Source organism: Vulpes lagopus, chromosome 1 (genome assembly GCF_018345385.1).
Source record: "Vulpes lagopus strain Blue_001 chromosome 1, ASM1834538v1, whole genome shotgun sequence".
NCBI lineage: Eukaryota > Metazoa > Chordata > Mammalia > Carnivora > Canidae > Vulpes > Vulpes lagopus.
Window position 1 is genome coordinate 73191567 of NC_054824.1, and position 144179 is coordinate 73335745.

A 144179-nucleotide genomic window follows, 5' to 3' on the forward strand; every position below is an offset into this window, starting at 1 on the left:
GGGGGTCTCTCCCAAATATATTTAAAAAAAAACCCACTACATGTGGTGCTATATCTTTATTGAATTACGTGAAACTGTTGGGGTTTTTAAATTAAAAATGGTTGAGGGATGTCTGGGTGGCTTAGTGGTTTAGTGTCTGCCTTCAGCCCAGGGCATGATCCCGGAGTCCCGGGATTGAGTCCCACATCGGGCTCCCTGCGTGGAGCCTGCTTCTCCCTCTGCCTGTGTCTCTGCCTCTCTCTGTGTCTCTCATGAATAAATAAATCTAAAAAAAAAAAAAAAAAAAAGAATAATCTTTAACCAAGTTTGAAAAGGTCAAACCTTAAATTAAATAACAAGATACCGAAGATGGTTGTGTGTTTGCTGGGGAGTGAAGACAGTAAAATCCACACCATGTTTAGAAAGAGAAATGATGAGGCATGTGGGTGGCCCAGTGGCTTAAGTATCTGCCTTCAGCAAAGGTCACGATCTCAGGGTCCTGGGATTGAGCCCTACTTCAGGCTTCCTGCTCAGCGGGGAGTTTGCTTCTCCCTCTGCCCCTACCCCTTGTGCTAGCTCTCTTTCTCAGATAAATAAATAGAATCATTTTAGAAAGAAAGAAAGAAGAAGAAGAAAGAAAGAAAGAAAGAAAGAGAAAGAAGAAAGAAAGAAAGAAAGAAAGAAAGAAAGAAGAAAGAAAGAAAGAAAGAAAGAAAGAAAGAAAGAAAGAAAGAAAGAAAGAAGAAAGAAAAGACATATTGAATACTTTAAAATTTGTGGGGAAATTTTATAGTTAAGTATGCATTTTTTTAAAAAATCACTAAAAGAATAAAAGACAATGAACAAAAAACCATAGATATACATATGAAAGAAAGAGAGTAATATAAATTTATCAATCTGCCGGAGGGTGGTGTTAAGAGAGGGTGTCAATAAAGCAAGGACAGAAAATGGGAAATGGAAAATATAGAACGCTTAACCAACTGAGCCACCCAGGCACCTCAACAAGCTTTATTTAATGAATGTATAATAACCTGAATTCAGTTTATTTATTTTTTACATTATTTTTATACTCAACGTGGGGCTGCAACTCAGGACTCCAGGATCAAGAGTGGCATGCTCCACCGATTCAGCAGCCAGGCAACCCGTGAACCTGAGCTAAAAGAGAATTTTTTTTGTCAAGTACAGAGAAGCACTCACAAAAAAATTGCCTGTGTACTAGGCCATAAAACAAGGCTCAAAAATGTTCAAAGAATTGGGATCATGCAGGGGCAGCTCAGTCAGTAGAGTGTTTGACACTTGATCTCAGGTCATGAGTTTGAGCTCCACGTTGGGTGTAAAGATTAATTCAAACCCTTAAAACATGAAAACAAAAAATTGAGACAAAGTGTTGGGATCCTACAGAGCACAACTGAGTTAGAAGTTAATACAGGGGGAATCCCTGGGTGGCGCAGCGGTTTGGCGCCTGCCTTTGGCCCAGGGCACGATCCTGGAGATCCGGGATCGAATCCCACGTCAGGCTCCTGGTGCGTGGAGCTTGCTTCTGCCTATGTCTCTGCCTCTCTCTCTCTCTCTCTGTATGACTATCATAAATAAATAATTTAAAAAATTTTTTTAAAAATTTAAAAAATTTAAAAAAAAAGAAGTTAATACAGGAAAATTAAAAAAAAAAAACAGGAAAATTTCTTCAAAAGCACCCTTCAAAATAACTCCGTTCCAAGGAAAGCTCGAAATAAAAATGAGAGCCTGCAGGAGGAGCCGGTAAGAGATACCAGGCATTAACTGGAGCTGAAATCAGGAGCCTCCGGAAGAGCAATACCTGGGAAGACGGATACCCTGAAGAAGGGGGACGGTGGGGAATTAATGGGCTAAGACCCCGATCTACAAAGTCATGAGAAGAAACGACTACGTAGAGTCAAAGGAAACAGAAGAAGATAAAGGTGAAAGCTGCCAGGGAATGTGACAGAAAACAATTATACCAAGAGGGCTGTGGGGGAGCCCAGTTCGTTCTTACTAAAAGCTAATGAAAATGGAAAACGTATTGCAAATGGATCAAGAAAAAGGAAGATGGGTCTCAACAATAGTGGGGATGAAGAAAGCACAACTGCAGATGTAACCAAAAATTTAAAGCAAAAACAGAAATAAAAACGTGATGAAAAATGTTGGACCATAGAGAACATGAACAATGTCTGAAAAAATACGTGTCACAAAAGTGAGAAATAGAAGATTGAATAGCTCTCTACCCGCTGGAAGACATGAAATCAGTAGTTAAAAATGAGCTACACAAGTGTACACACGTTGCAGGAGCCGGACCCCCAAGTGGCCCCAGCAGTCCCCGACCCTGGAACCCCAGCTCCTGGGACCCGCGCCTCCTGCTCCGCCGGCCCAGCCGCGCACCCGGGAGGACGCTGTGCGGGAGGACGTGTGACTTCCCGGGCCCAACAATAAGGCCCTGGGACTTGTGCTCCCATCTCTCTCGAGGGACGAGGGCCGCCCCATCTCATGACCAGCTGCCGGGTCATGAGACACGCAGGGAGCCTGATACAGAGGCCCCTGTGCCAAGGGTCCCACCGTCCGTCCCCCAAGGACTGGCAACCAGGTGAGGAGCAGATCCTCCAGCCCCGACCAAGGTGGCCACAGTCCCCGCCAAGGCTCAGTGATGATCCACGAAACCCCCAAGCCACAGCCACCCAGTTAAGCTGTTCCCCATCTTCCGACCCTCAGAAACTGTGAGAAAATAAACTGTATCATCTTAGGCCTCTAGGATTTGGGGTCTTTTTAATGCAGAAATAGATAACTAGTACACACGAAATAAAACCAAGAGGGCTTTGGAAAGGAATTCTAGAACACATTCGAGGAAAATGTAATTATTCTTTACAGGCTATTCCCAGAGAGATTACCCCCACCCACCTTATTAAGCTGTATAGTTTGGACAATACTGTAAAAATCAAAGATATTATTATTTTTTAATTTACAAGGGAATCTCATTAATGAACAGATAATAAAAGTTCTAGATAAAACATTAACAAACTGAATCCACGTGTATTTTTTAAATGCATGATGAGTCTTGGGATTACTTTATAGAGTTGTGAGAATGAACTTATTTTTCAAAATCTATAAATTTAATTCACCACTTTATCACATAGGACAAAAACTGTAGAGCATATTAATAGATAAAAAAATAACATTCAACACCTACTCATGATTTTATAAATGACTTAGCTAGAGCTAGAAAGATCACGTTCATTAATGAAGCATTGGAGGCTTTCCATCTGCAATCAGGATGCTGTTAAGGATGCTCACCTCGACCATTGCTATTCAACATTGTATTGGAGGCTTTAGCCAATGCAGGGAAGATATAGTAAGATCAGTAATTATAAGGTGTAAGGGTTTAATAGGAAAAAGCAAGTTATTGGAATCATAGTCAGAAGATAATTACATAAAAATAAATCCCATTTCTACATCCTGGTAATAAACCATGAGAAAATGTAATTTTTAAAAAAGATAACATCTATAGTAACAGCCACAATTCAAAAAAGGGGGAGGAGAACTAGGAATAAACCTAAGAAAATCTGTGCAATATTTTTTTTAATATTCTATTTATTGGGCAGCCCGAGTGGTTCAGTGGTTTAGCGCCGCCTTCAGCCCAGGGCCTGATCCTGGGGTCCCAGGATCGAGTCCCACATCGGGCTCCCTACAGGGAGTCTGCTCCTCCCTCTGCCTGTGTATTTGCCTCTCTCTGTGTCTCTCATGCATAAATAAAATCTTAAAAATATATTATTTATTTATTTATTTGACGGAGGGGAGTAGGAGAGCACAGGCAGGGGAGCAGCAGGCAGAGGGAGAAGCAGACACACAGCCCCACTCCCCACTGGGCAGGGAGCCAGAAGTCGGGCTGGACCCCAGGACCCCGGGACCATGAGCTGAGCCAGGAGCCCCTGTGCAAGAATCTCATGCAAAAAATTCTGAAACCTCATTGAAAGATCATAAAAGAGCTAAATAAACAGAAAGGCAAACCACCTTTATAGACAATTGTGCTAGGTTTTGTAAAGGATGCAAACCCTCCCCCAGATTAGTTCACAAAATCACGCAGCTCCCACCGGCATTCCAGCAGGTTTCTCCGTGGGGCTTGCCCTGCTAACCCTAACATGTGCGTGGAGTTGCAAAGGGCCCAGAATGGATGAGGCTTTTTCTGAGGAAAAACAAAGGGTGGTGACCCCATACCAAGAATTACAAAAGCTACAGTAATGATGACCGTGAGTATAAGAAGAGACCAACAAGCCGGTGGTTTAAGCGACAGAAGCCAGAGGCCAACCTGTGCATGCAGGGAAATGTGACAAATGACAGAGGTAGCTTTGCAGACCAGTGCGGAAAGGTGGGTTAGGTGGCAAACAGTCTGCACGTTTGGGAAACATGCAGTTGGTTCCCTACGTCACACAGTATAAAAAATTCCACGTGGACTAAAGCCCTAAATGTGAAAAACAAAACTTTACAACTTTTAGAAGAAAATATAGAAGAGTTCTCTTGTGACTTGAGAGTAGCAGAATTTTTTTTCTGAAGATTTTATTTGAGAGCGAGTGAGCGCATGTGCAGGGTAGGGGCTGACAGGAGCACAGGGAGCGGGAGAGCGAACCTGAAGCAGACTGTGCGCTGAGCAGGAGGCCGACCCAGACCTGAGCCAAAATCCAGAGTGGACACTTAACAGACTGAGCCACCCAGGGGGCCCCAAAAACACTTAATCAAGTGTTTTTTTTTTAAGGAACCATAAAGTTATATTGCTAAATTTGACTAGATTAAAATTAAAGCTGCTATTCCACACAAGACAGCATAAATAAAGTGAAATAAGCCGCAAACTGAAAAAGGATAGTTCCAAAGTATACAATTTAGAGGACTGGTGCCCAGGATATTTAAGAATTCCTACAAATCAATTTTTTTAAAAAGAAAGGCAAAATGCTCCATTATAAATGGATCGATGTATATGCACAGATAACTTTCAGAAGAAATGAGTAATTATAAGTTTAAGCATTTTATTTATTTTTTTAAAAAGATTTTATTCATGGGATCCCTGGGTGGCGCAGCGGTTTGGCGCCTGCCTTTGGCCCGGGGCGCGATCCTGGAGACCCGGGATCGAATCCCACGTCGGGCTCCCGGTGCATGGAGCCTGCTTCTCCCTCTGCCTATGTCTCTGCTTCTCTCTCTCTCACTGTGTGCCTATCATAAATAAATAAAATTAAAAAAAAAAAAGATTTTATTCATTTATTCATGAGAAACACAGAGAGAGGCAGAGACACAGGCAGAGGGAGAAGCAGGCTCCCTGTGGGGAGCCCGATGTGGGACTCGATCCCAGGACCCCAGGATCACGACCTGAGCCGAAGGCAGATGCTCAACCGCTTGAGCCACCCAGGTGCCCCAAGTTTAAGCATTTTAAAAATAAGTCCAATAAACATACAAACATTTAAAAATAAGCTCAGCTTCCCTAGTTATCAGGGAAATACAAGACAAAACAATGAGATACCATTTCATACCTATCAGACCAAAATTCAAAATGATGATACTATCAAAGGATTGAAGAGGATATGGGGCAATGGGGAATAAAAAGAAAAAGACATAACGGAAATACACATCCATCAATGAGAGAACAGATAAGTTGTGGAAAATTCATCCAATCGAATATTGTGCAGCTATTAAAGTGAATGAACCAGAGCTGCAGGCTTGGACAGATGTCAATAATCCGGGGGCGCCGGGCTGGCTCTGTGCAAAGGGCACGCAGCTCTTTTTTTTTTTTTTTTTTTTTTAGATTTTATTTATTTATTCATGAGAGAGACAAAGAGAGAGGCAGAGACACAGGCAGAGGGAGAAGCAGGCTCCCTGCAGGGAGCCCGACATGGGACTCAATCCCAGGACCCCGGGGTCACACCCTGGGCCAAAGGCGGCACCAAGCTGCTGGGCCACCCGGCGGCCCGGGCACACAGCTCTTGATCTCAGGTGAGGAGTTTGAGTCCCATGTTGGGTAGAGATTAAGTAAATAAAGTAAAACAAAAACAAAAAACAAAACCCCATAGGCCTGGGGAAAGGCTTGACGAATGCTACGTGCAGAGTCACCCGTTCACAGAGAACATGAGAACCGGCCACTACGTGGCTCGTTCAAGGGCACGAAGGCACCACCACGCGCAGGCACTGGGACCCGCACCCACACAGGTGGCATTTTGTCCTATTTTGTGGGGCTAAGAAACAACACACCTGAAGCCCCACCCAGCGGCTTGCTATGGCACCGAGGTCCACACCGATCCCCGCGACGCCCCGCCATTGGCAGGCACGGCCCGGGCAGGGACATGTCCAGCTGGAGGGGACAGCACAGCGCAAGGCCTCGGAGCAGGGCTCGGGTGCGGGCTTGCTCGGCCCCTGCACAGAGAGCACCGCCCGGGGAGGGCCTGCAGCGGGCCGGGCGCAGGTGACCCCGGGACCCTGGGACCCCAGAGGGCCCCATGGGAACGACGCCGCCCGCCGGCCCGGGCGCCCGGCCACTGTTCTCTGCGAGGGAACAGCCTCCACGGCCAGTCGGGGCCGGAGCCGGCGTCCCCTGGGAGCCCGGGCGTCAGGCTGTAGGGAGGCCGCAGCTCGGAGTGGGCGCCCCGGAGGCAAGACCAGGTGGGCCATGGCGCGGAGCGAGCACACAGGGTGGGGGGTGCCCTGGGCCCGGCGGCTGAGAGGCGGCCCGCGACAGGCCACACTTGAGGCCACACCTGAGCCTGCCTTGGCGCTGCTGGGGCCTGGCCCCCAAGGGGCAGCTCCCACCCTGCCCCGGAGGTGTTCAGGGCTCCCCTGCCCCGGCTCTGGGCCGCCACCTGGCCACACAGGGCCACCACCGACCACAGGGCCACCTGGCCACACAGGGCCGCCACCGACGGGGAAGACAAGCTGACTTGGCATGATCTCCAGCCCGAGAAAGTCTGCTCTCACCGTCATGTGCGCAGAGCAAAAGGCCGCTCAGAGCTCTTGTGCAATCAGGGAGCAAATAATTGCTTTAGCTCCTTAATAATAAGAGCTGGCGTTTACTGAGCTTGACTGGGCGCAGGGCACGGGGTGAGTCAGCACACGATTTACTGCCCTTACTTCTCACAAAAACTCCCGAACGCAGATATTGTTTGTCCCTCTCCAGGGATAAGGACCCAAGGGTTAGAGACTGTAGGTGTGGCCCAGGCAGGAGGTGCAGCTGGGGGCGCTGGCAGAGCTGTGTGCGTGGGACGGGGACAAGGGGGGATGGGGATGTGGGGGGGGACGGGGGACACACCACCTCGCACAGGCTCCCAGTGGGGAGGCCGGAGGAGAACGTGATGCCGCTCGAGAACGTGATGCCGCCACAGCAAACTGGAAACCAAGCTTCTCGTCACATCCACGAGCACCTGTCGCAGGTCAGGGGCTCCATTAATGCTTTGACATGAGGTAGCACTTAGTTCCAGAAAATTAAAACCAACCCAGTGTCACGATGACACTCGTCACCTGCGGAGGAAGCAGGGAGAGACACGTAGATAGAGCTGCCAGTGGCAGGATCCAGGGCCTACCCCTATACCTGAGACCCACTGAGAGGCCCCCTCCTGCACCCCCTCCTCCCACCCCTTGGCTCAGGGCAGGAAGGCGCTGAGCTCCTGGTCCCGCCTGCAGAGAAGGTCTATCCCGGAAAGGGGCACTGAAGGCAGGAGCCACAGGCCAGAGGCTCGGGGTGAGAAAGGACAAGGGAGACCCGGGACAGTTCGGCTTTTCAACAGCAGAGAGAACAATCCATCCTGGGCCCAAGAAAAGCCCGCATCCCGGGGGTGGCCCGAGGTCATGTTACTCAGACTGTGCCTGGGACAGGCCCGGCCGGGGGCTGGTAGGCCGTCTGCACCCTTCCCGCTGGGAGGCAGGAGGCCCCTCCTGGGCACCGGGGGCACTAGGATGGGCCCAACCCTGGTGCCCCCGGGCACCGTGCGAGCAGCAGCCACAAAGCAGACTCGACTTAGAGGTGCTTGGAATCCCAAGGAGGGAGGGGGGAGAAGAGAGGAGGGAGGAGGAGAGAGGAGGGAGGGGGGAGGAGGAAAGAGGAGGGCGGGGGGAGGAGGAGAAAGGAGGAGGGAGGAGGAGAGAGGAGAGAGGAGGGACAAGGGAGGAGGGAGGAGGAGAGAGGAGGGAGGAGGTGGAGGGAGGAGGGAGGAGGAGAGAGGAGGGACAAGGGAGGAGGAAGGAGGAGAGAGGAGGGAGGAGGAGGGAGGAGGGAGGAGAGAGAAGGTGAGAGGAGGACGGATCTGGCCACGGTCTCATCAGCTGCCTGTTCCCGTGGACTCACAGGCCGCTCGCTGATTCACTCTCCCAGGAACTGGCCGAGCGTAACCACAGCGAACACGAGGGTCCCGGGAGATTGGTCTGGGGACCGAAAAGCAGAAAACAGAGACCTCAGAACGGGCTGTGGTCCTGGCGTCCGCCCCTGGCCACCGGCTGCGCATGGCCCAGGGCTCCGGTCTCTGGACGGTCCTGCACCGCTGCGGCCGCGGGGGGCGAGGGGGAGGGGAGGGGAAGGGGGACCTCGGGGAACGGAGTGGGGTCCGGGGGCCTCCCGCTGGCAGTGTTAGAGCTGCGCCCGCTCCAGGCCGCGGAGGGCGCACGGGCATGGGGCAGGGCCTGCCAGGGAACGCCACCGGCTGATGGAGAGCGCGGCGGACACCTGCACCTGCACCTGCACCCGCACCTGCACCCGCACCCGCACCCACACCCGCACCTGCACCTGCACCCGCACCCGCACCCGCACCGGAACCGGCACCCACACCTGCACCTGCATCTGTACCCACACCTGCACCTGCACCCATACCTGCACCCACACCCGCACCCGTACCTGCACCTGCACCGACACCCGCACCCACACCCGCACCCGTACCTGCACCCGCACCCGCACCCGCACCCATACCTGCACCTGCACCCGCACCCGCACCCACACCCGAACCTGCACCTGCACCCACACCCGCACCCGCGCCTGCAGCACCTGAGGGGCAGCAGCGGGCAGCGCGCAGCTGGGGTCGTGCAGCCACAGCTGCCGCGGGCCGGGCAGCCCCCACAAGCGCCCGAAGGTGATGCGGGGCGAGTGAGCCCAGTACGGGGGGCGACTCCACAGGTGCGGAGTGCAGGTGCGGCCCGAATGCGGAGACACGAGCTGCTCGCCGTGGAGTCCGAGCGCCCCCGAACGAGCCGTGCGGCCGCGGGGCAGGTGGGTCCCGAGGGCCCGGGGTGCGGCTCCACAGGTCGCCGGAGCGCAGGGAGGGGGCACTCCCGCAGGGTCGCGGTCCTGGAGTCCCTCGGCCCGCAGCGGCAGCCCCGGGTTCAGCGCCCGTCGGTGGACACCAGGCTGCGGTGCGGGAGGTGCGGGAGGTGCAGGAGGTGAGGGAGGTGGGGGCGGTGCAGGAGGTGTGGGAGGTGCAGGCGGTGCGGGCAGTGCGGGTGGTGTGGGCGGTGCGGGAGGTGGGGGCGGTGAGGGTGGTGCGGGCGGTGCGGGCGGTGCGGGAGGTGAGGGAGGTGCCAGTGATGTGGGTGGTGCGGGTGGTGCAGGATGTGCGGGAGGTGTGGGCGGTGCGGGCGGTGCGCGAGGTGCGGGAGGTGCCGGCGGTGCGGGAGGTGAGGGAGGTGCCGGTAGTGCCGGTGGTGCCGGTGGTGCGGGTGGTGCGGGCGGTGCGGGCGGTGCGGGAGGTGCGGCCCCGCGACGCCGCCCCGAGCCCCCCACGCGCCCCTGCAGGCCACAGCCGGCTCCGTCCCCGGAACCCCAGGGTGCCTCGCGGCCGCCTTCCCAGCTGCAGCCCCACGTGCTGAGACCCGGTGCTCCCGGGACAACGATCCGCCCCCACGGATCCCGGCCCTGGGTAAAGTCCTGCAGTTAAAGCGCCTCCAAGCCCGGGGCACGTGGGGGCTCAGCGGTGGAGCGTGTGTCCTGGGCCCAGGCCGTGACCCCGGGTCCTGGGATCGAGTCCCGCGTCGGGTCCCCGCGTGGAGCCTGCTGCTCCCTTGGCCTGGGTCCCTGCCTCTCTCTGTGTCTCTCAGGAATAGATAAACAAAATCTTTAAGAAAAATTTTTTCAAGCTATAGTTAAAAGCCGATACTTTAAAATCTTTACATAGAACTGGTGAGTCATTGTCACGTCGAAGCTCACAGACGCCGGAGCAGGGCCCACGGTGAAGCGTCCTGGTCCTCCTGCCCGCACGCACAGGGGACCGGGGGCCACAGGCCTGAGGGGCCCAGCGGTCTGCACAAACCAGGGCAACGACCACCCGGTTCCTGTCGCCCCAGTCCTCGAACAGTGGACAACTCTGGTCAGGCGCCCGGGAAACACGGGCCAAACCTACACTTCATGCCACTCAGTGTTCTCAGCGTTTTCTTTCTTCTTCCCTTTTTTTCTTGGGATCACTTATTTATTCATGAGAGACGCAGAGAGAGAGAGAGGCGGAGACCCAGGCAGAGGGAGAAGCAGGCTCCACGCAGGGAGTCCGACGCGGGACTCGATCCCGGGCCCCCGGGGTCACCCCGAGCCCAAGGCAGCCGCCCAACCCCGCCCAGGCCCCGGGCTCCCACAGCGCTTCTTTACGTGAATTCCCTCCATCCCTGTAAGAACACGGTTGTCCTCCTGGGCTGAGGGAGAGGACGCTGAGGCCCAGCGGAGGTAACACCACGGTCGCGGGGCTGCAAGGGGACAGGACCTCGAACTGTGCCGTAAATGAGCAGCTCCTGTTCCCAAGCCGCTTCACAAAAGACACCAAGTCGTGCACTGAAGCACACGTGGCCAGTACCCAGCAGTGCTGACCAGCCAGCGCAGTGTCCCTGAGCGACACTGCGCAAACCATCTCTTGGACCAGCCCCCGTGATTCTGCACGTGGACACTGACCGAGCCCGCCGCCCGCAGCAATTTCCTTCAAGTGTTCGGCCTTGCCCGGTGGCGCCGCGCCCTGAAACCGCTGATGGGCTCAGGGCCTGGCCGGTGACTCGGCGCTCTCCAAAGGAAGAGGGAAGCGTCCCTGCATCCCGAGGATAAAGACCCGGGGACGGTCAGGGAAGGCCCTTCCCAGGAGGCGAGCTGTGGCGCTAACTGAAGGGGCCGCACGGACTGAAACGCTGGCGTCAAGGCGGACGGGAAGGGGCAGGAGGGAGGTAAGTTTCTCCACAAAGCGGCACATTAGGACCCCGCGATGCCGGGGAGCTTGGGGACACTTGATCCCCGGCAGCCTCACCCCTTAGGTGGGTCACCCTTCCTCTGCCTTCCCCCCCACCGCCCCAATTCTCCGTGCCAGTTCTCCTCTCCCATTTTGAGGAGTAATACGACTAAAAACGTCCTTGAAGGGGGCCCACACGGTACTACAGGTTTGAAGGGCGTTCACGCATCCAACGTGGGGCCGTCCCGCTGCTTTCCACGGAGCTGTGCCAACAGCGATGCTGCCTAGAGGGCAGGCCGGTCCTCTGCCTCACAGCCCTGCCCGTCCTCGGAACGGATTTTTTGATTTTTACCATACACACGCAGCAAGTCTCAGTGTGGTTCTAATTTTTCATATCCCCCATTTAATGAACTTGAGCATCTTTTATATTTTTAATCCTCACTTGTGCTTCATCTCCTGAGAAATTTTGGGTTCTTTTGCTCATTTTTCTATATGTGAAGTGTGTATGTCTTTAAAAAAACTAAACTAGGCATCCTTTATATATTCTGGATACTAATCCTTAGTCAGTTATAGGTGCCAAATATCTTCAACTAGTTTGTGGTTTGCCTTTTCATCTTCATGATGCCTCTTGACAGACACAAGTCTTAATATAAGCAAAGTTATCTATCTTTTATGATTCATGTTTTTTGTATCAAAAGTCCTCCTCTCATCCCAAGTAAAAAAAATTCTCCTATAATGCCAGAGTTTAAGTTTTGTCCTTTGTTCTTAGGTCCTTAATCCATATAGAACTGATTTTTGTATATGATGTGAGTTGAGTCCAATTTTATTTTTTTCCATTAAGAAAACCAGCTGTCCTAGCCCCATTTATATATAATTAAATCCCCTTTTCCTTCAGAGCTTACTGTCAGCATAGTCATGAATCTGGGAGTCTGTTCCTGGGCTATTTGATAATCCCTCCACCAACACCAAACTGAAATAACTTTTTAATGTTTAAAGCCTGAAAATATCCAGCATTTTAAGAAATGTGAAGAAACATTCTCATACTACAATGATGGGAATATAAATTGGAGCAAACTTTTGGGGGACAAGTTTAGCAGTATCAACTAAATTAAAAATATACATACCCCTTGCCCAGCAGTTACACTGCTAAAAATACATTCTATATCTAGGCTCATTAAAATTTGTGCACAAGGGGCAGCCCGGGTGGCCCAGCGGTTTAGCGCCACCTTCAGCCCAGGGCCTGATCCTGGAAACCCAGGATCGATCCCACGCCGGGCTCCCTGCGTGGAGCCTGCTTCTCCCTCTGCCTGTGTCTCTGCCTCTCTCTGTGTCTCTCATGAATAAATAGAGTATTTTTTAAAAATTTGTGCACAAAATGGAGCACCCAAGAGTTCAGTCAGTAAAGCATGCAACTCTCGCTCTCAAGGTCAAGGGTTCAAGCCCCCATGTTGGGTGTGGAGCCTACTTAAAAACAATTGTGCACAAAAACACTACAGGGTTGTTTGTAGTAGAAAAAACAAAAACCCCTAAATGACCATCAATAGGAAGGTAGTGAAATTTCTAAAGTATGAAACATCCATGCAATGCAATGCCTTGTGGACTTCAGTGCCGACGTCTAAGATACACAGAATGATGTAAAACAAAGGCAACATAGCACACATATGTAATAGAATTCTTGTGTAGATCTTAAATCAGAAGAAGACTTTGTGTCAAATTCGGGTAAGCTGCTGTGGCCTATTTCCCAAGGAAGCGCTCTGATCAGAAGCACCTCCAAGTTTTATTCTTTGGAAAGAGAATATTCTGAATGCCAAGGATATGGAAGGTGCAGACAGTAGCACACTGTGGAGTCCATTCGCTGAAAACCTGGATGTTTAGGATTTTTTTATCCATTCATGAGAGACACAGAGGGAAAGAGAGAGAGACCCAGGCAGAAGGAGAGGCAGGCTCCCCGCGGGGAGCCCGATGCAGGGCTCTGCCCGGGACCACGACCCCAGCCACAGGGCCACCCAGATACTCCTGGATGAGGTGTTGAGAAGTATTTTGAACAATGAAGCTGATGGCTCCCGTGTTTTCACGTCCTTTGAATTTTGGATTCATGTTAACAGGTTAGAAATCTGCTCTGCTAAGAGGCAACTTCTGCCTCTTAAAAGTCACCCCAGCCTATAAGGTTTGGCCTTTCCAAAGCTTAGCTGTCTGCCTGGAGGAGACATGGTCTCCTCAGTGAGGGGAGACTCGGGGACCAGGGCACTGGAGGGATCTCTGTGCGCCTACGGAGCAGTCAAAACCCCAACTCTGAACAGCTGACGTTCTCCTCCAAACTCCTCCAACCTCATCCTTCCCTGCAATATACACTCAAAATACAGCACCTGACAGTGACAGCCAAGGAAGACGGGGGCTGTGGGGTCATGACCACAAACCACAGGGGCCGTAAGGAACCTGGGACTCTAACCTTCACACCACCCAGTCCATCGCACCACAGCAGTGCGGAGGCCACGGCAGAGGATGCCCACTCCTGTAGAACCCGGGATGCCCAGAAGCATCTCCCGCCCTAGTACAAGGCCAACACAAATCCTGCCTTCTCTGAGGTTTCTCGGACAATGCACAGTTCCACAGCTTCTCTCTCCTTGGGAACGCTCTTTTTGTAGCCACGGCTGCCACTTGACTTCAAACTTACACAATTTTACACGGCATTGACGTGGCTGGATCTTCCCAACTGTTAGTAGATTCTAAGCCTCTTGTCTCAACATTTCACGATTGCCCTCTGGCCTCCATACAAATAACGTTTGGTTCTACATCGTATCTGACTAACGTTTCCACTGGATGGTCACACACATGATGTGATATATATGTGCAAAACGGTATTTATCCCCTTCAAAAATTCTAAGTTAAACAAAGGAAATGGGAAAATAAGAAGTAGGAAAATAAATCCAGAGAGGGCAGTATTTGTATGGCTAAAAGGCAAACAAATGTATAAGGACACAGAAATAAAATGTTATTTCATTCATTTAAATTTTTATTTTGAATAGCTTCAATCCAAAAAAGATTATGAATTTACAATGCTAAATGTACAATTATGAATGTATGCCTTTTTGACATCAGGGTACCATTCTTGAGCAGCAATACAATTTAAAAAATATAAAGATGCAGTATCATTTCTGATATAAAGTTACTTAAAAAAATCCAAAGTCTTAGGGAATTCACAAATCATAACAGGAAGTAGCTATCTTATTAATTTAATGTGCACATAATTACCAAATTTAATTACATTAAAAATGTGTAAATGCCCACAGACTATACAAAAATTAACATCGCACATTTTGTCAAAAGTTCCCCATCACCTCCCACCATAAATATACAAAAACCTATTTTCGGATATGTCAAAATTGCATGCATGCGATTTAGAAGGTTTTCTAAAGCTTGGATTTTGCTCTTCTCTGGATATTATTATCTATAGCCATTTGGGGAACAAAATACATAAACACGGATATGTTATTTACCATGCCTCTGAAACTGTGCAGTATCTTCACAAACATGGGAGACAAAATAAATACAGTTAAGACCGCAACAGTTCTGTTTAAATGCAAGTGCAATTTGGAAAGCTCTCGAATGTAAGAATTATAAAACTAATATAAAAAGTATTTATTTTGTTGTTGGCTTAGCCACTTTTATTCAAGCATTATTTGCAGCATTGCTTTACAGCAGTTGGTGCTAGAAGATACAAAACATATAGTTACCACTATTTATATCTGAGGGAGAAAAAAAAAAAAACTTTAAACAACCCTGAGGGAGACACACATTAAAAATCTTGTTATTTATTTAAAAAGTTAAAAAGTTACATATCATTATTTAACAATTACTTTTCCGGACATTTCTGTCCTTTAAGTATGTGCATAAATAAAATTTAAATCGGCAATATTTATTAATCTTTAATACATCAAAATAAGATATGTACAGATTTTTAAATTTAGGTCTGTATACACTCAAATAATTTAATGTGAAGTTCAGAATCAAAATTACTATGTAACGGTGACCTACAGAGAGGGAACTCCTCCTATCTATGGCACTGAGTAGGACCCACACCTAGATTCACAGACATTCTTCAAATAATATTCTGGAAACCATCAACTGCAACTTGAACAACCCACCTTGTCTATGTTCAAATCTGATTCCTACAAATGCTCTTTCAGCTACCTCACTCCTTTGAAACCTCACTCCCTTGAAAATAATATGGACAAATGAGATATAAAACACTTATAAAATCTAAATGTTAAAAAAAGAGAAAGGTGTAAAAAGTACAGCTCTTTATGGTCATGCTCTTAAAGATGTTAAATACAATCCGGTAACTGGATTTCTAAGCTGCTATTTAGTCATTAATTATATGCTTCAGTATTTAAATCAAAGAATAAAACCTACAATTCTGGGAAATCACTTTAAGAATAACGCTTATACATACTGAAAATGTGGAAATCAGAAAATGATCAAGAGTAAGTAACTATAGAAAACAGTGCTAATTCACAGCTCAAGAGGTCTAAGATGCATAGCTTCACAAAATTGTTCATTCATGAACAACTGTTCTTATCTAATGTGTATTAATATCATATTATGCTTTCTGATGGAAAACTTCGATTAATATTTTTGTAAGAATCATCAGTGGCAATAGCAGTTAACAGTGATCCTGAGTGTAACTTACATTTTCCTATAGTTACCTAACATCATTCAGGTCTCTGCAGCATAAAAAATGAGAACCATGTGGTTCTAGAGCTCTGGCTAACATCTGATAAACTGGTAAGTATCTATCAGAAAAACAATGATCAGCTGGAAGTGGACAGCACAAGCCTGCTACCAGTTAGGGAAGAACACAGGATAATGTCACATAGTTTAGTTAGTTTAATGTCCGTTTTATAGCACAGCAATTTCTGTGTTTATCAGAACTGTGGGCTTTGCGAAACTGCTGGATCTTACCCAGAAAGGCATTAAAAAAAAAAAAGATTTATTTATTTATGAGAGAGAGAGAGAGAGAGAGAGAGAGAGGCAGAGGAGACTCAGGCAGAGGGAGAAGCAGGCTCCTCACAGGGAGCCCAATGCGGGACTCGATCCCGGATCCCAGGATCACGCCCCAAGCTGAAAAGATATGGAACATGTCACGAATTTGCGTGTCATCCTTGCACAGGGGCCATATGCTAATCTCCTCTGTATTGTTCCGATTTTGTGTATGTGCTGCAGAAGCGAGCACCAGAAAGGCATTTTTAAGGTTACTTTAATTTTGTTTCGAATTTAAAAATAACCAGAAAAAACAGAAAGGTGAAAAATACTTTTCACATTTCTTTTGGCCCAATTAATGTCTATTCTTTAACTTTATTTCATTTTTTCTTCCTCCCACAAATTTTTACATCCAAATTAATGCTCCTTGGTAAACATCCCGTCTTAAACAGGTAAGCTCTGACCTCTGGCGCCACCTAATGGCATAAAACAAGCTCAGCGAGTTCACACTGTTTTGAAGAAGCAGTCACTCAAAACCACTCATTTTTAAGCCTCATTATTCATAGGAGAGACATGTATCAACCCTTCAATATTTTAGTAGGTGAAAGTCTAACTCAAAAGACTAAAACAAAACAAAAAACAAAACCCAATTCACTATTATCCTATGTCTTTAAGTAATTAAAAAGATAGAAAATAAAAATATTTAAAATTATATAAAACCTGAGAGAAAAAAAAGAGATATCAGACAGACCTACATCTATTGCAAAACAACAACAACAAAAAACTTTCTTTCCCAGTGAAAATTGTCCTACAACATTTAAGTGAAGTAAATTATACTACTGACAGGAGACATACCACAAGATCTGTTTAATAGCTTTGAGGGACGTCTGAAGAAGGCAGTGAAGCACCTTGCTGATTAGAAAAATAAAACCCAGGCAGTTTGTACAGAAAATATAAAACCATAAATGGGAATTACCTGAGTTATTCTATAAGCAACACCATAAAACTAACTCCTAGGCTATCAAAGGGAACAGGTGTAGGTATATATGGAAGTCTTTGCAAGAAATTTTGGAACCAAATGAAAACAGGCTTTCTACCTATTTTCACTGGAGGGTAATTAACACCCATTTTATTGATCAATCGCAAATTTAGGGCTGGTATATAAACGAGGACTTTTTCTAATAAGCGAGTGAGGAAAATAATAAATTTAAACAGATAAACCAAGTCTCAGAAGCTAATGTCTAAAAGCCTATCAAATACCAACTTTCTTCTGTACCCTATATAAAGAGTATCACTGAGGTTAACAAAAAATTCTGGAAATATATGTATCATGTAGTTACTGAAAGAAGATATAGGACTTTACAGACTATTAATTTAACTGACAGGCCAATCTTATTGTTCTGTTCTGTTTATTTAAAAAAAAAAAAAAGGGCTCTAGTATCAGCTATTAGAAGGGACATAAATTGAAATGGTGCCATCCCGACACACAGGATCAGAATGTCCTAAAATTGCATTCTCCTGCTACTAGCATACCACCGAGAGTGATGCACTGCTATGTTATGGTGATGATTTGACATGATCCGTTCTCTTTAACTAAAGCTTTAGCTTCTGTTGTTGTCTGAGGTTTTGGTGGCCATTCTGGATCAACCAAGAGCTCCTGAGCCAGATACATATACTTTGCCTTTGGTACCTTCTTTCTACAGCCCAGAGCCCAGGACAAGCAGCATTTTCCCCACCGATCCACTGACTCCTAAGAAAATAAGGGAAAAAAAGAATATACGAGTAGATTAAGATCTGCTTGTTCTTAACAAGTTTTTAAAAGCAAAATACATCAACACAGGAAAATAAGAGAAATGACTTCTGAGTACAACAAATAAATGGAAAAAAATCCAAATGAAAGAAAATATTTTTAATATTTAATATGAAAACCCCCGTATTCTATCCCAGATTATACCATTGCTCCTAGCAATTCAGCCAGCTAGCTGCTAATTTTTGGAAGAAAGTAGTATACAAATATTATTATTATTACTATTCATGTCATCTTTCAAAAAATAAAGCACGATGAAAATACTGTTAGGTCAAAACTAGAACCTGGATCGTGTTTACTGTCAATCACTTCTTTTCACATGTTTTCATTACTATAAAAAAACAACTTTGTTTTATAATTATAGCTTCCCCCGGTGTTCCACTATTGGAAAGAAGTACATAGAAAAGTATAAATCAAGCACTATTTCTTAGTATTATTTCATTATAAAAAGCTCTGCTGGCATTGAAATTCTTCTGGATCAATCCAAATGTTTTTAATGAATGTGATCTTAGATAAACAATCTTTTAAGAACAAGAAAGCAGTCCCTAGTTATACAAAAATGTAGATTCAATATAGGTCCTCAGAATTTAATTGAAATTTGAGATAAAACTGAAATAAAATAAAACTAAAATGATTATACTGAGACGTAAGTTATAGTCAGTCACCTCTGCAGAACAGTCAACTTCTAATTACTCTGGCTGTCACTTCTTCAAACAAAATTTAAACCCCATGGTGTTTGTTGTCCCATCAACATGTACCTCAAGCTGCAACTAGGTTTAATCTCAATTGAAGTAATCTCACAAAATGAAATGTAACATAACTGAGGTAAGTAAAGCATTTTACTATTGATACCCAAAATGGTTTCATCATCAAAGAAGGCAAATTTGCAATTACATGTTTTGAAACGTGTGTTTCTAAATTGGCCAGCAGAGAACAGCAAAAATAATATAAAATTAAAAAAAAAAAATCTTTAAGACTTTCAAAGGTCTTCTAGTTTATTTTATCAACAAAACACAAAAAGATGCACTGGTACCAAGAATTCACAGGCAAAAACTGTGGTCACAAACAAGCTGTATGAGGACTGGTGGGGGGGAGGCTGGAGATCTTTATCTAGTAGCCTCTTTATTGTCATAACTAAAAAGAACTATCATCATCTTAAAAGAAGTCTACAAGAAAATACTTGGCATTAGGATTCAGAAGAGACTAGATAATAGGATTCTTCAGGTGATCCAAGTAACAAATACAGCTAACCCTTGAACAATATGGGTTTGAACTGTGCAAATCCAATTACGCAGATTTGTAAAATACAGTACGGTACTAAAAGCTTATTTTCTCTTCCTTATGATTTCTTTTAGTAACACTTTGCTCTAGCTTACTTTATTATAAGAATACAGTATATAATACATACGACATACAAAATATGTGTTAACTGACAGCTTATATGATCAGTAAGGCCAACTGTAGGCTATCAGTAGTTTTGTTTTGTTTTTAAAGATTTATTTACTGGAGAGAGAGGGAGGGAGGGAGGCAGAGAGCGCAAAAGAGCAAAGGAGCCCAACACAGGGCTTGATCTCACAACTCTGAGATCATGACCTGAGCTGAAATCAAGAGTCGGATGCTTAACCAACTGAGCCACCCAGGTGCTGCCCCAGTGGTTAAGTTTTTGAGGAGTCAAAATTTATACACTGATTTTGGGCTGCACGGGGCGAGGGGCAGTTAGCACCTCTCACACCTGTGCTGTTCAAAGGTCAACTGTAATTCCTTCCCACATTACACGTCGTGTAGGCACATACACAATACACCTTCGTATGTAACCTGAGACGAGACTCACTACTTGGGTCTATGTTTTCCCCAAGGTGCTTAAATTCTTCAGTGTAGTGAGAAAAAAGATCCCTGTTCCTAAATCAATCTGAAAGCTGTCACTTTTCATTTTACAGCCTGTAGCACTGTTAAAGGACCACAGGAAAAGGCAAATGGTGAATGCTGACTTTAAAAAAAGCGAAAACATACAGGTTTTGACCTGTCCAGATGAACTGGCTGGGTGGAAGGGCACGCAACAATGCACTGCAGGCTGAGTTAAGATAAGTCACAGCCCAGTGCCTTCAAATTTAAGACACACATACACCCGTAAGTCCAGTTTCCTACCTGTAGAAAGTGAGGCAAGCAATACATTGGAAACTAATTTCGTTGCAAACAGAATCACAATGAAATAGAAATCTTTTTACATTGAGATGCATGTTTTTTAAAAAAATCCTCACTTCCTTATCAAAAACAAGTAAAATTATTATAATTCTGAAAAAATAAAGTCACAAGAAAACTAGAGAATCTCCTTCTACTATGATTAGAAACATGCTGTTCCTGTACCTCACCTTCCCCAAATATCATACACAAAAAAATACACAATATAGGTTAGTTTAAAAATACAAACATACCACATACATCCTCAAATACAATCCAATTCACCGGTAGAGAAAAGAAAAGGTGCTACAGGCATGCTAGAGAAATGAACCAAGGGAGATATGATGATGGCAAGAAGAGGAGGGCAAAGAGGTGGGACACCACAGGGCTTAGAGTGAGCACACAGGTCTCCCCCAACATCCAAGCATAATCCCTGAAGCAGGAGAATACAGTAGTTATAGCAACGGGATCTTCTCCTTTGCTGCCGAAAGCAATGGTTAAATGACTGAGTGTGTCCCTCAAAGACAGGAAAGTGGCTACCACAGTCCAGAAGAGAGATCACAAAGAACTTTCAAAAAGATCTATAGCTAAAATTCTCCTGCTTCTTAGGCCATTCCAAGCTATTCACTCTAGAATCCCAATGCCAGACTACTTTTAGGAAATGCTTTCACGGGTAGCATGTAAAATATAAAGCCATGCTTGTGGGGGAAGCGCTGTAATGATACTGTGGTTCTCAAAATCGTCTTCTTCCATACCAATCCTGAATATAAAATAAAGATAATCAGAATTAACATTCCATCTAAATAAGTTCAAATAATCTTCTACGTGGCATGAAGATTACCACTAACATCTGCTTTTCCCCCCAAAAGGAAAACATAATCCAGCACAAATCCTCGGGCAGGATCAACCTACACAACGACATGATCCTAGGTCCACATCTACTACTAATTGGCCCTAGTTTACCACACACAGGATACACACAAATGCTTTTTAGTAACAGATTATGCAGCACAAATCTTCCTAAATAGGGGTAATGCTTTATAAAAAAAGAAACTCTTGAAATTGAGAAACCCTGGTTTCAACTCCCGATTTTGTTATTCATTGCATGCACAACCTTGGCAAGTCAGCCCAATGTTGCTTCTTTATGTACAAAGTGAAGTTAGGAATAAGACCTTAAGATGTGGGAGGATGCTGGAGGTGTAGAATGTCCCTTGTCGATAAACAGGTATTTTAGACAAAGTCGTCAGAGATTTTCAGATAAGGCTCCTGACTTCCCAATCCAACTGTCTAAGATGTGGGGCCTAGTCCAGGGCCTCTAGCTTTGAAATTTTCAACACAATTCCATGGCCCTTGGGTCTATATGGTAAAGAAGGAAAAAGTAAGAAATAGGTCTTCTCTTCCTCCCAGAATTAATACAGATGGTTGGGAGTTGCAGTCTGAAAAGACCTCATGGGATCCTTGGTAGAAAAGAGCACAGAGCAGTCAGAGGCGGAACGGAGAGTTTGTGGCAGAGAATCACGGTAGCCACAGAAGTCCTTAAGGGACTTCTCGCCTCTACTTTCTTTTTCACCTTCAATTTTGGCACTAGTGACATCTCGGACTAAAATTTGTGTGGAGCTTCTGGGTGGCCCAGTTGGTTAAGCATCCGACTCTTGATTTCAGCTCGGGTCATGATCTCAGTTGTCATGGAATCAAGTCCCATGTCAGGCTCTACACTGTAGAGCCTGCCTGGGATCCTCTCTCTCCTCTCTCTCCCCGCCCCACTCATGCACTCTCTCTCGCTTTCTCTCCAAAAAAATCAGTCTTTGTTGTGAGGGGTTTGTCCCGTGTACTACTGTAGGATGTTTACAGAGCAAAACCCCTGGCCTCTACCTACTGCACGCCAGGAGCAACCCCTCTCCTCTCCAAGTGTGACAACCAAGTAGGCCTCCAGACACCATCAAATGTCAGCGTAGGCAGGGGCAAAGAGAACTGTCTCTGACTGAGAACCACAGCCTTATGGATACGACTAGCTGACTAGTTCTTGAAGGGTCACAAATATGAACAGTGAAACCACATCACACACAGAAGTGTCAGAAGATGAAAGTGGGAAGCATTCTGTGCTAAAACCTTACAACAACTCTTTTCTAAAGCCAGTAACTTAAAAAATGCTTTCTCAATCATGACTACAGAAAATGAAGACTAAAATTCTCGTCTACTCTGGGATTCTCAGAACAAAGTGGCAAAACATACAGGGAATGCTGGAGCTGCCTATGCTAGACCACTCGCTACCTTCACTCTCTCCTGTGAGCACTTCTGAGGTAGGACTTCACATGAAAGACACAAACTCTTAAAAATAAGGAGGACAGATACTACCAAATTTCTAGAAAACAGATTTAGCAAATGATAGAATCTTCTCCCATTCAATTTTGGTTGAAAACTGAGGAGAAATTTCCAATTCAAATATTTTAAAGGAGGCTTACGATACCCACTTTTTGAATAAATAGGTATAAATAGGGCCTCCTCAGAACCTGCCATTTCCTGCTTAAAGAATTTTTTTTCTAAAGTAATCTCTAGGGGCAGTCCAGGTGGCTCAGCGGTTTAGCGCTGCCTTCAGCCCAGGGCCTGATCTCGGGGTCCTGGGATGAGTCCCACGTCGGGCTCCCTGCATGGAGCCTGGTGTGTCTGCCTGTGTCTCTGCCTCTCTCTCTCTCTCTCTCTCTGGGTGTCTCTCGTGAATAAATAAATAAAATCTTTAAAAAAAAAATCTCTACACCCAATGTTGGGCTCAAACCTCATAATCCCAAGGTAAGAGTCACAACACTACAGATTGAGCCAGTCAGGTGCCCTCGCATTTCCTGTTTAGATCAACAGTTAGAGAACTCTTTGGAGATGCTGGAAACTCAATGTAAATGTTTCCCATGGCCTGGGCCTTGCTGATACAAACATTTCATATGAGGACTGATGATATGAGCCAGAATATACCCTTTGAAATAACATAGTGAGGTAACCAAAAGGAAAAAAACTTGGACACAAAGGAGATTTAGCTAAAGGATGTGAGCCCCTGATATAGCTGTGGCCATATCACTACACCGCTTTGAGAAAAAGGAACTGAAGCTGAAGCGAGACTCATCCCATTACTACCAAATTCTCACTCTTCATCATAAAGCAGAAGACAAGGAAATGGCACTCCACGGGACCTCTTAGAAGGAAAGTAATCTGTGATACTACACTGGGCATCAAGCCCGTTGAAATACCAAAATAAAGCTCAGGAAGTTGGTACTTAAGTAAAAGAAGGCTAAAAATAAGTGAGTGGCCCAACTCAGAAATGCCAGGGAATCCTCTTGAACTCTGAAAGCTTTCCTTGTGCCTCAGAATGAGGGGAAGATTTAGAACTCACATGTGTAAAAGCACATCACCTCGCCAATGCATAAACGGCAATGGGTCAGATAAGGAGGTGGGGAGACACTGTACTGTCAAGTTCTTTATATCCAAATGGGCTGGATCAGAGCTAATTCAACGGTATCAGGTAAAAAAAAAAAAAGACTGACCTGATATGTTACCTTACATAGGGCATACATATGCTTCTACACATGTAACACAATATTAGTTTATACTATACGACTATGTTACGGTATCTAACCATACTTCAACATCCAAACACCAGGAAATAAAACATGGGTTTTATTCAACTATTTCTCTCCTCTTTTTCCCATGGAGCTTGTATGTCTTTCAAATCTCAGGCTTGCGAAGGGATCCAAAAAGTCAAAGTCCCACGCTGTGATTTATTTACAGATATGCATGGTCTCTGAAAATCTTTATGAAGAGAGACCTATGTTTGGAAAAGCCAAAAAGCCACCCAAATCAAGGTACAGTGATTGCTGACAAGAGATCAGAAATAATTCCTCAAAATTTTGGCCTCTGAATTTTGATTCATTTTGGCCTCTGAACAATTCCCATTTCATAACTATGTTTCCATGAATCTCATTTAGGTCTAATGGGACTCATGAAAACCGTAAACATATAAACCAGAGAGAAATGGGAAACCTCTCACTACTGAGAAGACCTTTACACACAGCGAAGATACGGATTGGAATGGAAAAGAGACTTATGAAATTTCGGAAGTCCTGAAAAACCTGTAACAAAGGTTTGCCAAGAATTTTCTAGGACTCCTTACAGGGAATGAAATGCCAGGCACAGGAGAAAAGGTTGAGGCAACACACAACAGAACACCACCCTACAGAAAGGCGGCAGAGCACACAACTAAAAGAGCCTAAATACACGTGAAGAATTGAGAGTAAGTGCTGATTTCCAACCTGTGGTGGCTGTGTGGTGGTGAAGCGATATTCTCCTTGTTTGTCTCGATTGAACACAACTTTCCAAAGGACCATGTCAAGGAAGAAGTTCTGAGAGATATTCCAGTGAGTTAAGAATTAAAAATGACTAAGTCATTCTTTATTAATGTGCACATTTTAAAATGCTCATACAAAGCTGCATCATTAGTGAAAAACATGACTTGGTTTTCATATAGACAATTTCAGTTAATATTGGAAAAGGATAAAGCATAACAAGAGAACATTTTTGGTTTTTTGGTTTTTTTTTTTAACAAGGCAACATAGGTAACAAATACCATAAAATTCCTGAAAAAATGGGACCTCTAAAATTTCCACAAAATGTGGCTTTTAATCGCATCTTTGGGTCTTTCCCATTTTATAATAATGCTTATAATGAGTTTTTTTTTAACAATGAATTATTTTCGTTCAATTAACATAATATTAAGTCTATGTCTATAGATGAGCTCATGAGCATCATCAAAGTCCAACACAAAAATTCTTTCAATACTAAACAAGAATAGAGATTATGAGCAGATTCCCTAAAAATTGTTTTTCTCTAGATTTTATTTTAAATAATATTTGTGTGAATAGATGAACTTATATTATAAAAAAGGGAAAGCTTTTAAAATATAATATCTTAGATGTGCTTTCTTGTGTCCATAAAACAGCACAAATACTTTCCACTGGACAACTTAAAAAAGCAGTAGCATAATAGCTACGCTGCCAATTATGGCCCAAATTTAAATACCAAGTCATCTTTTAGAAAGATAACAAATTAAGCATAATTTCCAAGTCGAGAACTATTATCACCGAAGTATACACATTTCCCCACAGATTACTTAATTTTAAATCAAAAGCCTGCCCTATGAAGAGAACCTTTCACTTAAAAATGACAACTGTATCTCCTTCTTCCATTTCATATATTGCTACTATAGAAGTGAATAATAGAAGTGAATATATATTCTATAATAGAATATATTATATTCTATAATATAATAGAATTATAATAGTGAATTATAATAGTGAATATAAAAGAAGTGAATTATAATATTTTAATAGAGAACAGATAAAATCTTATTAATAAGCATTACTTATTACTGGCTCCCTTTACAGAAGTCAACTTAAGGGCAATCCTAATAGGAGAATAACTATATAATATACAATCGATCACAGAGGACTTAAGACCTCCAGAGGAAACTCAAAAGTAAATACCAAGGAGGAGGTTCCAGTAATCAGTGCCAGTAAGTTCAGAGCAGTCATTATTTTATACTTTGAATAAACTGTTATTAAAATTTACTAGAGTTCATGTAGAAAGCCCCCTCCCTCCTTTTTCCCTTAAATGGGAGTTTTTACTGTATACCACAGGTCTCCAGTGGTACACCCCCATTCTGATTTCATGATCATGGGCCCACTAGTTGAGGGGTCGCATGAGCACTAATCTTCTCCCCTTCCCATAGATCACTAATGTTCACTATCTCTCTGCTTATTTCCTCCTATCTGTATGATTACAGCTACATCATATCCCATAATATGACAATTATCAGTTAACAGAAAAGGTCAGGAGAGAGAGCTAAATTAATTTAACTAAAATGAGACTGAAACTCTTTGTGGGCTTCCATAATGTTACCTGTCCTCTTCTCCCAGGACTATTAAATCACCAAGAATCCCAAAGCAGCAACGTAGCCATCTGATTATCTGAAGTGCTTACCTCCACCATGATAGATACAAGGGCATTGACAAGAACAATCATGAGCATAGTTATACGCCACTGATATGGTACACACACTATCTGTAAGACAAAATTTTTAAGTTAAAATTGTAGTATGCAGTTTATGTTACAGCATTATATCATGATTTCGAAATTTACTGAATTCCTATTACATACCAAGCACCTTCACATACATTATCTACTCAATCTTTAACAATGCCACAAAGTATATCCACTTTTCAGAGGATGAAACTCAAAAGTATAACTCAAGGTTAAAAGAATACAGTACAGTTAAAGTTGCTGAGCTTACAATCAAATCCTATTGATTCAAACTCAAAAGCCCATGCTTTCTACTAGTTAATGAATTTCTAACAAGTTCCTATTTTTAAAACAAAATCCTGTCTATAATGAGGCAGATACTGATCAAATAATGAAGTATCACTCAACACTCTATATACTGTCATAAAGACAAATTCATAAAAGTATACAAATTAACAAATACAGTCTAAGTTTTCACTTTAATGTCTGTGATTAATTTCTAAGGTCTAAGAAAATAAAAGGGAAAAAATCCTATTCATGCATTCACCTTTTAGTCAACACATATTTACTGAGTACCTAAAATACTGTGCTAGATGTGGAGGACTAATATGATCTTATGTTTTAGAAAAACACCTATGATCCCAGCAAGAAAGATTTTAAGGGTGGAGACTGCTATAGCAATCAAGATAAGAGATGATCGAAGTAGAAACCAGTGATGGGGCCACCAGATAATAGTTATATATTTGGTCTCTGACACAGAGCACTTAAAACTCTTTTAATTTCCTGAGTGATGGTGACGATAAGAGCGGCTTACTCAGAGGTCCTAAACACCCTGGAATTTCCTAGGGATCATGTCTTTTATTCTAAGGAGGCTACTCATGGTGGGCTCCTGGATAGCTCCAGGATGGGGGCTGGTTATCAGAAAGACTAAGCAATGATTAGAAGCTTGGCGCTTTCAGGCCCACTCCCCCATCCTCCACGGAAGGGAGAAAGGCTGGAGACTAAGTTAATAACTGACCATGACTAGATGAGGTAGCCTCCATTAAAAAAAAAAAAAAATCCCTAAACTTCAGGTTTAGAGAGCTTCTCGTTCAGGCAACACAGCCACGTTCTGGGAGGTTGATGCATCCCAACTCCACAAGGACAGAAAGTCTTATGCTCGAGACCTTTCCAGACCTTGGCCTATCTGCCTCCTCATCTGGCTGTTCATCTGTACCTTTATTATAAACCAATAAACATAGGTCTTAACCTCAGTTTTACAGCAAATTATTGAACCTGAGGAGGAGGTTCTGGGAACCCTGATTTATATGTAATCAATAAGAAGCACAGGGGATGACCTGGGACTTACAACTGTTATCTCAAGTTGGAGAGCACTCTTGTGGGACAGTCTTTAACCTGTAGGGTGTGTGCTGATTCCAGGCAGTTGGTATCAGAACTGAATCGTAAGATACCCAGTTGGAGGACTAGTTGGTTTGGGACACACAGTTGGTGTTACAAGTATTGTGAGTAGAGGAAACAATAGCTGCCTTTTAGGTGGCAAATGAGATGGAGTAAAGGTAAAATAGATTCAGAGTAAGAAAACAGAGAATCTAGCAACAGACTGGCTATGAAAAGACGACGACACATATACACACTTCTCACTCAGATAAGTACTAGTAACAAAAAAACAAAAGACAAAGCAGGGTCGAGGGAGAACATGATGGTAAGGTTAGTTGTCAAGATGATGAATGAGAGAACTGATCCGTGAGCTATGCATGTAATATTCAGTATGCCAGTGGATACTCAGTTCTGAAGCTCAGTTGTAAAAGCTGGGCCAACATAAAAGATATGACAGGAGAAGCCAGCACTACAGATGAGCTCCTCCAAATGTACAGAGTTAACACGGGAGAGAAGAATAGAAATGTGTGGAACACTAACATCTAAGGAACAGGAGGAGAGTCTGGAGATTAAAAACGATGAGTCATAGAGGATAAGAAAAAAAACAAAGGGAGCACAGCATCACAAAATTGTAGAGGGAGTCTCCAGAATGATCAATCACCTGGCTAACTTGTCAAATACTGCTGAGGAGTCAATTAAGGATGGGGAAAAACAAAAAACAAAAACTAAAAGGACAAGTCCACTGGACTTAAGAAGAAAGTTGTTAATGGCCTTGGCCAGGGCAACTTCAGTAGGTAGACGCCAGACTATCTGATGAGTGTGTGAGAGGGGACTCGAATTACGTTGCACTCTTTCAGGAAATAATTTGGCTGTGAAACAGAAGACCCATGTGGCAGGAGAGAAACATAAATGGGTTTTATTTTGTTTTCTTCTTTTGCTTAAAGTGCTTATCTAACTCCCTCATCAAAGCACATGGGGCAACAGACACACTCATACCCTGCTGGTTAAGACTATAAACTGTCAACCTCTTCAAAGTTCAGTAACACAACTGCTTGTACCTGGGATAAAACCCTGAGCACAGGAAAAGATGACAAACGACCTAATTATTTCCCAATGGAGATGGAGAAATGAATAAAAGTATACTCCCATAATCTATAATAGAATACTACACAGTAGTGAAAATGAAATACATTTATTGACATGGATGCATCTTAAAAATAATGCTAATGAGAAAAGGCAAGTCACAGAAAAATACAAATAGCGAGGTGCCACTGTCATACAATCAAAAGCAAGCAGAACTATCTCTATGGCTTCATACAATATTGGTTAAGTATATAATTAAAGCAAGACAATGAGGTAAAAAATTAGAAGAGTGGTTCCCTCAGGGTGTTTGGAGAAGGGTATGTGACAGTGCCTTACTGGTGTCATGTTACCTTTTTTAGGTTGGATGATAAACTCATGGATGTTATTTTATTACTATTGTGCTGCACAACTTATATACACGTGCATATTCTCTTATATAAAACAAGTATTTCATCATTCGTAATATTTTTAATGAAAATATGAACTCAGTGGCCAGAGAAGAAGGGGCAGTAGGTACAGACTATTCAAGTAAGTTGAGAAGGGACAGATCAAATAACAGGGTCAAAGCTTTTTTATTTTTTTTTATTTTTAAAGATCAAGGAACATTTTTTTTTTCCCAGACAGGGAAATAGAACCAGAGCAAAGACTGAAGAAAACAGGCAAGAAACATAAAATAACAGACTCAATAAAAGCTGCTGTTTCAATTATGTTCTTTATTCTTTTTAGGGTATTTTTGGGTTAATATAACTGCACCTTAGAAAATTCAGAAAGAAGAGATCCTGGGGGAAATGACCTTGACAGTTGAATCTTTGTCCCCAGTAATATGAGAGCAAGGGAAGGGAGAGATCGTTAAGCCCTAAGCAAACCTCCAAAAGTCCCATCTGGCTGTGTAAGAACCACATAATACTAACACGTCATTGTCTGTTCCTGTCTTACTACTGCTCTCCTAGATATTATCACCCTCAGACAACCAATAGTAATTGATGTGCTGAACCCTTACCTGAAGAACCTGGTCAATAGAGGCAACTGGATGCAACATGATGAGTAATATGAAAACATACAAAATAATCACAGACACAACAAAAAAATCTGAAAAAGAAAGTAAAACAATTAAATTAGAAGTTCCTTTAAATAAAAATGCATATATAATAACAACTGATATACTAGCAATCCTGTATTTGGTTTTGAATACATCTATTTAGGTTGGTGAAATATATAAAGTGTGTGTTTTGTTAGGGCCAAAGAATTTATTTATGTGATACAGACATAATCAGCATTTATAAAAATAAGAGACAGACTTTTATGAACACTTATTTCTAATTTCCCCAGACAGATAGCTACTTTATAAGATAATCAAGACCATATATAATTCAAAGACAGGAGACTAGCCTATGCAGAGCAAACTGAGATTATCATTCAAAACATGTATGGACTAATTACTGTTGACTATAAAAATACTGAATAACATTGTTACTCCCAGTATTAGGTATGTTATAATCCTAAATAGAGGCATTCTAATTTGCCTCTAAGTATATTTCTGTTAGGGGAATCCCACTTTCTCAATGACTTCCTCTGTGAAAATATTGCCACAGAAAACATTAGTTAAAACCCAGAAACTGAGTTGATTTACTATTTAAATGTGAACTATTCTGCTTGCTGCAGTAGCTAGAAATGGTAAATTCAATCCAGCAGTACTTCCCATTACTTTCCAACTCAAAACTCCCTGCTTATGGCCATTTGCTAACTGTGTATATGCATGCATACATTTGCACATAAACAAGCAGACTCTTATTTATATAAGGAGCCTTAAGGCTCAGAAATTTCCCCATTATATTGGTATTCTCCAACTCTTTTCCCTTTTTTCTTTGGCCTGGATATTTATTTACAAAATCTTTTCTGAGGTTATCTTGAAACTCAAATTTTATTAATACCATGTGGAACCAAAATTTTATCAGAAATCCTTCAGATTGGGTAAAGAAGTTAATATACTATTCTATGGACTGTAAATGAGGGATCTCATACTATTTTTAAATATAGGAGTCATTTATAAGTATAAACACTGTTAATATGTCAGTTTCAAAACCATAGGCCAATATCATTCGTTGCTCTGCAGAAATAACATATATAGTTATTGTTTATATATGTTAATATACATATTTATTGTTCTAACAACTTAGGCAGAAAGTTGTATTATTTAACATCCATGCCAAAGTAGGGGAACTTTTATTATGAGTCACTGACCGACAGGATGAAAAATCTGGGACACATGTTAGATTTAAAAAATTTTTCCCTAGATTTTTATTTTTAAAACACACTACTAAACTATAAACAGAAAACATTAACATTTTATTCAATAAATGTAGCAGCTAAGGCAACACATAAGTTATATAGTTATTCAAAGAGTTAATGTGGTCAGTTAAAAAAAAAAGCGTTTGGAAAGTGCTAGTTGTAAGTACAGAAACACACAAAAGACAAAATCAGAAAAAGAACAAGAAGAAATGGTCAGAATACAAATGCCAGAGAGACACAGAGACAGAGAAAGTGGTTTCAAAATAGTAATAGCCCATATTGAATGTTTTCCAAATTTTACTGCATTTTTACAGCTATACACAAAAGAGATTTATCATCTAGTTCCTGACATGTTGCCAGAAAACAATTTTTTACTCAGGCTCATAAACTTCTTACATCCACCTCAACAGCGTTTCTCAAATTTTCCTCTTTCTCCTAAGGCCACTCCCTTTGATCACACGTCTAAAAACCTGCCACGATATCCATGTGAAGCAGAAAATAAGTATTTAAACCTTTCCTTTCTTTAGCCAGGGTAAAGAAAGAGGCGCTATTAGAAGGAATCTGACAGGGACGCGCATCGGCGGCCAATGTAAATAGCCACCAAAATGAAAAGATAAACAGAGAAACCAAGAATGGGAAAACCAGGTATTCATTTTTGAGAGCTACGGAGTTTCTAGCTGACTGTGCTCTCTGCTCCTCGACTCTCCTGGCATCGCTACTGAAGTACAAGTAATGCTCTTCACCAGAAGACTGAGCGATCAAAACTAATTCTGTGTTGGTGGTGACTGGAGATAAGGGGAGAACGTTCCTTAAGGTAAACATTTAGATTCCACCACAAAGCTGTGTGAACATGAACACATCCCTAGGAGCTGAGGTATTTCAACTAATAAGATGAGGATATGATGAGGAAAGAGTAGACTTAGGCCTTCAAATGCAAAGCATTTGTAAATTCAAGTTATTATGAACGATGTCTCAGCTTATGGCGTCACAGATTTGTTCATCAAAACCAGTTGGTTTTGATGGCATATGGCATCAAAATCAGGCATCATAAAGGAGTTCCTTACGTTCCCCTTAGTATGTAACTCAGAAATAAAGCCTTACATAGAATAAATAAACCTACAATACTCGTTCATGACTCTGATATATACTTCTCTTGTTCCTTCCTCAAAAATATGAACTGGGGTCTTCTGACTTATAACCACAAATTTCAAGTCTTTTTATTCCTAACCCTACTTCCTTATTATTCAGTTTATCTTTGAAAGGCCACCTTATCCTGCAGAGCCTCTAGGTATCTGCTCCAATCAATTCAGGCCTGGCAGAGGAACAAGAAAAAATATAGACCCAGAAGAGGAGAAATACTGGCAGTCCAGCAGTGAGGTCTTCGCAGACCGGACTTGGATGTCACAAGCAGGAAGTTATAGGACTCAAGTAAGACGCTGTAGCAAAAAAGAAAGCCAAATCCAAGAGATCACATCTAGTTAAACAAGACTCTAAGAATTAAGCCTGTATCATCATGGCCCACAGTCAAAGGAGAAAAATATAACTGGGCTAATAAGCTGAAGCTAAAAATGGGTCATTGCAGACTGCAATTCAGTTTGATTCAGAATCCAAGAGTACAAAAGAGTACAAAAACACTCTGACGAGAATGCCTAACATGCCTAAGATTGAGATTAATTTTTTAAAACAATAATCTCAAAATAGGTTTAATATGTTTCACTATTAAGACACAGAGAATAGCACCAGCAAATCCTAGCAAAGAAAGAAGAGCTAATGTCAGCTCTAGTAAAGCCTCACTCATTCCCAGCTCTACTTATACCTTATGCTGTATTATTTCTTTATACTGTTAGACTATTCCTATCACTGCTTCCCCCCCACTTCTTTATGCATCAGTAATGGAAAGATTAAGGAACTCTAATGACAGACAAGATGTGAAAATCAGCAAAATACGTGTATGCTGTCTTTAGTGTTCCTATTTTACTTTTTCAGGAGGCATATTTTAAGACAGCATGCACTTCTGTTTATCCACCAGACATGCACAAGCTGCTTATATTAAGGACAAAGGTTTTTGTGGGTATATTTTTGCTAAAACATAATTTTTAATACACATCTTAAAAAAAATAGTCCAATGATCAACAACTGAGTTTATTATTTATTCAAGTCAATTTGAATTTACATGCAAATACAAAATATCTTAATACAAAATTAAACGGTAATACAAAGCTTTTAAATTTCTTGAAATTTTCCAATACAAAAGATGCATTTAAAAAATTGGCAATTAATAATCTCTCTTTTTCATTGGAGTGGCATGGATAGATAGGGTTGATTTACTTAGATCTATAAAATTAACTTTCCTGACATGGCTGTCTTACTTACAGTCTGAACACCAGTTTTCTTATATAAAGAGAGCATTATTCTCTGACGAGATGTTTTAGCCCTTGGGCATGCTAAATATCCTTGAAATTTAAAAATATGGAACTAAAAATAAAACATGTATATCAACTTTAATTAAGTTCACCAACTAAAGCTAACTTTAGTTATGAAGTACTCAGAAGCTTTTGAACTTGTATGGAAGGCTTTTTGTTCCAAAGCATGCTTCCAATATGCTTTTCAGTAATACAGTTTCTACTTGTTAGATAATATCAGAGGTTTTTGTTGTTGTTTTTAATTTATTTATTTGGTCGAGGGAGGGGCAACAGGAGAGGGAGAGAGAACCCTGAGAAAAGCTTCACCTCACAGATGCGGGCCTCAATCCCATGACCCTGAGATCATGACCTGAGCTAAAACCAAGAGTCAGACACTCAACTGCAGCACCTAGACACCCCAATATCAGTTTTTGTAAAAGAAAAGCATAAAATCAGATTTCAACATTATTAATACTTGAACAGTCTTACCTGTCCAAAGTAGAAATAAAACTTGACCTACAAACCACATAGTGGACAATTACAAATTAAATATATGAGAAAATGCTCTGTAAACTCTCATGATAGAAATACCATGAGATTTTATCATATCAATATAGTAGTTGTTACTTACGTCTAGGTTATACCGAAATCTGTGACCTGAGTTTGCCAACCAGAACAGTGGCATTTCTTTCTACTATAGCAAAAGAATTACTGTTCATTCATTGATACTGCAAAAATCTAAAGTTCTTTATGACAAAAATTAAGTTATCCCATATATTAGTATATTCTCAACTTTTTGAAAATTGGCAATTTATAGTCATTGATTTTTTTCCCCATTACCCCTAATTTTGATCAATCAAAATGCTGTCTCCGATTGCTATAGTTAGATGAGTCAACACAGGCATAAGACTCCATTCTACTGGCCCTTTAAGCAGAGTGGATGCAAAGGTGACACAAATGAAGGATTCCAGGTGAATACTGTCTTGTAACAGGGTCAAAAATGACAAAAAGACAGCTGGCACTGCGCAGACCACCCAGAAGCAAAATACAATATCCACTGTTCCAAATGAAGAACCTCTGTTCCTGCTTCTAATTCTAACTCTGTCTGCAATGGGCTGTAAAAATAAAAGCTGGAGCCAGAAGCAATTGGATGTGAAAACCAGGAATGTTTAGGACTGGTGGCTTCAATTTTAAACTTTAGAGTGGCAGCTACCATGAGAACAAAACAAGACAGTAAACACCTAAATCACTAGGTTCGTTCTATTTGTGAAGACCTATTTCATTTTGAAAGAACAGTTTAACTCTACTCTTCCTACAACATTTTTAAAGAAACGAAGCAGGATAAAAATCACATATGCCAAACTTACAATTCTTGTAGCAAGGCTGCCTGAAGGGTTTTCCTTTTGAAAAGGCAATTGCCACTATGAGGTACTGAAAACTGGAGATAAAAAACACTGTGGTATTTTCATAATTTTGTATATTACGCGTATCAAGTTCAGTTTCATTGTACAAATGTGAAGAATTCCAATATAGGCTTCTCGTTGTATTACAAGCACTAGAACACAAAAATATTTTACATTACTAAATACCATTCTCATTTCCCAAAAGAAATCAATTTTCCAGGATGGCTGGGTGGCTCAGCAGTTGAGCGTCTCCCTTCAGCCCGGGGCGTGATCCTGCAGACCCGGGATCGAGTCCCACGTCGGGCTCCCTGAATGGAGCCTGCTTCTCCCTCTGCCTGTCTCTCTGGCTCTCTCTCTCTCTCTCTCTCTGTCTCTCATAAATAAATAAGTAAATTCTTTAAAAAAAATTCTTTTAACTGCTTTTGAATCACTCTCATAATAAACATAGAAATAAGGTTTTTTATAGGAAAAATTTCAATGATATCAAGATAAAAATATGTAGAACAGGCAACAGAGTTAAGGGTCTCTTAGTCACATCCCAGTCAGTTTAAAAAAAAAACTAGAAGAAACTTCATATTTAATAAGCTTCTCTCACTTTTTAAATTTGGAGATAAAAGTAAGTTAACCATACTGGAATCAAAAGAAAAAAAACAAAGAAACACAGTAATGGTTAACAGACCTTAGGTTTGACCTTATGTTCTACCACTTTTTAGCTTAACTGAGGAAATATTCTTTCATTTCTGAGCCCCCATTTCCTGATCTGTAAGGATGGATACCACCTGCGCCATCACAGGGTTTCTGTGAAGAATGGGGAAGAGGACTCCTGTAAATAAACGCCCAGCAAAGCACTTTAGCACTGAGATGGGCCCCAACCTCTTATGGCACGCTCTCAGCTCTGCTTCCAGGTGGGCAGGACTGTCCAACACACTTAACAACCAGCACTAAAACATTAATTATAAAAGCACAGGCAAGTACTAATAAAATGTTGATCTGCTACAAATGAATTCTGGAAAGCTTCCCCCGAACAATTCCATCTATTCCCTTGGGTGCTTAGTGTTTATACGTGCACACAGGCAAACAGTAATGTTAAATTTCTTAGTTTCCTACAACCTTTTTTTTTTAAGATTTATTTATTTGTCTATTTATTTATTTATTTATTTGAGAGAGAGAGAGAGAGAGAAGCAGAGACACAGGAGGAGGGAGAAGCAGGCTCCATGCAGGGAGCCCGACGTGGGACTCGATCCCGGGACTCCAGGATCACACCCTGGGCTGAAGGTGTTTTTTTGTGTGTGTTTTAATTAAGTAGACTCCACTCTCAATCATTTGTGACTGATAGAATACCCATAAATAAGAGAACCACTTAGTACTTTTTTACAAGTTTTTATAGGTCTTAAAATGTCTTTCCTAAATTTGGATAAAGTTAGAGGCACAAACATTGTGGGTTTAGAAGACTCTACTAATTTCAATCTTTTCATTTTACAGATAAGGAAAGTAAGGCTCAGTAGCTAATTAGGAAACTGATCCGATAGTCTCATCTTGGTAATAATTATGACGACCACCACGCCTGACCACATTTCTAGAAATTAAAGGAGTTACCATGTTGTAAAGTCAAATACAGGCCAAATAACTTAATTATATAATCAAGCAGCTTGGGAACATTTTGTTTTTAAAGATTTTATTTATTTATTCATAAGAGACACAGAGAGGCAGAGACACAGGTAGAGGGAGAAGCAGGCTCCCTGCAGGGAGCCCGATGCAGGACTCCAGGACCCCAGGACCCCGGGATCATGCCCTGAGCTGAAGGCAGACGTCAACCACCCAGCCACCCAGGTGTCCCTGCTGGGGAACTTTTAAATAATTTTAAAACTTTTTTTTTTAAAGATTATTTATTTATTTATTCATAGAGACACAGAGAGAGAATGAGAGGCAGAGACACAGGCAGAGGGAGAAGCAGGCTCCATGCAGAGAGCCTGACGTGGGACTTGATCCAGGGTCTCCAGGATCACGCCCTGAGCTGCAGACGGTGCTAAACCGCTGCACCACCGGGGCTGCCCTTAAAACTTATTTTTACACGCATATATGTTCCAACACATTTTGCACAAGATTTTTTAAATGGATTGACCAACTTACTCTGATTGTGGATGCCATACTTCATACCAAGGTTGCTGCTTGACCCAAAAAAATCCCAAAGATTGAAATCCAATGCAGATGATGATCTGAGACAAAACGGAGAAGAGAAGGGCCCCGGATATAAGACCTGAGGGTGGTCTTTGTGCCACAAGTTCCTTCCAGGCGGGATTTAAACTCACTATATTGAAGAGGAAAAAAAGGAGAGTTTTTTATCTAAACAGGTTGCTATAAAATACAAAATCAGATTCATTTAGGAACTTAGATTCGTTCCATCTAACAAATCTGTAATATGAAAAATGTCCCAAAGCCAATCCAGATGTCATACATATTTAAATCATCTGTAAAAATATACAATTTAGGCTTTTTCAAAAGTGCCTCACAAGTACTTTTCTATTAGCCTACTGAATTTCAGAGAAACGCTAGTACAAGAATACTAAACATAACATATAAATTATAATTTTAATCAACATCCTTCTATGTTTAAGAATTTATTTTTGCATCTTTAATTGCAAAGCTACAGTAATAATACATATTTCTTTCTCTTAAGACATAAACACATACCAAAAAAGGAGACATTAACGAAGGTTGAAAGCAGGGCGCCTGGTAGCTCAGTTCTGACAACCAAAAATACCTCCAGACATTGTCAGATGTTCTCTGGGGGGCAAAATCATGTTGGTTGAGAACCACTGGGTTAAACAATCTTTAGTGGATACTAAAACTAGTGAGTGAAAATTTAATGAGGAACAGGATTTTTCATTGTTTCAGTATTTTTCTACAGATTACATAATAAAATTATAAAGAGAAGAGCAGAAATTATAGTGGAGAAACTTGGTGGTTATCACCTTAATAAGCGTTCAAAGCCCTTTTTTAAGTTACTGTTACGCTTATATAGCTTTCAACCTTCGTTTTTGTTGGTTTTTTAAAGATTTTATTTATTTTGAAAGAGAGAGAGAGAGAGAGAGAGAGAGAGAGAGAGAGCGCACATGAGCAAGGGGGAGGGGCAGAAGGAGAGGGAGAATAACATGCTTCCTACTGAGCCGGGAGCCTGATGCAGGACTCGATCCCAGAACCCCAAGATCATGAAGTGAGACAAGATTTGCCAGGGTTACTGGCATCTAGCAGGTAGAGGCCAGAGAGGCTGGTTAGCACCCTCTAACGCACTGAAAAGAATTATCTGGCCTAAAAGGTCAGTCAGAGCAGGGTCTTTCCATGGTCGAAGTCCATTATTCCTTCTATAGTTATTAGTTTGCATTTTACTCTCAGGCAGAGCTTTCCCTTCTCTCCCTATTTATTTCCAATATGGACTTGTGAATTTTCATTTGACTAAGTGGGTTATATCCATTACATCATGATTTCTTTTGATATAATCACCAAGACCAAATAAACCAACATCTTGTGTCCCCTCATACGCTGTACGTAGGATACAGTATTGCAATCCTCCTGCCAAGAATTCACAGCCCAAGTCTAATGTATAATCGGACAAATCCATATAACTGGGTTTCTTCTTTCATAAATGTCAACATCAAGATGTCCCCCAAAACGGCTGATGTAATATTCTGGATTTAAAAAAAACACTACAGTGGGGTGCCTACCTTGGCTCAGGTCATGACCACAGGACCCTGGGATCAAGCCCCAGATCAGGCTCCCTGCTCAGTGGAGAGTCTGCTTCTCTCTCCCTCTGCCCCCCCACCTGTTCTCTCTTGCTCTCTCTCAAAAAAATTTTTAAATCTTTAAAAAAAAAAAAAAAAAAAAGAGTAAAGTGACATGATAATGAAATTTGTGAGCCTAGATTAGATTCTGGTCTAAAGAACAAGGGGAAAAAATAGGTAGAAAGGACATTATTGGGATATATGACAAAATCTGATTATGTGCTGTGGATTAGATATTATATCACTGTTAAACTTTCTCATCTTTATAACTATGTTTAATTACCTAAGAGAATGACTTTGGCGACAATATACAATAAAATATGTGGATGCAAAGGGGCATGATTACACAAACTTATTCTCAAATATTTTAGAAAAGATGAAGAACAATAAAATAATAAAACAACTAGGACAAATAAAAACAACTTATAGTAGTGCTCACTTTGGCAGCACATATACTAAAAACAACTCGTAGTAAATGAAGTATTTACAAGGAATCTAAAGAAGTATGCACTGTGTTATAATTGTTATAAATTTACCAAAGTTTAATGAGTTACATACATCAGAATTTCATATGCTTTTAAACCAATAACGAAGCAAAATACTCACTTGTAAATACCACTACCAAAATGATTGCCAGATCAATGAAGAGAAACTGGAAGTCTCCTAGGTTACTTAAGATCTACAGAAATAATTTTTAAAACATAATTAGTTTTCAGAAACTATTTTTACATCACTTTCCCCCAGCATTAGATTTTTCCTCCTTGGTTTTAGTATCTCCCTCCTCCCACCACCAATAAGGACAACTTTAAAGTGACACTTAGACCTGCTTAAAAATTAAAATACAATTACCTTTTATATTAGTGAAAAAAAAAAACACGTATTTGCAAAGATTCAATTTACTAATATAAACGGCAGCTACTAAACATTCATTCAGTAAAAATTTAAGTTTTTTGGCAAAAACAAAACAAAACAAAACCAGAAGCTTGTACTTACAATATTCAACACTCTTGAAAATTAGTATCTCAAAGCTTCCTAAGACTATCTAACACCATCCTCCCTGATCCTTTCTACAAATGGTAGAAAGGGATAGTTTCACAAAGACCCCCTGGGATGTCACATTTATTTTGAGAAAATTCTAAAGTGAGATCACTTCAATTATCAAATCTGATGGAGTATACCTATAGATGTCACTTGTTTACATTTTTTCTCCAAATACAGAAAGTCCTACAAACTACTGCTGAAACATCTTTCCTTATTCTGACCTTTTTCTGTAAATATATAGCAAAGTTAACTAAAATTCCGAAATATGTCATAGCTTGACATTTTGAAGAATTCCCAATCTGCACTAAAGTAAAAAAAAATTACAATCACCTTTTATTCATAGGGTCCTAACCACAGTCATCAACGTTAAAGAAAATGCTGTTCTAGACTAATGAGATTTTCAATCTGCTACTCGAAATATAATAAACTAAATGAAAATTTATAGGGGCTAGTTATTTAAGTTCCATACTTAGTGGATGCAAACATACTCAATTTTTTGGTTCAAATGCCTTAATAAAAGCACCATCTCTATAAGCAATGACGGTACTCACAGAATATAGCAGAGTAACACTGAAGTACTGTATAATGCTGTACAAAGCCATAAATTTAAACACGCAGAAAGAAGTCATTAAAGCAGCACGGCCTTCCCTGTGAAAACAAATGTTGGCATGTGAATAAAAGCATTTTGAACTCTTCCAAATCACAATTACATCTTAACAGATGAACATCAACGTTCAACAGCTACAACAAAGCACTTTTCTAACAAAAGAACTAAAGCCAAGCAGAACCGAAAGAGAAGTTGCAACCTATTGCTAGTGAACTTACAGATCGAATATACTAATAATACATCATTACAACAAACTCATATTAATTTCTATAATTTTTTCTATATTATTAGAGCAAGCCACAAAGATAATAGTGAAATTTTCAACTTGTGCTACCTGATAAGGTTTGGCACACAAGAAATACTAGGAGTTTTGGAGGTAAAGGGAGATGCCACTGAAGCCTCGAGCTCTGATAAAGAAATGCCTCCATGCGCCCTCTTCAAAGCCTAATGGTTGAAGAAGAAAAGTGGTTACGTTTTGTGACTATGACTTAGGCTAAAGAAAGAACTCTAAATCACAAAAACCATACTTACACCACAATCATTTGCACCATCACCGCACATCCCAACAAAGTAACTGAGAAACAAAAATTAGGTTAAGATTTTGATTACTTTTATAAAACAAACATTTAACTTAAGATTTCCCCAATATGTTATTTTATTATGAAGAGCTGACAGACCAAGACCTCCCCAATGGAACTAAAGAATCTATTTATCACAATGACCATAGGCATGTTGCTTTGCAAACATCACCAGCTTGCAAGCCAAATAACCTAAGTTACTGTCCCATTTCTGTCACAAGCTGGGCAAATCAGTTTCTTATTTGGCATCTCAGTTTCCTAATTTTAGAGCAAATTTTAGAGCAATTTTATGGGTCTGTACAGTCTTTAGTAACCTACTTTTAAGGCTATTGGTAAAGATTTCTCCCTTTAAAACTTAAACAAATAAATAAAATAAATAATAAAAATAAAAATAAATAAAAAATAAAACTTAAACGTAATTATCAATAGAAACTATGAAGCTACTTCTACAAGCTGAGTGAATGAAGCCTTTCTTACAGATACTACCTGGAAAAGGAATTATGGATATTATACTTTAGCTAAATAAATGAACATGAGTCTCTTTTAAAAAGGGACTTAGAGGGGATCCCTGGGTGGCGCAGCGGTTTGGCGCCTGCCTTTGGCCCAGGGCGCGATCCTGGAGACCCGGGATCGAATCCCACATCGGGCTCCCGGTGCATGGAGCCTGCTTCTCCCTCCGCCTGTGTCTCTGCCTCTCTCTCTCTCTCTCCCTGTGACTATCATAAATAAATAAAAATGAAAAAAAAAAAAATTTTAAAAAAGGGACTTAGAGTTATCACCTACTGACAGGTGACAACTCCATACACATGAAATATTAGTTACTTTTCTGGTTTTGAAAATGAAATTATAATCCATAAAAACAAAAAACCCCACCAATACTTACTCTACATTCTGCAATGCTTCTATTAGTTGTGTCTTCTGATCAGGTGCCATACGGGCAAACACAGTGCCATGCAACATCAACTGGGAAAAATACAAATTTCTTTAAAATATGGTTTGTAACGTCTTCATGTGAACACATACATATATAAACCTAAGTCACTAACCTTAGGAGCAAGGTCTTGAAAATGTTCCAATATCACTGAAAATGATTTTCCATTCATTGCAAAATGATAACGAGTCACCTGAAGATCCTCTAAGCTATCATGGACCAGTTTAATTGGAATAGCCTGTGCATGAGACATTTAAAACCGTATTTAGGCATCCAGACCAAGTAACAAAATCTTATTTTAAATATATTTGATCTAAAGCTAAAGTCTTTCATCTGATATTTTACATAAAACAATGAAAGTTTAACATTTGTTAAAAGTACAAGGAAAATTTTAAGGCAAGCTACCGTTAGTGGTTATTTAAAAAAAAAAAAAAAGGCTAAAATCAGCTTTGGTTTCAAATAATGCATGGACTAAATATTATGGACCACTGGCACCATTTATTATTACCTTTAAAATAGGATACGGGCGCCTGGACGGCTCAGTTAAGAACGGTTAACTGCTCTTGGTTTCAACCCAGGTTATGATCTCATGGGCTCCTCGCTAGGGAGGGAGTCTGCTTGAGGATTCTCTCCTGCTGCCCCTCCCCCAATTAGTGGACTCTCATTCTCTGAAATAAATAAATCTTAAAAAAAAAAAATTAAGGGATGCCTGGGTGGCTTAGCGGTTAAGTGCACCTGCCTTCAGCTCGGGGTATGATCAAGTCCCACATCAGGCTCCCTGCATAGAGCCTGCTTCTCCCTCTGCTTCTGCCTGTCTCTGCCTCTCTCTGTATGTCTCATGAATAAATAAATAAAATCTTAAAAAAAAATTAAAACGGGATAAATATCTGGGATTATCTTTTAAGATAATGAATCCTAATGAATCAATCTCTGAGGAGGTGGCCCAGGTGTCTGTTTTCATTTGTTTTTTGTTGTGTTCTGTTTTAATGCACCACCTTTATTTTTTCGGACTAAATTCAAACAAGCAAGCTACAGAAGGGAAAATTCTTCTTGACATTACCTCTGAGTCAATTGCTGATGAATTACTGCACTGTGTTAGAGTGTCTGCATAATGCCAATTTATTTTGGCGACTTTCCCATCCTTTGGAGGTAATGCTTCAGCAATAATAACTTTGTCCTGAGGTAGTATCATTCCACAGTCTCTAGCCACAGAAACAGCGGTCAACATGTTGTCACCTAATTTTCAAAATATTGAAAATACAAATAAAATAGGAAGATAAATGTATTCATAAATGTATTCAGCAATTAATACTTATCAAGAAGATCTATGATTGGGCTTGGCAAGAAGATAATATACAGTCTTACTCTTGGAGCTTAAAAATAATTAAAATTGAAACACTTTTCAAAGGAAGCCTCAAATAACGGAAGCACACATATGCTTAACAGTCAGACCATTCTCACCTACAATTTTTAAAGCCAGATATATTGTGAATCTTTTTCAGTCATGCACTAGTAGTAACCATCAACACCTGGCACAGTGCTATACACAGAGCAGGTGCTCAAAAAATATTTGTTGAAATAACTTAGGAGTGACTGATGGTCTGAACAAGAATACCTAATATCACAGGAAAAAAAAAAGAATGGATTACAGAAGTAAAATGATAAGGTAACAAGAATACAATCTTTACAAGATAGGAAGAGAAAACAGACATCCTCTCCATCATGAAAAGGAGAAAAGAAAGCCCTGAAAGAACAGGATCAAGAAAATATAAATGTATGTGAGAGGCAGGGAAAGGTCTGGGAAGCCCACTGCTGCCAGAACTGAAGGGTAATAGGCCTTCTGTCCCCCCAGTTCCCACATACTATTTCTGTGGGACACAAGGCCACAGTCTGTCATGGCAGGGAAAGAGGGGAAGAGACTGAGAGGGAAAGTGTTTTGAAGGAGGAATCATTAGAACCAAGGAATTGCTGGGATGCTATTAAATTTCTTTACTTGAGCTACATAGTGGTAAATAAGTATGCTATTACATCGATCTCAGAGTCTAAAACAAAAAATTGTCAATTGCCTTTTCCATACAGGTCTTAGTAAACACACAAGAGCCATAAAGTGATCATCTTAATTCTGATTATGTACTAAGAAAAAAATACTTAAGAGCTGCCACAATTTCACACAGCTAAGGAATGGGAATTATCTAATATCAACAATATAATAATTCCAGGAAAATCATTTGGATATAGTCATCAGAAATCAAAAACCAATCAAACAATGGCTATTTTCACTAGTATGAATTCAATCAATGATAATAAACATACTTTTATACATAAAAATATAATTCTAACAAATATTAATAATCATTTTCCATCCATCTGGCACAGTTCTAAAAATTACAGGAGACCTCCAAAATGAACAAAACATTCTCTTAACCCCCTAGAATCTTAGGCTCTAGTAGAGAAAACAAATCTACAAATAACTAACACAAGATACAATAACCGCTATAAAAAATATGAATCTAAATTTTTTTCAAAATGCCCTCCACCATTTTACTACTTCTAGAAACAGAATTTGCTAGCCCTCAAAAGAGTACTGCAAAGTTATCTTATACCTTTAAAAAACATTCTGAGCTACAATGGGACAAGGTAGGATGGAGCCACCATATACTTTCATAACTAACTGATCATTCCACAATATCCCATAACCTGAACTCTCAATTTTTCCTGTATCCTTCGATAATGTCTAACCTGTGACCATGACAGTGCGAATGTTGGCTTTATGCAAATCTTCAAGTACTGCAGGGGTTTCTTGCTTTAATTTGTTCTGCATTACAATTAATCCCATAAAATCCATGTTGTTTTCAATGACGTCTCTGCAGAAAAAGAAATTTTAACAGATAATGGCTTAGTCCACAGAACAGATCCTGTTCTCTTTATATAAATAAGGCAGGGCAGCCCGGGTGGCGCAGCGGTTTAGCGCCTGCCTTCAGCCCAGGGTCTGATCCTGGAGACCCGGGATCGAGTCCCACATCGGGCTCCCTGCATGGAGCCTGCTTCTCCCTCTGCCTGTATCTCTGCCCCTCTCTCTCTCTCTCTCTCTATCTCTCTCTCTCTCTCTCTCCCCCTCTCATGAATAAATAAATAAAATCTTTTCAAAATAAATAAATAAATAAATAAGGCAGTTTAAAATACCCGTAATTTACAAATTGAAACATTTTTTTTTTTTTTTAAATTTTTTTTTTTTTTTTAATTTTTATGATAGTCACAGAGAGAGAGAGAGAGAGAGAGGCAGAGACACAGGCAGAGGGAGAAGCAGGCTCCATGCACCGGGAGCCCGATGTGGGACTCGATCCCGGGTCTCCAGGATCGCGCCCTGGGCCAAAGGCAGGCGCCAAACCGCTGCGCCACCCAGGGATCCCCCAATTGAAACATTTTATATGTTGAATAACCATAAACCATAAATGTGTTTGCGTTCAGTATTCATAAATATTGCAACTGTAAAAATAATTCCCAAGAGTTATATTGTAAAATAAAATTTTACCCTTTGAAATGTGAGAAATAAGGATAATTTGGAAATGCCATCTTTGTAACACACTAAACATCTGTAGTACTAACAAATGTTCACCTGTATTCTACCCACAAAATGAGGAAGCATAAATAAGTCTATGCTTTACTGCCCCCCACAGTGTACCCTAACATAAATATTAGCAAGAAAAGGAAAACCTTGACCACAGCACATTCAATACAGTTACAGTGAATTCACTATCAAGCCTTTGATGAATTTTAAAGGACTCATAAAAAAAATATATAAAAAAAATATAAAAAAAAATAAAGGACTCATAATCAAATTCTCAATCTTGGAAGTATGATACAAAAACTATTTAGCAGTCTGACAATAAGATCTACAATGGGTCCCAGAGATGGGGCTCTTAAAATATTTATTAATATTCAATAGCTATTAAGAGGCTATTCCTTCAAAAGTTGAGTTATCTACTCTGCACAAGTAGTTCTACTAGTCATTGGGAAGTCAAAGATGAAAAGGTTCGATCTCTACTCATGGCGTTTTTGTGGGAAAACAAACGTGCCAGCAAAGAGATGCATGCAGAGGCTCAGAGGCTCAGCTGGTCGAGCATCCAACTCTTTAATTCGACTCAAGTCATGATCTCAGGGTTGTGAGATCGAACCCTGCACTTAGTGGAGATTCTGCTTGGGATTCTTTCCCTCTGTCCGTCCTCTCTCTCTCATTCAAATAAATAAATAGTCTTTTAAAAAGAGAGGTGCAAACAAAAATATCATGGAGATGACTGTATTCTTTTTCTAAAGTTTTTTTTAAAGATTTTATTTATTTATTCATGCGAGATATAGAGAGAAAGGCAGAGACACAGGCAGAGGGAGAAGCAGGCTCCATGCAGGAAGCCTGATGCGGGACTTGATCCCAGAACTCTGGGATCACACCCTGAGTCAAAGGCAGATGCTCAATCACTGAGCCACACTTAAGCGTCCCAACCAAGTGTTTTTTTTTTTTTTAATTTATTTATTTATTCATAGAGACACAGAGAGAGAATGAGAAGCAGAGACACAGGCAGAGGGAGAAGCAGGCTCCATGCAGGGAGCCCGATGTGGGACTCAATCCAGGGTCTCCAGGATCCCGCCTAGGGCTGCTGGCAGTGCTAAACCGCTGCACCGGGGCTGCCCCCAAGTGGCTGTTTGACGCAAAATTCAATAAAGGCACTTTAAATACACAGCTCTAAAAACAACCTTTGAAATATAATTTATAACTATGGACGGTAAAGGTATTAAAGAACAGTTGGGGGGGGGACTGCAGGCTCAGTTAGTTAAGCTGTCTGCCTTTGGCTCAGGTCATGATCTCAGGGTCCCTGAGATCGAGCCCCAAATCACATGAGGCTCCCTGCTCAGCGAGGAGTCTGCTTCTCCCTGTCCCTCTGCCCTTCCCCCGGCTTGTGCTTCTCCCTCTCTCTCTTTCTTACAAAACTAAATGAAATCTTTAAAAAAAAAAAAAAAACAGTTGTGCTCTTAAAAAACGTTTAGAAACAATACAAATGACACTACTGGTGGTTGATAGTAGAAATAAATCTTGAACTCTAAAAATGCATTTCAGGGAACAAAGCTGTACCAGTATGAAACTCTAGGGTCTAAGCAATGTAGCCATTTTCCCATGATCTGCTAGTTTTTTGGCTGCTACTGTTTTCCTAACTCTCCAATGAATGACACAGGTCATGGAAACTTTGTCCCCTAATGACTGAATAAAATAATATTCTACTGAAGATATAAAGGTTCAAGCTGTGAGAGAAATGCCAAAACTTGCCCCTGTAAGATAGAATGGAAAGACAGAGAAGGTCTTGGTTGAAAGATGTGGAAGAAGGGGAGTAGAGAAAGTTCTGTGCAGAGAAGGAATAGCCTACTCAAGGGCATGAAAGGAGATCTGAATAGGAGAAGCTCAAGAACTAAAGAAAATCAGTAGTTAGACTTTAAGGGGGAAAATGGCAAAAGGTAAAGCTGCAGAGAAAGAGCCTAATGTGCCCCTTCACAAGAATCAGAACAGAGTATTTTACATGTGTACCTCCCAAACAAGCATATCCATCAGATCATCTGGCTATTGCTTTTTTTTTCTTTAAATGTTCATGCTTAAACCACATCCCCCAAATATTGTGTTAATAGAATTCTGAACATAGTTTTTCCTTTTAGCTATTGGGCTATCCATTCCACTCCTTCAGTTCTCATTCAGAAAAACAAGACTGTACTCTGAACACTGCCCTAATTCTTTTCACTTAGTGTGCCTGAAAATACAGGTATCTATCTCCCACTTTCCAAAAGCTTCCATTAGGTCACTTTACTTTTATGAAAGACCTATATTAATACTTGTTTTCACTAACTGAAAGAAATTGAACAGGATTTTTTGCTTTCAAGAAAGAAAGGGCAAAAGGCAAACTTAGCATTTAGAATGTTTTGCAGTGGATCATTTCAGAAGCAATGCACTCCTGAGCAGTGAGAATGGCGCTCCCAGCTCCTTCCCTGGGAATTACAATCAGTATCTCAACATAGAGCCACCACACAGCTTTGAACAGTGTCTGTGAACATCTTGTTCTATCCTGACTTATTCTGTGCCTGCATCAGAAAGATGTGTCCTGATTTACCCCAAAGATACAGATGCAGTCAAATGCCAGGACACCTGCACTCCGATGTTTATAGCAGCAATGTCCACAATAGCCACACTGTGGAAGGAGCCTCGGTGTCCATCGAAAGAAAAATGGATAAAGAAGCTGTGGTCTATGTACACAATGGAATATTCCTCAGCCATTACAAATGACAAATACCCACCATTTGCTTCGATGTGGATGGAACTGGAGGGTATTATGCTGAGTGAAATAAGTCAATCAGAAAGGACAAACATTATATGGTCTCATTCATTTGGGGAATATAAAAATTAGTGAAAGGGAATAAAGGGAAAGGGAAAAGAGAGAAAATGAGTGAAAATAAATATCAGTGAGGAGGTGGCAAAACATGAGAGACACCTAACTCTGGGAAATGAACAAGGGGTAGTGGAAAGTGAGGTGGGGGGGTGGTGGCTGGGTAATGGGCACTGAGGGGGGCACAGCGGGATGAACACTGGGTGTTATGCTAAATGTTGGCAAATTGAACTCCAATTAAAAAAAAAGAGATATGGTAATCAAAAAGGAAGGAAGGAAGGAAGGAAGAAAGGAAGGAAGGAAGGAAGGAAGGAAGGATGGAAGGGAGGGAGGGAGGGAGGGAGGAAGGAAGGAAGGAAGGAAGGAAGGAAGGAAGGAAGGAAGGAAGGAAGATGTGTCCTAAGGTATCAGAAAAGCTTAAGAGAGGTTATTTTTGGAGTCCGGAAATACTCAAAATTTTGTCCACGTAAATTAATGGTAACTGTTTCTTCACTTTAAGGCATTTTGGCATAGGAACAGCTTCACAAGAACACTTCACTTTCACATAGCAAGTAAAACTGTAATTAATAGAAGTGTTAACAGTCCATAATTTAGCCACTGCCCTATTCGTTATGTTATTGACACTATTTCAACCTGAACCTTATACACTTGTAGAAATAGCTCTTTAAGCTGGATTCCCAGAATTGCACTTGCTGGGTCAAACTGTATAAGCAAATTTAAATTTTGATAGGTATTACACATGTTCATTATGAATCTACAATAGTGTAGTAGCTGTATGTCATTAAAATTTTCTCAAGCCTTCACTAACACTTGGTATTATCAATCTTTTCAACTTCACCAACCTCAGGAAAGAAGTGATATCTCACTGTGGTTTTATCTTGTAATTCTCCAAAGAACTAAATAAAGTATACTACCATTTTCATGTGTTCATTGGCCATTTGTATGTCTCTTTCTGATTATTTCTTCTAACACTTTCTCTTTCTTTTCAAATGAAGTGTTATGCATTTTGTTTTGTTTCTTTCCTGACGCATATCCCTGATGGTGAACCCTTCCACTACATGATGGGAAGCCATTTACGAGAATATTAGGTAGGACGTGGTATTATATCTGAATGGTTTTTTTTAAAAGATTTATTTATTTATTCATTCATTCATTCCTTTTCATCATTCATTCATTCATTCATGATAGACATAAAGAGAGAGAGAGAGGCAGAGACACAGGAGGGAGAAGCAGGCTCCATGCCGGGAGCCCGATGTGGGGCTCCATCCCAGGACTCCAGGATCGCACCCTGGGCCAAAGGCAGGCGCTAAACCGCTGAGCCACCCAGGGATCCCCAGATCTGAATGTTAAAAAGCTCTCTGGAGACACCGTGGAAGAGAAAGGGAAAAACTGGAAAAAAGGAAATGTGATGATGTGAAATGTCATTCGACCTTTGGGAGTTGTTCCAGAAAGGGGGGACTGGTACGGTTATTGTGACTCAATATATTCTGACCAAAATAGTACTTGGTTCCAACCTCTGGGCAAAACCAAGTAGATTATTTGGGAAAAACAAACTATAAGAGAATTATGTTTATATTTGAAAACATAGTTCTATTCCTAGAACATGCCTGACACATAGTAGGCACTAAATAAATATTTAACAAACAAACTGAGAAGAATTCTGAAGAGTTGTGCTTGTATCTCAAACACCTAAAACAAAACACCGCATTAGGTATAGTTGTATATATTTCATAAATATTTAACAAATACTTGCAACATACAGAAATTTCTATATGGAAAACATTACTGGAAAAACTGCAGAAAACCCATTCATCAACCTTACCTGCTAATATTCTGTACTTTATGCCATGTCAGTTTTGACTCTAATTTTCTGTGTGCAAGAGCAATCACACGGAAGCCCTGTTTAGTGTAATCTTCTAAAACTTTTTCAAAATCAACAGGAACTTTTAAAAAGGAAAAAGTAAATGTCATTGTTAAAATTGCAAATACAAGTACATACAAATGTAAGAATTTTACTCAAAGCCTAGTTGCTTCCTTACCTGTTTCAGGTTTACAAAGACTGGCAATGACCTCAGGTGCTCCTTTCATGTAGGCATCCATCTTCTTATCCCCTAGCACCCTTGCAACCACACTCATACGTTGCAAAGCAGAAGAAAATGGGAACTGGCGAACAATTCCTATCTCATAAATAGCCTATGTAATTTCAAAAGATGCACAAAGCATTTACTATTTTTTTTAGAATTAAAGCATGTATACTTAGGTAACAAGTTAACATTCTTTACTTACTGGAAGTTCAAACAGCTCCTAAAAATAAAACAAAGCAAAAAGAATAAAAAAATAGTATAGATTAGGTCTGTTAACATACTCGAGTTAAAAGAAAAACAAAACTTGATACATCCTCAAGACATTTTAAAAATAGCAAGGAGCTTCCATTATTTCAAAGTCAATTTCAACACTGCTTCTCTAACTTCCTAGCATTTAAAAAATATATATTCTTGAATATTTTCAAATATTTTCCTATCATTAACATATTAAGTACTAAAATAAACTAAGTAGGAACATAATTTGAAATTCACCTAAAAATAAAGCCTTTCAGGACACATGGGTGGCTCAGTCAGTTAAGCACCTGCCTTCAGCTGGTGTCATGATTCTGGGGTTCTGGGATGGAGCCCTGCATCAGGATCTCGGCAGGCAGCCTGCTTCCCCCTCTCACTCTCCCTGCTTGTGCTCTCTTGCTCTCTCTCTCAAATAAATAAATAAAATCTTTAACAAATAAAATAAAACCTTTCACATATTCTTTTTACTAAATCCTGAGAAAAAGATGCAATTTAAAAGGATTAATCACCATGTATTCACAAAGCACTAAGTTGCTCCATAAATGGAAGGAAAAGTAATGATAATGAGAATTAAATCCCAGGCGCCTAGGTGGCTCAAAGGTTGAGCGTCTGCCGTCTGTCTTGGCTCATGATCCTGGAGTCCCCAGAGTCCCAGATCAAGTCCAGCATCTGGTTCCTTGCAGGGGGTGGCGGGGTGGCCGGGGGACAACACGGGACAAGGGGCACAGGGATGGGGGATAGACAGACGGACATCGACTGCTTCTCCCTCTAACTATACCTCTGCCTCTCCCTGTGTGTGTCTCATGAATAAATAAATAAAAATCTAAAAAAAGATAATTGAATCTCAGTGTTTTACACAGAGTGTCTACAATACACAAGGTAGTTTGGGATAAATGCAGTTAAAATATTCGTATCTACATGAGTTAAAGAAAGGACATGTGATTTCATCTTCTAGCAACATTTCAAAAAGTGAGGACTAAACATGAGCATCAACAGTATTATCCAACTTAACATGATTTCGCACCATTTCTTGGTTTCCTGCAGGTGTGGATGCAGGAAGCAGCTGTTTTGCAGGACGAACCACAGTGGGCATAATTCGATTATGAAGTGCTGTTTCCTCTTCAGTTGCTTCTTCCAGAATCTGAAAGGAAAATATCCAGCATATTACTTCATAAAATTCAATTCACTGGTTCTACTTTTATATATATATATTATATATATATATATATATATATGGCTATCTTCAGTTAAAAAAAAAAAGGAAAAAAAGTCAGTACCCAAGGAATAAATGAGCACTACTAGATCATTAATATAAGTAGAGCAAAATATAAACAAAATTAAAGTGCGAGCAACCTATGAAAGATGGGAAGCAGAGGTTAGAAGTGGAATAAAGACAAAGCAAAGAGAAAAACTTCTTGTTTTGCTTCTACAACCTGTTTTAGAGACTATTTACACACGCGCGCACACACACACACAATACCACAGAAGATTCTTGCAGTAGCAAAAATACTTAGTCTATTATCCAAGGAATCTTGTCTCCTAACAAAAAAGAATTCAAAAGTATATGGAGCGCAAGGGAGTTAAGATGGCGGAGTAGAGGGAGCCTGAGCTTGCCTTTTCCCTGAACACGGCTAGATAACATCCAACTATCCTGAACAAGAAGGAATATGATCTAAGGATTAAGAAAATAATCTAAAAAATAAAAAATAAAAAATAAATTTAAAAAATTTAAAAAAAAAGAAAAAGAAAATAATCTGCACAGTAGGACAAAGCCTGGGACACAGGAGAATATTTGCTTTTCTGAGAGGCCTCCTGAGTAGGGATGGCCAGGAGTTCCCTTCCCCAGGAACAAGAGGGTGGGGTGACACCATATTGTTCTGCCTCCATCTACCCACCCCCCCACCAGCTTAGGCAGACTTCAGAGAGAAACCGCACCCCCCAGGAGGCTGGAGCCCTCAATACTAAATCCCATCCCCCTGCACTTGGCAGGGGAATTTTTAAAAAGGCAAGTCAGCTAGTGAGACAGCGCCAGCAGGCTCCCCTCAGAAGAGCAACACAACCCCCTACCCCCCGCCCCCGCCACCCTCATGGACCAAGTCTACTGATTAAAAAGTGCTCCCAAACATCAGCTTCTGGTGGAAATAAGATCAGGCTTGCTTCTTTTATTTCCCCTCTTAATTTTTAAAATTTTTTTATTTTTCTATTTCTTTTTTTTCTTTTTCTTTTCTCTCTCTCTCTTTTTTTTTGTTTTGCTATGAGGCTTGCTTACAATCTTTGTTCATTTGTTGGTTTGTTCATTTCCTTCCCTTATTTTTTCGGATCAGTCTTATTTTTTGTCTCTTTTCTTCTTTCCTTACTTTTTTCCCCTTCTTTCCTTCTTATTCTTTGGAAACAGGGTTATAGTTTTTGTTTCCATTTTTGTTCCTTTTCTAGTCTTGGATCAGGCTTTTTTTTTTTTTAATTTTCTTTTCAAATCAATAAACAGACCAAAGCACACCAAGTCAGAGATCCAAACACTCCCCACTATAAACAAGAATGAACTCCAAAGAGAACAGACTGATGGGAAAGGGCAGTGAAAACACAACAGCAGAGTACACACAGCATACACCAGAAACACTTTCTGAAGTTTTTGTTTGTCTTTTTTCTTTTTTTTCTTTTCTGGACAGATGATGACAAGACGGAGAAATTCACCCCAAAAGAAAGAATACGAAGTAGTAGTCACAGCCAGATATTTAATCAAAATGAAAATAACTAAGAGATCTGAACTAAAATCTAAAACAGGGCAGCCTGGGTGGCTCAGCAGTTTAGCACTGCCTTCAGCCCACGGCCTGATCCTGGAGTCCCGGGATCGAGTCCCACCTTGGGCTCCCTGCATGGAGCCTGCTTCTCCCTCTGCCTGTGTCTCTGCCTCTCTCTCTCTCAATCCATGTCTTTCATGAATAAATAAATAAAATCTTTAAAAAAAAAATCTAAAGCAACTATTACAAAGATACTAGCTGGACTTGAAAAAAGCATAGAAGACCCTAGAAAATCCCTTACTATACAGATAAAAGAAGTAAAATCTAGTCAGTCCAAAATTAAAAATGCTATAGCCAAGATGCAGTTCCAAGTGGAGGCCATAAAAATGAGGATGAACAAAGCCATGATACAGAAAATAAAATTATGGAACATAATGAAGCTGAAAAGAAGAGGGAAAGAAAACTATTAGATCACGAAGGCAGACGTAGGGAACTCAGCGATTCCAAAAAGCGAAATAATATCTGTATTTATAGGGGTCCTAAAGAATGGGAGAAGAGGGTAGAAAGTTTACTTGAGCAAATTACAGCTGAGAACATCCCTAATCTGAGTAAGGAAAGAGGCATTCAACTCAAGAGGCACAACGAATTCCCCTCAAAATCAACAAAAATAGGTCAACTACCTCCACATATTAGTGAAACTTGCAAATTACAAAGATATGAAGAGAAAATCCTGAAAGCAGTTCAGGACAAGAGGTCCTAAACCTAAAAGGGTAGAAACACAAGGCTGACAGCAGACCTATTCACAGAGACCTAGCAGACCAGACCATATACTGGCATGATATTCAACAAGCTGAATGGGAAAAATATGCAGCCAAGAATACTTTATCCAGCAAGTCTTCATTCAGAATAGAAGGAAAGATAAAGAGTTTCCAAGACAAACAAAAACTAAAGGAACTTGTCTACACTATACCAGCCCTGCAAGAAATATTAAAGACCCTTTGAGTGGAAAGAGAGGCCAAAAGTACAAAGACCAGAAAGGAACAGATACACTCTACAGAAATAGTGACATAACATTTAATACAATGGCACTAAATTCTTATCTTTCAATAATTACTTTGAATGTAAATGGACTAAATGCTCCAATCAAAAGATACAGGGTATCAAAATGGATTTAAAAAAAAAAAAAAAAAAACAAGACCCATCGATATGCTGCTTACGAGACCCATTTTAGACCCAAAGACAGCTCCAGATTGAAAGTGAGGGGATGGAGAACCATTTATCATTCTAATGAACATTAAAAGAAAGCTAAAGTAGCCACCCTTATATTAGATAAACTACATTTTAAAACAAAGACTGTAATAAGAGATGAAGGAGGAAACTAATGTCATAATAAAAGGTCTATCCAATTAGATCCAATAATTGCTGGGGATCCCTGAGTGGCTCAGCAGTTTAGCATCTGCCTTTGGTCCAGGGCGTAATCCTGTGGTCCCGGGATCGAGTCCCATATCGGGCTCCTTGCAGGGAGCCTGCTTCTCCCTCTGCCTGTGTCTCTGCCTCTCTCTTTCTCCTTCTGTGTCTCTTGTGAATGGATAAACAAAATCTTAAAAAAAAAAAAAATCCAATAATTGCAAATATGTACGCCCTAATTTAGAAGCAACCAAGTACATAAATCAATTAATAACAAAATTAGAGAAATTCATTGATAATAAAATAGTAGAGGACTTTAACCCTACTCACAGCAATGGACAAATCATCTAAGCAGCAGAACAAGGAAATAAGTGCTTTCCTTATTTGATTAAGGAAATTTCCTTATTTCCTTATTATGACACACTGGACCTGATGGACTTATTAGCAGGTATATTCAGAACATTTCATCCCAAAGCACCAGAATACATATTCTCCTCAAGTGCACATAGAACAGTCTCCAGAATAGACCACTTACTAGGTCACAAATCAGGACTCAACCAATACAAAAGACTGAGATCATACCACACATATTTTCAGACCACAATGTTATGAAACTTGAAGTCAATCACAAGAAAAAATTTGCAAGGACCACAAATATATGGAGGCTAAAGAACATCCTACTAAAGAAAGAATGGGTCAACCAAGAAATTAAAGAAGAATTTAAAAATATATGGGAGCAAATGAAACACAGCAGTTCAAAGCCTTTGGGAGGCAGCAAAGGCGTCCCTATGAGAGAAGGATATAGCAATACAAGCCTTTCTCAAAAAACAAGAAAAATCTCAAATACACAAACTAGCCTCACACCCAAGAAAAGCTGGAAAAAGAACAGCAAATAAAGCCTAAATCTAGCAGAAGAGAAATAATAAAGATTAGACCAGATGTCAATGATAAAAAACAACAACAAAAAACAGTAGAACAGATCAACAAAACTAGGAGCTGGTTTTTTAAAAGAGTTAACAAGACTGATAAATCCCTTGCCATATTTATAAAAAAGAAAAGAGAAAGGATCCAAATAAATAAAATCATGAATGAAAGAGGAGAGATCACAACCATCACCAAAGAAATACAAACTACCACAAGAGAATATTATGAGCAATTATGTCAACAAATTAGGCAATCTATAAGAAACAGACAAATTCCTAAAAACATATGAACTACCAAAACTGAAACAGGAAGAAATACGAAACCTGAACACACCCATAATCACAAAAAATTGAATCAGTAATCAAAAATCACCCAACAAACAAGAATCCGGGGCAGATGGCTTCCCAGGGGTAATTTACCCAACATTTAAAGAAGACTTAGGGATCCCTGGGTGGCGCAGCGGTTTGGCGCCTGCCTTTGGCCCAGGGCGCAATCCTGGAGTCCCGGGATCGAGTCCCACATCGGGCTCCCGGTGCATGGAGCCTGCTTCTCCCTCTGCCTGTGTCTCTGCCCTCTCTCTCTCTCTCTCTCTCTCTCTCTCTCTGGGACTATCATAAATTTAAAAAATTTAAAAAATAAAAAATAAAAATAAAGAAGACTTAATACCTATTCTTCTGAAACATTCCAAAAAATAGATCTGGAAAGGAAACTTCCAAACTCATTCTAGGAGGCCAGTTATTTCGTTGATCCCAAAACTAGACAAAGACCCCACTAAAAAAAGAATTACAGACCAATACCTCTCATGAACACAGATGCAGAACTTCTCACCAAGATACTAGCTAACAGGATCCAACAGTACATTAAAGGGATTATTCACCACAACCAACTGGGATTTATTCCTGGGTTGCAGGGATGGTTTAACATCTGCAAATCAACTAATGTGATACACCACATTAATAAAAGGACCATATGATCCTCTCAATAGATGCAGAGAAAGCATTCGATAAAGTACACCACCCTTTCTTGATTAAAAAAAAAACAAAAACAAAAAAACTCCACAACATAGGGATAGATGGAATATACTTCATCATAAAAGCCATACACAAAAGACCACCGCGAATATGCTCCTCAAGGGAAAAACCTGAGAGCTTTTTCCCCTAAGATCAGGAATATGACAGGGATGTCCACTCTCTCTGTTATTCAGCATAGTACTAGAAGTCCAAGCCTCAGCAGTCAGACAGCAAAAAGAAATAAAAGGCATTCAAATCGGCAAAGAAGTCAAATTCTCACTCTTCACAGATGACATGATACTCTGTGTGGAAAACCCAAAGGATTTCAGCAAAAAATTGCTAGAACTGATTCAGGAAAATTCAGCAAGGTGGCAGGATATCAAATCAATGCACAGAAGTCTGTTGCACTCTCACGGACTAACAATGAAGCAGCAGAAAGAGAGATCAAGGAATCAATCCTATTCTCAATTGTACCAAAAACTGTAACATACCCAGGAATAAACCTAACCAAAGAGTTTGTAAGAGATATGTACTCTGAAAACTACAGAACATTTATGAAAAAAATTGAGGAAGACACAATGAAATGAAAAAACATTCTATGCTTGTGGATTAGAAGAACAAATACCGTTAAAATGTCTATACTATCCAAAGCAATCTACACACTCAATGCAATCCCTATAAAAATACCACCAGCATTTTTCACAGAGCTGAAACAAACAATCCTACAATTTGTGTGGAACCAGAAAAGACCCCAAATAGCCAAAAGAATGTTGAAAAAGAAAACCAAAGCTGGAAGCATCACAATTCCGGACTTCAAGCTCTACTACAAAGCTGTAATCATCAAGCCTGTATAGCACTGGCACAAAAACCAGACACATAAATCAATGGAACAGAATGGAGTGCCCAGAAATGGACCCTCAACTCTATGGTCAACTAATCTTCAACAAAGCAGGAAAGAATATACAACGGAAAAAAGTCTCCTCAACAAATGATATTGGGAAAACTGGACAGCCACATGCAGAAGGAAACTGGACCACTCACGCCATACACAAAAATAAATTCAAAATGAATGAAAGACCTAAATATGAGACAGGAATTGATCAAAATCCCAGCCTTTTTGACCCCAGCTGCAGCAGTGTCTTGCTAGACACATCTTCAGAGGCAAGGGAAACAAAAGCAGAAATGAACTATCTTGGGACTTCATCAATATAAAAGACTTTGCAAGGCAAGGAAACAGTCAACAAAACTAAAAGGCAACTTACAGAATGGAAGAAGATAATCACCAATGACATTATCAGATAAAGGGCTAGTATTCAAAATCTGTAAAGAACTTATCAAACTCAACACCCAAAAAAGAAAAAATCCAGACATGAAATGGGCAGGAGACATGAACAGACACTTCTCTGAAGACATACAAAAGGCGCCTGGGTGGCTCAGTCCGTTAGCATCTGCCTTCAGCTCAGGTCACAATCCCAGGGTCCTGGGATCGAGCTGCGCATCCAGCTCCTAGCTCAGCAAGGAGTCTGCTTCTGCGTTTCTCCACTCTCCTCCCTGTTCACGCTCTCTCTCCCTCTCTCAAATACATAAAATCTTAAAAAAAAAAAAAAATGGCTAAGAGACACACGAACAAATGCTCAGTATCACTCGGCATCAGAGAAATACAAATCAAAACCACAATGATATCACCTCACACCAGTAAGAATGGTTAAAATTAACAACTCTGAAAACAACAGATGTTGGCGAAGGAGGATGAGTGGAAAGGGGAACCCTCTTACAACTGCTGGTGGGAATGCAAACTGGTGCAGCCGCTCCGGGAAACAGTATTAAGGTTCATAAAAAGGTGAAAATAGGGCAGCCGGGTGGCTCAGCGGTTTAGCGCCGCCTACAGCCCAGGGTGTGATCCTGGAGTCCCGGGATCGAGTCCCACGTCAGACTCCCTGCATGGAGCCTGCTTCTCCCTCTGCCTGTGTCTCTGCTTCTCTCTCTCTCTCTGTGTGTGTGTCTCTCATGAATAAATAAATACAATCTTAAAAAAAAAAGGTGAAAATAGAGCTACCCTACGACCTAGCAATTGCACTGATATTTATCCAAAGGATACAAAAACAGGGGCACATGCAACCCAGTATTTATAGCAGCAATTTCCCCAATAGCCAAAATATGGAAAGATCCCGGATGTCCATTGACAGATGAATGGATCAAGATATGGTTATATTTACAATGAAATGGTAGCCATCAAAAAGAATGAAATCTTGCCATTTGCAATGATGTGAATGAAACTAGAGGGTATTATGCTAAGTGAAATAAGTCAGTCAAAGAAAGATAAATACCATACGATTTCACTCCTATTTAAGAAACAGATGAACATGGGGGGAAGGGAAGGAAAAAATAAGATAAAAACGAGAGGGAGGGAAAGAGACTCCATTATAGGAAAAACTTGGGGTTATTGGAGGGGAGGTCGGTGAGGGGCATTAAGGAGGCACTTGATGTAATAAGCAGGGTTTTTGGTTTTTTAAAATTTAAATTCAATTTGCCAACATATACTACAACACCCAACACCCTGCTCACTGCCTGTTACCCAGTTACCCCATTCCCCCCACCCACCTTCCCTTCCTCAACCCTGTGTGTGTTTTCCAGAGTTAGGAGTCTCTCATGGTTTGTCTCCCTCTGTAATTTTCCCTACTCAGTTCCCTTCCTTTCCCTTATAATCCCTTTCACTATTTCTTATATTCCACCCATAAGTGAGACCATATGATGATTGTCCTTCTCCGATTGACTTATTTCACTCAGCATAATACCCTCCAAGTCCATCCATGTCAAAGCAAATGGTGGGTGTTCGTGTCTTCTGATGGCTGAGTGATATTCCATTGTGTATATAGACCACAGCTTCTTTATCCATTCATCTTTCGATGGACACTGAGGCTCCTTCCACAGTTTGGCTATTGTGGACACTGGTGCTGTGAACACTGGGGTGCAGGTGTCCCAGTGTTTCACTGCATCTGTATCTTTGGGGTAAATACCCAGCCCAGTAGTTCAACTGCTGGGTCATAGGGTAGCTCTAAGCACTGGGTGTTATGTGCAACTGATGAATCACTAAATTCTACCCCTGAAACTAATACTATATGTTAATTAAATTGAATTTAAATTAAAAAAGTAAAAAGTATATGGAGCTCAGATATGGTAACTAGAACCACTGGATCAAATACACACTGATGTATAAAGATTTGAGTTTAGTGTTTCAGACTGAACATTTACAGTTAAGATACTACTATCCTAACTGCTTGAAATTTCATTTAAAAATTTATTTCTGGTGAAATTAATTCCAACAAAAACTTGTATTAAATACACATATACCAAGAAACAATAAACTAATTTGACTTAAAAATGAAGCAAGCAACCAATGGGAAAATTAAGTGGAAGAGAACTGTGTCCAATTAGCCAACTGTATACAAAATAAGACATTTTAACATCTCTGAAATTGAGATGTATCTTATATGGTGTGGATCACATCACATAATAGTAGTGTTTGGTTATGTGGAAACATTCCACTGATATTTTGTGGTAAGATCAAGCATCAAGGCATCTCAGAGTCAACAAAACATGCTACCATACAAACTTAATTACAAAACCAGTGTTGTTGTTGTTGTTGTTGTTGTTGAAGACCCACAAACAGGACACTAAATCTATTGAAAATCTGTTCAGCTGGAGAGAAGTTTTAAATAACAAAGATGATCCATCCTATTTTGCTTTACTCTTATAAATTATTCTCTGTGGGCCTTTTGCAAATTAAATTTAACAAATATTTACTTTGGGCTATCAGAAGATGGCCAAACACTAACCTAGCCATTCATCTTCCTCCCTTTCAAAACATTAATACACACACACAAAAAAAAAAAAAAAAAGAAAGAAAGAAACCTACAGAAGCAAACAAAGTTAAAAAAGGAAAAGGATTTCAAATATAAAAGTAAAATGTAAAGTGAAACATGTTGATGGATACAGCAATGGAAGAAAAAGTACCCAGAATAAAAAGCAGACATTCAGGAGAGGTACATTTCTTAACAGCCAGAATAGTGGAACTAAGCACAAAAACAAAAAACAAAATCAAGGGTCACTGTCTAGAGAGAGAACTACCTACCTGAGAGGAGGAAGGGCTGCTAATTTAAGGGTCTGCACTCCAGAACGCAGCTCTGCCTGGGCAGGCACAGTAGGAGCAGGTGAGGAGAGGAACCTAAAAGGCTAACCCTGCAGCTCTGGACGAAGGCACACATGCTCAAGAGACCTCACCTTCAGCACACAGGGAGCTCCCCCTGGTCAGCCTTCCCTCTCCGGGGAGACACAACTCCGGAAAACAGACTAACTTGCTACCGGCAGGAGAAAAACCTGACTGCAGCTACCCAGAATTATCAAATCAAACCTTCAATCTTAAATACAGAAGTACCACAAAGATGTATAATGAAAACCAAAAAAAAAAAAAAAAAAAAAAAACTATCACCATGAAAAAAAAAAAAAAAAAGAAAACCCAAAGCATGAAGGAAAAAGACCAAGCGTAGGGAGGGAAAAAGAAAACTGGCCCAGAGAAAATAATTCAGAAGCCAGAAGGAACTTCAAAAACAAACTTATTATTGCTGTGAAATGGTAACCAGAAAACATAGCAAGCACTCAAATTAAAATGATCAACATCAAAACAAAAAGCTGTAAACAAATTTATGTGTTTGTATACGTGTGTGTGAGAACACAGAAGTAGAAAATGGAGACAAAAGTACACTGAACACACAGGGCTATATTTTTCACCCATGATCAACAAATTGTTGCTGCTAAAGATCATCTTACCAGGATTTGGGCTTACTGCCCCAAGTCAGGGATAGCTGGTTTCTGTTATAAACATAAAGCAGGTACCTGAGCAGATCATCCTCTTTTATAAAGGTGTTTGAGTTAATTTAACTAAAACAGACACTTTTTTACACAATTATAAATCTTTTTCCAATGACATATCTTTAGAAATTGCACAGTTCCTTTTATGGTATGAGATAAACCTGTTATTAAAACAGCTAGCAGAAAAAAAATCTCCTTCTGTAAGGTAATTTTTACGATTATTTTCCTTAAAGTTACATGTGCTTCAAAATATTGAACTTACCCATCCAATGGCTTCAAACATTTTCAGATCAAGTGGATCACCAGAAAGCACTCCTTCAATCTTTGTGAGTGAATGACAAGTAGCCATACAAGCAACAAACTGAGACTTTACCAGTACCTCATTGCAAACATTTTCTTCTGGCAAAAGAAAACTAAATAGAAAATGCACTGAATTAGATTCATAAATCCCAAGACAATAAATATTTCAACCACACACCAGTTTCATAAATATTAAGAAATAGAAATAAAATGTTATCATTTCTGCATATATTATTTTCACTATAGTTTTTAGCATTCAAAAATATTTCCCTCTATGTAAATTATACATAACTAAAATACTATATTATCTAAGATTGTGAATAAGTATGCCAGACAAACCAATATAGAAAATATTAGATACCAAATTAAAACTTCTGCCTGAAAAAAAAAGAAAAAAAAAAAACTTCTGCCTGAGGGCTTATGATAGATAAGAATACATAAAATCCCTTTTGTAAAAACACAAAATGAACGTGTAACATGTAATGTTTTAAATGTGAAACGGAGCTCATAAACAAGAAAAGTTTTCAAGTGCCAGAAATGAAAAGAGAAGAAAACCAGGAGCGTGAACCTGCATGATGCTGACTGCCGAAGGAAAAGGAAGAAGGGAAGGGAACCATCTCAGTACCCTAAGGCCCTAGGCTTTAATCCCCTCACAGGAACAGAACACAGAGATCTGGCCAGATACTAAGTAGGGAGTGAAAACTGAAAGGATCTCTTTCACCCAAGACAGACAGTGCTCTTAAAGAGCATCCTTGGAAAAGGAATATACTAAATAAAAGAATGGAGCATCTCAGAAAAAAAACATACTAAAAATAATTTACCTGCAGATCCAAAGGCAAACTACCTTTTCCCCCAAAGTTCTGAAAAAGTTAATATCTGTATCATATTTACAATGCACTAGGCACAGTTCTAGTAACTTTACACGTATGTGACTCATGTCCTCTTTACACCACAGAAGAGGTTTTATTATCCCCATTTTATAGATAAGGAAACGGAGACAGAGAGTGAAAAGTATGTTGCCACGGTTACACAGAGCATTAAGTGACAGAGCAAGGATTCAAACACAGGAGGTCTGGCTTTAGGGCCTGAACTCTGAACCACTATACCACTCAGGATAGGATCTGGGTTTGAATACGTGCTACTGCAAGTCCAGAAATCCTCAGGTTATGAAAGTAACATTGAAGCTCATGTGGCACCACTACCACCACTCTTGGCCAAGCACAAACTCTCCAGAGAGGAGTTCCCACAGCACAGCCACAAAGAAATCTTACAGAAAGATCCTGCTAAGCCTAAGTCCATAATTTAAACATGCACTGGAAAACATTCCCATGACTCAACAGACACAACAAGACAGAATTAGAATCCCATAAATTTGAGATAATAGAATGGCAATCTGGAAGAATGCAAAAAAAGGCACTTTTAAATTAAAGACTTAGACAAAGAACAAGACACCACGGGGGGAGAGGAGGAGATGTGACTTGGAAAGAACCAAAGGCAGTTTCTTGTCTAACCGATGGTCAGGATTCCCAGATGAAGAAAACAGAGTGTGGAAAAGATCATAACAGAGTAGGGAAAAAAGCTCCCATTTTTCCAGAATTTATGAAAAGCATGCATCTTTGGAATCAAGAAGCAAATGAGTCCTGCACAAGTAAAAAGAAACTGCAGAAATCAAGGATAAGGGAGTATTCTTAAAACAACAATAAGGAAAGGAGTCAGGAGAAATGAAATCACACCGTCAAAGCGCTGAGAACAGCTGACACCCTGGATAGATATGCAGCTACACCGTCCTTCAAAAGTGACAGCAAAATGGAAGAATCACTAACAAATGTAGCTGCAGAAGAGGGCAGTGCAGTCCAGGGGTGTGGGGCAGAAGCAGCAGTGGTTAGCAAAGATAGTCCTAAACCTAGGGAAATCTCAGCCTGCGGATGGTATAAAACCCAAGTCCTAATCCTAAAATATTGTGTAACAAATACATCTAAATAAGTGTGGGGAATAATCAAAAAAGTACTCTATAGTCCACGGGTTTCCTGGGGGTTTAGAAACCCAAAAAAAACACCCATGAACTTTAGACTCTAAATATGATCACTAATAATTTAAGGACAAGCAGTAAAAAATTAAAATGCATAAATTCTGAGAAAATGTGTGAAAATATGGAAGAGAAATTGAGAAAACGTGTGTCTGTACTGGAGTGAAGAATGGCAGAAATAATTTCCAATATAACTGAAATTACAAATGTGAGCACAACGGCACAGAAAGATTAAAAAGTAAAGCTATGGAAAAGACTACACACCTGGCAAACATTAGACCAAAGAAAGCTGCGACGTGTAACTATATAAGATGAAACGGAACTGAAGGCAGGATGCATTAGGAGGAAGACAGAAGATCACAATGTGACATTCTATTGGCTAAGATATAACAACTCTGAAATCACATGAACCACACAATATTCTCTCCAACTGTAAACCCTAAATCCCACAGACTTCTGAAAGGAAAAAAAAATGACACAAACACAACTACTAAGCCATTAAAAGACAACAAAAACATAAAGACGAGACACACCGTTGGAATATTTTTGCAATGCATAGTACTGAAAAAGATTACCACCTGAACAAAATAAAAACTACGAACACAACCAAAAATTGTGTCAATATATAAACTGACAATATACAGAAGAATGTTAAATAACAATCCTTCCTAAAATGTGAAAGTAAGAAGCAGCTTATCAAGTAACGAGGGAACTGCAAGAGCCACAATGAAAGACCGTTTTGAATCTATCCATGAGGCAAGAATGAGAAGTCTGACAATCACTTACAGGGCGGTATCACTTGGTAACTAGGCAGTCCCTACTAAACCTGTAGCCATGCAGGTGCTATATAACCCAGCACCGACATCTTTAAGAAGCTAGTTTACTGAAACTCAATCACATGCTCACAAGATGTGTATAACAATTGGAAGGGGACATGAAGAAAAAAATAAAACTGCTCCCTAAAATATATATTATGGTTTAATCCCATCATGGAATACTACACAATACTTAAGATTATGAAAGCAGCAAAAACACATGTACAATATATCAGTCACATATGTTTATTTACAGATAGGTCTTGTTTACAGACAGATGTAGAAAAAATATAAAAACATGCAAAGATAATAGAACACAACTTCAGAATGACGGTAGCAACAGATTAAGACTTTAGCACTATCTGCGATATTTAAATCTCTTAAACGAGACCTGAAACAATTATGGCAAAAGGTCAACTGCTTAATCTTGGTGTTGGGTACACAGCTGTCATATTACTTTCTATATGTTTTAATGTTTCATATATTAAGACATCTAAGAAGTAATAAATATCAAATCTAGCTAATATTTACCGTGTATTTTCCACTCGTTGAATCCCCCAAAGATCTAAACCATCTTCAGTAAGAGTTCCAGTCTTTAAAAAAAAAAAGCACACATGTACAAAGTATGAATAATGCCTCCAAAAAACAGAAATCACAAAAAGTTATGCTACATATACATAATAAAATAGGATACAGCTGTCAACAAAGGAAACTAGTAAGATCTCTGTATATTGATGAGGAATAACTTCCAGGAAATAATTAAAGTTAGGGAAAGGGTGCAAAACATTTCTTCCATTATGGTTCCTCTACGGGCAGGAGGAACAACTTATAGAACCATATGTTTATGTGTTTGTATTATGAAAAAAACAGTCGAGCAATACACCAATTAACCTATCAATCAATAAAGGCCTACCTAGGAAGGAGACAGCAGGACAGAAGGAGCCAAAAAGAGAAGAGGAAAAAGTTAAATGATATCAGGAGGAAGCAAATGGCTAAATCCAGGATGCAAATGACCTGGTTTCTTCAATAAGATGATTCGGGACAAAGGGCAAAAAAAGGAACTGCTATAGTCAATTTGTAACCAATGCAATCGTTATTTGGTTTCTGACAGAAAAAACAAATTGCAAAATTTGAGATACTTTTTGTGAAATACAGGGAAATCTGAATATGAACTGGGTATTAGATAATACTAAAGAATTGTTAATTTTGTTAAGTAGAGTAAGATAATGGTATTGCAGTAATCTTCTGGAGATAAAACAGGTACATGGAGTGAAAGCATGTCTGATGCTGCCACCTTCAAAACGAAGGAAGCAGTTAAAGTAAGACTGACAAAATGCCTACGTCTTAAAGCCGAGTGAGGACTTTTCATACTTGTATCTTTTCTCCACTTTTGTGACTGCTGAAAAGTTTTAATAGTATCTCCCCAAAAGGCATAAGTGAAATTTTCTAAACAGAGAAGTATGAAATGTAGTCATGGGATGTAATTATTCTTTTAAAGTAATCTGTACACCCAACATGGGGCTTGAACTCAAACCCCAAGATCAAGAGTCGCACACTCTACCAACTAAGCCAGTTACAGACCCCAGGACAGGACAAAAAAAAAAAAAAAAACAACTCACATTTTTTTCCCTCAATAATGAAAATGCAAAAAAATCACATATCTATCATATTGGTTACCAAGTAGAGCTTGATGGGAGGTTTTCTGGCCAATGTTTAATTCTCAAAATAAAACTTTTAAGAAAACTAATTCCAGGAGAAGGAAGGAAAACCCTTTGTTTAAGAAGCAAGGAACAGGGATCCCTGGGTGGCGCAGCGGTTTGGCGCCTGCCTTTGGCCCAGGGTGCGATCCTGGAGACCCGGGATCGAATCCCACATCAGGCTCCCGGTGCATGGAGCCTGCTTCTCCCTCCGCCTGTGTCTTTGCCTCTCTCTCTCTCTCTCTGTGACTATCATAAATAAATAAAAAATTTAAAAAAAAAAAAAAAAAGAAGCAAGGAACATTGCACACAGGTACATCATTTGTCATCAGTGACCTTCATAATTTTGAATCATATTCAATAAAATCATACGGCAAACTTTCAACTAAGCGGATATACCAATAAAATTCCAGTAAATACATCTGTATGGAGCTTACTCTGTTAAAAACATGAAAGATCAGATAAGTCTTTACTACTACTCTAAGGCATGATTCTGGATGTGAATGATTAGACAATTGCAGATTTCAGCAAATAAGCAATATCTAAGCATTAAAAATTGAAAAAGCAGTGAGAAGAAATATACAAAAATGATGCATGTGCCAAGAAAGTTGAAAAAAGGAGTATTAGAGGAACATTAAATAATGTGTGCAAATTGGTTGATAGAGAACACATTCAGAAAACCTCAATCTAAATATTTAAAAGCTACAGAAGTAACCTTTGAGAATGATTATGAAACTGAACCAACCTTGTCAAAGCAAACAAGATTCAGCTGTCCACAGATATTTATCCTTTGGGGACTAATACAGAAAATACCAATTTTTTTCAATCTTCTTTGGGCATACACAATACCAGCAGTCATCGCAGCAGGAAGTGCAGGTGGCACAGTAATGGTAATGATATCCAGAGACTCAATAATTATTACCCCAATTTCTACCTACAATTAACAGAAAAATAAATGTCAGATCCCTCCGCCTATCAAATATTTAATAATACAATGTGAGTATTTCTCCAGTGAAGAATCCATAAACTGTTTTCAATTTTATAAGTGTGTATATAGTTATATACATCAACCATTTATAATTCGTTTCCCTTCAGAAAACAGTAAGTTCAGTGAGTTGTCAATGGACTGTGGAATGAAAACTATTTTTAAAGGAAATTTTCGGGACACCTGAGTGGCTCAGCGGTTGAGCATTTGCCTTTGGCTCAGGGCCTGAGTCCAGATCGCGGGATCGAGTCCCACATCAGGCTCTTTGCATGGAGCCTGCTTCTCCCTCTGCCTGGGTCTCTGCCTCTCTTTCTGTGTCTCTCATGAATAAATAAATATTTAAAAATAAGTAAATAATAAAGGAAATTTTCTTTTGAAGAGCTCTACATGTGTCACAGGCTACACACTTCAAAGTTCAATAAACGTCTGCAGATACTCTTATTAGTACAAGCACCATATTATGCCCATCTCTAAAGGGGACAGAAAAGAAATCTGACAAGGTCTCTTAGAAGAATCTTCGAGTAAGTAATCACAAATAACTGTATATTCCAGAAGTTAAGAGAAAATAAAGTTTTCGGTGAGTGTGTAGTTGCCCCTCCCTTTTTCAGGTCACAAGAGAGCAAGAAAAAGACCACCTAGCCCAGAGCTGTCCCAAAGAACTTTCTGCTATGATGAAAATGTTCTATATTTGTACATTATAAGTCTCATATAGCTAATTTAAGTTAGATCAAAAGTTTAGCTCTTCATTCTCATTAGCCACATTTCAAATCCTCAGAAGCCACATGCCATCATTAAGACTCAACCCTTATTAAAAGTTCCATTTACATACCTTATTTAAAATGCTATTGATAATAGTGTAGATAAACCCAATGCCAGCCACTGCCACAAGACACAGTAGAAACAAGTAGGCATCTCTGTAGAGTTTAAAATCAGTTGGTTTGGGATATAGTATAGAGCGAACAAGCTGTCCTTTGGAAGTGCTAAATCCTTTTAAAAATTTAAAGAAGAAAATGACTGTATTTTTGTAAGAAAATGAGAATTATCCCAAAAACAGAATTGCTTTTCAAACGTTCAGTACACATCAAATATGCTAACCATGCAAGAAGACATGAAATGTTTTATACCTGTTCTAACTACTACAGCCTTGACAAGTTCTCCAGTGTAGAAACGAGTTTGAATTACAGTAGTCCCACAAAACAAAGTGTGTCGTTTATGTATTTCTGGACTATAGAATTCATCTCCCATTCCTTTTATGTCCACTGAAGGATTTGGCAAATTAGTCTTTGTCACTGGAACACTCTCACCTTTAAAATTAAAAAAATCATAAATTAAAGCACAGAAATCATTATCAAACACACAAATCTTGAATTGTTAAATAACCTAGATGTTATCATACTGTTTCAACAGTTCCTACGAGTTCTCATATGTGGATAACAAAGCTTATTCAATTAGCTTTCTTTCTACCAATTTCCTTGCCCAAACACATTGTCTTGTCTCCCACACTAATTCCTGGAAGTGAGCTGTGAGTTAAAATAATAATCTGGAAATCATTTTGTCCAGTTTCCGATAAAAATATCAAGTAGTTGCTACAGCCCCAACATCTGTTCACTTGTCCCCAAAAACTGAACTGAAAAGAAAAGCACTCCACAACCTCAAGCACACTAAGATGTGAGGACCTACTCCTAACCCCCACTATACATACATACACACACAGAAGACAAAAGCCATCTAGGAAAGAGAGTAAATACAGAATATGGTTGTTCTCTCAAACAACAACAAACTGCCAAATTCTTTTCAATATTAAGCATTCACATCTCTTGTTTCAAAGATAGCAAGTATGTGAGAATATTTGTGTGACTGTTTTAAGACAAAACTCCTGGCAGTTTGAAAACATATGGCAATCGCTTCCTTCCAGGTTAACTCTGACAAAAAATAAAGAAAATGTGATAAAAAAGATATCAAGTTCTACCTTCAGATTAGGAATTTCCAAAAGGAAGTCATCTCATAGTCTACTTCCCCCCAGTTTAAGCAAAATAAAAAATCTTTATTCCCACTTTTTACACATCAAATGGGGAAGTAAATATGCTGCCATCCTCTGTAGGCAAAGAATTTATTTCCTCTTCCCTGACTAAAATACTCCCTTCACAGCAAAAGTAGTATGCCAAAAGATACAGTGGACACCAGCATAATGATTTAGTATCACAACTGAGTATAATGAGAAACTTGGTCCCTTCAAAAAGAAAAAAAAAAAGGGGATCCCTGGGTGGCGCAGCGGCTTAGCGCCTGCCTTTGGCTCGGAGCGCGATCCTGGAGACCCGGGATCGAATCGCACATCGGGCTCCCGGTGCATGGAGCCTGCTTCTCCCTCTGCCTGTGTCTCTGCCTCTCTCTCTCTCTCTCTGTGACTATCATAAATAAATAAAAATTAAAAAAAAAAAAAAAAAAAAGGATCTTCGTTATCCATGACATTCTGAGAATACAAACAATACAGTTTTATAGTTATAGATACAAGACAGTTTTTAAAATTAATCAGTAACTACTTAATCCTAATATCATAAACAACTGATCTGATTGTTACTCATTTAGTTTACCTGTTAACATGCTTTCATTTACAATGCAAGTACCATTAATAAGAACCGCATCACAAGGCATGACTGTCCCGTTCAATGGAATGACCATAACATCTCCTGGCACAAGGTCTGTAGAAAAGATCTCTTCTATTTCTGGATTTAAAGAAAGAAAAAGAGAAGTCTGTATATCACTTAACTTGAAGTAAAAATACAGTAAATAAAAGATCTGCAGTAAATAAAAGGTCACCTCACCTCAATACTAAGTTAAATATATGATGTAGTTAAATAGGACAATCTCAATACATGAAAGTAAGACAAAAAAAGATTATCATGGCTTAGGCTAACAACGCATAGTGTTTAAGTATGTCAGGTAGTTTGTCTCCTGATAGGACGCCAGCTACACACACACACAAGATATGCCGAGTCCCCTCTGACCAAGCAGCCTCTTAGAAAATCAGACAGTGAGTCCACACAGGAGATTCCCTGCAACAGTTAAATAAGCTCAAATTTCTCTAACTCCTTGGAAACAGTAGAAAGCACTGGAAATTTTAGTGTACTTTCTTTTTTTTAAAATTTCATTTATTTATTTGAGATAGAGAGCATGTGGGCATGGGCAAGGAGGGGGCAGAGGGAGGAGAAGCAGGCTCCCCACTTAGCAGGGAGCCCCAAGCAGGGCTCGATCCCAGGACTCCAAGACCATGACCTGAGCTAGTCGCAAATGCTTAACCCACCAAGCCACCCAGGTGCCCCAGTGCACTTTTTTTTAACAGCAATTTTTTACACTATTCTTTTTCTCACTGCCACTATTTACGACTCCTAACATTTCAATGCCTTCAACATTCCTAAAATAGTCCTAATATTTTACATCTATTTTAAATAAATTTACAAAATAAATTAAACATTTATCTAGTTCATTATTTCCTTAGAAATTTGTACATTTAAAAACAGAAACTTGTGCATTACATTCAATTCAAAAAGATCTTTCCAAGTAAAAGGAGGTTTTTGTTAAGACTGCCTTACATTTAGACTCTGAATTCCTTCCCTCCCTGAGGTTTTAATACTATGCTCAGAAAAGACATCTGGGAAAAAAAAAAAAAGAGAGATCTGCTAGTTTGTAAACAAAGACAAGTAAAGAGAAAACTATTGTTTGTGATGTTAGTCTGTAAGACAAAACTCTTCCTTTCCTAAGCTATGAGGAAACAACTTCTAAAGAATTGTAGTGATATTAAGCACATAGTCGGCATAATAATTTTCATTTTTAAATAAACTCGACTCTTTCAAAGCTTTAATGCCACTTGAAAGTCTCCCCCTCTCAGGTATACCAGGAAACAAAATACCAATGACTTGGCAGCCAAAGGAGGTAAGGAAGACACACATTAGATGCAATGTCCTAGCATCCCCAGTGTCTTCCGCAGAGCAGAAAGAGGATGAGCACCAAAGGAGAAGATAGATACTCCCAACTAAAGCTGCAAGTGACCAGGAAGCACAAGGAAGGAATCACCTGCCAGGCCAAACAGTGTTTATGCTCCGATGTAGTGTACTGAGCCGAGGGACTGGAGGCTGATTTGGTATTCTCAATTAATCGAAATAGCTACTATAGCTACTACCTCCAAGGCCCATGCTGCTGTGCCGTCTCTTTATGTCCTTTACACTTCAACACTGCACCAGACGAACTAACATATCTAAAATGTTATCCTTTCCTACTGCTTGTCCTCCAGTGTTCCTAATTTAATTAAATGGCACCCATGTCCACCCTCGAGCCTGACACTGCTCTAACACCTCGCATCCGATGAATTGCTAAATCCTGTCCAATGGACACATTTAAGTATCTTTCAGCCCAATCCTGTTTCTCTCCATCTCCACAACCCTCATATCTTGATCCATTTCAGGTCTTCAACATTATTCTCCTCTAAACCCATCTAAAGGGACACCTGGGTGGCTCAGTGGTTGAGTGTCTGCCTTCAGCTCAGGGCATGATCCCAGGGTCCCAGGATCGAGTTCCACCCACATTGGGCTCCCTGCATGGAGCCTGCTTCTCCCTCTGCCTGTGTCTCTGTCTGTCTCTGTCTCTTTCTCTCTCTCTCTCTCTCTGTATGTGTCTCTCATGAATAAAATCTTTTTTTTTAAGTTGATTTAATTTAAAAAATTGATCTAAACACAAAGCCAGAATGATTTTTGCAAAAAGGCAAACATCAGATTACTAGCCTGCTTAAAAACCCTTCAATGGCTTTCCATTGCCTTTTGGAATGAGACCAAATTCCTTAATGTGCCTTAGATGGCCATCATCTAGTTGCTGCACCTGACACACTGAATTCCTTTCTCTTATTACAATGACTGAGCTACCTTTCATTTCCAGAAGACTGAGCACTTAGAACCCTCTCCTCTCCCTCTTTCACCCCTCCCCTTCACCTACCTCTTACCTAATTCAACCACTTAAAAATATTTTTCCCAATAGCCATCCCTGACACCTACAGTAAATGAGCTCTAATATCTAAATCTCCTGACCCCTCCCTAGATAGCATTTGTCACACTTTCTTGTTACTAGTTATCATCTGCCTTTCCAACTGGACTGAAGTTCAGTGATGACAAGCACTGTGTCCATATTGGTAACCACTGCATCTCCAGAGCCTACCACAGTACTTGTCACATAGTAGAATAAGAAAAATACAATTTTACAGGAATGAATCTGAAACAACGTCAGGAGTACAAATCCAAATACTTATTTTTATTTCTTTTTTTTTTTTTTTTAATTTTTTTTTTTTTTTTTTTTATGATAGTCACAGAGAGAGAGAGAGAGAGAGAGAGAGAGAGAGAGAGGCAGAGACACAGGCAGAGGGAGAAGCAGGCTCCATGCACCGGGAGCCCAATGTGGGATTCGATCCCGGGTCTCCAGGATCGCGCCCTGGGCCAAAGACAGGCGCCAAACCGCTGCGCCACCCAGGGATCCCCTTATTTTTATTTCTTAAAAAATGAATGTACAAGGTGGCACCTGGTTGGCTCAAGTCAGTCAAGCATCTGACTTCGACTCAGAGTCCTGGGACAGAGCCCGGGTGCAGCTGCCAGCTCAGTGAGTTCATTTCCCTTTCCCTCTGCCTGCCCTTCCCCCAACTTGTGAATGTGTGCAAGTAAATATATGAAATCTTTAAAAAAAAAAAAAAAAGAATGTATATGTATAATACATTGGTCTTGCTTTAGTTATTAGTGCTTAATGGGTATCTTACTTGGTTTATTTTTCCAAGAGTTACCTTAAGTACTTACCTTCATTCACTCTGCAAACTGAAACTCTCACAGTACTGTGAGCTGCAACCATGTCATGCAACATAATATATTGCTGAAATTTAAAAATATAAAAACTACTTAATATAAGCCTATTCTTCAAGATATTAAAAAGCAAATGTGATATAAAATAAGGGAAGTTAATATAGCAAATGCCTATTACTTTGCTGTTAAAAATGTCAAGACTAAAAGACTCAAAGATTATTCGAGGATTAGCACTTTAATGAAAGTCCTGAAAAGAGTGCAATAACTCTTCCAGTATTCCAGCTTGTGATAAGCATGTATAGATCCCTATGCCCTCTAACCAGTCCAGGGGTTGTCTAACTCTAAAAAGCACCTGCCTTCCCCATTCTCGAAAAAAGAGGGAAAGGAGTACATATTCATAGAACAAAAAAATAACTATATTAAGTATTACTTTGTACCAAATACTATCATACACACCTTACATAATACTACAAAATACACAACGTGAAAGCTATAATAAATTGGACTTACCTTTCTAATGGAATAGAGAGAGCTTACAATTGACACTATAGACATAATCACAATGGCTAGAGCATAATAATAGTATTCATCAGTGCTCCATAGTATAACACTGAAGAGCTGGAAAATGTAAAATGGGTTGAGAACCTAAAAAACAAGATTTTTAAGTCAAAATGAATGAGGTCTTTATAACTATACAGATGGTCCATCTTTTCATTTAAGAAATAATTAACAAGATATTTAGAGGATACCCTCTGTAATAACCTAGAGCAACACGTACTACCGAAAGAGTAGGGCAAGATATTAGCATAGAACTTTTTTATAATCAACCTACTATAATTTGGCTAAAGAAGCTTAATTTAAATTATTTGCATCCATTTAGATCCATACCAAATCCAAATAGAGATTCAGCTAGAAATAGCTAAAATATGTCTATTTAACTATTCTTCATTCTACTTCAGCAATAAAGTACGTTTACTTCCAATAATTACTGGGCTACTAAAGGATATAAAATCCTTAATTAAATGGAACAAATGTTTACTTATTATGAGCTCCAAATACCAATTTTCCTTTAAGTCAAAGGTTCACTGGAATCTACAGGGAAGACAAATATTAGATAATAAGTTACACTGTTTTGCATTCTTTAAGGAAATAATTAAGAATTAAAACCTAAAGGAGATAAGGGAATCCTGGCAATGGACTTTGTTTTCATAGTATTCTATTTCGTTAACAACTTCCCCCAAATGTCTTAAAGTGATGCTTGTATATTTTCAAAGCACTTTCTCATATATAGTCCCATTTTACTTCAAAATTAAATGAGATAATTTGAAAGGACTTACTCCAACTTATAAAAGAGCAGCGGAAAGGTTTTCTAATGATCAAAGCTAGTTACTGATGGAATTATATTATAAACAAGGCTTTCTAATTCCTAATCACAACACTTTGATACGTTCTCAAGCAACATTATATGGTTACTCTCAGGAACTGAGGGAAAACATTCTGTAGCACTACTGTAAGTATTCACTCAACTCCTGATCTTTAGCCAAAAACCAAAAGGAAGACCAGAGAGCCTAACTCTGCCAGGCAAAATCCTTACTTCGTTCCTTAATATGTTTAACTTTTATTCACATCTCCTCAATGGCACCTGTAACTGGGCAGTGACTACAATAATCATTGACCCATTTCCTTCCCAGGATAAAGTACAATTCCTCAATGTCAATCATCAGGTCATGTTTTGTATTCCAAACTTACGGTATAATGTCTAGTTCCCAAAAAATGCACCATAAAATACCACATGAAGAAGAAATATGATAAACTGTTTAAAAATCAAAGAAAAAAAACAGGTATATACATCTATAAAATAGGGCAAGATTTACATGTGCAACATACTGAGTTAAAAAAAAAAATGTACAGGGCAGCCCCGGTGGCTCAGCGGTTTAGCGCCGCCTGCAGCCCAGAGTGTGATCCTGGAGACCCTGGATCGAGTCCCACATCAGGCTCCCTGCATGGAGCCTGCTTCTCCCTCTGCCTGTGTCTCTGCCTCTCTCTCTCTCCTCTCTGTGTTTTCTCATGAATAAATAAATAAAATCTTTAAAAAAAATGTACAGATAAGAAAAGCAAAATAAGTAAGGTAATTAATTAAAATGGTAATTTATGTCCCCAAATTATTTCTCTACCAGAGTTACTACTTTTACCTTCCAGGGTTTTTTTTAAAGATTTTATTTATTTATTCATGAGAGACACACAGACAGAGAGAGAGGCAGAGACACAGGCAGAGGCTCCATGCGGGGAGCCCGACGTGGGGCTCAAACCCGAGACTCCAGGATCATACCCTGGGCTGAAGGCGGTGCTAAACTGCTGGGCCGCCCAGGGATCCCCTACCTTCCAGTTTAAAAAAAAAAAAAAAAGAAAGAAAGAAAAGAAAAAAGAGTGAGGGAGAAACTAAGAAACAGAAAACCAAAAATATCTTATTACTTAAATCATGGCTCTTTTTTCTTTTTTTTTTAAGATTTATTTATTTATTCATGAAAGACACACAGAGAGAGAGAGGCAGAGACACAGGCAGAGGGAGAAGCAGGCTCCATGCAGGGAGCCCGACATGGGACTCGATTCCAGGTCTCCAGGATCACGCCCTGGGCTGAAGATGGCACTAAACCGCTGAGCCACCCGCTAAACCGCTGAGCCACCTGGGCTGCCCCAATCGGGGCTCTTTTCAAATTGACAACTCTATTTATCACAAATGTTGTCTTACCTCCTTAATTAGAAGCTTACAAACAGAAGGCACTTTCACAGTAATTTCATTTACTCCATAAAGCAATTTTCTATAACAGGAAAACATAATAATAGTGTTACATTATATTATATTATAATAGCATAATATATGGATGGCATTTCATTAGATAAGGTTCAAACCACAGATTGCTCTTAAATCTGGAACTTAAACATTCATGTTTCTACATACTTGTCTTCTACAATTTAATTTTCCACCTACACTATTTAAATCAAAGTAGTCAATACTGGAAAACTACACTTGTTTCATTCTGCCTCCTATCTCCTTATGTGACAAGTTATCTTTCCCACTAATCTATAATAACCATGTCTGCAAACACTTTTTTTCATCCTTGAATATAGCAGACCTCAAAAATTTTGAATTGCAATTAATTTTTGCAAGAGACTAAATAAATGTATTTGAGGGGTCCTGTACTATTTTTCAAGTGAGAATACTGTATTGAGAAAGTTTTATTTCAGAAACAGTGTACATTTGACTTTCTAAAAAATGCTTTCAAAAAGTTGTTTAAATCCTTCCACTTAGACTCCTGGAAGTACTTTCTATACGACAGAGTAATGCGTAACTCTTGCCTTTTATGAAGTATAAGTCTGAATGAATTAATTTTTTATCTCCTAACCTGTTGAAAAAACATGCTATTAGAATAGAAGAAAACTGCTAAATTTAATTTGAGGCATTTATCCTCAAACTACGTAATACACTGATATATTTTTATGCCACAGCAAATAATAACATGATTAAAAAGAATATGCACTCCAACTAACAATTATTCATTATGGTAAATTTTAAGTTCATGCTTACAATTTCCAATACATTTCAGAAAATCTAAGATCCTATCAATTATAAGCCATATCCATTATTTTATGTGCCATCATTTAAAAATGCTCTCAAGCAAAGGATGACACACCACCCACTTTATGAAACATCTCCCCTTTAGAGATGTTAAAATGTGGAAAAATGTGCAACTTAGAATTGATGAAATATGGTATATTTTTAGGGACATCAACTTCAAAACTCCAGCGTCAACATTTCCATAATTCTTAAACTCAAAGCAGTCTTACCCAAATAAAATCAGTAAGTTGTCAACTACTATGTCTATAATATTTAAATACCTGTTAATATGTACAACTATATGGTAAAAGGGTGAACTATATATACTACTTTATTTAGAAATTTTGATAATAGATCTAACTTTAGTTGGATAAAAATTACCTGTAGGCATGCATCCCCTTTGTCAGTCCTGCACTATGCTTTTCATAAATTGACGTACAAGAAACACCTTCATCCAGTCCCCTAAATAAATCCAAAGTTTTTACTTTAAACAAAGTTTAAAATATCCAAATGTCTTAATGCCTCATTTTTCCATATCCTGATTTTAAAGTGTGACTTCCTCACAAACAGAAACCCTTAACAAAAACTGAGATAATGAATGAGAATTTTTAAATCTCAAACTCCTAAGATAAACAATAATGAAACTTGTAAGTCTCAAATGTGCCAAATTCTATATTATCCAATGTTATCTATCACATAAGATGGCTCTAAATGCTCAAGTTTATATAATATTATTATCCATTAAGGTTGTACCAAAACTGTAAGAGCTAATAAGTTAATAAAATTAAAGGTAAAGTATGACTAATATAGTTTTCCCCTTCTTCAATTTTTTAAACTTCATGTTAGAAATCCTATTCATTGATTTCTCTTTCTATAAAACCAACAATCCAAATCTGTTCCTGTTCTATTACAAACCTAGAAGTACAGAATTTATATGGATCACAGGTATTCTCTAAAATCTAACAATTCTGAGTTGGATTCAACCAACAGATATACCTCTCCCCCAAAATGTCTTAATTATGCTTATTTTAACTGAGATACTAGTCACAAAACTCTGAAGATCTTTCACATCATTTAACTCCAATCCTTTTCTACTTTTGTTCAGATAGAAAAACTAAGCTCCATAACTAACTGCCATCATTGGGATAAGTTTAAATTCTACAAGTTTCAATAGCTGGAAAATGCCACAAGGCAAATAAGGTTTGACATTTTTTTCCCACTGAAGTTGATGACTTCTCCAAAGGCAGCAGGATCAACTCCAAGTCTTTTTTTTAAAAAAACAAAATGGCAGCTCACTGGCCGTGTCCTACAAGGCAATAGTTCTTAACTAGGAATGGTCTTCAGAACTAGACATGTGGAAATGCCCAGGGCTATTCCAGAATATTCCAATTCTTTAGTGTCTGAGAAAAAAATCCAGGCATGAATATTTTAAATGTTCATACGGTGATTCTCTTTGTATTGCTAATATTAAGAATTCCTTCAGCACTCAAGTAATAATAATACATCATAAGTTTTTATAATAATCACTTTAACAATAGCAATAAAAATAGAATCCTAATTAATCTAGTAATTATATAACTTGAGGCTTTCATAAAAAATAAATTTTAAGGGATTTCTCCAATTTGTCCTACTCAAAGCTTAACACTTTTAACAACATCTGAATCTTTATCCACAAGTTAAATTTCTGTTTATCTGTTACTCCATCCCTCAAGAACAAATAGATGGAACTGTCATCAATTTGGGAAATCAGAATTCAGATATTCTGACAGCCTATAAAGTATACTCAAAATTCACCTTGAAATGAACCCACAAAAAGAACTCAGATTCAGTGGATGTGGAGAACCATACTGTTTCTAACATGAACTATTTTCAAACTTTTATGTAATTTTGCCAAGGTACAGGTTAAAAGTAGGATTTATCCTAAAATGGTTAATAAGTACCAGGGACTTAATAAGTGAATAAAAGTTATGTAATAAATACCGCTTCAATTTTATGTAACACTACAATGAATTCTTTATCTGGAACATTTTCAAGGTACTCATAATATAATCCAAACAAAAGAAAAATACTTACTTTAAAAAATCAAAATTGTGAAGGGTATCATTCCAGAAGTATTTTACACTGTGGTGGGTGAAATAACGGATCTGTGGGACACACACATAAATGTTACATCAAAAACCATCATCACCCCCACACAAAAAAAGAAAGAAAAAAAAAAGTATCATCACTTGTTAATGATCAAGTTTACTAACACAAATCTATTTACCCATTAAAGTTAAAGTGATCACATACAAATGCAGTCTTCTTCTTCTAATAATACCTAAACTGTGTTATTTATAGTAATAAGAATTTTATATGTATATGAATTTATCCCCAAACAAAAATAAAGTTTCTCTGACACTCAAATCACAATACCTGGTGTGGTTGAGTCTGTGAATATTTACTCATCTCATGCCTATTTTCTTCAGCTAAATTTTCAGTTAGATGAACAGTGTGGCCATTTGAAACTTTATTGGCCATAGATTTTGGACTCAAAAATGGGCGAGTTTCCAGAGACAGAAAGCGAATTTTTGCACAAAACCACATTCTGAATTCATCCTTATAAGAGAGAAAGGGATAAAAAATCAATTATGTATGTTACATTACTGCCTATATATATTTAATTCCCATTCTTTACATATTCTTGATTCCTAACTTCTTACTCACTAAATGTTAAACCACTTTTTTTTAAACCACTTCTTAAAGATGTATAAATTTGTTATAAACATGAATATCATGAAGAGCTTTCCATTGCTCCCCATTTTATGACATACTTCACTAATATCCCAAGAAAGATGAGTGTAATTTCTTAATTTACCCATCAATGTACTGAGACCAAAAATTAAAGCCTCTGATAAAATCCTTCCAATCAAGATTTAAAAAAAAAAAAAAAAAAAAAACCGGGGAAGCAGCAGCATCTCATAGTAGAGGGCAGCTGGTCCAGTGAGCTGCCTGATACACCCCTTAAACTGGCTGGTGACTTTGACAGACAAGCATTTAATCTCTGGGTACATCAAGAACTTTAAAAGGAAGAGGTTGATACAATCATCTTTAAGAATCCTTTATATTCAAAAAAAAAAAAAAAGAATCCTTTATATTCTAATCACTATGATAATATTCACTTAGAACACAAATGCTTTTAGGATTACTATTCCTAAATTATATCCTAGCAGTGCTGTTCTCCTCATATATTATTTTGAAACAAGTACACAAAAGCATTATTTTACTCCTCGAATAATCAACTTCCAATAAATACATAGACTTACAGTAGTCCTCAGCAGCACCACTTCACAGTCTCTAACTGCAGCTCTAATACAGGTCGCCTTCACCCGCCATTCGGGCATCCAGTAGAGGAGGAGGAGGAGAAAGCCACCAGTGCAAACCACTCCTAGAGAAACTACAGCAAGCTTCCAGCGACACAAATTATAGCCATAAATTTCCTGCATGGACATGGTGATCACAAAATTAAATATCAAATGATAGCAGTGCAAAATGCCAAAGTTTGTTGTTTTCCCAATGAGTATTAACTGTCTTGTCATATAAAAGGTGGTTGTGTTTTTTTTTTTTAATAAACTTAATTTTGGAATGATTTTAGATTTGCAGAAAAGTTACAAAAACATTAAGAGTTCCTGTATACCCCTCCTCTGGTTTTACCCTTGGTAAACTTAGTACACTTGTCAACATCAAGAGATGTACCAATGTCGATTACTATTAACTACACCTAGTTTTTATTAGAATTTCACTAGTTTATCCACTGTCTTATTTCTTTTTTTTAGAATTTTTTTTTAAAGATTTTATTTATTTATTCATGAGAGACACACACAGAGCGAGAGAGAGACAGAGGCAGAGACACAGGCAGAGGAAGAAGCAGGCTCCATGCAGGGAGCCCGACGTGGGACTCGATCCCAGGTCTCCAGGATCATGCCCTGGGCTGAAGGCGGTGCTAAACCACTGGGCCACCCCCAGGCTGCCCATCCACTGTCTTATTTCTGTGTCAGGACATAAACCATAATATCACACTGTATTTAGATGAAGTTTTAAATTTATTTTTCTCCCAAATGATTAACTAAATGTCTCAATACCACCCACCGTGACTGATCAAATTTGACGTCCCGAACCAAAATATTCCAGTTGTTTTTTAGCCCCTCCACTACCATAAACTAACAACGGTTGACAAATTTAGCAAGTGAAAATGCAGGGGGCCTAGTTAAATTTAAATTTCAATAAAAAATTTAGCAAAATATTCTTGTTTAGCCTAGCAACATATGAGACATGCTTATACAAAAAAATTTATTCCTTGGAGCACCTGGGTGGCTCAGTGGTTGAGTATCTGCCTTTGGCTCAGGGCATGATCCCAGAGTCCTGGAATCAAGTCCCACATCAGGCTCCCCGCATGGAGCCTGCTTCTCTCTCTGCCTGTGTCTCTGCCTCTCTCTGTGTGTTCCTCATGAATAAATAAATCGAATCTTTAAAAAAAATTTATTCCTTGATTATCTGAAATTCACATTTAATGGGGTGTCTTCCATTTTCCCTAACAACCTTATCTCCCCACTAGTACATAGAGCTTTAAAGTTGTTTTTTTATTAAGCTGATTTTTTAAAAGATTTTATTTATCTATTTGATAGAGAGCAAGCACACACAGGGGGAACAGCAGAGGGAGAAAGAGATGCAAGCACCCCTCTGAGCAGGGAGCCTGATGCAGGGCTTGATCCCGGGACCTTGGGATCATGACCTAAGCCAAAGGCAGATGCTTTATCGACTGTGTCACCCCAGCGCCCCTAAACTTATTTTAAACCTCTTTTATAAATCAAAATTACAAATCTTACATTTGCGATTATATTTAAAGCATTAGCTAACATAACTGCTTCAATTATCAAATAAAAAAGCATATACTCCTCTAAGTATTACAGTTCACAAGTCAAACAGGAATTATACTAAAACCAGCAAATAGAAACATTACATAATCCCCATTCAAAAAAACACAGGGCGAGGAAAGCACATTGATTTAGTGTTTTGTTGTTGTTTTATATAGTTTTCTAGTTTCTTGGAATAATATTATAGAAATAATAAATTCTTCATACTTGACAAATAAATTATAAAAACCAGTTACCATTTCATCTTCTTGGCCCTGGTTGATAGTCTTCCTTTCTTCTTTGTCCATACCTACAGTGGTTTGATAGTCTTGTGCTTCAAAACAGATGAAGATAACTGAGGGGAAGAATAACAGATATTAAGGAATTCTATTGTATCTCAAAAGACTATATAACTTTATAGTGTAAGACTATAATGTCGGCACTATACACGGCACGGCACTATAGTGTCGTGATACGTGTATCAAAGTTCAACTGATACGTAAGTACTCCCTAAACTGCTAGCTGGTTCTGATGACATTTTCAATAGTGTGCTAGTTCTTATGATACAATCTATCACAAAACCTGGCATATTTTATCAATTAACTTACACTAGCGATAGTCTTCGTATAAAACAATTTAAGTTCTGTGAGAAACTACTACAGAATCTTCCCTTTTCATTCCCCAGACTCAGAGATCAAATTAGTTTAACCATTTTGAGCTAAAAGTGCTTCACATAACTCAAATTTATTGCTTGCTTGAAGTACAGTGAAGGAGTACCAGCAGTGAAACCAAGCCCAAAACCTCTCCATGATTATTAAATTAATCATTAAACAAATATTTACTAAGAACCTTTTACATGAATGGTAATTCTTGGCCAACAGTCAATTCCTAAAGAGGGGGTACCCCTATTAGAGATCACTCCCCCATTCTGATTCTAAGTGCACTAAGCAATCTTCTAATTGTTTGACTACCCATGATGTCTAGGAGAAAACTGAGCTGACAAATTTCCTGTATTAAAAAAGGATACTGACTTGAAATATTAGACATTCAGCCACACATTAAAGGGATTTGCAAAATATAAAACAATGTCTTAGATATTTTTCAAAAGAATATCATTAATCTACAATAAGCTTATTACTGTTATCGTTTATTAACATTGAGTTAATATGCTTAAAGACATATCAGTTCTAATTAATATAGTATCAACAGATGTAACTCACATAAACAAAAGCTCTTTACAGTTCACAATAATTTTCAAGATTATAAAAATGTCTGAGATCAAACAGCCACTACTTTAGACTAGGATTATCTCCACAGAATACAGTGGGAAGATTACTTCTCTCATTCCAGATGCCATCATCCTACTCATCTATCCAGTGTGTAGCAAAGGTCTGACACAATAGACACTCAAAAAACATTTGTTGAATAAATGATGTAAGTAAGGAAGATTTTGTGCTAAGATAGCAATAGCTATTTAATGTTTACATGATATGAATTAATAATTAAGTAAAACCAACTGCAGAATTTTAAACAAATCTCATATATAAAAGTACTGAAATATCTTGATTTATGTCATCAACAAAATGACCAATAAAAAATACTGATGCTTCCTGCACCAGTACTGAAAGACTTTATACCTTCTGGTAAGCCCTATGGTTGGGGGTCATGGCTGAGTGGGATTTCTACAGAAATAAAACACAAAGCATTGATTACATATACATGTCATACATATTGTGTATAAACTGTTACATATTACCTATGTTAATAATGTTATATGTAACATACACAATAATATGACATGTATATGTGATACATATTTTACACAGACACACACACACACACAAGGAGTCAGTACCATCTTGAAAATGAAGTCGTAGAGATATCTGGTCCAACATCTCCAAAACACACATTATCATACCACCCTGTGAGCAATTTAACAAAAACTGCTTCTCACTCTACAGACACACACACACACACACACACACACACACACACACACACACACAAGGAGTCTACAGGTATGAAACATACTACCAGAGTCATTCTACCATGGTAAAACCAGTTCATCAAGTCAAAAGGATTGAGGTGGCAGTTATTCACAAGGGCCGTAACCTACTGCCATAAAATACTGGAAGAAGAGCAAGCCCAACCTCTTTCCCTGCAGAAAAGATCCGCTACTGCTAACTCAATGTGAAAGGCATAGCCCAATCCTGCAGGGAACCCAACAGTCACTCTCAATTGGGGAGATGAAGCTAGAAGTCTGGGGAGACATGGAAGTAGGCAAATTTGCAGGGCAGATTCTCACAGGGAAAGAACATGGAAAATATCCAAGATGGTCCCCTCAAGTCTTTAGCTGAGTACTGATCAGTGCACGTGTGTGAGGAAACTACTGAGGCCAGGGAAAGCACCATCCAAAAGGATTAAGAGGAAAAACTCATCGTGGCTCACACAGAGCTGAGAAGAGTACCTCTTCCTACCAACCATTAGTTACAAGGAATCAGGAAGAGCATTTAGATGGGTGTTGCTTCAGTAGCAGGATCAAATTAGTCCTAAACTAAAAGCTACTCCAGGGATGCCTGGGTGGCTCAGCGGTTGAGCATCTGCCTTCAGCTCAGGTCATGATCCTGGGGCCCTGGGACCGAGTCCCACATCGGGCTGCTTGCAGGGAGCCTGCTTTCCCTCTGCCTGTGTCTCTGCCTCTCTCTCTCATTTTCTCCCATGAACAAATAAAATGGATGATAGATAGATAGATAGATAGATAGATAGATAGATAGATAGAGGGCAGCCCAGGTGGCTCAGCGGTTTAGCGCCGCCTTCAGCCCAGGGCGTGGTCCTGGAGACCTGGGATCCCCAGGCTCCCTGCATGGAGCCTACCCTGCTTCTCCCTCTGCCTGTATCTCTGTCTCTGTCTCTCTCTCTCTTTCTCTCTCTCATGAATGAATGAATGAATGAATGAATGAATGAATGAATAAATAAATAAATAAATAAATAAAATCTTTAAAAACAGATAGATGGATAGATAGATAAAAAATGCAAGCTACTCTGGTCCTACCTAACACAACTTAAGATGTGAAATAAACTGTTCCCAAGTAACTTAAGAGCTTCACAAAATAAAGCTCAAGGCATTTACAGGAATACAAAATATCTAGTCCCAATTTAGTAACAATACCTGACATCCAATTAAAACTTAACAGGTATGCAAAGAAGAAAAGCCATATTTTTTTATAAATTTATTTTTTATTGGTGTTCAATTTTCCAACATATAGAATAACACCCAGTACTCATCCCATCAAGTGCCCACCTCAGTGCCCGTCACCCAGTCACCCCCACCCCCCGCCCACCTCCCCTTCCATCACCCCTAGTTCGTTTCCCAGAGTTAGGAGTCAAAGAAAAGCCATAATGAGGAGAAATCAGGAGAAAAAGACCAAGAATGACACAAATAATAGAACTGATAGACAAGGACATTAAAATAGCCGTTGTAACTGTAGTCCATATAATCAAAAACAAGAGGAAAGACTGAAGAGATTAAGTACAGACATGAAAGATATAAAAAAGATCCCACTTGACTATAACATAAATAGTATCTAAGGTGAAGAATTTACTAGATGGGATTAGCAGCAGATTAAATACTGCAGAAGAAAAATCAATGAATTTGAAAACAAAGTAACAGACATACCAAAATGAAAAATGAACAGAAAAAAAGACTAGAGGGAGAAAAAGCACATAACAACATCAGTAAGCTCTGAGACAACTGTAAACACCCTAATATATGTGTTAAGGTAGGAGGGACCAAAAATATGTGATGATATAATGGCCAAAATTTTTCCAAATTAGATGAAAAACTATAAGCCTACAGATCCAAAAAGTCCAACTAATACTAAGCAAATAAACACTGAAAAATTACACCAAGGCATGTCATTATCAAACTGCTCAAACTGAAAAGAATCTTAAAAGGAGCCAGAGGAAAAAGGTGTGTTACATACAAATGAAAACAGATAAGAAGGACATCAGATTTCTTGCTAAAAATAATGCTGGTAAGAAAAGCTGAGCAACATCAAAAGTATCTTCCAAAATCAAAGGTGAAATACAAACTTTTCTAGACATGAAACCTGGAAAAAAAAATCATAATGAGCAAACCTACACCACTATCCAAAAAAAGAAAGTTAAAGAAAGTCCTCAAGTAGAAAAATGGAAATGGAAATATGGATCTCCATGAAGGAGTGAAAAGCATCAAACATGGTATGTATATGGGTAAATATATATAACAATAGCACAAACGGGAAGAAATGGAAGTATAATCTTATAAGGTTCTTAATAGTATTATTTGCAGGTAAACTATAATAAGTTAGAGATGGACACTATAAACTCTCAAGTAACCATTCAACTAACAGACTCACAACTAAAAAAAAAATGGTGATTAAACATAACCATAAAAAATACTAAACTAAAAAAATTTTTAAAAAATAAAATAAAAAATACTGATATAGCAGGCAAAAAAGAAGAAAAAAGGAGGAAAATGGAAACTAGAGATGAGACAATTAGAAAATAAATAGCAAGATGGCTGACTTAAACCCAACAATATCAATGATCACATTAAATATAAATGGCCTAAACAGTAATTAAAAGGCTGAGATCGTGCTTTTATTTTTAAAAAGCAAGGCTAGGGCAGCCTGGGTAGCTCAGCGGTTTAGCGCCACCGGTGGCCCAGGGCCTGATCCTGGAGACCTGGAGTCAAGTCCCACGTCGGGCTCCCTGCATGGAGCCTGCTTCTCCCTCTGCCTGTGTCTCTGCCTCTCTCCCTCTCTGTGTCTCTCATGAATAAAAAAATAAAATCTTTAAAAAATAAGTAACTAAATAAAAAGCAAGGCTATCGAGACACCTACATGGCTCAGTTGGTTAAGTGTCTGACTCTTGATTTCAGCTGAGGTCCTAAGATCCAGCCCTGCTTTGGACTCCACGCTCAGTAGAGTCTGCTTTGGATTCTCTTTCTTCCTTCCCTTTCCCCCTTTTCCTGCTCTTTCTAAAATAATAAAATCTTAAAAAAAAAAAAAAAAAAAAAAGGAAGGCTACAGACAACTATATGTTGCCTATAAGAAATGTAACTTAAAATAAAGACTCAGTAGACTAAAGGTTAAAATGTATCATGCAGGGATGCCTGGGCCACTCTGCCTTTGGCTCAGGTCGTGATCCTGGGGTCCTGGGATCAAGTCCTGCCTCAGGCTCCCCACAGGGAGCCTGCTTCTCCCTCTGCCTGTGTCTCTCCCTCTCTGTGTCTCTCATGAATAAATAAAATCTTAAAAAAAATAAAAAATTTAAAAAGCATAAAATATATCGTGCAAGCACTATTCAAATTAAAGCTGGAATAACTGTATTAATATCAGACACAGATTTCAAAGCAAAGATTAGGGACACCTGGGTGGCTCAGCGGTTGAGCGTCTGCCTTCTGCTCATGCATCCAGGATCAAGTCCCTGATTGGGCTCCCTGCGGGGAAGCCTGCTTCTCCCTCTACCTGTGTCTCTGCCTCTCCCTGTGCATCTCTCATGCATAAACAAATAAATCATTTAAAAGAGCAAAGATTATTAGTAGGGATTTTAAAAAATAATATTACCAGGGATAAGGTCATTTTACAACAACAAACGGGTCAACTGATGAACATAAAACAATAATCCGGGATCCCTGGGTGGCGCAGCGGTTTGGCGCCTGCCTTTGGCCCAGGGCCCGATCCTGGAGACCCGGGATCGAATCCCACATCAGGCTCCTGGTGCATGTAGCCTGCTTCTCCCTCTGCCTGTGTCTCTGCCTCTCTCTCTCTCTCTCTTTCTCTCTCTGACTATCATAAAAAATAAATAATAATAATAATCCTAAACATGTATACATTTAACATACTTCAAAATACACAAAGGACAAAAATCTAAACAACACTATCAATCAAACCGGTCCCACCTGATATTTACAGAACATTGAACTGCAACAAAAATACACATTCTTTTAACATGTGCACAGAACATTTACCAAGAAAGACCACATTCCAAAAAGTAAAAGATTCAAGTCATAGAAAGTAAGTTCTAAAAACAATGGAACTGAAACAGAAACCAATGACAAAAAGATTTTAAAAAATCCATGAGTCTGAAATCAATAGGGGAAGTACAAAGTACTCTGAACTGAATAAAAATGAAGATATATCAAAATTTGTGGGATGCAGCTAAAACAGTATTTAGAAATTATTTATAGCACTAAATTTCCAAGAAATGCCTAAAATCATGACCTCAGCATACACCTTAAGGAAGCAGAAAAAGAGGGACACCTGGCTGGTTCAGCGGTTGAGGGTCTGCCTGCCTTTGGCTCAGGGCATGATCCTGGGGTCCTGGGATCAAGCCCTATTGGGCTTCCTGCAGGGAGCCTGCTTCTCCCTCTGCCTAGGTCTGTCTCTGCCTCTCTCATGAATAAATAAAATCTTTAAAAAAAAAAAGAAAGAAAGAAAGAAAGAAAGTAGAAAAAAGAATAGCAAATTACATCCACTGTAAGCACCAAGGGGAAATTAATAAAATTCACAGTAGAAATCAATGAAATAATAAACAGTAAAAGGAGTAAAACTCAGTAAAACCAAAGGCTAGTTTTGGGGGTTTTTTTTGTTGTTATTGTTTTTTTTGAGATCAACAAAACTAATACTCATTGCTAGTCAGTCTCAAAGAAAGGTGGGGGAGGCACAAATTACCAATATCAGGAATAAGAGAGGAGACATCACCAGATTCTGCAGACCTCAGAAATATAATCAAGGAACTTAAAAAATAAAATAATCAAGGAACTTAATGAACGCTAAAGCAATACATCAACTTTTTGCACTTTTGTACTTACTTCCAAATAAAAATATTTTTAATTACAAAACCTCAATCTTTATCATAGGTCAGGGGATGGCCACAAGTTAGTAACTGCTACAGCTGAGTTAAAAGCTGAGTGTCATAGGTACATGAGTTCATTATACTAATCTTCCTATTGTTTTTTAGCATGTAGAAATTGTAATAGAAAGTGGTTTTAAATAAATAAAAGGCATACATCTGAAACTTTTAGATAGAAAAACATTTTCAGAAGATATTCACTCATTCCTGGCACCAAAGGCCATAAATCTTGAGAACTCTGCCTCTGTAAATCCCAAATCCACTGACCCAACTGATCATGTACCATGCATTACCCATAGTCTCTTACTGAGTTTTGACTCTCACTCTTCTTCACTTTTGTCTTTTACCCAGGGTCTGATCCCAGGTCCAGGGATCGAGTCCCGCATCAAGCTCCCTGCATGGAGCCTGCTTCTCCTTCTATGTCTCTGCCTGCCTCTCTCTCGTGAATAAATAAGTAAAATCTTTTAAAAAAATAATAAAAAATAAAAATCATCAGTTATGATTCTCTTTAAGCATCCTATATCACATAGGAAATTACAAAGACTATCACATAAACTTTAACATTTAATTTAAATGTATATTTAAATTTTAAAAACCTGTACATAACAGAAAGCCTCTAATTTTCTATGAATCCATAAAGATGAAAATCCATAAATATATTTTAAATTATATTGCCTGCCAAGATGAAAATACATATTAAACTATATCTAATTAGAACATTTGAAGTATTAATACCAAACTTCCAAAATCCGTTTAATTTTCAGAATATAACTATGGTAGCTTGCAGGAGTGCATGTTTTTTAATCAAGTCAATTTCTAGATTATAGAAAACAAATTAAAGAAATTTTTCTTACCAAAAGCACTATGTCATCATTCTTCCCAATTGCTGTATCAGCAGCACTTTCAAAAGCTGGCTATTAATACTAAAAACAAAACTAGGCAAAAAAATCCATTCAGATGAGAATTTTCTGCCAAATATTGTTTTGACTCTTTTTGAACTGCTTTCAAAATGATTAAGATACTAAAATTTAGGATTTTTAAATTCACTGACTTTAAATGGGTTTTCAGAAGACATACATAACCCTGGGGCACTGGTAAAGCTACTACTGAATAAATCACATCTAGTTCCAATTATACAGCCCATGCCTCAGCCTTGATGTTATCTAAATAGCAAGAAGCTCATAGGCTATTGTGCTTAACCAAACCCTTCCTTGCATTTACAATGAACTTCATTTTTTGTGTGAGTAAAAACAACAGCACAGGACAAAGTGAAGCTATCAGGAATAAATCCCACTAAGTCAGATGCAAATTCTTGAAAGCTTACTTATTTTTTTCCACACTATGAAGTACAGTGTTCTAGGGTAAGAGTTGTACCTCATTTTCTAAAACAAGAGGAGCTGACTTCAACAGGCATAGAGATCCCCAAACCTCTAAGTCATTTTTCTTCAAACCTGAATTTCTTATTAGTTGGAACAATAGTTTTATAGTAAGTAGTATGTGTGAAGAGGGTTTTCTTTAAGGAGATTCCATGTACCTACCCAGAATTACAAATCAGGTAATTTTACAAGATGCTTTAGAGAGTGATCTAGAACTTGAGTGAAACTTCAAGTGAAGCAATTTTGAATAACACATTTTTAGTTTTTTACTTCAGTATTTGCCAAGTTCAGAGATTTGGAAGTAAAAAATTAAAATTAAAACTCTTTTGGGATGCCTGGGTGGCTCAGCAGCTGAGCATCTGCCTTCAGCTCAGGGTGTGATCTCGGGATCTGGGATCGAATCCTACATCGGGCTCCTAATGGGGAGCCTGCTTCTCCCTCTGCCTTTATCTCTGCCTCTCTGTGTATCTCTCATGAATAAATAAATAAAACCTATTAAAAATTAAACCAAATTAAAAATCTGTTGGCTCAAAATTCACAAAACGAAGTTATTCCAAAAGAAATTCTTAAATAGCATTTTTTATAAGTTTGTAACATATACTCTGCCGTTTTAAAAATTAAAATTGCATTAAGACTTTTGGGTCACTTTGCAGTGCTCGGACGGCACAGTTGGTTAAATGTCGACTCTTGGTTTCACTTCAAGTCCGGATCTCACGATCCTGGGATCAAGCCCGAGTCCAGCTCCATGCTCAGTCTAGTGTACTTAAGACTCTCACACTCCCTCCCTCTCTCTCTCTCTGCCCCACCCCCCTGCTCGCTCAGGTGTGCGCCCACTCTCGCTTTCTCTGAAATATATAAGTAAATCTTTAAAAAAGAAAAAGACTTTTGGGCCACCTTGCATTGTTGAAAGACAGAATGAATCATCTACTTGTCTCTGTAGTTCTAGATTTCTTTTTCTGAGACTTACACATGCCTATCCATGTTAAATAAAAATTTGGCAAACCCATCTTTAAGGATCACTCACCAAAAGGTTTTTTAAAGATCCTAAAGTATAAACAGGTCAGCCAGCACTCTGAATATTCTTTCATTGTCAAATCTGTAGCATCCACTGTAACTAAGATACCCTTCAGCAATTCAAAAGCAGTTCTCCCTTTGAAATAAAAAGTACTCTAATACATATAAAATCCTTACTCATTGAACAGCCTCAATTCTTATAGCTATATAAATATTTGTGTAAAACAATCTTTTTAAAAACTCAATCTCCTAACTATAGAAACCAAATTGTCACAACTCTTTATGAGGGCAAAACTTAACACTTCAAGTCAGCTTCTAACAATAAGAATGACATAATATAATTTAATGAATACGTGGAAATTTTACAAGGATACCAGCTAAATTTTAACAAAGCTCTAGTGAATACCCATTTTATCACTTCCCATCTTGAACTTTCTCTTATAATACATGCTTTTGTTTCTGTGTTTAGGCTTAAGGAACACCATTGTATCCAATATACACCAAACCAAGACCTATTTACATTTGTAAAGTACAGTCTTTGTATAATTATGTTTTTTTATAGGTTACAAAACAATGTGATATCTAAAACAAAAAAAGTTAAAATTAGGAAAAGTAATATAATTATGTCTTAGGATCAATATTAGGAACATCAAGAGTTACAACTTAGCCCACACTATAGCATATTTACATACGTTTTTATCACTTTTATTACATACACTATTTAACAAATCACTCCTTTTATTCAGAGAAAACTCCCTGTGATGAGAATGTCATCATCAGGCAAAATGTAACTTGGAGTATTAATCAACTATAAAGTATTTAATTAGTAAAAATGGGAGTGTTAAAAAAAATGGGAAAAGTAGTTTTGGACTGACAACTGATATCTCTGTCTTAACTTTTGCTTTGTAAAAATGGAAATGTGTAAAAATTCTTTTTTTTTTTTTTTAAGATTTTATTTGTTCATGAAAGACACAGAGAAAGAGGCAGACACAGGCAGAGTAAGAATCAGGCTTCTTGTGGGGCGCCCAATACAGGACTTGATCCCAGACTCTGGGATCATGCCCTGAGCCAAAAGGGCATGTTCACATTAAAGTTCTTTTATGGATAACATAATAGTTTGTATTTTTAAAATGTCTACTCACATGAATGAGAGATTTCCATTTATTCAAGCTACTTTGTTCTTAAAACTTTTAAACTTCCCCTTAAATCTTTCTCACGTATGTAACTTTTCAAAACTCCATATTCAAGGACTGAGAGTTATAAAAATATTATAATTACTAAACTGATTTTAAATTCTTACCATCAATTATGAAAAATGCTGCAGCAAGCAATAGGAAATAGTAGATAGGATGGCTGTAATAAGACAAGTCCTACAGCCTGAATAACCAAAACAGGCAGAATCAAAAAGGCCTAGAAAGAAAACTGGCTTCTACCCCTAAGATAATAAAAAACTTTTAAAAAATGGAGACAGTGGCTACTAGTGGTGACAGGGTGCTGCAGAGTGAGAGTAAGGAAGAGATTTTAGTGCTTTTTGAATAGTTGTACCGTCTACATGTAATAGTATTTTTAAATAGTTAATGAAAGAAGGAAGGCTAAGTGTATGTATAAGCTTCTAATTCTACAATGCATGGACAATCTTGGGTGGGAAACTTGTAGGAACCTGAAAAGCACTTCATGGCGATCTATCAAGCCATTCTCCAGATTCTCTGGATCTCTCTTAATTAGGTTAAGATAACGTAGTCATAAAAAAAAAAAAAAAAAAAAAAAGATAACGTAGTCATTTTGGCAAGATACAGTAGTCATTTTGAAAGCCCTCTTAACAAGTACACTTCCAGTAAGCAACAGTTGATTATATTTATTTTTACATCCCCTTCACAGTTTGGCTCCACTGAAGTAAAGCAGTAGCCAGTGACACAGCATAAAATAGCAGCAAATACGAAGATATTTAATCAGATTAATCCATCTAAAAAAATTAATCCATCTGCAAGCATTAAGTAAGCATATATGCCATGTTCATTACTATATTAAGGAACTGTAGGAGATAAACAACTTTACCCTAAAATACAAAAAAAAAAAAAAAGGAAAGAAAAAGATCACAGAACTCAAGAAAAAGCTTTAACTTGTTCTTACAGGACAATTAAGTCAACATGAACTATTTTGCAAGTTCCTTCACCTGTTGGCTTCAATTGGTTTCAATTTCTTCTCCCCTGAAACCCGGCAATTGTAATAGTCCGCAGGATTCACTCCGACCATAAAAGTTTTTACCCTCATCAGTATTGCCTCTATATCCATCTTGCTGTTGCACTTTTTCACCACTAGGTGATGTTCCAACATTGGTAAGGAAAAGGCTAACAGTTTTCAGGAACCCTAATAGAAAAGCGGCTGATCAAAAGAGATGATAAGTTCGAAGATTTTTTTTTCCAGTATGACTGGAGATACTAATCTGGGAAAGCAGGAGCTGGCTGTATAATACAGCCTATGTTTCATGTGTCTCAATAGAAAAATAAGACACAATAAACACAAATGATAAATGGGGGTGGAGGGGAGAGAATATTATTATTCTTTATTATATATTATTATTATTGCCTTTACAAAGGTATATTATTATTGCCTTTACAAAGATTACTCCCAAATTCACAATTGTCTGAAACTAGAATTTAGGGATCTTATATGTTGTGAAGCAAGGAAGGGGAAACGTAACAAAGTGCCCATGAACCTATTAGAGAACAAGATGAGGTAAAGTATAAAATTATGTGGTAAAACACTACTTGCCCATTAAACTGGGGGGAAAAAAAGGTTACACTGCTGTTAAGAGTGAATCTTGTGACACCTGGGTGACTCAGTTGGTTAAGCATCTGACTCTGGTTTAGGGTCAGTTTATGATCTCAGAGTCATGAGAATGAACCCCGCATCAAGGCTCTGTGCTGGGCTTGGAGCTTCCTTAAGATTCCATACTCTCACTCTCTCTCTCCCTCTCTCGCTCTCTCCCTCTTGCGCCCCCCCACCACCAAAGGAGGAGGAAAAAGAAAAGAGTGAATCTGTACTACTTTTGGAAAACCGATAGTGTATTAGAATTTAATACTCCCACACTTTGATCAAGTGGATCAAGTGGATTTCAAATCTCAATTAGAAATCCATGTCACGGGCAGCCCCGGTGGCGCAGCGGTTTAGCGCCGCCCGCAGCCCAGGGTGTGATCCTGGAGACCCTGGATCGAGTCCCCCGTCAGGCTCTCTGCATGGAGCCTGCTTCTCCCTCTGCCTGTGTCTCTGCCTCTCTCTCTGTCTCTATGAGTAAATAAATAAAATCTTTAAAAAAAAAAAAAAAAGAAGAAATCCATGTCACATGTACATATAAATACAGGTTACCTACCATTAACTGTTTTCTTCAAATTCATGAAAGAGTGTATGAGTTTTGTGCTTTCGGGTAAGAGGGGTATATATAAGCAGAAAAGCCTAACTGAAACAAGTTTTTAAAAGCAAGCACTAAAGAAAATGTTTGGCATTTAATACAGTTCTCTTTTTAGAGAACTCTAGACAGAGTCCCCAATATGGGACTCGATCCCAGGACCCTGAGATCACACCTTGAGCCAAAGGCAGACATTCAACCGCTGAGCCACCTAAGCGTCCCAACAAATCTAGAGTTCTAACAACAGCTTGTATAAAATACCAAATCGGCAAGTGGGTATAACTGCCCAAACTAAAATATACACTTTTAAATTTATTTTTTTTAAGATTTTATTTATTTATTCATGAAGACACAGAGAGATACAGAGACACAGGCAAAGGGAGAAACAGGCTCCCTGCGGGGAACCCGATGCGGGACTCGATCCCAGGACCCTGGTATCACGCCCTGAGCCAAAGGCAGACACTCCACCACTGAACCACCCAGGTGCCCCTACACTTTTAAATTTAGAAGATAAGGATTTTTGTTAAGTAATATATGACAGTGTAAATTGGTGATTTCTTCTAAAATGTAATGCTGTTAAATCCAGATCTCTAACAGCTTGACATTTCAATCAGCAATTTAAAATAAAATTTAAACATTCAGAGGCACCTGGCTGGCTCAGTTGGTAGAGCATGCCTAGAGCAAGTGGCTTTTAATCTTGGAGTTGTAAATTCAAGCCCCACACTGGGTGTGAGCTTACTTTTAAAAATAATAATAATAGGGCAGCCGGATGGCTCAGCGGTTTAGCACCACCATCAGCCCAGGGCTGATCCTGGAGACCAGGGATGGAGTCCCACGTCGGGCTCCCTGCATGGACCCTGCTTCTCCCTCTGCCTGTGTCTCTGCCTCTCTCTGTGTCTCTCATTAATAAATATTTTAAAAATAATAATAAAATTTAAATATTCATCAATTCTAAGACTCCTATTATCTATTTTTTATAGAAACCAGGTTACAGCTTAGATAAAACCTTATTCTTGCTACTAGCTCGTGACCGTCATTATGCAGTTGTTGCATGTACTGCTTGAAGTTGGTCTCAACTATGGTATTACGGTACTATGTCATTTCAACTGAGCAAAGTACATTGTTGTAGTACAGTGCTGAGTTTAAATTGATTAAACATTCAAAAAGATTACACTGTAGCTGCATTCTGAAACAAAAAGTAATAGTGTACAAAGATAGGTACCCAAACAAAGCATCAGAGCAGAGGAAGGGCTTGGAGAAGAGGTGGGAATGGGTAGAGAATAGTTAAGAACGGGAAATAAGGAAGGAAGAAAACATTACAGAAAATTATATTCTAAGTTGTACGTCAAGAAGTTACACATAGAACCCAGAGATATTCATTTTTCTGATTAACAGCCAAACTAGGGACGCCTGAGTGGCTCAGAGGTTGAGCGCCTGCCTTTGGCTTGGGTCGTGATCCCGGGGTCCCAGGATTGAGTCCCACGTCGGGCTCCCTGCATGGAGCCTGCTTCTCCCTCTGCCTGGGTCTCTGCCTCTCTCTGTGTCTCTCATGAATAAACAAAATCTTTTAAAAAAAAATTGCTGTTGAATGGCCTTACTCATAGTACAATCATCATAAAAGTCTGAACTTTCTCATTTCCTATGGTCATTCTGCAATCCACTATTCAGGATTTTAAAAAGAAAAAAAAAATGCATTTGGGGACTATGCCAAACATAACAAAAGTAAATGACACATGTACAGGGATTCTTAGTTTACAAAACACTTTTACTGGCCTTATTTACTTTACTTAGCAGTTTTTTTAAAAATTTATTTATTTATTTATTCATGAAAGACAGAGGCAGAGGCAGAGACACAGGCAGAGGGAGAAGCAGGCTTCCCTCAGGAACACAATGTGGGACTCGATCCCGGATCACGCTCTGAGTCAAAGGCAGATGCTCAACCGCTGAGCCACCCAGGCATCTCTACTTACCAGTTTTCAATCAATATCTTCTTTCAAAAACGGGGAAAAAAACTCTTCAATTACCCAAAATTAGCACTTTTTACTTTCCCACAAAGTCAAGCATAGGGTGACTATATCAAAAAGCATCACCAACAAATTAAGGAATTAACATGCAGACAGCACTTTCAAGTGTCTATTTTTCAAAAATGCATTTGAAAGCCAAATGTAGTTGAAAGACTGACTAGACTCCTAAGATGGCTCACAAATGACCTTTTACCTCCCACAATTCTGCTAAATTATACTTCCTATTACAGTAGCCTGGGTCATGGGGCAGGTAGCCAGGTAACCCAAGTCTTTACTTCCTCTGCCCACTTCTTAATTATTAATACTCCCTGGGCCTCCACATCCTCTGCCCACTACTTGATATTCTCTGACTTTCTCTGTAGCAACAGAAAGGGCCAAGAGTAGCACCACTGACGCGTCCAAGGTAATAACTACCAACAGCTGCCAACCAGTATTTTCAGCACTAATCTCTCTCGAGCTCCAGACCCATAGATTTAAACATCATGTTTACATACAACTAAAAGTCAGGGATCCCTGGGTGGCGCAGCGGTTTAGCGCCTGCCTTTGGCCCAGGGCGCGGTCCTGGAGACCCGGGATCGAATCCCACATCGGGCTCCCGGTGCATGGAGCCTGCTTCTCCCTCTGCCTGTGTCTCTGCCTCTCTCTCTCTGTGTGACTATCATAAATAAATAAAAAAAAAAAAAATTAAAAAGAAAAAAAATCATTTAAAAAAAATAAATAAATAAAAATAAAATAAAAAAAACAACTAAGTCAATAGATTCATTTTATCTTTCTTCCAAACCCAAACCTACACCCACCCCCAGCCACTGTGGACAATTCCCTCTACTTCTTAAATGAGTATGATTTGCAAACACTCCATGCCAGGATTTTGGAAGTCATCCTACACTCCTTCCTATCCCACAAGTAGGCACAGTCTTACCTTACCATGTCTACCTTTCTCACGTCCCCCTCACCCTGCCCCATCTCCACTGGCACCGCCTCAACTCAGGTCCTGATGCCCTCTCTAGTCTCCCTCATTCATATCAATATACAATCCAGATATAATCATTTCTCTGCTTGAAATTTCAATAGTTTGCCATTGTCTGCAACATTTCCCAAACTGGTAAGAGTCCCTCCAAAATAAAATCTTTAAAAAGGCATCCCCTGCTCATATAAATTGAAGAAATACACTGAATTAAACAATCCTTTTACTAGCAAGACACTGAAAAGTCTAGGGGCACCTGCTGGCTCAGTCTGTTGAGCATCTGACTTCGGCTCAGGTCGTGATCTCAGGGTCCTGGGAAGGATTAGTATGTTGGGCTCTCTGCTCCAGCCTTCTGCTCAGCCAGGAATCTACTTCTCCCTCTGCCCCTCCCCCCGTCATGCTCACGCTCATGCACCACACACACACTCTCTCTCTCTCTCTTTTGAAGATTTTTTTTTTTAATTTTATTAATGAGAGACAGAGAGAAAGGCAGAGGGAGAGGGAGAGGGAGAAGCAGACTCCATGCAGGGAACCTGATCCAGAACTCGATCCTGGTACCCCGGGATCACGCCCTGAGCCAAAGGCAGACACTCAACCACTAAGCCACCCAGGTGCCCCCCCCTCGATCTCTCAAATAAATAAAATCTTAAAAAAAACACACAAACCTGTAAAGTTTCACAATACACAATACTACAGGTTTCCCTACCATGAATGGGGAAGTGGAGTAGAAGATAGGCCCAACTGGGCTCTAAGAACAAAGTTACAACTAAGTGGAAGACATGTAACATCCCTCAGAATCTGGCCCTGCCCAGTTGTCACCACCACCTACCTGCCTTTTACCAGTGGTTATCATTCACTTCTTACAAACCTTACATCCCATCTATAAAGAAGACATTTGTAGTTCCCCAAAGAACTACTGTTTCCTGACTCCAGTCCTTCACATACATCGTCCCTTCTGCCAACAATGCCCTTCCCGAACAGTCTAGCTGAAGGGCTCTTACAAGTACTTCCAGACCCTGGTCAAATAACTCCACCATGTTTTGATTGTCCCTTCTACCTTCCAGCAGGACAACTCCATCTTGTCTCTTCATACCTGTCAGAACATTTGTCCTATAATATCAGACTTACAGGGGCACCTGGGTGGCTCAGCGCATGATCCCAAAGTCCCCGGGATCAAATCCTGCATCGGGCTCCCTGCGTGGAGTGGAGCCTGCTTCTCCCTCTGCCTGTGTCTCTGTCTCTCTGTGTCTCTCATGAATAAATAAAATCTTTAAAAAAAAATTTTTTTTTAATTTTTTAATTGGACCTACAGACTGAAAACCTTAAAGGCTGAGAACAAAGACAGCACCCAGCAATGGAGGTAAATGAATGAAACACGGCAAGACAAGACAAAGGGTATGAGGAAAGGGCAAAATCCTTCCTGTTTTTCTGGGTAAAATTTCACAACCCAGTACATTTTGTCTTTGGCATGCTCCCACACTCATCCCAATGCCCTTTCCAACTTTCCCAATACCCTCTCCTATGTCCCTTGCTGACTCCACATACTCTGCATACCCTCCACCTACAGCAGTATATTCTTTGGGATCAACTACTTCTTCATCAAGAGTCCAAAATTATGGGACGCCTGGGTGGCTCAGCGGTTTAGCATCTGCCTTCGGCTCAGGTTGTGATCCTGGGGTCCCGGGATCGAGTCCCGCGTCGGGCTCCCTGCAGGGAGCCTGCTTCTCCCTCTGCCTGTGTCTCTCATGAATAAATAAAATCTTTAAAAAAAAAAAAAAAAGGCATGGAGAAGATATGGGCAGTAGGCATTTGGCAGTGGTAGTGGTAGTGCTACCATTCAAAAGCTGGCCCATGTAAAGGTCTCCGAGTATTCCTAACCGGGCTTCCCTCAAGTTTTCTCATCTCCCCACTCCACCCATTCCTGCACAGGAGCAGCAATGGGCACTACCAGCAGAAACAGAGCTGGAGATGCTGCTATACTGCAATCCTATGGGTCACCCACTCTTGGATTGAAAACCTGTGTTCATCTTAGGGACCAATGGTGACCAGTTTTTCATTATTCTGGAAAGTCTCACTAACATGTTCTCCAGGGCCTTAAAACAGTGCCTTTATCCTCTTCAGGTAATATCTTGAAATATACCCTAGACCATTGCTTGATTTAGAAAAAGGCAAATTAGCTGAAAAAAAAAATGTTGCCCCAAGTATCCTAATATGCTAGAATAAATCTATAAATATCAAATTAACATTTAGCAAAAATCATTATGGCTTATCACCACTTTTGATTTCACAAAATGTCATGTTTCAGAATGTCACTGTCTGGGGCGCCTCAGTGGCTCAGTCGGTTAAGCATCTGCCTTCAGCTCAGGTCGTGGTCTCAGGGTCCTAGAATCAAGTCCCACATCAAGCTTCCTGCTCAGCAAGGAGTCTGCTTCTCTCTCTCTCCCTCTGCCCCTCCCGCAATGTGTACACTCATGCACATGCTTGCTCCCTTTCTCTAATAAATAAAAATCTTTTTTAAAATGTCACTGTCTACATGTCCTTAAGAACTGTGCTAAATGCTGGAGATTATGAAGATTAAATTTCTCGCCTCAAAGCATCAAGTCTAATGGGCTAGAGATAAGCAACACATATCAAAATGGCTGAGTGCTATAAAGTATACCTTTGATCTAAGACCTGAAAGGTGTGAAGTTCATCAAACAGTAAAGAGGGAAAATAACAGAGGGATGGAATCCAAGCAGAGGAATTACCTCGTGCAGAAGTACTGAGGGAAGAGGAGGCAAATTAGTTAGAGGAGGGGCTTGGGGAGATGGCAATGAAGGGATGCACTAGCCGTGACCGAAAGCAAGTCATGTATGGAATTGTTGAACCATTATATTGTACACCTGAAATACTGTATGCTAACCAGAATTAAAATTAAAACAAATTTAAAAAGCACTAAGGCGAGAAATCCTAGAAAAACGTCTTGAATACAAATTAAAACAGCTGGAGCATAGGGTAGCCTCTATGGAACACCTGGAAATGGAGCTAAAAATGGGACAGGATCAGATCATGATGAAGAACCTTGCCTGATATGATAAAGACATAGATTAACTTGCAGATGATGGAGATTCTGAACTTTTTACAACTGAAAGAGACCAAAGCCCATGCCATGGGGCCACATTCCAAAGACTACAACTTGAATGGTGTCTCTGGGACCCGTACAGTGCAGCAGCACTGTGTTCACCTGCTAGACCATCTGCCTTTAGCAAGAGGGCATTTCTGCTCAAGTGAGCAGAACTCATTTCATCCCCATACATCCAACGTCTCGCCCTGCGCTTGGCACATACAGGAACTAAGAAAATACTGAAGAGTCAGATTTGCCAACACAATCGTATGGGCAAAACCAAGGGCCCTAACCAAGCTTCCTTCCTGCCTGCCTAGAGAAATCACAACTCTTACGTACCACCATAACTGGTAATTACTGCAACTTTTAAGGAACATGAGGAAAGATCACTCACCACGGGCTGCATCAGAGATAAGGAAGGATTCAGGGAAAAAACACATTAAGATGCCTCTGAACCTAACTAAATTAAGCACTGTACTCTGTTCTTCTCACCAAACACTGAACAGAAAACAACCTGGGTTAACCCAAATCTATTCATCAATGAAGTCTAAGGCAGTGGTAATAACTATAAAAAGTATAATTTCATATCAAAGCATCCATGAAATAAAAATCTATTTTAACTGAGAATGTTAGGTTTTCAAATCATTAAGTGCTCCAGACAAAATTAGGCTACTTGCCTGCAGTAGCTTGCATTTACTGAGCAAACTGAATCACATGATTATTATTGGCATGTAAATAAGGATTATATCTCTTACGCTTGGAAAAACAGTAAGGCAAAAGAAATTTTAAGAGAAACTTTAGGAAATCAGAACCAAAAATAAGTCATAGATGAGCTTAAAAAATGAACGGCTTAAGAAGTTAAGGCACAGGTGCACCTGGGAGGCTCAGTCCGTTAAACATCTGTCTTTGGCTCAGGTCATGATCTCAGGCTCCTGGGATGGAGCCCACATTGGCATTAGGCTTCCTGCTCAGCAGGGAGTCTGCTTCTCCCTCCCTCTCTCTGTGTGCGCTCTCCCTTGCGCCCGTGCGCGCTCTCTCTCTCAAATAACAAAATCTTAAAAAAAGAAGAAATTAAGGCATAATCTCGAAGTGGATGATAAACCTTTTGGTCTTTGAAGAACCAGAGACCCACATTTAAAGAAAGCAATCCAAAGGCCACAAAGGAAAATAAAATTTAAAAACTTCCTTTTAAGGGGATCCCTGGGTGGCGCAGCGGTTTAGCGCCTGCCTTTGGCCCAGGGCGCGATCCTGGAGACCCGGGATCGAATCCCACATCAGGCTCCCGGTGCATGGAGCCTGCTTCTCCCTCTGCCTGTGTCTCTGCCTCTCTCTCTCTCTCTGTGACTATCATAAATAAATAAAAAATTTAAAAAAAAAAAACTTCCTTTTAAATAAAAGATGTCAGGGGATGCCTGATGCCTGGGTGGCTCAGCGGTTGAGTGCCTGCCTTCGGCCCAGGGTGTGATCCTGGAGACCCAGGATCGAGTCCCACGTCGAGCTCCCTGCAGGAGACTGCTTCTCCCTCTGCCTGTGTCTCTGCCTCTGTGTGTCTCTCATGAATAAATAAATAAACGTTTTTAATAAATAAATAAAATCTTTTTAAAAAATAAAAATAAAGAAAAGACGTAGGGACACCTGGGTGGCTCAGTGGTTGAGCATCTGCCTTTGGCTTGGTCCTAGGATCAAGTCCCACATCAGGTTCCCCATGAGAAGCCTGCTTCTCCCTCTGCCTGGGTCTCAGCCTCTCTGTGTGTCTCTCATGAATAAATAAAATCTTTAAAAAAAGGAAGCCTGGGTGGCTCAGTAGTTGGGCATCTGCCTTGAGCCCAGGGCATGATCCTGGGGTCCTGGGATCAAGTCCCACATAGGGCTTCCTGGAGGGAGCCTGCTTCTCCCTCTGCCTGTGTCTCTGCCTCTCTTTCTGCATCACTCATGAATAAATAAAATCTTTTAAAAAAAAATCTTTAAAAAATATAATCCTCAAATATAAAAAAATAAAAAGATATAAACACATTTCAATAACCAGTATTTTCTATTTTTTGTTTTTATTCTTAATTTTTATTATTTTAATAACCAGTATTTGTAAATGAAAATAATGCACATAAAACTCCATTAAATAAACCTAAGTAAACATATTTTTAAATTTTATACTGTGACCAGGAGTGAATGGGTGAATGGATAACAGTCACAACAGTCCAACAGGATGGAGGGAAATGGCTGCATTGCAAACACACCCAGAGAAAGAAAGACAAAAATACGCATAAAATGTATATTAGAGATACATGAGGTTAACAGCCTGAACCTTTTAGGATGTTCCCAAAGATGCAAAATCATGGTATCTTTCTATGAAGAGCCTGAATACAACACTATGTCATTACTGCCCGCTGCTCTAGTTAAAATAGGCAGCAATCCTCAATCCCCCACCCCCACACATCCTCATCTCTCTCTCATACATACGTTACTTGTTTTGAGTATGTTAAATATAATTAAACAAATAGCAGTACGTTACCATTTACTGAGCCTCCTATCCTCACAATTCTCTAAGGTAACTTTTATTATCTCCAGTCATCAAAGGAAGAAACTAAAAAAGTCACTTGAACCCGACTATAGAGCTAATAAGTGATGAGGCTGAAACTCAAAGTCACTTGTATATGGCTCTGAAGCCCACATTTTAACCACTATACCATGCCCACTCCTGAGGCATTTTTAGCCACCATTATCTTTTTTTTTTTTTAAGACTGATGTTTTCTTACTGTGCTATCCCAAGAGTAATATATTTAGGCTCAGATACTTCAAATTTCATGAAAAACATCTACAACTTATACAGTTCTTTTATTTATTTTTAAGTAAACTCTGCACTCAATGTGGGGCTCAAACTCACAACCAGATCAATAGTCACATGCTCTACCAACTGAACCAGTCAGGGGCCCCTAAAGTTCTTTTATTTATTTATTTTTTTTAATTAATTTTTATTGGTGTTCAATTTACCAACATACAGAAAAACACCCAGTGCTCATCCCATCAAGTGTCCACCTCAGTGCCCGTCACCCATTCCCCTCCAACACCCGCCCTCCTCCCCTTCCACCACCCCTAGTTCGTTTCCCCGAGTTAGGAGTCTTTATGTTCTGTCTCCCTTCCTGATATTTCCCAACATTTCTTTTCCCTTCCTTTATATTCCCTTTCACTATTATTCATATTCCCCAAATGAATGAGAACATACACTGTTTGTCCTTCTCCGATTGACTTATTTCACTCAGAAGAAATTGAAGCAGTCATCAAAAACCTCCCAAGACACAAGAGTCCAGGGCCAGATGGCTTCCCAGGGGAATTCTACCAAACGTTTAAAGAAGAAATCATACCTATTCTACTAAAGCTGTTTGGAAAGATAGAAAGAGATGGAGTACTTCCAAATTCGTTCTATGAGGCCAGCATCACCTTAATTCCGAAACCAGACAAAGACCCCACCAAAAAGGAGAATTACGGACCAATATCCCTGATGAACATGGATGCAAAAATTCTCAACAAGATACTAGCCAATAGGATCCAACAACACATAAGAAAATTATTCACCATGACCAAGTAGGATTTATCCCTGGGACACAAGGCTGGTTCAACACTCGTAAAACCATCAATGTGATTCATCATATCAGCAAGAGAAAAACCAAGAACCATATGATACTCTCATTAGATGCAGAGAAAGCATTTGACAAAATACAGCATCCATTCCTGATCAAAACCCTTCAGAGTGTTGGGATAGAGGGAACTTTCCTCGACATCTTAAAAGCCATCTACGAAAAGCCCACAGCAAATATCATTCTCAACGGGGAAGCACTGGGAGCCTTTCCCCTAAGATCAGGAACAAGACAGGGATGTCCACTCTCACCACTGCTGTTCAACATAGTTCTGGAAGTCCTCGCCTCAGCAATCAGACAACAAAAAGACATTAAAGGCATTCAAATTGGCAAAGAAGAAGTCAAACTCTCCCTCTTCGCCGATGACATGATACTCTACATAGAAAACCCAAAAGCCTCCACCCCAAGATTGCTAGAACTCATACAGCAATTTGGTAGCATGGCAGGATACAAAATCAATGCCCAGAAATCAATGGCATTTCTATACACTAACAATGAGACTGAAGAAAGAGAAATTAAGGAGTCAATCCCATTTACAATTGCACCCAAAAGCATAAGATACCTAGGAATAAACCTAACCAAAGAGGTAAAAGATCTATACCCTAAAAACTATAGAACACTTCTGAAAGAAATTGAGGAAGACACAAAGAGATGGAAAAATATTCCATGCTCATGGATTGCCAGAATTATTATTGTAAAAATGTCAATGTTACCCAGGGCAATTTATACGTTTAATGCAATCCCTATCAAAATACCATGGACTTTCTTCAGAGAGTTAGAACAAATTATTTTAAGATTTGTGTGGAATCAGAAAAGACCCCGAATAGCCAGGGGAATTTTAAAAAAGAAAACCATAGCTGGGGGCATCACAATGCCAGATTTCAGGTTGTACTACAAAGCTGTGGTCATCAAGACAGTGTGGTACTGGCACAAAAACAGACACATAGATCAATGGAACAGAATAGAGAACCCAGAAGTGGACCCTGAAATGTACGGTCATCTAATATTCGATAAAGGAGGAAAGACTATCCATTGGAAGAAAGTCTCTTCAATAAATGGTGCTGGGAAAATTGGACATCCACATGCAGAAGAATGAAACTGGACCACTCTCTTTCACCATACACAAAGATAAACTCAAAATGGATGAGAGATCTAAATGTGAGACAAGATTCCATCAAAATCCTAGAGGAGAACACAGGCAACACCCTTTTTGAACTTGGCCACAGTAACTTCTTGCAAGATACACCCTATAGTTCTTTTAAAATAATGCAGATTTGGGATGCCTGGGTGGCTCAGCCGTTGAGGTCTGTCCTTGGCTCAGGGCATGATCCCGGGGTGCCGGAATCCAGTCTCACATCGAGGTTCCTGCACGGAGCCTGTTTCTCCCTCTGCCTCTCTCTGTGTCTCTCATGAATAAATAAATCTTTAAAAAAATAAAAATAAAAAAATTAAATAAGATAAAATAATGCAGATTTTACTAACAGTAGGGAAGACATTAACTAACAACGAATATAGCTGAGTATCAATCCAGAATTACACAAAGTACAAAAGGTCCTCCAAAATTCCCAACTTTAGGACCTAGCCTTTTAATTATGCTAGATTATTTGTGTGGTATGAAACACCCAGTGCAACCCTGGAAAGAGAGCAGCTACCTAATTCCTTTCTCCATTATTCACATTGTAGACTCTCATTATATGCTTTTAACTATACCTACTCAACAATCATGTTACAGGAGAAAAGAAAAACAAGAGAAAAAAAACACTTTAAATAGTGGTGGTGGGATGCCTGACTTTACATCCTTGTCCCAAAGTGAGTGTGCAATGGGGACTATAAATATGTTCCTCAGCCAGTCTAAAGCCCCATTCACCTGTCAAAAGGTATCTTGCAGGGATGCCTGGGTGGCTCAGCGGTCTGCCTTTGGTTCAGGTCGTGACCCCGGAGCCCAGAGTCCCGCATCAGGCTCCATGCGAGAAGCCTGCTTCTCCCTCTGCCTGTGTCTCTGCCTCTCTCTGTGTGAGTCTCATGAATAAATAAATGAAATCTTTAAAGAAAAAAAAAGGGTATCCTGCATAGCCAATTATGATCCAGCTCACCAAAAAAGTAACCTATTCTAAAAGGTGGAGGAAAAACTAGCCATTGGAACTGAAAAACAGTATGTCAGTTAACAACCAGTTTTCAAACTGGTATCTTCCTGAAGGACTCTTTCAAGGAGAATTTTGGCTATGCAGGATTTCTACATTAAATGAGAATTTGGCCCAAAGCCCCCATTATAGAAGATGATTTCACTATACTCAGCTCTTTAGATCAGAAAGAATTACAAACTCAAACATTTGTCTTATATATCAAAGTAAGTTAATAACTAATGCATTATTCATTCTATTTCACAAATGGGAAAAAGCAGAGCAACAGGGATGCTGTTAGAAGGCACACTAGACCCATGTGGGAACTGTTCCGTGACTTATTTTAAAATAAAATAAAAATGGGGTGTCTGGATAGCTCGGTCAGTTAAGTGTCTGCCTTCAGCTCAGGATGCGGTCCCAGAGTCCTGGGATTGAGCCCCACATAGGGCTTCTTCCTCACCCTCTGCCATTCCTCTCCTGCTTGTGTTCTCTGGCAAGCACACTCTCACCCGCTCGCTCCCTCGCTCTGTCAAATAAATAAAATCTTTAAAAATAAGTAAGTAGGGCACAGCCAGGGTGGCTCAGCTGGGGTGGCTCAGCAGTTGAATGCCGCCTTCAGCCTGGGGCATGGTCCTGGGGTCCCGGGATCGAGTCCCACGTCGGGCTCCCTGCATGGAGCCTGCTTCTCCCTCTGCCTGGGTCTCTGCCTCTCTCTCTCTCTCTCATGAATACATAAATAAAATATTTAAAAATAAATAAATATAATAAGTAAAATAAAATAAAAATGTAATAAAGGGGCACCTGGATGGCTGGTGTCTACCTTCGGCTCAGGTCATAATTCCAGGGTCCTGGTATCAAGTCCCACATCAGGCTGCCCGCTCAGCTGCTTCTCCCCCTCCCCCCTGCTCGTGCACATGCTTGCTCTCTCTCTCTCTCTCTCTCTCAAATAAAAAAAATCTTAAAAAAAAAAAGTAATTAAAGTCAGTCATGTAATGAAAAACAATTCTTAACATTGGCTCTCAGTAGAAAAAAGAAAAAAACAGTGAATTTTGAGATGAGCCATTACTACAATACAAAACAAAGGCAAGGGCATCCCTGGGTGGCTCAGCTGTTTAGCGCCTGCCTTTGGCCCGGGGCGTGATCCTGGAGTGCTGGGATCGAGTCCCGGAGTCCCGCGTTGGGCTCCCTGCATGAAGCCTGCTCCTCCCTCTGCCTGTGTCTCTGCCTTTCTCTATGTGTCTTTCATGAGTAAATAAATAAAATATTAAAAAAAAAAAAAAGAGCAAAGGCAAGAGTGGAAATAATTCCCTACCAACAGAAACCATCTAACCCTAGATCCTTTACTAGCACTAGCATGCTATCACTTACTGTACACATTTCCTCGGTCTAGGACCTGTGACCATTCACCATTGTCTTCCAATCTTACACTTCATTATTTCAATGTCTAACTCACAAATTCCTTGTGAAGAAAATAGGTAAAACTAAATAAAATAATCTAGCTTGCTATCAGAGGTAGAACTGTCTTTCATATTACTATCCAAAAACAGTTATAAATATTTTTACTTATTTTTTCAAGATTTTATATTTAAATAATCTCTACACCCAACATGGAGCTCGACCTTACAACCCCAAGATCGAGTCGCATACTACACCGACTGGGCCAGACAGGCATCCCCAAATATTTTTATTTAAAACTTCTGGAAAAAGTCCACCTACATCAAGTTCCACATCATGTAATTAGGAAACCCTGCTTTACACAGTTAACTCACTTTGAACAGAAATTCAATTTCTTACCAAATATCTAAGTATCAACAGATCATTTAAAAGCAAGATCCAAAGGGAGCAAGTGAGAATCAACAAAAGAGACAAATTTCAATTAAGAGATTAATTACAACCCATTTAATTCATACCATCCCACATACACAGACATTAAACACAGGGTACTTTTTACTGCGTTCTCAGTTCATACTAGTATCAGTGGTCTCGGGTGATAGGAGAAGGTAAAAGGTGTGTCTTCACCTGTTCCCTCAAAGAAACATGCCTCCTAGGAGCTCGGTTTCCAAATGTCTGTATGGCCTCTTTCCCTGGGGAGATGCCTTGCGGGTACAGAACTCCTTTAATTTGGCAGTCGTAAAGTCTGCTATCAGAGTTAATGTTTTACCACTCAGACCTAACAAAGGCCCCATTATGAGCCTCCGGGTCTAAGATGTTACCAGATCCAGTGCTGGGACAGTTCTCTCTGGAAAACTGCTCCATAGAAACTCTCCAGCACTCGGCACTCTCAACTTTGCTCATTCTCACCCATCTGATGATCTGAACAAATCTCCTTCTCCTACATTCCATTCTTCTCCCTCCTTCCTAATGACATTTTTTAACTCGTGATTACAAAAGTGATTGTTTTTTATTACCACTGATTTGTGACATTTCACATCATCTCTATTTTTAATCTTACTAATTAAAAATCTTTTGTGTTTTTTTAAATACTTTTTTTAAAATACTTTTTTTAATTAGAGATAGTGCGCAACACAGGGCTCAATCTCATGGGCTGAGCCAAAATCAATGACACCTAACCAACTGAGCCACCCAAACACCAAACTAATACAAATGTTTTTAACCTACAGCTTATGTAATCACTAGGTACCATGAAGTCCAGGGCATGTTACCCTACAGACAACTACTTACTTTCCTCCAGATTAAATAAACCCAGAACCTTTTATAGTTTTACATAAATCTTAAAACATGGGCTCTAATTCTGATGCTCTCTTCTTTCTCTATCTCAAAATATAAGGTCAACAAAATTCAAGTTAAGACTCTAACAATTATTTCCTTGCCTCTCGCAAGTTTCCTGGACTAGTTAGATGGGTTAATAATTAGAACATGGTTTCGGTGACTACAGATCTATTATCACCATAGGCCAGTTAGTTTCATTTCACACAAACTATGTTCCAAAACCAAAGATTAAATCCCATCAGCGATCTCTTGGATGCAGATTTAACTAGATGAGCTATACGGTGCACTCAGCATGCCTTCCATCACTGGAATGTGTATCTACCTGATATATTAGGTAATAGCACTACATTATCTTCTTTTAGTGTACCACTATAAACTGTTATCTTAATAAGTGATAAGCTGCTAATTCCTATTCAATTCATGTTCCATCACAAAGTCTTCTACTTAATACGTATATAGTTAGTTTAGGTTACCCAGTATACCAGCGGACAGAATTCAGTGTTAGGTAACAAGTAATCACGATAATTTTAAAATTCTCTTTCTGTCTTCCCAGAGTTTTAGCAATTAAAACCATTTTGTTGTCATTCAAAAATATAAAGTTATTTCCCCCGTCACCCCGACCATTAGGGAAAAAATACAGAATAAAAACAAAGTTTCACAGGATGCCTCCCTATCACTGATCATGGCCCATCTCCTAGGACTGCTATCAATCTTCAAAGTATACTCACATCTTCAAACCTCATATTCACAGTGCTTGCAAGACTACCTACCTACCAGGTTATACAAGCAGAGCCTGATTTAGTGTATAGAACGAAAGAGGCAAAGGGAGAATTGAAGTGTCTCAGCTAACCTCAAAACTCTCTGAAGTAAGTATTACTATTTTTGTTTTCAATAAGAAAGAACTGGAAGAGGAGCAGCCCAGGTGGCCGGTTTAGCACCGCCTTCAGCCCAGGGAATGATCCTGGAAGAGACCCAGGATCGAGCCCCACGTGGGGCTCCCTGCACAGAGCCTGCTTCTCCCTCTGCCTGGGTCTCTGCCTCTCTGTGTCTCCCGTGAATAAATAAATAAAATCTTTATTAAAAAAAAAAAAAAACAAAGAAAAACAACTGGAAGATGATGAAGATCAAGGAAGTTAAGCAATTTACAATATAAGGGACTTTGAAGACATGCAGAATCCTAGCTCTCTGTTACCATATGGGACAAGCTGTTTCTATTACTAGGTTTACCATGTTAGCGGTCTGTGACTGTGGGCAACTTAACATCCCTAAACCTCAGTTTCCTCATCTGTAAAATAGGGTCTAGGGGTGCCTGGGTGGCTCAGGGTGTGATCCCGGGGTCCTGGGATCGAGTCCCACGTCGGGCTCCCTGCACGGAGCCTGCTTCTCCCTCTGCCTGTGTCTCTGCCTCTTTCTCTGTGTGTCACGAATAAATAAATAAATCTTTAAAAAAAAATAGGGTTTAAATGAAATAATCCATGTCAAGTGTTTGATTCAAAGCCTACTATGTAACAAGCTTACTCAGTAACTATTAGCACTGGTCAAAGTCAAACGGTTAGTTATGAAAAGTCAAAAAACAAACTCCAGTCTGATTTTCCAAGTCCATGCTTTTTCTACAATATGTTGTAACTGCCAATAAATAGTTCTTATCCACGTAAGAATCTATACTTGAAATATGACATCAGTGGAAAACTGATGTTACCTAAATGAGAGAATTAAGAGCTAACTGAGCCAACAGAAGTATTTTAGCTCTAATATCTAATAAGCAAACGCCACAGAAAGTCATCAGAGGATAATGTTTAGACATTCAAGCTTCCAAAGCTTTGTTGTAATTACTATGAAACTATTTTCCTATCTGTGTAGGAATTTACCTCAAATCAGTTATAAATTAAGATTCTTAATTACCAAGCATACTCCAAGTAAAGCAACCTGATTGACCTGGACAAAGAAATCAGCCCTCCTACTACATAATCTGAACACTGCATAAACTGAAGCCTGTCAAGAGTATCTTCAAGAAGAATTGCTACCTCTTATTTTTTATTTATTTATTTATTCACAAGACACAGAGAGAGGCAGAGACCCAGGCAGAGGGAGAAGCAGGCTCCACGCAGGGAGCCCGACCTGGGACTGGATCCTGGGACCCGGGGTCACACCCGGGTCACAGGCAGGTGCTCAACCGCTGAGCCCCCGGGCGCCCCTGCCACTTCATACTGTCGTGCGTAACTATACTACTTACACACTGAGACGACCAGTGTCCTCACTTTTCCTGCCCAACACCCTGAGAGACAAACGACAGGCTCCGCCAACCTTGACAGACACCTCACTGAACCGTCTGTCCCAGCGGGTCTGACAGCGGCTGATGCACGAGCACAGGAGCAGAACCAGGATCGGGAACAGGCTACGGGGAACCTCCAGGAGCTGACCTGTATTTTAAAAAGTGCCGCTAACCCAGGATGGGGCGTCCGCACACACTCATCGTAGCAAGTGTAGCCTCCTCGGCAAACAGGCCTCCCTAGCACAGGCCACACTACTCCTGCGAAACAAAGTACACGCGCCTTGGTAAGGAGGCAGAGACCCAGCCAAGGGCACGACTCTTGTTTTTACAGGTTTTACTTATTTATTCATGAGAGACAGAAGGGCAGAGACCCGGGCAGAGGGAGAAGCAGGCTCCATGCAGGGAGCCCGACGGGGACTGGGGGCTGGACCCCTGACCTGGGGTCATGCCCAGGCGCCCAATGGGGACTCGGGGCCTGGATCCCCGACCCGGGGTCACGCCTGGGGGCCCGACGGGGACTCGGGGACTGGACCCCCGACCCGGGGTCACAGCTGGACGCCCGTTGAGGACTCGGGGCCCGGACCCCCGACCCGGGGTCACGCCTGGGCGCCCAATGGGGACTTGAGGCCTGGACCCCAACCCGGGATCACGCCTGGGGGTCCGACGGGGACTCGGGGGCTGGACCCCCGACCCGGGGTCACAGCTGGACGCCCGTTGAGGACTCGGGGCCCGGATCCCCGACCCGGGGTCACGCCGGGCCGGAGGCAGGCGCTGCCCCGCGGAGCCCCGGACGCCCAGGAACCACACGTCCCACCTGCAAGTCAGCCCTCAGCGGAGAACCGGAACCGCCTGGCTCGAGCGACACCTGCGTCTGTCGCGCCTTCGGGGCTGTCCGCGGCCGACTCGCGGGTCTGGAGCCGCCTCCGCCCGCAGGCGTCCCCCTGAGCCAGCTCCGAGGCGCACGGAGGGGACCCGGCCCCGGGCGAGTCCTACCTGACGGTCGGGGACGGGCTCCGCGACGGGCTCCGGGGACGGCCGCCGCCCCTGCCCCGCACCTGCCCCGCCCCTGCCCCGCACCTGCCCCGCCGCCGCCGCCCAGGAGCGCGGGTGCAGGCCCCGGAGGCCGCCGACCGCAGGCTCCACGCCCGCCGCTCGCCCGCCGCCGGCTCCCGGGGGCCTCGGGGCCCGAGCAGCCGCCGCTCCGCGGGGCGCCAGGCCCGGGCCCGCCGCTGCCGCGCTCAGCCCAGCCCCATCGCCCGGGGCCGCTCGGGGTCGCTCGGGGTCGCGGCGCGGCGGGCGGCGGGGGCTGAAGGCGCGGCGGGCGGGCCGGGCCGGCAGCGGGCGTCAGGAGGGCCGCGCGGGCGGGGAGGGGGCGGTTCTCCCTCGGAGGCGCAGGGGCGGCCGGCGACGAAGCGGCCCCCTCCGCCGCGGCGCCGGGACCTCAGCGCGGGCAGCGGCCGGGGAGCGCGGCGAGCTCGGGCCTCCCGCGCCCGGATGTGAGGTCACGTGGCCGCCTCGGCCGAGCGCGCCGCGGAGGGGCGCGGGACGTCGGGGGCGGGGCCTCGGGGTGGGGCGGGGGCGGGGCCTCGGGTTGGGGCGGGGGCGGGGCCTCGGTGGGCGGGGCGACGGCGCAGGCCCCGCCCCCGCGAGCCAGGGGATGCGGCGGGAAGGCGCTCGCCCAGCCGCCCAGTGCGGGCGGAAGGCTGCGGCTGCGGGTGCAGGGAAGGGGGCTCGGCGCGGCGGAGGCGGACCTGCCCCCCACCCCCCCGGTCCCGGCCGCGCAAACACGACCTCTTAGCACAAACGTCCCGCGACGGGCCTGCAAGCCCAGCCCACGGTCCAGGTCGCCCCCGCCCCCGCCAAAGACAGAAACGCGCAATTCGCCTTCGGCGGCGGGCTCTGCGCCTGGGCCGGGAAGGGCGGAAGCGGACCCCAGGGACCCCCACGCCCCACCGCCTGCCGCGCCGGAGGCTCTTCCGAGGGCGCTGGAGGCAAACTCCGCACCTCCGTCCGCACCCCCGTCCGCACCGCCCCCGCACCTCCGTCCACACCTCCCCCTGCACCTTCCCCTGCACCTCCCTCCGCGCCGCTCCCCCGCACCGCCGTCCGCACCGCTCCCCCGCATCGCCGTCCGCACCTCCCCCGCACCGCCCCCTGCACCTCCGTCCACACCTCCCCCGCACCTCCGTCCACACCTCCTTCCCCCCCCCCCGCACCTGTCTGCACCTCCCCCGCACCGCCCCCTACACCTCCCCCGCACCTCCGTCTGCACCTCCCCCACACCTCCCCGCCCTGCACCTCCCTCCGCACCTCCCCCGCATCGCCGCCCCCGCACCTCCCCGCACCTCCCCCGCACCACCCTCCGCACCGCCCCCCCCCGCACCACCTCCGCACCTCCCCCACCTCCGTCTGCACCTCCCCCTCATCTCCCCCGCACCTCCTTCCGCACCGCCCCCCGCACCTCCCCCCTCATCTCCGTCTGCACCTCCCTCTGCACCGCCTCCCGCATCTCCCCCCGCATCTCCGTCTGCACCTCCCCCGCACAATCCTCCGCACCGCCCCCAGCATCTCCCCCCGCATCTCCATCTGCATCTCCCCCGCACGTCCCCCCGCAGAGGCTTGGTCCCTGCCCGCTGCCCGCCCGACCCGAGCCGCGCCTTTGGTTTCCGCCACCTGCTGCCCGGGCCGCTCCCACCTGGAAGCGCGCCTCCCTGGGGGCCTCCCTACACCTGGCGGCTTAGACGCGAGACAGGGACGGGGGGCGACCCGCCCGGCCCCCCGCCCCCCGCACCCGAGACCCCTCCCCGGAGGACAAAAGCATTCCGGCTCCGGTTCAGTAGTGGCACCTGGTGACACCTGTCCCGGGCCCGCACTTACGGCGACGCCTCATGGGGACAGGACGCTGCTCGGAGTCCGCAGTGCAGGTGATGCGGGAGGGGGCGAGCTGCACCTGGCACGGCTGGCATCCCGCAAACGACCCCCTGGGTGGGCAGGTGTGACATTCTTCGGGAAGTTTCCAATTGTCTTCGCGTTAATACCTTGCCAGAGGGAAAAGCAATCTTTAACTTGACATCCCAAGGCCTCCAGTATCTCCTCGTCCTCTTTAGCATATGAAGGACCTTTTGAAATCTCCCTTTGGGGAGGCCTGGGGGGCTCAGCGGCTGAGCGGCTGACTTTGGCTCCGGGTGTGACCCCGGGATCCTGGGGTCGAGTCCCACATCAGGCTCCCTGCATGGAGCCTGCTTCTCCCTCTGCCTGTGTCTCAGTCTCTCTCTGTGTCTCTCATGGATAAATAAATAAAATCTTTAAAAAAAAAAAAAAAAAAGGAATCTCCCTTTTTCCCTACCTCCCACTCCCCAGGTAATCAGCCACCCCTCCTAGGCCCAGGGCAGCCGCTGTTCCTGCCCCTGGGGTCCTGCCCCCGGGGTCCTCTCCCCGGGCTTTAATAAAACCAGCATTTTGCATCAAAGATGTCTACAGAATTCTTTCTAGGTCGGCTCCAGATCTCACCTATGTCCCAAAACTTCATCACAGGTGTCACACTGCTCCTGGCTCCCTACATTGTGTGGAGCTGGACGGTTTCCACGCATTTCCTCACCTGGCGTAGACAGCACACCCCACCTGGTGGGCCTGTATCTCCCTTCACAACCCCTGGGCACAGTCCCACCACTTGTGTGTGTGTGTTTCCTTTAAGCCTTATTAGTGCTCAAATGATAAGGGGTGTGTTAGGGTTGTCAAACTCTGAGAAGCCCGCTGGATAGGATTGAGCCCTTAAAAGCCTCCTGCCCCAACTCTCCTGGCCCCTTGGCTCCAGGCTACTGCTTCTCAGCCTTTAAACCAGTTCAGGTCTCTCCCATATCTGAAAACAAAGCTGTGGTGCCAGCCCTCCATTCCAGGCCCACTCTCCAGTTAGCTTCCGAGGGCTTCTCCCCCTCTCATGCAGGCTGCAGGCCTCTTAGACGGGTGTGTGTGTGCATGCGCATGTGCGTGCGTGCCCTTCTGTCCTGTCCTTCTCCCCCTTCACCCCCCCTCCACTTCCTCATTTCTCAACACTTGACAGTCTGGCTGCTTCTCTCCTTCCCCCCCACACACACCCCCTTGCTAACCCTGCTCAGGCAGGAGTAACCTCTGATCTTCATTTACCCAAAGTGGAAAGGTACTCCTCAGGCCTATCTCTCTGGATCTCTCTACTGCATTTGACACCTCCAGATGACTCTCACCTTCTGGAATCTCAATACTATCTTGGATTCCAAAGGAGTGCACTCTCCCAATTCTCACGTCTCAGTAAATAAGGCCCCTGCCTCCTCTGGTCCTTCAATGACATCACCCGTGAATCTGCGCCTTACATACAAGACTCCCTGTAAGCCCCTCAGCTCCTCTCAATCCACGCTCCTGGGGATTGCCTGCGTCCTCACGGTGTCAACTACCTGGTCAGCCATCCGCAGGCCTCTTTCACAAAAATTAGACCCAAATATCCTCAGTCCGGCCTGCCTGGCGGCTCTATCTAGACATATCACCCAGGTACCCCAAGCTCAGCATGTCCGAGAGACTGAGCCCACCCACTAGCTGCATAGTGGCCCACTCTCAATTGCACCCCCCCCCCCAGCACCCAATGTCATCAGAATTAGAAAGTTGGAGGGACGCTGGGTGGCTCAGTCAATGAAGTGTCTGCCTTTGGCTCAGGTCATGATCCCAGCTTCCTAGGATGGAGCCGGGCTCAGTGAGGAGCCTCCTTTTCGCTCTCCTGCTGCAGCTCCCCTTGCTTGTGTGCTCCCTCTCTCTCTCTCTCTCTCTCTCTCTGTCAAATAAATACATAAAATCTTTTTTAAAAAGTTGGAAATCTTGGTTCAGCCCTTTGCCTTATCCAGGAACCAAATCCTACCTATTTTACCTCCTTAGTAAGCCTGGAATCCCCACCTCCATTCCCACCGCATGGACCCGCCATCCTTTGGAGCAGCCTCCTAAGTGCCGCCTTCAGGCAAACTCAGCCTCCACTCAGCCTCCAGAGCATCCTGCAGGAGCCTGTCAGTGCATTGAGGCTTTTCAAAGGCCCCGAAGAGCCCCAGACCTCAAGAAGCAGCCGAGATGCCTAGAGCAAGGCAACAACCACCTGAGCAAGGGAAAACTGTAGGAAGAAAAAAGGCAATTGAACTCTTCAGGAAATTCTCTGCTACAGATGTTCTGGGTACCACAGAGGAGATCTGGACACTGCCTGGAAGAGATGCTGAGTCACCAGGAGAGGCTTGAGCCTGTTGATAAGCTGAGGGAAAAGATGGAGCCAGGAGAGGAGAAGAAGGCCAAGAAGGTAGAAAAAGAACAGAGCACGTCCAGAGAAGTTCTGGGAGGCGGGCTGACGCCCCACCCGCGATGATTCCAGCCGGGCCCTCCCTCCTGTGACCCCACTCTCTTCCAGACCCCCGGCCCCCGCGATCGCAGCGCCAGACAGTCCTCACTTGACCTTCTGCAAGAACCTGTTGGCATGTCCTTCGCCCTCAAAACCGCTAGCCTGCTTGCCTCTGCCACTCACGGTCACCGCAGCCACGGGACCAGAGGAAGCAGCCACCCCGGAGCTGCCCCGTGGCTCGCCCTCGCTGCGTGTCCCGCCCTTCACAGGACGGTGCTGGGCCTCCCCAAGGTCGCGGTTTCCGACTCCAGCTGATGCTTTTCAGACCTTACCTTCAGCATCTATCTCCTATTCTTTTTTTTTTCTTTCTTTCTTTCTTTCTTTCTTTCTTTCTTTCTTTCTTTCTTTCTTTCTTTCTTTTTTTTAGATTTTATGTATTTATTCATGAGAGAGAGACCCAGGCAGAGGGAGAAGCGGGCTCCACGCAGGGAGCCCACGTGGACTCTATCTGGGATCTGGGGGTCATGCCCTGGGCCCCAGGCCGCCCTCCTCCGCTGAGCCCCCCAGGGGTCCCACAGGGATAGCTCTCATTGCTCCTTAAAGGTGGGTGTCTGGGCCCCTCCGCGGAGAAGAGCGCTGGGCCACCTGCACCCCCCCGGGGCTGACCTCTGTGACCTCCCCACCGGCTGCTGCAACAGCCCAGCGCCTTACTACTCAACCCTACCCTGTGACCCTCGGCTGTTCGGTGTCCCGGCTCCGCGGCCCTCTCATCCTCACACCCTGACTCACTTCCGCCTCCTAAACCCACTTACCGGGGGCGCGGCACTGGCCCTTCTGCCCAAACCAGCTCTGCCCGGGCTTCCTGACCTTAGCAAGAGACCGGTACCCACCAGGGCGCAGCCGGAACCCTGGGGCTCATTCTTGCCACTCCAACACCACGGCCCCGGCCCGTCAAATCCGGCCGCACCCCTCCACTGCTACTGCTCGTAGAGTAACCCGAGCCCCTCCGTCTCTCACCCGGGATCCTGCCTTCCCTCCTACCTGATATTTTTCTACTTTGACCCTTCACCCTTGTCGGATCCTTTCTCCCACAGCGGCCACGGCTCGTTACTGCGTGTGACTCGGAGCACAGCCCTCGCAGCCATCCAACCGCTTCCCATTTCATGGATAATAAAGTGAGGATTTCTTCGACCTACAAGGTCCGTTGTTGGATGTGGCCTTCCCCGGCATCCTCCACCCTCTTCTTCCCCAGATCCGCTTGCCCACCTCACCTTATCCCAACCACAGTGCGCCTTCTTTCACTTCCCCAAACACACCAAACTCTTTCCTGCCTCAGGGCCTTTGCAAACCTGGTCTTTCTGTCTCTTCCCTTTTTTCCCTCACCTAGCTGGCTCTGACAAATTCAAATTCAGCTCTTAGATGACTATACATCAGTTCTTTTTTTTTTTTTTAATATTTATTTATTCATGAGAGACCCAGAGAGAGAGAGGCAGAGACACAGGCAGGGCAGGCCCCATGCATGGAGCCCGATGCGGGACTCGATCCCAGGATCCCGGGGTCACGCCCTGGGCCGAAGGCAGGCCCCAAACTGCTGAGCCACCCAGGCATCCCAATATAGGTCAGTTCTTGAAAAAGGCCTTCCCTGGCCACTATTTACTTATTTTCTGATGACCTCCATTTAGTATCTTTATAACAATTATTGCAATATTAATTATCATGAGTTTATGTATGTGTTTAATACTTGTCTCTCTCATCAGACTTCAAGATCTGTAAAGATAAGGACCAGCTGTAGGTCCAGAATTTTTCTAGAAGAAGCTTAGAAATGGCAATCTTTTTGGAAGAGGAAATGAGGGTTTCAAGACTATGTTTGCATGGCACTTAATTAAGAGGGACAAAGTGTCAGTTCTTTGTAAATGAGGGACAGGACTTTTGGAATTATGGGGAAGAGGCACATAAAATATGCCTCCCAGGCCATCTCTTGATGCTACTACGGGGAGAGACTGAGTTGATCTTATTTATCACTATATACCTCGCAGTAGATGAAACCCGGCATACGATAGTCAAATTTTATAGTTGAATGAATAAATGAATCAATGAATCAATGAATGAATGAGAGGATGGATTCAGTCTCAAAAATGATCTCTCTCAAAGGCCTTTCTAGGCTAAGAATTCCTCTTCTGTGCATCTTTTTCTTATCGCATTTGCAACATTAAATAAGTATCAGTGTTTCTAGTTTCTATTTGTTTATGTTGTATTCATAGTTTTCTTTCTATATTTCCAAATACTTTCATGGCAACAACAGTGCCAACACTAAAATTGTAGTTAGTCTGCCTTTGGCTCAAGTCCTGATCCCGGGGTCCTGGGATCAAGTCCCACCATCGGGCTCCCGGCAGGGCGCCTGCTTCTCCCTCTGCCTGTGTCTCTGCCTCTCCCTGTGTGTCTCATAAATAAATAAATAAATAAATAAATAAATAAATAAATAAACGATTTTTTTAAATGATCATTGATTTTCATGACCACCATGTCAGCCCAGCAATAGAATGGTGATGAGTCCCATTTTATAGAGATAAAAAATGAGCTTCATAACTTCACCAAGGGAAGTGATTTGTCTAATTGTCCTTCTGACTGACTCCAGCTCTTTTTTTTACCTTCTCTGATGCTTCCACGAAAGATTAGAGGACACATGGTTAGATTAAAAAGACTGGGCAGCCTGGGTGACTTAAGGGTTTAGCGCTGCCTTCAGCCCAGGGTGAGATCCTGGAGACCCGAGATCGAGTCCCATGTCGGGCTCCCTGCATGAACCTGCTTCTCCCTCTGCCTGAGTCTCTACCTCTCTCTCTCTCTCTCTCTCTGTCTCATGAATAAATAAAATCTTTAAAAAATAAAAAAAGATTAGAAAGACTGGGAAAAAAAAAAAAAACACAGGACCACTGCCTTTCCTAGAAAAAGGGGCCACTGAAAGTTCTTCAGTGGCAGGGGCGGGGGCTGAGGGGGCACCCGGGTGACTCAGTGGGTAGAGCTTCTGCCTTCAGCTCAGGTCAAGGCCCCAGAGCCCTGGAGTCAGGCCGTGTGTCAGGCTCCCTGCTGAGTGGGAGCCCATTTCTCCTTCTCCCTCTGCCCACCCCTTGCCTGTGTGCTCGCTCCCTCTCTCTCTGCCTGTCAAATAAATAATAAAATCTTTATTTTTTTTTAATTTTTTTTTTTAATTTATTTATGATAGTCACAGAGAGAGAGAGAGGCAGAGACACAGGCGGAGGGAGAAGCAGGCTCCATGCACCGGGAGCCCGATGTGGGATTCGATCCCGGGTCTCCAGGATCGCGCCCTGGGCCAAAGGCAGGCGCCAAACCGCTGCGCCACCCAGGGATCCCTAAAATCTTTAAAAAAAAAAAAAAGGGGGGTCTTCAGTGGGGCTCCTGGGTGGCTCAGTCACTTGAGCCTCCAACTCTTTTTTTTTTTTTTTTTTTTTTTGAGCCTCCAACTCTTTTTTTTTTTTTTTTTTTTTTTTTGAGCCTCCAACTCTTGATCTTACCTCGAATCTTGGTGTTCGGATCCTGAGCTGAGGCCCTGGTGCTGGGCTCCACTCCAGGTGTGGAGCCTACTAAAAAAAAAAAAAAAAGTTATTTGATTATGATGTTTGCCTAACAAGGTTTCTTTCCTTTAGCTCCACCTGAGCTATTCTGTCCCCATTTATCTTGAACCATGTGGACCTGTGTGTGTGTTGGAACAGAAACAGGAACAGAGCTGTGAGTCAGGTGTCTAGAAATCAGAGTCCAGGGGCTACCATTGACTTGTTTCTGTTGCTAAGCAAAATATGTGACTTTTTTTGCTCCTGCCATGAAGCAAAAGCTGGGGGCCCCACATTCTACTCAGGCCATGTTGCCCTAGAAGCTCGTGGGTCACATGACACTGAATATTTATTTATTTATTTATTTATTTATTTATTTATTTATTATGATAGTCGCACAGAGAGAGAGAGAGAGAGAGAGAGAGAGGCAGAGACACAGGCAGAGGGAGAAGCAGGCTCCATGCACCAGGAGCCCGACGTGGGATTCGATCCCGGGTCTCTAGGATCGTGCCCTGGGCCAAAGGCAGGCACTAAACCGCTGCGCCACCCAGGGATCCCGACACTGAATATTATTTACCAGCTCGCTGTTTAGGACATAGGGCCCTTGCGGGAAGGGTGCTCACCGATGTCGTATAGGCAGTCATGTGCTAGCAACACAGTCCACCAGGAGGAAAAAAAAACCCAAATTTGTAGCATCTGCCAATTTCCTGGTGTAAATATTCCCACTATGGCTAATTTCAGGCTACCAACAGTTTAAGCTGCTCCCAAAATTCCTGAAAATTTAGCAATCTGCTGTAATGAGCCAACACAAACCAGCTCCAGCACACTGCTGCAGATGGGGAGAGAGGGAAAATACAAACAGCCCTTTAGGGACAAGACCTGCGTCGTCGGCTATTACGGGGAACTTCCCTGTGTTTAGATGAGATTTCACTTCTGATGACAAAAGAGCAATTGTATTGGACATAGGAACACTGCGTTCAAGTCTCAGCCTTCTTAGAAGTAACATATTTATTTCTTTGAATTTCAACTTTAATGGGAATAATATTACCCATCTCACAGAAGGATTGATTATCCAACATTTGCACAGTATTCACTATCTGCTAGTCACTGGTACTTTACAAATACACGAATTTAATCTTTATAAGACTATGTATATAGTTTATCATCATAAATACTATGATGGGATCATAAAGACAGCCAAAGCCAAATCTCTTGGGCCTTTACTAAAAATTCCTTTTATAATTTTGAAGCTGTCTGATTTCTGTAAATTTATAAACTTAATTTCACTTTTTTAAACATACATACATTTAGAGAAGACTCGGGGAGCACCTGGGTGGCTCAGTCAGTTGAATGTCCAACTCTTGATTTCGGCTCAGGTCAGGATCTCAGGGTGGGGAGACTGAGCCCCACGTAGGGCTCCATACTCAGCCAGGAGTCTGCTTGAAATTCTCTCCCTCCCTCCCTGCCCCTCCTCCTGCTCTTACTCTCTCTCAAATAAATAAATAAATCTTTAAAAATCAATAAAAATAAAGAAGTCTCAGGGCCCTAATATCCTCAAATATCCCTTTTTTGTTTTAAATATTTTATTTATTTATTTGAGAGACAGCATGCAAGCATGAGTGGGAGGAGGGGCAGAGGGAGAAGCAGACCCCTGCTGAGCAGAGAGCCCAATGACAACGTGGTGAGACTGGACCCCAGGACTCCAGGACCATGAACTCAGCTGAAGGCAGATGAACCACCCAGGAGCCCTCAAATATTCCTTTAAGACGTATGTAATAGCTTCTTTAGGTTCCTGAAATACTTGAATTTATCTCTCCATAAGAAATTATGTGTTCCTGGGGGGTGCCTGGATGGCTCATTCGGTAGAGCATGCAACTTGTGGTCTCAAGGTTGTGAGTTCAAGCCCCAGGTTGGGCATGGAGCCTACTTAAAATTTAAAAAAAAGAAAAAAAATTTTTTTAAAGAGGGATGCCTGGGTGGCACCATCACTTAAGTGTCTGCCTCTTGGTTTCTGTTCAGACTGTGATCTCAGGGCCATGAGATTGAGCTCTGCCTTGGGTTGTGTGCTCAGCCCAGAGTCGGCCTGAGACTCTCTCTCCCTCTCCTACTGCCCCTCCTCCAACAAAATAAATTCATTAATTTTTATTTATATATATATATATTTTTTAAGATTTTATCTATTTATTCATGAGAGACCGAGAGAGAGAGAGAGAGAGAGAGAGAGAGAGAGACAGGTAGAGGGAGGGGAGAAGCAGGCTCCCTTCGGGGAGCCAATGCGGGGCTTGATCCTGAGACTCCAGGATCACGCACTGAGCTGAAGGTAGGCGCCAAACCTCTGAGCCACCCAGGCGTCCCCAATTCATTAATTTTTTTAAAAAGAAATTATGTGTTTCTACAAGTAAAAATCATGCCCAGCTCCATCATCCTCCATACCGATCTACCGTGTGAGACTCAATCCCAGGACCCTGAGATCATGACCGGAGCCGCAGGCAGATGCTTAGTGGGCTGAGCCACCCGGGCACCCCCAGGTTTAGAATTCTTAACATGTTTTTCAATAAATTTGGTCCCCCTTGTAAGAGCCAGGAGTCAATGAGAGAAGTAGAGTTAGTAGAAGATACATATTGACATACGTTGAAAGATTCATTGCAAGCCTTTGGCTGACATGATTGTGGGGCTGGCTGGCAAGCCTGAAGTCTGCAGGGCTGATCCCTGGGGTGGGCAGACGGGCACCCTCAGATGGGATTTCTTCTTTAGGGAAGCCTCAGCTCTACTCTTAAGGCCTTTCAAATGGCTGAATCAGGCTCACCCGTATTCTTTAGGATAATCTCCTTTACTTAAAGTCAATGGGTTATGGAAATTTAGTAACATCTACAAAATACCTTCATAGCAACACCTAGATTAGTGCTTTATTGAATGACCGGAGCTATAGCTAAGCCAAGCTGATGGTCCAAAAACACACAGGAAAATCAATAAATGTAAGATACCATGTTAACAGGATAAAGGGCAAAAACCGCATGTCCACCACAACAGATGCAGAGAACATGTTTGACAAAATTCAATACCCTTTCATGATAAAAATATTCATGCCAAAAGTAGCAGCATTGTTTATAATAACCAAAAAGTGAAAACAATCCAAATGTTCATCAACTGATAAATGAATAAATAAAATACAGCATTCCTATCCAATGGAATATTATTTGGCAATTAAAAATGAAATATTGATACATGTTGCAACATGGATGAACCTTGAAAACATCACAAAGGGCCACATATTATATGATTCCTTTTTTTTTTTAATGCTTTATTTATTTGAGAGAGAGAGAGTGCTCAATGGAGGGGGGCTATGGGGCTGGGGAGAGGCAGAGGGGGAGGCAGAGGGAGATAACCTCCAGCAGACTCTGCACTGAGCACAGAGCCCAGAGTCCAGAGCCCTACTGGAGGCTCAGCCCACAGCCCTGGGATCACTATCTGAGCTGAAACCAAGAGTCAGTCACTTAATGAACGGAGCTGTCCAGGCACCCCTGATTTCTTGACTATGGTAAATCCAGAGCACGCAAATCCAACGAGATAAAAACTAGATAAATGTTTGCCGGGACGGAGGAAGGGATGGATAGGGAATGACCACTGATACCTACAGGGTTTCCTTCTGGGGTCATGAAGATATTCCGTGGTCAGTGATTTATAGCGTAGTCACAGAGTTGTACACATTAAAAAGGGTGATTTTTGGGGGTATGTGGGTAGTATCTTAATAAAGACGTTATATCAAAAGAAATAGTATATTTACAAAGGGTTTTAAATAACATAATAAGGGCTACAGGCCGTGGCTCAGTAGCACTGTACCTACAGCTCCAGGCAGCGTGGTTCATTCAATTCTTTCACTGAAGTAGACCATCAGAAGGCTCCAAAGGGAACCGTGTTAGTTTAGTGCCCACAATCACCCTCACAAAGCTGCATCTGAATATTTTGCCCATAGTTTATAATAAGTAGCCACGTGGAGTTTACTCCTGCACTTTTTTGCACAAATAATGAGAACATCGCCCGTGCCATCATCTCATCACTATTGCTCCTGTGTTTCAGAATACTTCGTAAAAATTGGATGTTATAGCTTATTTCAGGAAAAGCAATGTCCCTTAGGAATTACCTTTTCTGGGACACCTTGTTGGCTCAGTGGATGAGCGCCGCCTTCAGCCCGGGGCGTGATCGCGGGGGTCCCAGGATCGGTCCCCACATTGGTCTCCTCGCAGGGAGCCTGCTTCTCCCTCTGCGTGTGTCTCTGCCTCCCTCTGTGTCTCTCATGAATCAATAAATAAAATCTTAAAGAAAAAAAAAAGGGGGATCCCTGGGTGGCGCAGCCTTTGTATGACTATCATAAATAAAAAAAAAAAAAAAAGGAATTATCCTTTCTGATGATCAAAACTATACAACTGATTTTAATTTCTTTTTAGCCCAGGAGGAAACTCATTGCATCATAGCAGTTATGTTGATTGAAATAGTTTACATTTTTATCTCCATTTTTTCTTTCTGTTCTTCTTCTATTCATGATTTGCTTTTATATATATATATATATATATATATTTTTTTTTTTTTTTTATTCATGAGAGACACAGAAAAAGAGAGGGAGAGACACAGGCAGAGAGAGAAGCAGGCTCCTTGCAGGGAGCCCAACGTGGAACTTGATCCCGGGTCTCCAGAATCACACCCTGGGCCAAAGGCGGCACTAAACCGCTGAGCCACCCAGGCGTCCCAATGATTTGCTATTTGATTGCATGGAATTTTGGTGTAAGTCACCTAAAATTCCAATATTTGTTTGAAGAATTGGCCCAGGACTTTGAACTAACGTTCAGTATTTAATTGTGCCTCACCTTAAATCAAGGTTTTTCTATATTGCACTATTGACATTTTGAGCTAGATAATTTGGAGGTGAGGGTTGGGTAGGGAGGTTGCTCTGTGCTTTGCAGGATATGTAGCAGCATCTTGGCCTCCACCCACTAAATGCCAGCAGCAGCTCCCCAGTTTAACAACCAAAATGTATCGAGACATGTCAAGTGTCCTCTGGATGGCAAAAGTGCTCTCAACTGAGGTCTACTGCCATTAAACCATCATTGGGGAAAAAAAACTCACCCCACCATTCTTTGCCGTAACTCTTGAGAAGTATCAGAAATTCATCGCTCTAGATGGACAGAGGATAAAGAGACAAATGCATAGATAGATACACAGACACGTAGGTTCCTACTTTGCTCACTTACTGGATATAAATCCAGGACATCTCTTCACTGGGTGTCAGTCCCTAAAGCTGATGTACTTCCATGTACGTCTTCTCGTTTTATACGGGAATAATCTTCTGATCTATTATGTCATGTGAGCCCCCAAAATTCCAATTTTTTGATGGGGAAACTTAAGAGTGAAAATGACCGACTTGAGGGCTGAACTCCAAATTCAGTGCTTCTTCCCTAACTGCCAGGGAGAGCTGCCTCTCTCTCCCCTTCTGTCCGCGTATTACCACTCTCCTGCCCTAGGTGGCTAAACATTAGGGACGGAGTTCCATAAGGCTAACGATAGTCTTACAGAGCACCAACGATCTAAAATAGTGTTTCATCCAGTTAACACCCAGAAAACAGATAACTCCTTCCCAGATTACATCATGCTTTAATTAAAACTCACAAATTTCCGTTGGATCCAACTTCCTATTTACAGAGAACACAGGGGATGGAGGAAAGAGTTAGACGAGCAATCAAATCTAGAAGTGGGTCTATCCTATAAGACAACTGGTCTGAACTCTTTCAAAAAGTCAGGATCTTGAAAATAAACAGTCAAGAAACCAAAACCATGGAGGGACTGTTTTAGAATAGGATAGACCAGCAAAACAGAACAATCCAATGCAATGTGTGAACCTTGATTGGAATCCTGGTAATATAGAAAAGGAATTCTTAAAATGAAAAGAATTTTGAGTTTGGACTAGATATAAGATTGTGGAATCATTTTTAGTTTTCTTACATGTGACAATGGTGTTCTTATTCTTAAGAGATACATGTGGAAAGTATTTGGGGATAAAGTGCCATGACATCTGCAACTTTCAAAATGGGTTGACAACATCAAAACAAGACAGATGTAAAGTGAATACAGTAAAATACCAACATTTAAAAAAATGTAAATGGGTTCGCCCCGGTGGCTCAGTGGTTGAGCACCTGCCTTCGACCCAGGTCGTGGTCCTGGGGTCCTGGGATCGAGTCCCACGTCGGGCTCCCTGCGTGGAGCCTGCTTCTCCCTCTGCCTGTGTCACTACCTCTCTGTGTGTGTGTCTCTCATGAGTAAATAAATAAAATATTAGAAAAAAAAAAAGGGACCACAAAGAGGCAAAAGGCAGGGGGAAAGGTGGGAAAGATGGAGGGAGAGGAGTTACACGGAATATCTACATTATTTAAAAGATGGGGTGCAGGCTTTCGGGTGGATGGCCGTAGAGTGGCCTGGGAGCAGCAGCGGGCCGCCTGGCTCCACGTCCCCAGCAGGCTCTGGCGCAGAAGGGATCAGCAGCCGCTCCTCCCGCCTGAGGGCTCACATGTTGCAAGTCTCTTGTAACAAGTTCCTAAGTGTTTAATACCTGAATGACCTCCTAATGGGATGTTGATTTACTACATCACAGGCATAATTAAGAGGCATCAATTCAGGTCTGTTGGGATTAAATTTAAAGCCCAAAAGCTTAGCTTTCAGAGCCAAGCAAATCAGAAACCAGCATGCGCGTGATGCAGGGGAGCACTGACGCAGGCTCAGACTTGCAGCTGTGTTTTTCTAAGATCCTCACCTTTGCTTTGGGCCCCCTGGGCTTCACCTTCCCTGAGCCTGTGAGCAAAACACAGATGAACCCAGGGTGCTGCTCCTGCGGCGGGACTCTGCGGTGGGGCCCGCAGTCACAGCAGTTTTCAAGCACTAAGGAGACCTTGACCCCGTATTTATGGAGACAGGCTCCCTCTCATCTGCAAGCGCAGAGGGGTGTAGGTGTTCACTGCTAAGTTCCACCAGAAATTGAGGCTCAGCTTCAGAGGAACAAGTGTCTACTTACAGCATCTAAATGCTCCCTATGTTTTACTAGTAACTTTTCATTGCAAACGTGCATGTGTTATCTGACCAAGACCTCAAGTTACAGATGAGCAAATGGACTGATTGATAAGGGATTTTTTTCCCTAAGATTTTATTTATTTATTTGTGAGAGACACAGAGGCAGAGACCCAGACAGAGGGAAAAACAGGCTCCCCATGAGGATCCCAATGCGGGACTCGATCTCAGGATCCCGGGATTAGGACCTGAGCCAAAGGCAGATGCTCAACCACTGAACCACCCAGGTGTTCCTGATAAGGGATTTTGAAAAACTCCGACCAAAAAAAAAAAAAAACAAAACACTCTGACAAAATGCGGACAGGCTTTCTTTCCCCACTCCCAGCATTTGGACAACTGGGCTTTTCAAATAGTTTTCCCAAATCACAATCCTTCTCCTACCTGTGGACCCATCTCATCCCTCTTTTTGATGCAAGACTACCCAACTCATTATTGGCCTCCATTCACAGTGACAAACCATTGCCTCTGCTCACTTATTTCTAGATTATGAGTCAGAGGCCAAAGAAGTTTGATGAGAACTTTCTTAAAAAAAAAAAAAAAAACCACACCTTTTTTTAATGGTTGATGTTGCCATGATTCATTGAGGAATTATTTCATGAATGACTACCATGTGTTTTAGAATGTGCCAAGCACTGGAGAGACGGTGGTACAGAACACTGCTCCCGTGCCTGGGGGTTAAGAGTCTAAGATAGTAAATCAGAGAAAGAAGGAACCAGAAAATTGAAACACAGAAAGAGAGACGCAGCAAAGGAGCTAAGTACAGATGGTTGTGGAAATTTCCTGGGTACGTAAGGAAGACTTTGAGTAGGAAATGGCATGGTACAAATCTCTGCAATAGGAAGCGAGCATGAAAATTTTTTTTTTAATTAAAAATAAAAAAATAAAAAATAAAAATAAATAAAAATAATAAAAATAAAAAATAAATAAATTAAAAATTAAAAATAAATTAAAAAATTTTAAAAAAAAGGAAGCGAGCATGAAGACAAACACCCATGATGGCACAACCCAGGTGAGGCACTGTCCAGGTTGTGCACGTTCCCTTTCAGTCACATTGACTCATTTTCACGTGGTTGTGCTTCTCCCTCTGCCTCTGTCTCTGTCTCTCTCTGTGTGTCTCTCTGAAAAAATAATAAAATCTTTCTTCAAAATTAAATTAAAAATTAAAAATTAGAAAAAAAACACAAGGCCTGATCTGCAAACACAGTGATATTCCGAGGGATTGGGGTCAGCGCCTTAACACATAATTCAATTCACGTAAATTCTGTTCAGCCTCAAAACACTTAGTGACAGAAAATGCTTCTCGAAGGAGGTGACACTTAGCTGATTCTAGAAGGTTGATGAAGAATGGAAAATGAAAGGGGATAGAAGGATGCAGCGTATGTATAAAGGCCTAGAGACGAGAGAGGGGATGCAGCACATTTTGGGGAACCACAAGGCAAGGGATAGAGATAGAAATGGGGAGAAAAGAGGTGGTTATAAATCATTCTGGAGTGTATAAACCTTTGTTCATTCTTCTTTTTTAGAATGTATTTATTTATTTGAGAGAGAGAGAGCATAGCAGGGGAGGGATAGAGGGAAAGGGAGAGGGAGCGAGAGTCTCAAGCAGACTCCTCCTGAGTGCAGAGCCCATCTCACGACCCTGAGATCACTGCCTGAGCCAAGACCAAGAGTTCCTCATCGCCACCCCCCCCCCCCAGCTGACTGATTGCCCCGGCGCTCCCTCTTTTGTCCCTACTTCTGGTTATTTCACCAAGATTGACCTCAATGGAACACCTTGGCCAAAGAAGAGGCTCCCCACACCCCCTCACTCTTCCCCTGTGTTTTCCATGTTGACACTCAGCGGGCCTGGAAGTCCCTGATGGTTAAAAACAGATTCCCCGGCGGGTGCCCTCAACCCACATGTGTGACAGGTCACGTCACCATCAGTCGTCAGCAGCAGACCAGCGCCAGACACAGTCACTTCTATGCCCGCTTCTCTTTTCAGTTTCTCTACTGTGTCTCTCACCTTACCTGGGAGACTCGGGCTCCAGTGCTCCCTTCAGCAGCACACATGCCAAAATTGGAAGACTTGGGCTCCCACTCCACCCGTTCACCCTCCGAGGAACAAGGGCACACCTTTGAATTAAGTACAAATGAGGAATCAAAAGCTGTGGGTTGACTTTCTCAGCGTCCTGTCTTGAGCTAGATGATCAATTATTTCCATGTTTCATCTCCGGGACTCATGAGAGTCTGGTGCGATCAGTTAAAACAGAGAAAGGGGGCAGCCCGGGTGGCTCAGCGGTTTAGCACCTGCCTTCAGCCCAGGGCCTGATCCTGGGGTCCCGGGATCAAGTCCCACGTCAAGCTCCCTGCATGGAGCCTGCTTCTCCCTCTGCCTGTGTCTCTGCCTCTCTCTCTCTCTCTCTCTCTCCCCCTCTGTGTGTGTCTCATGAATAAATAAATAAAATCTTAAAAGATAATAATAATAAATTAAATAGAGAAAGGTGTTAAGTCATCCTTTTCGCTTCATAGGGCCTCCATTTCCCTTCCTGTAAGACACGGGGCACAGTATTTTTGAATCTGAATCCACCTAACTTGCTAGCATCTTTGCACAGTATTTTATTTTATTTATTTTTTTTTTAAAGATTTATTTATTTATTTATTTGTTCTTGAGAGATAGAAGGAGAGACAGAGCCAGAGACACAGGCAGAGGGAGAAGCAGGCTCCATGCACCGGGAGCCCGATGTGGGATTCGATCCCGGGTCTCCAGGATCGCGCCCTGGGCCAAAGGCAGGCGCCAAACCGCTGCGCCACCCAGGGATCCTTTGCACAGTATTTTAAAGTGTATAAAACGGTTCTGACTGACAGGATTTTTTTTTTAACAAAAAAATGCCCAGTAAATATTTGCCAACACAAATGACAGTGACGAAGGCGCCTGGGTGGCTCAGTCAGTGAAGCGTCTGCCTTTGGTCATGATCTCAGGGTCCTGGGATGGAGTCCTGCTCCCTGCTCAGTGGGGAGCCTGCATCTCCCTCTCCCTCTGCCTCTGTGCTCTCCCTCAGATGAATAAAGTCTTAAAAAAATAAAAAGACAGTGATGATTTTGTGTGACCCGAAGGAAGCCTCCTTAATGTCAAAGTTCCCTCTAGTTATTAAGTTTGAGAGCCAATTTAAGGTTTCTTAAGGGACCGTAATCACCAGATGTTAGAATTCATTTTCATCCCTAAGTTTAATTCCTAAATATTGTCACAATGAGGAAAAAGATCTAGGCACAGTTGCCACCTTAAAAAAAAAAAAAGAAAGAAAGAAAGAAAGAAAGAAAGAAAGAAAGAAAGAAAGAAAGAAAGAAAAAGCGGGAAGGGGATAGATGGGGGAAAGGGGCACCTATGTTGGGTTAAATGGTACTTTACCAGAAGGAAAAACTCTCCCAGATGTTTGTTTCTATCTAAGTTGATTGACTTGCATCCAACACTTTCATTATCCGGCTTCGGTTGGGTCATTCGATTTTATTTTATGTGAAACCCTCATTTCAAAATGCAGCTTCTGTCAGAAGAGAGCTGTGCATTCCTGATTGGGGGCCGCCCGGGGCTCCCAGGGGGGAGGTGATGCTCCAGCCCGCAGGTGCAGTCTCCAGCCCGCAGGTGCAGCCTCCAGCCCGCAGGTGCAGCCACGAGTGCCCCTGGGCTGCGCCGCCACCCAGGTTCAGTCTCACTGGGGCCCGGAGTGTGACACCAGTGCTGAACTTTTAAAAACTTTTAAAAACAACGTCCCCTTTCTTCTCTAATCTGGTAGAAAAACAAAGCCCAAGTCAGAAACCAATCAAGCGCAAGAGAGCGTGGCTAAATCAAACCCTGAAGTTCACTTGCTCTGTCACCAGTTCCTGGATTCCCTTGAGGGCTGTGAGGGCCCAGGGGACAGGCCGTTCTGGGTTAAGGACCAGGAGGACAGGCCCTTCCCCTCCTCCCTCTCTCCCTCCTCTCTTCTCCCTTCCTTTCCCCCTCTGCCTCCTCCCCCTCTGCCTTTTTTGGTACATTTCTTTTGGATGTTGGAAAATGTGTTAGAAAATCATAAAACAGGGCAGCCCGGGTGGCTCAGTGGCTTAGTGCCGCTTTCAGTCCAGGGCCTGATCCTGGAGACCCGGGATCGAGTCCCGCGTCGGGCTCCCTGCGTGGAGCCTGCTACTCCCTCTGCCTGTGTCTCTGCCTCTCTCTTTCTGTGTCTCTCATGAATAAATAAATAAAACCTTAAAAAAAAAAAGAAGAAGAAGAAGAAGGACTCAGCTTCAGTCCCGGTTTAGCCCCTTTTCAGCTGTACACTTAGGTTCCTCAGTAAAACGAAGGTAACGAAGATAAGCTCACCAGCATGTGGTTATCAGAATTAGAGACGACGGTTGGAAAACCTTTGCTATGGACTAGCCTCTCCTGTTATCACGGAAGAGAAGGCTGCACACGCTTCGACCCTCCGTCTTCTTGGAGTGGCTGGTATGGAGCCGGGGTAACAAGACTGGGGGAGGTGGGTGGAGGGACCCCGGGGTTCCCTGCCTGTGGCTAAAGGGGGTAGGAAAGCTGCCTGCACCTCCCGCCCAGTCATCAGGGCTCCTTTCCGAGTTCTGCCTCCAGGCAAATTAGTACCCCTCCCTCCTCTACAGCTTTCCCGCCTTCTGTTCTAACACAGTGTTGATGTTGTTTATGAGTGTGATTTAAAAAAAAAAAAAAAAAAAATCTAAAAAAATAAATAAATAAAAATAAAAAAATTAAAAAAATCTGTTCCTGGGGCGCCTGCGGGGCTCAGTGGTTTAGCGTCTGCCTTGGTCCCAGGGCATAACCCCGGGGTACCGGGATCGAGTCCTTGTCGGGCTCCCTGCGAGGAGCCTGCTTCTCCCTCTGCCTGTGTCTCTGCCTCTCTCTCTCTGAGTAAATAAATAAATTAATTAATTAATTAGTTAATTAAATTGTTAAAAAGAATATTTTTAAAAATATATATTTATACACCTGTTCCTCCTCCTTCTCTCTCTTAAGCTACAAATTTCCTACAAGGCACTCCTCATGATTTCTCTTCTGTCTCCCAGTTGCCCAGCTCCGTGTCAGGCTTATCGTTGCCCTCAGAAAACGTTCTCTGCCTTGAAAACATGTCCAGCAAGAGCAGGTGGGGAGGACCAGAGTTTCTTGCAAAAAGGTGAAAATGGCTGGCCTGCCTCCTTCCCACAGGGTCCCCGTCTTTCAGGGCCTCATTCCCCACTCCGACTCTCCCAGCCGCCACAGCCCGTTGTCTTCCTCTTCTGCAAACCCCCAGCAATACGCATGTATTCCTCGTTATGTGTGGCCTGTATCATTGATGAGCCCCCTTTACTGGCTCAGGTTGTACTTGCTCCTCTACTCTGTGAGCTCCTTAGAGGCTGTGGACATCATTGTGTCTCCCCAGGCCCCTACCTATAGGAGTGGATACTTGATTATCTCTTTTCTATTGATTGACTTGGTAATCGCCCCGAGGTCGGAACTCCTTAGCGCGGCCTACATACCCTCTCTGAGTTAAGCTTCTTCGGCCTCATTCATGTCTTCTTTCCCTTCATACTCTCTAGCCAGCAACCCCCAGTACCAGTCAGTTCCTTAATACGCACACCCGCCAAGACATCTCATGCCACTTCCTCTGCCCAAATATTCAGTTCCTTCTTCATGTTTGGATGACTCTTGCCCAACCTTTGATTCTGTACCCCAGGCATTGCTTCGTGGACTCCATCAGAAACCACAGGTCAGTAAGGTGGGGACAGCCAAGTGCAGCTCGTGTGTGCATGTTTGGCAAGAGGAAATGACAAATATCCACATCCACCCATTCATGAGCTCTCTCTAGCTTCCTCTTTTCTCCTAGTTCCCTTTCGGTGGCAGCTATCTTAAATCACTCACAGGAGCCCTGAATAGATCTCACTTTCTTCTGCCTCAGTGCCTTTGTACGCACTTTTCATTCTGCCCGGATTCCGTTGAATGCACTACTGCCCGTCTTCATGTAGGTAGCTCCCATTCATGCGTCAATGCCCAGCCTAGGAGTCTATGAAATGGGAATGGTGGTAATAGTTTCTACCTCGGAGGGTTGCTGTAGGAAGACTACTTCTTGGTATATAGTAAGTGCTTGATAGTTTCTAGCCATTATTATGATTATTACACTAACATCATCTTCTCTTTCATCATCATTATCAGCACATATGACACTTATATACAAGTAGCTTGCCCGTTATCATGCCACGCAGTATTGTTTTCCACGTGGCTCTCCCTACTATCATATGAGCTCCTCGGTGATTGAATGGTCATCAAGTAACTGGTCATTCTAACAGCCCCGGGGAAGCATCGACAATCAAAACTCAGAGCTACAGAAATCCCCTGGGAGTTGTGAAAAGGTAAACATTAACGGGATGAAAAGGCTGTGGGAAAAGGAACAAATAAATAAGCTTAAAAAGATCAACCACAGGATGTTTATTCACCATTGGTGAGAGTAAACATTGGCACAATCTAATTTTGTAGGGTGATTTGATTCTTACGACTAAAATTTTAAGTGTATATACCCAAGCAGTATCACTTTCGGGAATCCATTCAATAAGACACTTACTCAAGTCTATAGAGGTGTATGATGAGGTTGACCATTCCAATATTATTTGGAAAATAAAAAATTGGAAATTGCCCAAATGCTCATCAAAAGGTAACTAATTAAATTAATTGTGGGATTGTGGGCTTCCATACAATGAAATATTATGCAACTATTATGAAAAGAAGGTAGAGCTACATGCCCTGAGGCTAGAAGTCCATAATATGTAATTAGTGGTCAACTTTGTTGAGGTGCAACACAATAAAATTCACCAACATCAAGCAAGTGCACAATTAGATGACTTTTAACAAATGTACATTGTCATATAACCACCACCAGCGCCATAATGATGTTGATGAAAGACATCCATCGCCCTGGAAAGTTACTTTGAAACCTTTCATGGTCACTGTACACCTCATCCTCTGGTCCTTGGCAACCTTTGATCTGGTTTTTACCACTATGGTTTTTTACCTTTCTAGAATTTCATGTGAATGGAATCATATAGCATATCATCCTAAGTCTGGTTCCTTTCACTTAGCAGAATGTTTTTGAAATTCATTCATGGGCAACCCAGGTGGCTCAGTGGTTTAGCCCCGCCTTCAGCCCGGGGCGTGATCCTGGAGACCCAGGATCGAGTCCCACGTCAGGCTCCCTGCATGGAGCCTGCTTCTCCCTCTGCCTCTCTCTCTCTCTCTCTCTCATGAATAAATTAAAAAATAAAATCTTTAAAAAAAAAAAAGAAATTCATTCATGTTGCCTATCAACAGTGCATTCTTTTTTACTGCTGACTAGTGTTCCATTCATCGTAAGGATGTAAAGGATGTACCACAATGTATGGGTGGACATTTGGGTTGTTTCCAGCTTTTGCTGATTATGAATAAATCCACTCTAAATGTTCTTATGCAGTTTTATTTAATTAAATCTTATTTCAAAGTAATTATAGATTCACATGCAGATGTAAGAAATTATACAGAGGATCCTCTTCTACAATTTCTGGCAGCAGTACCATTTTGTAGGAGTGTAACCCAGTATTGCAGTCAGGATCCTGACACCGATATAGTCAAGATACAGAAGGTCCCATCACCATAGTGGCCTCTTGTGTTGCCCTGTTATAGCCACACTTACCTCCGTTTTCTGCTCTCTAGCTCCTGGCAATCACCATTTCTTCTCCATTTCCATAATTTTATTATTTCAATACTGTCATATAATGGAATAATATAATATATAATTTGGGGAGAATTTACTTTTTTCAAGCAACATAATTCTCTGGAAAAATATCCAAGTCTTTGCAAATACCAATAATTTGTTCCTTTCTATTTTCTGAAGAGCGTCCCATGGCATGGGTGTACCACAGTATGTTTAGCCATTCACCTCTGGAGAGGCATCTGGTTTGTTTTCAGTTTGGGGTAACTTATAAATAAAGTTGCTATGAATCTCTTTGTGTACAGGTTTTTATGTGAACATGAGCTTTCTTTTCTCTGGGGTAAGTGCCCAGGAGGGAAATTGCTGGGTTGTATGATAGTGATAGCTGTATGTTTAGGTTTTTTGTTTATTTTTGTGTGTTTAGGGTTTTGTTTTTGTTTTTTTTTTTTTTAAGATTTACTCTTCTTTCTTATTATAAATAAATAAATAAAAGATTTACTTTTTCTTCTTTCTTTCTTCCTTCCTTCCTTCCTTCCTTCCTTCCTTCCTTCCTTCCTTCCTTTCAGACAGTGTGTATGAGGGTGGGGAGGGGCAGAGAGAGGGAGAGAGAATATGAAGCAGACTTGTCACTGAGCTTGGAGCAGGGCTTGATCCCACAACTGCAAGATCATCACCTGAGCTGAAACCGAGAGTCAGACCTTTAACTGACTAAGCCACCCAGGTGCCCTGCATGTTTAGTTTTAAAAGAAACTGCCAAATTGGCTCTCAGAGTGGCCGTACCATTTTATATTCTCTCCAGCAACTTATGAGTGATTCCATTTCTCTGTATTCTCCAGCATTTGGTGTTTTCGTTCTTATTCTGCTCATCCTGCTAGGTGTGTAGTGATATCTCATTGTGCTTTAATTTGTATTTCCCTGACGGCTAATAACGATGACCATCCTTTCATGTGCTTATTTATCATCTGCAAATCCTCTTCAGGATGTCTTCAGGATGTCAAATGTCTTTGCCCATTTTCTAATTGTATTTTTTTTTTAAGTTGAGTTTTGAGAGTCCTTTATATATTCTAGAAACTAGCTCTTTGTCAGATATGTGGCTTATAAATATTGTCTCCCACTCATTAGATATTTTCATCCTCTTAACAGGGTCTTTCACAGAACAAATTGTTTTGATTTTGAGGAGGTCCAGTTTATCCATTTTCCTTTTATAGCTTATGTACAGATTTTTTATTTTTATTTTTTAAAACATTTTATTCATTTATTTGTTCATAAGACATACACAGAGACAGGTAGAGACGTAGGCACAGGGAGAAGCAGGCTCCATGTAGGAAACCTGATGTGGGACTCGATCCCGGGACTGGGAATCACACCCTGAGCCAAAGGCAGATGCTCAACTGCTGAGCCACCCAGGCGTCCCTGTACAGGTTTTTAAAATGTGGACACATGTTTTCATTTATCTTGGGTAAAACCTTGGAGTAAAATTGCTGCTGGGTCATATGGTAAACGTAAATTTAATGTATATCATTTTGTATATTATAAAAAATGTATATTATATAAAATGTATATTAAAATGTACAAAACAGACATATAAAAATGTATAAAAATGATGTATGTTATTTTTTTTAACTCCTGAATTGCCTTCCAAAGTGGCTGTTCCATTTCCCATGTCTACTAGCAAAGCACAAGAGTTCCAGTTGCTCTGCATCCTTGCCGACACTTGTCATGGCTAGTCTTTTAAAACTCAGCTATTCGGGATCCCTGGGTGGCGCAGCGGTTTGGCGCCTGCCTTTGGCCCAGGGCGCGATCCTGGAGACCCGGGATCGAATCCCACATCAGGCTCCCGGTGCATGGAGCCTGCTTCTCCCTCCGCCTGTGTCTCTGCCTCTCTCTCTCTCTCTGTGACTATCATAAATAAATAAAAAATTAAAAAAAAAAAAACTCAGCTATTCTAGTGGATACATAGAGGTATCTCAGTGTGTTTTTTTTCTTATTTTTTTTTTAATTTTTATTTACTTATGATAGTCACAGAGAGAGAGAGAGAGAGGCAGAGACACAGGCAGAGGGAGAAACAGGCTCCATGCACTGGGAGCCCGACGTGGGATTCGATCCCGGGTCTCCAGGATCGCGCCCTGGGCCAAAGGCAGGCGCCAAACCGCTGCGCCACCCAGGGATCCCCTCTCAGTGTGTTTTTAATTTATATTTCCCCAATGAACACCTCCTCATGTGCTTATTTGCCACCCATATGTTTTCTTTGGTGATTTGTCTGAATTTGGTGAAGTCAAATCTTTAGCCCACCTTTTAAACTGGTTGTATTGTAACTGGTTATTGTAAGAATCCTTTTTTAAAAAAAAAAAGATTTTATTTTTGTTTTCATGAGAGACACACAGAGAGAGGAAGAAACACAGGCAGAGGGAAAAGCAGGCTCCTTGCGGGGAACGCGATGCAGGACTCCATCCCAGGACCCCGGGACCACGACCCAAGCCAAAGGCAGATGCTCAACCACTGAGCCACCCAGGAGTCCCTGCAAGAATTTTTTATATGTTCTGGATAAAAGCCCTTTGACAGATATATGTTTTGCCAATATCTTACCCCAGTCTGTGGCTTACCTTTTCATCTTTTAACAGTCTTTTGAAGACCAGAAGTTTTTTTTTTTTTTTTTGAAGACCAGAAGTTTTACATTTTGATGAAGTATAATCATTTTTTTCTGCTTTCTGTGGTCTATGTAGTAGAATAATATAGGCACAACCTAAGGTCACAAAGATACTCATTTTTTATTCTAGAAATATTATATTTCCAGCTCTGACATTTAGGTCTATGATCCACTTCAGGTTAATTTTTGCATATAGTAAGAGTTAAGCATTGAGGGTCATTTGTTTACATATGGAATTAATGATTACATCACCACTTGTGGAAAAGAGTGCAGTTTTCTTAATTCTAAGGACTTTGCCAAACTGCACAGTCAATAGAGAACAGTCTCTACAAGACTGCCCTCACTTCAGACACCAGTTGCAAGTTTGGGGGTTTCCCACAATCATCTTCAGTTCTGATACTTCACCCAAATGACTCATAGAACTTGGGAAAGCTCTATTCCTACAATTGCCAATTTGTTATAATGAAGGCAAATTACAACCAGCCAAAGCAAGAGACACACAGGCAAATCCCCCTTCGTTGTGGGATTTGAAGGTTCCACACATGAAGCTTCTATCATCATCAGGAACGTGTTACCCTACCGACATTGATAAGCACAGATCATTGCCAACAGTCAAAACTCATCTGAGCTTTATATCCAGAGATTTTAGTTAGATTTCATGAGGTAGGCACAATTGATTGAATCATTGACCATATGGTTGAACTCAATCTCAAACTCTGTCTTCCCTGGAGTCTGGCCTGATATCACAGCACCCAAAGTCCCAAACCTCTAATCACATAGTTAGCCTTACTTGCATGGCCAACCTTTACTCCAAGTCATCTTATTAGCATAAAATAGTAGGTGTAGTTCCAGGGGCCTACCATGAATAACAAAGACACCCAATTGCTCAAAAAATTCCAAGGGTTTATGGCTTGCTTCCCATAACTGGGACAATACCCAAACCTCTTTTGTGAAGCCACATTTCTTACTACACAGCATCTTTGTCAAAAATAGATATACAACATGGTTCATATTCAAAGGCTTAGGCTCCATATGCATGGGTCTATTTCTGGACTCTAGGCTGTCCATGATCTACTAGGTGGAACTATAGAAACCTTTTATTTTTTATGGTAGATATTTTTGTAATAGTTAATTTTTAAATAACGCACACACACTAATTTGTAGTCAGTAAAAAACTGTAAGGACTTTGAATGGAACATTATCTGCCCAGGTAGAAATAAGAAGCTTACATAATAGTTGGAATATAATCTTGGGGAAATTTTCCAGCAAATAGGGCAAATAAACCAAAGAGGTAGAAAACAGGAGAGAAAAGTTAAGAAATTAGAGTACTAGTTTGGAAGGTCTTGCATCCGAATTGCAGTGTTTCCAGAAAGAGAGAAGAGAAAAAGGAGGTGGGGAAGGGATGATCAATGATATAATTAAAAAACAGAATGAAGCGCTGCCAGATTGAAGGATTCATAAGGGGCCAGTACCATTTTAGAGACCAAGAGATTTCACTGCTTCCAGAGAGGATAACAAAGTGGGTTGTATACAAAGTTTAGGAACCAGGATGGCTTCGGATTTCCCATCAGCAACTCTAGAAACCAAAATACAATGAAGCCATTGAAAGTCTGAAGGATGTCATTTCCAATCTAGGATTCTATACCTAGCCAAACTATCAGCCCAGTATGAGAGTGAAAACAGTATTTTCAAGTATGTAAAGTCCAAATTTTTTCTATTGTGCACCCTTTCTCAAAACACTACTGGACAGGGATCCCTGGGTGGCGCAGCGGTTTGGCGCCTGCCTTTGGCCCAGGGCGCGATCCTGGAGACCCGGGATCGAGTCCCACATCAGGCTCCCGGTGCATGGAGCCTGCTTCTCCCTCCGCCTGTGTCTCTGCCTCTCTCTCTCTCTCTGTGACTATCATAAATAAATAAAAAAAAATAAAAAATAAAAAAAAATTAAAAAAAAAAAAACACTACTGGACAATGTACCCTATTAAAAAAAAAAAAGTAGGGATCCCTGGGTGGTGCAGCGGTTTGGCGCCTACCTTTGGCCCAGGGCGCGATCCTGGAGACCCGGGATCGAATCCCACATCGGGCTCCCAGTGCATGGAGCCTGTTTCTCCCTCTGCCTGTGTCTCTGCCTCTCTCTCTCTCTCTCTCTCTGTGTGACTATCATAAATAAATAAATAAATAATTAAAAAAAAAAAAGTAAATCAAGGAGAAAGATCGGGATGCCTGGGTGCCTCAGCAGTTGAGCGTCTGCCTTTGGATGAGTGAGTGATCCCAGGGTGCCGGGATCAAGTCCTGCATCAGACTCCCTGCATGGAGCCTGCTTCTCCCTCTGCCTGTGTCTCTGCCTCTCTCTGTGTGTCTCTCATGAATAAATAAATAAATAAAATCTTTGTTTTTAAGAGAAAGATCTAAAACAGAGAAGAGAAAAAGAGATTTCCCAGGAGGATCCCATGATAATAAGGGAAATCCCATGATAATAGCTGTGAACCAGAAGTAGAGAGCAACCAGTTCTGTTTGGAGAAGCCTGACTCAAGAAACCAGTATGATAGGAACTCTCACTACCCGAATCCCCACTAATATTATACCCTCATTTAAACTTGAGGACAGGTTCATCTGTTTGTCATGCCTTCACCATATATTAAAGAAATTCCTGTTCCTCTCTCTGTGCTTTGCTGCTAGAATTAGCTGATAACATTAATTTCCAAAAAAAGTACCATTTCTGAAGTGTTCTGCTTTGAGCTACTCTTGAGAGCTGGACATAGGCTATGGTAAGCTTAGAAGCAGAACATACAAAGCAATACTCTCCCTCTGCCTCTATTTCTACAGGGTGTTCAGCACGTGGCCCATACTGCAGATCTCCTAGATGCCCAGACACAGGTGAGCCCTCATTGCCAGAGACTTACTTACCTTATAAACTTAAATTCCTTACTCATTATTGCCCCACCCAAGGCTCTGTACCCAATCCAGTACTTGTAATTTTGAACTTATAATTGTAATCTTTTTATTTTATTTTTTTAAAGTAGGATTCACACCCATTGTGGGGCTTGAACTCACAACCCTAAGATCAAGAGTCACATGTTCTACCGACTGGGCCAGCCAGGTGCCCCTGAATTGATAATCTTCTTTTTCTTTTTTCTTTTTCTTTTTTTTTTGAATTCATAATCTTCTTAAAGAATCTCCCAAATTACATAATCATTAGGGCCCACAAATGCTGGATCTGCCTATACTCAGAACTTTGCCTTTTGACCTCACCAGAAGAGCCTTTTGAAAACTCAGGAAACCTGAAACTTAACCCAGTGGCTCTATTCAGCTTGTTTTTTTCTGGGAAATTTCATCTAATACTAGCAAGAGTGCTCATTCCTTACACAGCAGGCTTTGTGTTATGCAAATCCAAGTGATAAATTGTTCAGGGCTGTGTAACATGGGGAGCAGAACTGTAAAGAAGACTAGAATGGTGAACATAAACGCCAGTACAGTGCTTACCCAGGAGGTTGGGGGTAGTCAAAAGAGGCAGAGATTGGAGGGAGGCACACATCTGGGCTTCAGACATTAGTGGGTAACAGGTGTTTGTTTTATTATTGATCTTTAAACTGTGCATATACTTTTCTCTAAATGTGATGCACTTTGGGACGCCTGGGTGGCTCAGTGGTTGAGCATCTGCCTTCAGCTCTGGACACGATCCCATCGTTCTGGGAGGAGTCTTGCATCGGTTACTGCATGCAGCCTGCTTCTCCTCCCTGGCCTGTGTCTCTGCCTCTCTCTCTGTGTCTCTCATGAATAAATAAATAAAAATTTTAACAAATAAATAAATGTGATGCATTTCATAATTGAATATGGGACATTGTTTCCTTCCTCTAGGGTGGGAGCTGGAGGCAGCAAGGGAATATGCGCAAAGTCACTGTCAATAGCAAGGTTTTTTTTTTTTTTAAGATTTATTTATTTATTCATGAGAGACACAAAGAGAGGCAGAGACACAGAGAGAAGCAGGCTCCCTGCGGGGAGCCCCACGTGGGACGGACTCGGTCTGGGATCATGCCCAAGGCAGATGCTCAACCACAGAGCGGCCCAGGCGTCGCCCACCTTTTTTTTTTTTTAAGGTTTATTAATTTATTTATTCATGAGAGACGAATAGCAAGTTAAGTACAAAGGGAAACAATTGTTTTCTAACATTCTAATAAATCTATGCCTGGTTAGAGAGGAAAGTGGTTATTGCAGTAAAGCCCACTGACTGAGCAGAGAAGGGACAAAATCCAACTGGCTTTCCGGGCCCTCCTGGCGGAACAACACCTTGCTGGGATCCAAATGCGTTGAGGCTCCTGAGATAGGGAAACTGAAGGGGCCCCATGAAGGGCTGCTTTTTTTTGCCTGCCCTATCTTTGCTAGGACCTGCAGCCCCACCTTTCACATGCCTTAAAGAATGTCTTCCTCATAAAGGTGAAGGAGTTAATGATTTCTCGGAGTCTTCCAGCACAATAGGTAGCATCTAAGCCAAGACCCTAGGCTCCAGGCCATAAGGGACTTAAGGAGGACACCTAAACCCTCACTTTTCTTTTAACTAGTTCCTGGATGCCTGAGAAGACTCGTACACCAGATCACAATCTTCAGTAGAAACCCTGATACCAAGCAAAGATGAGACTCTCTCTCCTGTCCTCCCTCCCCAACCTGGTCTTCCAGACGCTCTCTCTGTACCTGCTCTCTCTCCAGGTCTTCAACCAACTATTCTTTTTTTTTTTTTTAACTTAATTTTATTTATTCATAGAGACACAGATTGAGAGAGAGAAGTGGCAGAGACACAGACAGAGGGAGAAGCAGGCTCCATGCAGGGAGCCGACGTAGGACTCGATCCCAGGTCTCCAGGATCACGCCCTGGGCTGCAGGCAGTGCTAAACCTCTGCACCCCCAGGGCTGCTTTTCAACCAACTATTCTCACTTCCTCTCTGGCTGCTTCTACAGGACCCCCTCTGGGACCCCAGACCCAGCCAGTCTGCATCAGTCTGATCCTTAGTGTTGCCCGTCCCAGGACGGGATTTTGGGTGCCCCTGTGAGGCACGGAGGGAGCGCTTACTAATGACTGGTCACGCATGAACTCCGAGAACAGGGACCATGATTTATCCTTCTCTAAATCCTCAGTTCCTAGCAAAGTCCTACCTGTAACGACAGTTAACAGACTTTCCTGGCAATGTGGATACTCATGCTTTCCAAATAGAATATCCATTCCTGCTCTAGAAGAATGACTCCTTTCCCAGAGAGGAGGAGCGAGGAGCGGAAGGCAAGCTGAGGACAAAGCAGGAGGTGACACCTACAGCCCCGCAGCCCCGCCCCACTGCAGGATCCGTGTGACAAATCCCGCCGTCTTAACTTCGCTAGAGGGAAAAACAACCTTCGGCTGCTAATAGCAAGGCCTCCAGTACCCTGAGGGTCTTCTTTTAGCATATGAAAGTCCTTGGGACACCTCCCTTCTTCCTCACCTCCCCCAACCCCATTGTACATAATCACTTCTCACAACCCCAGGGCAGATCTTTGCCCACCGTCCTGTCCTGGGCTTGAGTAAAGTCACCTTTTTGCAAAGACAGCTCAAGAATTCTTTCTTGGCTGATGGCTCCAGACCTCACCAACATTCAAGAACTCCATCACCAGTGCCTGGTGGCCGCTCCCCTGCTGAGGACAGACCTCACCCACCGTACTGCAAGCTGCTCAGGCCTCGCTCACCTGTCTGGGCCCGAACACTCGGCCCTGGACAGGCTCGCTGTCTCATAGTAAAGGCCCAGGAGCTCCAGAAATAGATGCAGAAACAGAGCAGCTCAGGCCACAGGCACACTTTTTTCCCAGTTGAATCACATGGTCTTTGACTGCCTTATCTGCACATATACAATCTTTTAGTCAAACCTATAGATAAGCTCAAACCAGAAGTTTCTGGACTAGACTCAGCCCTTGCAAGTGTAGCAGGAGTGATTAGACCAGTAGGACTGATGAAGTTTTGGAATATAGGTGAGGTCCAGAGCCGACGGCCAAGAAAGAATTCTTTAGACGTCTTTGGTGCAAAATGGTTTTTTAAAGCCCCGGGACAGGGGATGCCTGGGTGGCTCAGCAGGTGAGCGTCTACCTTCGGCCCAGGGTGTGACCCCAGGGTCCCAGGATTGAGTCCCATGTCAGGCTCCCTGCATGGAGACTGCTTCTCCCATTGCCGGGGTCTCTGCCTCTCTTTCTGTGTCACCAATGAGTAAATAAATAAAATCTTTTTTTTTTTAAAGATTTTATTTATTTATTCATGACAGACACAGAGAGAGAGAGAGAGAGAGAGAGAGGCAGAGACCTAGGCAGAGGGAGAAGCAGGCTCCATGCAGGGAACCCAACATGGGACTCGATCCCGGGTCTCCAGGATCACACCCTGGAGCAAAGGCAGCACTAAACTGCTGGGCCACCAGGGCTGCCCATAAATAAAATCTAAAAAAAGAAGAAAAGAAAGAGAAAGAAAGAAAGAAAGAAAAGAAAGAAAGAAAGAAAGAAAGAAAGAAAGAAAGAAAGAAAGAAAGAAAGAAAGAAAGAAAGAAAGAAAGAAAGAAAGAGAAGGGGGGACAGGACCCATGGGCAGGAGGAGCGGTGCCCTGGGCCTGTGAGGGGTGGCTGCTTACGTACCTGCAGAGTGGGGGGAGAGGTAAGGGAAAGGGAGATTTCAAAAGGTCCTTCATATGCTAAGGAGGACCGAGGAGATACTGGAGGCCTTGGGATGTCAAGTTAAAGATTGCTTTTCCCTCTGGCAAGGTA

General features: G+C 41.4%; 1 protein-coding gene and 1 non-coding gene across 9 annotated transcripts; both read right to left on the reverse strand.

Moving 5' to 3' along the window:
- Positions 1–14133: 14133 nt before the first annotated feature.
- Positions 14134–112248, reverse strand: ATP13A3 (ATPase 13A3). Of its 8 annotated transcripts, none has more exons than XM_041743790.1 (34): positions 112050–112248; positions 111205–111314; positions 81776–81873; positions 79932–80105; positions 79042–79224; positions 78700–78770; positions 77008–77088; positions 75760–75829; positions 73521–73655; positions 73008–73080; positions 69771–69902; positions 68304–68483; positions 68009–68166; positions 66940–67128; positions 65029–65090; positions 61619–61769; positions 51433–51549; positions 50359–50376; positions 50112–50265; positions 49895–50015; positions 44393–44517; positions 42714–42889; positions 41769–41891; positions 41606–41685; positions 40676–40718; positions 40479–40588; positions 40089–40185; positions 39103–39175; positions 36848–37025; positions 34682–34869; positions 29624–29712; positions 26125–26205; positions 24399–24488; positions 14134–17868 (listed from the first exon to the last, which is right to left on the reverse strand). In XM_041743790.1, exons 3-34 carry the CDS (start codon positions 81824–81826, stop codon positions 17671–17673), a joined length of 3771 nt encoding a protein of 1256 aa, XP_041599724.1. In that variant the 5' UTR covers positions 81827–81873; positions 111205–111314; positions 112050–112248; the 3' UTR covers positions 14134–17670. The 8 variants fall into 8 exon arrangements, with proteins under 8 accessions (XP_041599724.1, XP_041599718.1, XP_041599726.1 ...); XM_041743784.1 differs by having other exon boundaries at positions 111871–112248; XM_041743792.1 differs by lacking the exon at positions 111205–111314 and having other exon boundaries at positions 111871–112248.
- Positions 16264–16371, reverse strand: LOC121474856. The gene has a single exon (XR_005983558.1). It is a non-coding gene; the product is annotated as a U6 spliceosomal RNA (small nuclear RNA).
- Positions 112249–144179: the final 31931 nt, after the last annotated feature.

Excerpts from the sequence above, each read along its gene's own strand:
- ATP13A3 (XM_041743790.1), bottom strand. The coding sequence starts at position 81,826 with ATGGACAAAGAAGAAAGGAAGACTATCAACCAGGGCCAAGAAGATGAA. Across the intron at positions 67,129-68,008 it reads TCAATAGCATTTTAAATAAG|GTAGAAATTGGGGTAATAAT; the intron begins GTATGTAAATGG and ends TGTTAATTGTAG. Across the intron at positions 37,026-39,102 it reads TTTGGTAGTGGTATTTACAA|TGAGTTTAAATCCCGCCTGG; the intron begins GTGAGTATTTTG and ends TCTTCAATATAG.